This window comes from Pristiophorus japonicus, chromosome 15, assembly GCF_044704955.1.
Source record: "Pristiophorus japonicus isolate sPriJap1 chromosome 15, sPriJap1.hap1, whole genome shotgun sequence".
Lineage (NCBI taxonomy): Eukaryota > Metazoa > Chordata > Chondrichthyes > Pristiophoridae > Pristiophorus > Pristiophorus japonicus.
The window spans coordinates 67,312,202-67,434,097 of NC_091991.1; the positions used below are offsets into that span (position 1 = coordinate 67,312,202).

Sequence of the window (121,896 nt, forward strand, 5' to 3'; positions counted from 1 at the left end):
GGAAGGACATACTTGCTTTGGAGACTGTTCAGAGGTTGATTCTGGAGATGAGGGGGTTGACTTATGAAAATAGGTGGAGTAGGTTGGGCTTATATACATTGGAGTTCAGGAGAATGAGAGATGATCTTATCGAAACATAAGATAATGAGGGGACTAGGCAAGGTGGATGCAGAGAGGATATTTCACAGGAGAAACTAAAACTAGGGGCTATAGTCTCAGAATAAGGGATGAGGAGGAATTTCTTCTCTGAGGGTTGTAAATCTGTGGAATTCTCTGCCCCAGAGAGCTGTGGAGGCTGGGTCATTGAATATATTTAAGGCAGGGATAGACAGATTTTTGAGTGTTAAGGGAATAAAGGGTTATGGGGAACAGGCAGGGAAGTAGAGTTGAATCCATGATCAGATCAGCCATGATCTTATTAAATGGTGGAGCAGGCTCGAGAGGCCAGGTGGCCTACTCCTGCTCCTATTTCTATGTTCTTATGAAGCACAGGATCCCTTACACTTTTTTAACCACTTTCTCAACCTGCCCGCCCACCTTCAACAATTTGTGCATTGGCTCTAAAGCACTTGGGATGTCCGGTGGTCATGAAAGGAGCAATATGAATGCAACTCTTTCTGTTTTTCCCAGACATAGTCTCACTGTTGGTTAGCACAGTTATAAAACACAGAACCCTCTCGATGACTCGCAAGATTGTTTAATTGACTGAAGATGGAAACTCTGGATAAACAAGCTTCCCACAGTAATACAATCTCAACCCCTTTGAAGATACACTGAAAAATGAAGCAATAATCAACTATATCACTCAGTTATATTAGATTTACTGCCATGCAAGGGTTATCAATTACTTGGAATGCTTAATCAGCCAAACGCAATTGGCACTTCCAGTAAAGAATGATGACATCTCGCTGCCTGACCATCTGCACTTAAATTGTGCAACTGAGAAAATTGAATAGAACACCACATAAGCAACAAGATGTCATGGTGTTTCTTAACAGTGCATTCGAAGCGACCAGATTTGCATACCCGATTGTGGTACGAATTGCCACCCTCTTGCACAAAATAGCTAGCCACGATTTATCTTAATTCTGTGTGAACATCTCGATATGCTGTTTCCAGTGATAAGAAATACAAGTGAAAATGTTTTTGTTGCACGGGGAGAGAGAGATCGTCATCATAGGCAGTCCCTTGAAATCGAGGAAGACTTGCTTCCACTCTAAAAGTGAATTACAGTCCAATGCAGGAATTACAGTCTCTGTCACAGGTGGGGCAGAAGGAAAGGGTGGTTGGGGAGTCTGGTTTGCCGCACGTTCCTTCTGCTGTCTGCGCTTGATTTCTGCATGCTCTCAGCGACGAGACGCGAGGTGCTCAGCACCCTCCCGGATGCTCTTCCTCCATTTTGGGAGGTCTTGGGCCAGGGATTCCCAGGTGCCGGTGGGGATGTTGCACTTTATCAAGGAGGCTTTGAGGGTGTCCTTGAAACGTTCCCTCTGCCCACCTGGGGCTTGCTTGCCGTGTAGGAGTTCATAATATAGACCTTGCTTAGCGAGTCTCGTGTCGGGCAGGCGGCCCGCCCAATGGAGCTGGTCGAGTGTGGTCAATGCTTCAATGCTGGGGTTGTTGGCCTGAGCTAGAATACTAACATTGGTGCATCTATCCTCCCAGTGGATTTGCAGGATCTTGCAGAGGCAGCATTGGTGGTACTTCTCCAGTGCTTTGAGATGTCTGCTGTATATGGTCCATGTCTCTGAGCCATATAGGAGGGCGGGTATCATTTCTGCCCTGTAGACCATAAGCTTGGTGCCAGATTTGAGATCCTGATCTTCAAACACTCTCTTCCTCAGGCGACCGAAGGCTGCGCTGGCACACTGGAGGTGGTGTTGGACCTCATCATCGATGTCTGTCCTTGTTGATAAGTAGGCTCCCGAGGTATGGAAAATGGTCCATGTTGTCCAAGGCTGCGATGTGGATTTTGATGACCGGGGAGGCAGTGCTGTGTGGTGGGGTCAGGTTGGTGGAGGACCTTTGTCTTACAGATGTTGAGCGTAAGGCCCATATGCTTTCATATGTCTCAGTGAAGGTGTTGAACATGACTTGGAGTTCGGCCTCTGTGCACAGATGCAAGCATCGTCTGAGGGAGTGATAGATGTGCACAGATCCACGTGGAGGACTCAATCACAAAACACTGAAGTCAATGGCCCTGAATTTAGGGTCGGTATGGCAGTGCAGCATTGCTGCCAAACCTCACCCCCCACAACACACACTCACACCTGACTGTTCCTATTAATGGCCACAAAATTGATTTCCAACAGCCACTACCGTCTATTCTCATGTTTTCCTCTACTCTCTCTGCCAACTTTGTCCATCATCATTGCTCCACTCCCTGCATCAACTACCTATATAGCCAATCACCCACTCTCCTAACTGGCCGTTCTGGCTTAGTGACTTTCTACCTACTAACCATCATCAGGCCTTCAGTCTTCAACAGTCCCTTCACCTGACCCAACCATCCTGTCATCTTTGTAATGTTTTCCCTGTACTGAGCCAAGAACCAGTTAAAGGATTAAGTTAACGAGTGCGCTTTTCCTGTATTTGCTGACTGACATTCAGCATCCTATATAGTAGTCAATTTTATTATGTAGAGAATTTACAATCTGCAATTGATGCTCGCCAGCATTCTACAGGGTACTTACATTCAGTATTCCAGTTCAGATTGTCATCCTCTCTAATTTGTAGAAGCTGGTTCACAGTATCCAATATAACATTTACTTTCTGTTTCTGTGCATTGGCAGACAATGCAATTTCCTCCACATCCAGCTTGATTTTTCCTAAATGTGCTAATAAAGAGAGAGCATAAAAGCGTTGATTAAAACAGTCACGAGTAGCCACGGAGTCTGAAATCATACACTGAGCAGATACATATAGTCAGAGAGCCTTGGTCTACATTACACCTGTCGTGGCCCTTTCAGCCAATGTTCGATTCTGACTTAGGAAAGGAGTTAGTGCAGCAGTTTTCAGCTTGTGTTGGTGTTGCACATCTGTAATACACTGCCTGAAATAATGACTTTTGGTTCTGCACTATTAAAGTACTAATGTACTGCTGATGGTAAATTAGAGGATATGTTATTTTATTAAATCATGTAACACACAGTATATGATTCTGCTGCTAAGGCGTGTGCCACTCTAAGACTACGAGGTAATTGCTCTGCATTCCTGAAATGAATACTTGCAATCAGATATATCAGAGTGACTTTCTCTTTGTAAATGTTTACAGCTATGAACCGAAATGCTAAGTAAATAGAGGCTGAAGTGAATCAGAGTTTAACTGCTGTTAGGTCAGATAAGTTTGAAGATTGGAAAGTACTCACCAGTGTGAGGTGCAGTTCAGGAACAGGTAGTATTAAACCCATCACTTTTCTCAAGATTGTTGTGTCCATTTCTGTCCACGGTCGCCCTTCACTTACCCACACTTTAAGCAGAGGTCATTAAACACAGTCTAGCGCCCTCATCTTTGACCCTTACGTTGAACTGATGTTATCACCATTTCCTAATTGTTATCCTACTTTCATGTCAATTGTTTGCCCTGCCATTTCCCAGCAATAAATCAAGAAATGCATCTTTCCTTGTTTAACTAAAAACACATTGATCCAGGAAGCAGTCCAAAGTATATTCTAAAAAGCATGTATTCCCTCTAATCCAGTTCATCTTACAGTAGTTATCCACTGTGCCCAATGTTTTCAATAGAAAGACAAACATAAAACACCATACACAGTACCAGGTTTATAAACAGAGTACAACGGCTATTGACATGTTTACCTAGTAGGTGATGCAGCACTAATCCATCATACAGATCTTCCTCCAGTGACTGGACAACAATATGATCCTGCTTCAATGTGGCATTGATCCAGTCGATGAGAAACTGAGAAAAGGAATAAAAGCTGGTTTAGCAGTTCGTAAATGAATTAATTCCAAATGGCTTTTTAAATGGCATAATAGCTATCTGTGGCTTATTAAAAAAATCTTACATTTGTAGTTCCCATCTGCAAACTTTACTTCCTATTGTCAACATTTTCCATTATAAAATGCCACATCATCATTTATAATTATAAAGCCCCCTTGTAAACTCGCTCCTGTGAAAATGTAATTACATACTCTGGCCACTAGCTTGCATAACAACTTTTATTTATATAGCACCTTTAACGTAGTAAAATGTCCCAAGGTGCTTCACAACAGTGTGACAAGACAACACAGATAAATCTGACACCAAGCCACAAAAGAAAAAATTAAGGCAGATGACCAAAAGCTTGTTTAAAGAGCGTCTTAAAGGAGGAAAGAGAGATAGAGAGGTGGAGAGGTTTAGGGAGGGAGCTCCAGAGCTTAGGGCCCAAACAGCTGAAGGCATGGCCACTGATGGTTGAGCAGTTATAATGAGGGATGTTCAAGAAGCCAGAATTTGAGGAGCGCAGACATCTTGTGTTAAATTTCCCTACAAAATATTTCTATATTTATATTTCCTCGTACCAGACATCATCCTAGTAATTCTGAACTGTATCCTCTCTTACCACCTCAACATCCTTCCAATAGTGTGGAGCCTAAAACTGGTACGCAGTACTCCAATTTACATTACATTTCAACCAGACAGTTTAAGCACAAGAGCTTTTAAGTACAAAAATAATTTGAACTGGGAAATAGGTGAAGACAAAGTGTCAGCCCAAGGGAGGGGGTGAGACACATTAGGTGAAGATCTGGTTGCTGGGCAGAGAGGAGAGAAGGGTGCACCTAAGGTTTGAGAATGGATGGGAAATGGAGGGGTAGTGAGGGGGGAGATCACAGGAATGAACAGGAAAAGGGAAGGGAGATCCAAGAATGACCTGAAATTGGCAGTGCCACAGAAACTTGTGGGGATAGGAGCAGAGGCATGGGGTGGGGTGGGGTGGGGGAAGAGGATCTCAGGAAGCAGAAGGAAATAAACAATTTAACATTTTTTTTAAATCTAAAATCTATAAAAAGTTTTAAATGAAACTAATCAGAAGGCTGTATTAGCCTGAAGCTGGTCACCACTGCGATATTTAGACTGTTACCAAGACAAGATGGAGCTTTGAGGTTTCAAAAGGTAAGTAGTCACCAGCAACCCTTCACTAAATGAAAGTCTTCAAGACTTAGAGGTGAGTAAAACCAATAGAAAAAACATAAACATGTGACTTTTCATATACATACAATATATACACACACAATATATACATATAAAACAGACAGTGAGAGCTTCTACAGGTATATAAAAAGGAAACAAGCAGCTAAAGTAAACGTTGGTCCCTTAGAGGATGAGACTGGGGAATTAATAATGAGAAACAGGGAAATGGCAGAGACATTGAACAAATATTTTGTATCGGTCTTCACAGTAGAAGACACTAAAAGCATCCCAATAATTGATAATGAAGGAGCTATTGGAGGGGAGGGCAGAGATAAAGTACTAGGCAAACGAATGGGACTAAAGGTGGACAAGTCCCCTGGACTTGATGGCCTGTATCCTAGGGTCCAAAAGAAGTGGCTGCAGAGATAATAGATGCATTGGTTGTAATCTACCAAAATTCGCTGAATTCTGGAGATGTCCCAGCGGACTGGAAAACAGCAAATGTAACAACCCCATTTAAGAAAGGATGGAGACAGAAAGCAGGAAACTATAGACCAGTTAGCCTAACATCAGTCATTGGGAAAATGCTGGAGTAGCAGGACATTTAGAAAATCATAATGCAGCCAGAGTCAGCATGGATTTATGAAAGGGAAATCATGTTTGACAAATTTGCTGGAGTTCTTTGAGGATGTAACAACCAGGGTGGATAAGGGGGAACCAGTGGATGTGGTGTATTTGGATTACCAGAAAGCATTCGATAAGGTGCCACATAAGAGGTTACTGCACAAGATAAAAGTTCACGGAGTTGGGGGTAATATATTAGCATGGATAGAGGATTGACTAACTAACAGAAAACAGAGAGTCGGGGTAAACGGGTCCTTTTCAGGTTGGCAAACAGTGACTAGTGGGGTGCCACAGGGATCAGTGCTGGGGCCTCAACTATTTACAATTTATATTAATGACTTGGATGAAGTGATGAGTGTAAGGTAGCTAACATTGCTGATGATACAAAGATAGATGGGAAAGCAAGTTGTGAGGAGAACACAAATAATCTACAAAGGGATATAGATAAGCTCAGTGAGTGGGCAAACATTTGGCAAATGGACTATAATATGGGAAAATGTGAGGTTATTCATTTTGCTGGAAAAATAAAAAAGCAAATTATTATTTAAATGGGGAGCGATTACAAAGTGCTGTAGTACAGAGGGATCTGGGGGTTCTTGTACATTAAATGCAAAAAGTTAGCATGCAGGTAAAGCAGGTGATCAGGAGGGCAAATGGAATTTTGGCCTTTGTTGCAAGGGGGATGGAATATAAAAGTAGGGAAGTCCTGCTCCAACTGTACAGGGCATTAGTAAGACCATACCTGGAGTACTGCGTACAATTTTGGTCTCCTTATTTAAGGAAGGATATACTTGCATTCGAGGCAGTTCAGAGAAGGTTCACTAGGTTAATTCCTGACATGAAGGGGTTGTCATATGAGAAAAGTTTGAGCAAGTTGGGCCGATACCCTTTGGAGCTTAGAAGAATGAGAGGTGATCTTATTGAAACGTACAAGATTCTGAGGGGGCTTGACAGGATAGATGCAGAGAGGATGTTTCCCCTCGCGGGGGAATCTAGAACTAGTTTCAGAATAAGGGGTCGCCCATTTAAAACAGAAATGAGGAGCAATTTCTTCTTCTCGTGAATCTTTGGAATTCTCTACCCCAGAGAGCTGTGGAGGCTGGGTCTTTGAATATATTTAAGGTGGAGATAGACATATTTTTGAATGATAATGGAGTCAAGGGTTATGGGGAGTGGGCAGGGAAGTGGAGTTGAGGCCAGAATCAGATCAGCCATGATCTTATTGAATGGCAGAGCAGGCTCGAGGGATCAAATGGCCTACTCCTGCTCCTATTTCTTATGTTCTTAGTGATCTAAAGTTATGTCTATCTAGATCTAGAGATCTATATACAGGTATAAAGAAGCAGTAGCAGGACATTTGGATAAGCAAAATTCGATCAGGCAGAGTCAGCATGGATTTATGAAAGGGAAGTCATGTTTGACAAATTTGCTGGAATTCTTTGAAGATGTAATGAACAGGGTGGATAAAGAAGAACCAATGGATGTGGTGTATTTGGACTTCCAGAAGGCATTTGACAAGGTGCTACATAAAAGGTTACTACACAAGATAAAAGTTCACGGGGTTGGAGGTAATATATTAAGCATAGATAGAGGATTGGCTAACTAACAGAGAACAGGGAGTAGAGAAAAGTGGTTCATTCTCTGATTCGCAATCAGTAACCAGTGGGGTGCCGCAGGGATCAGTGCTGGGACCCCAACTATTTACAATCTATATTAACGACTTGGAAGACGGGACTGTGTGTAATGTAGCCAAGTTTGCTGACGATACAAAAATGGGAGGAAAAGCAATGTGTGAGGAGGACACAAAAAATCTGCAAAAGGACATAGACAGGCTAAGTGAGTGGGCAAAAATTTGGCAGTTGGAGTATAATGTTGGAAAGTGTGAGGTCATGCACTTTGGCAGAAAAAAATCAAAGAGCAAGTTATTATTTAAATGGAGAAAGATTGCAAAGTGCCACAGTATAGCGGGACCTGGAGGTAATTGTGCACGAAATAAAAAAAGGATAGTATGCAGGTACAGCAAGTGATCAGGAAGGCCAGTGGTATCTTGGCCTTTATTGCAAAGGGGATGGAGTATAAAAGCAGAGAAGTCTTGCTACAGCTATACAAGGTATTGGTGAGGCCACACCTGGAATACTGCGTGCAGTTTTGGCTTCCATATTTACGAAAGGATATACTTGCTTTGGAGGCAGTTCAGAGAAGGTTCACTAGGTTGATTCCGGGGATGAGGGGGTTGACTTATGAGGAAAGGTTGAGTAAGTTAAGCCTCTACTCATTGGAATTCAGAAGAATGAGAGGCGATCTTATCGAAACGCATAAGATTATGAGGGGACTTGACAAGGTGGATGCAGAGAGGATGTTTCCACTGATGGGGGAGACTAGAACTAGAGGGCATGATCTTAGAATAAGGGGCCGCCCATTTAAAACAGACATGAGGAGGAATTTCTTCTCTGAGGGTTGTAAATCTGTGGAATTTGCTGCCTCAGAGAGCTGTGGAAGCTGGGACATTGAATAAATTTAAGACAGAAATAGACAGTTTCTTGAACGATAAGGGAATAAGGGGTTATGGCGAGCGGACGGGGAAGCGGACCCGAGTCCATGATCAGATCAGCCATGATCTTATTGAATGGTGGAGCAGGCTCGAGGAGTCATATGGCCTACTCCTGTTCCTATTTCTTATGTTCTTATAGATATATATAGGGGAGAGAGATAGAGACGCAGATAAAGGGTTAAGTTTCCACCGTCATTAATTCATCGAGTTTAGGATTCTTCCTTGAATTGGGCTGAATAATCTTTCTCCTTTCACCTGTGAAAACAAAAAGGAAAGTTTTCAAACCAACAGCAAATCAATAAATTAAAATTCTTCGAAACATATTCTACTGAGCCAAAGCAATCAGGAATTGCTTGCAAATAATAAACCATTGTGTGTAAATAACCAGTTGCAGCATCAATTATCAAGATTTTGACTTTCCCAGCAATGTGTACAATATGATCAGGTGTAGGATTAGGCCTGCAACGGTTTCCGGTCCTGATTGGGCTGTCAACAAGTATTACCAGGCAGTGGCAAATTGCTTTCCAACAGGACAATGGAAAAATCACAGGGTAAAATACCCAGATACATTCTAGCAGACCCTCTAGATAAAGGGCTAGACTTTCCACTTTGCTGGCTATCGCCCAAAAAATGGGCGATGTTCCAGCGATGGTCAATGTTTTAGCCTTACCAATCGCTGGAACATCGCCCATTTTTTGGATCGCGATTTTCCACTCGGCGATAGGCCAGCGATGTGAAATGGGCGATGCAAAAGATCAGTGATGCAACGTGGGCCTAGCGAACGGCCAGCCATGTGGAAGGCAAAAGCTTCCCTCGCAATGGCCTTCTGCGCATGTAAATTTTTTTTGGTGACAGGCTTTCCCGCGTTTCGGGAGGTCAGGGGTCATCCACACAGGTTTTGGAACAGACTTGCTATCTGCCAGTCTGTGCCGAAATTCGTGCAGGAGCTAAAACAAATATATTTTTTTAAATTGGACATAATTTCTATTTTGATTTGTAACACTGCATTTTAAGTTTCTGCTAAATTGGCCCCTCGAGTTATATTTTATTTTGTCAGTAGATAAGTTATTGAGTATGTAGTTACTATAAAACTTAAGAGTAGCCCGATGTTTTGCTGAGGGAACATTATAGAAGTCTATAAATCGAATAAATACAAATTATTAAAAAGATCAGGACTTCTTCACACAGAGATTGGTACCTGGAATAGTATTCCTGGGAGGCTAGTGGAGACAGAGAAAACATTCAAGAGACAATTAGATGATGCAATCGTACGTTTCAATAGAAAGAGATAGATGGATCAAGACGGCATCCCTCATTTAAAAAAAAATTCATTCCTGGGATATGGGCGGCGATGGCAAGGCCAGCAGTCATTGCCCATCCTTAATTGCCCTGAAGAAGTTTGTGGTGAGCCGCCGCCTTGAACCGCTGCAGTCCATGTGGTGAAGCTACTCCCACAGTGCTGTTAGGGAGGGAGTTCCAGGATTTTGACCCAGCAATGATGAAGGAACGGCGATATATTTCCAAGTCAGGATGGTGCGTAATGTGGAGGGGAACTTGCAGGGGATAGTGTTCCCATGGGCTGCTGCCCTTGTACTTCTAAGTGGTAGAGGTTGTGGGTTTGAGGGGTGCTGCCGAAGAAGCCTTGGTGAGTTGCTGCAGTGCATTTTGTAGATGGTACACACTGCAGCCACAATGCACTGGTGGTGCAGGGAGTGAATATTTAAGGTGGTGGATGGGGAGCCAAGCAAGCGGGCTGCTTTGTCTCGGATAGTGTTGAGCTTCTCGTGTGTAGTTGGAGCTGCATTCATCCAGGCAAGTGGAGAGTATTCCATCACCCTCCTGACTTCTGTCTTGTAGATGGTGGAAAGACTTTGGGGAGTCAGGTGAGACACTCACTGCACAATACCCAGCCTCTGACCTGCTCTTGTAGCCACAATATTTATGTGGCTGTTCCAATTAAGTGACCCCCAGGATATATAGTGGGGAATTCGGTGATGGTAATGCCGTTGAATGTCAAGGGGCGGCGGTTGGACTCTCACTTGTTGGAGATGGTCACTGCCTGGCACTTGTGTGCCACGAATGTACTTGCCACTCATCAGCCTAAGCCTGAATGTCGTCCAGGTCTTGTTGAATTTGGGCATGGACTGCTTCATTATCTGAGGAGTTGCGAATGGAATTTAATACTGCAGTCATCAGCGAACATCCCCACTTCTGATCTTATGATGGAGGGAAGGTCATTGAAGAAGAATCTGAAGATGGTTGGGCCTAGGACACTGCTCTGAGGAACTCCTGTAGCAATGTCCTGGGGCTGAGGTGATTGATCTCCAATAATCACAACCATCTTCCTTTGTGCTAGGTATGACTCCAGCCCGGGGAGAGTTTTACCCCCGATTCCCCATTGACTTCAATTTTACTAGGGCTCCTTGGTGCTACACGTGGTCAAATGCTGCCTTGATGTCAACGTCACTCTCACCTCACCTCTGGAATTCAACTCTTTTGTCCATGTTTGAACCAAAGCTGTAATAAGGACTGGAGCCAAGTGGTCCTGGTAGAATCCAAACTGAGCATTGGCGAGCAGGTTATTGGTGAGTAAGTGCCACTTGCTAGCACCATCGACGACACCTTCCACTACTTTGCTGATGATTGAGAGTAGACTGATGGGGCAGTAATTGGCCAGATTGGATTTGTCCTGCTTTTTGTGGGCAGGACCTAACCGGGCAATTTTCCACATTGTCGGATAGATGCCAGTGTTGTAGCTGTACTGGAACAACTTGGCTAGAGGCGTGGCTAATTCTGGAGCACAAACCTTTAGCACGACAGCCGGGATGTTGTTGGGGCCCCATAATCTTTGCAGTATCCAATGCACTTAGCCGCTTCTTCACATCCCGTGGAGTAAATCGAATTGGTTGAACACTGGCTTCTGTGACAGTGGGGATTTCAGGAGGCTGGTATGGATCATCCACTCGGTACTTCTGGCTGAAGTGATAGTTGCAAACGCTTCAGCCTTGTCTTTTGCACTCGCGTGCTGGGCTCCATTATCGAGAATATGGATATTCATGGAGCCTACTCCTCCCGTTACTTGTTTAATTGTCCACCACTATTCACAACTGGATATGGGTGGACTGCAGAGCTTTGATCTGATCTGATCTGTTGATTGTATGATTGCCTAGCTCTGTCTATAGCATGCTGCTTCCGCTGTTTAGCATGCAGTCCTGTTTTGCAGCTTCCCCAGGTTGGCACCTCACTTTTAAGTACTGCTGCTGCTCCTGGCATGCTATTCTGTACTCCTCATTGAACCAGGGTTGGTCCCCTGGCTTGATGGGAATGGTAGAGTGAGGGATATGCCAGGCTATGAAGTTACAGATTGAGGTGGAAAACAATTCTGCTGCTGCTGATGGCCCACAGTACCTCATGGATGTCCAGTTTTGAGCTGCAAGATCTGTTCTGAATCTATCCTATTTAGCACGGTGGTAGTGCCACACAACACAATGGAGGCCTCCTCAGTGTGAAGATGGGATTTCATCTCCACAATGACTGTGCAGTTGTTGCTACCAATGCTGTCATGGACAGATGCATCTGCAACAGGTAGATTGGTGAGGACGAGGTCAAGTAAGTTTCTCCCTTGTGTTGGTTCTGGTGGCTATATCCTCCAGGACTTGCCCAGCTCAGTTAGTAGTGGTGCTACTGAGCCACTCTTGGTGATGGACATTGAAGTCCCCCACCCAGAGTACATTCTGTGCCCTTGCTACCCTCAATGCTTCTTCCAAGTGGTGTTCAACATGAGGAGTACTGATTTATTAGCTGAGGGAGGGTGGTAGGTGGTAATCAGCAGGAGGTGTTCTTGCCAATGCTTGACCTGAAGCCATGAGACTTCAAGGGGTCCAGAATCAATGTTGAGGACTCACACTGCCACTCCTTCCTGACTGTATACCACAGTGCTGCCACCTCTGGTGAGTCTGGCCTGCTGTTAGGACAGGATATACCATGGGATGATGATAGATGAATCTGGGACGTTGGCTGAAAGGTATAATTCTGAGAGATTGATTCCGTCAGGCTGTTGCTTGCCTCATCTGTAAGATAGCTTTCAATTTTGGCACAAGTCCCCAGATGTTAGTGAGGAGGACTTTGTAGGGTTGACTGGGCTGAGTGTGCCATTCATAGAATCATAGAAATTTACAGCACAGAAGGAGGGCATTTTGGCCCATATTGTCCATGCCGGCCAACAAAGAGCTATCCACCCTAATCCCACTTTCCAGCTCTTGGTCGATAGCCTTGAAGATTACGGCACTTCAAGTGCATATTCAAGTACTTTTTAAATGTGGTGAGGGTTTCTGCCTCTACCACCCTTTCAGGCAGTGAGCTCCAGAACCCCACAACCCTCTGGATTAAGACATTTTCCCTCAAATCCCCTCTAAACCTCCTACAAATTACTTTAAATCTATGCCCCCTGATTACTGACCCCTCTGCTAAGGGAAATAGGTCCTTCCTATCCACCCTATCTGGGCTCCTCATAATTTTATACACCTCAATAAAGGTCTCCCCTCAGCCTCCTCTGATCCAAAGAAAACAACAGCCTATCCAATATTTCCTGATAGCTAAAATTCTCCAGTCCAGACAACATTCTTGTAAATCTCCTCTGCACCCTTTCCAGTGCAATCACATCTTTCCTGTAGTGTGGTGACCAGAACTTCATGCAGTACTCTAGCTGTGGCATGATTAGTGTTGTATACAGTTCAAGCATAACCTCCCTGCTCTTGTATTCTATGCCTCGGCTAATAAAGGCAAGTATTCCGTATGCCTTCTTAACCACTTTATCTACCTAGCCTGCTACCTTCAGGGATCTGTGGACATGCACTCCAAGGTCCCTTTGTTTCTCTACACCTCTCAATGTCCTACCATTTAATATGTATTCCCTTGCTTGGTTAGCGCTCCTCAAATGCATTACCTCTCACTTCTCCAAATTGAATTCCATTTGCCACTGTTCTGCCCACCTGACCAGTTCATTGATATCTTCCTGCAATCTACAGCTGTCTTCTTCATTATCAACCTCACGGCCAATTTTTATATCATCTGCAAACTTCTTAATCATACCCCCCACATTCAAGTGTAAATCATTGTTATAATCATTGCCGTGACTGAAGCCGGTGCCAAAGTCAATACCGGTTGGTCTGTTCGGTTTTATTCTTATTGTTTTTCGTAGCGGTTGTGTACGAGTGGCTTGCAAGGCCATTTCCAAGAGCAGTTAAGAATCAACCACATTGCTGTGGATCTAGAGTCACATATAGGCTAGACCAGATAAAGACGACAGATTTTCTTCCCTAAAGGACATTAGTGAAGCAGATGGGTTTTACCAAAATCCAATAGTTTCATGGTCACCATTACTGATACTATATTTTTATTACAGATTTACTGAATTAACTGAATTTAAATTCCCTAGCTGCAGCGGTCAGATTTGGACCTATGTCTCTGGATTATTAGTTCAGTAACATAACCACGATGCTACCCTCACTAATCTTTGTGGTACTCATTTCACTGTCACAAATGTCATTATGGGTCTGAAATTCCAATAGAGGTCTTCCCATGGGCAAACTAAAGAAGAAAGGTAAAAAACTGCGCACTTACCTGTTGCTGCTGTGCCCGCTCGAACTTCCGAGCTGGAGGCCTTCACTCCTTTGCATCAGAGCGCTTGCACGTCAAGACGAACGCAGGGCTGGAGCTGTAGTCACATGGCTCTGGACAGCCAATCAAGGTACAGTATTTTCTCATTCATAATAATGGGAATTCCGTAAGTTGGAGTTCCCATTATTATGAATGAGAAACCCCCGCCAAACACACAAAAAAAAATAAAAAATAGAAAAATACACGACATATTTAAGAATCATTTAAATTAAAAGTTCTTATAAAAAATATTTTCCCGACTTTTTTTTTTTAAAGATGCCTTAAAATAAACTTACCATAGTGTGGAGGGTTTTTAAACAATAAAGTATGTTTTCATATGTGCTTATTTAATTTAATTTTAATGTTTTTATGTATTTTTAAACACTTGCGCTTGTAAAAGTAGGCTATACGCCTGCTTTTTCAGACGCAAGATTTTAAAGGACATTTGCAGGGCAAGATATTCGTAAATATCGGAAATCTTGCCCTGCAAATGTCCTCGCATCCAATATGCACGAGATCTGTCAAGCCAGAAACTTGACAGATCGGAAAAGCCAGTTTTCAGCGCATGCGCATTGCGCGCTGAAACCCGGCTTTTCCGATGCCTTCCTGGGTCCGTAGGAACTTCGTACAGACCCGGGACATCCGAATTTCAGGGCCAATATAATCTCACATAGGTAAAAAATTACATGGTATGCACATTTTTTCAGATCTTATTCTTGAAACAAGAGTACTGCAGTAATTGGTTGCCACACTACTGTAAAAAGTTGGTGTACTCACTCAGGACATTTGCTGAAATTTTAATTGTTCTTATCCAAACCGCTGCTCACAGATTGCTGAACCATGATGCTCTTTTTGACTTTTGCCCTTATTCATGCCAAGCCATACTTCGCTCAACAACTCTTAACTCTTTCTAAGTCTATCTGAGGCTTGAATACTGCTGCCATATCTGAGGAGGCTCATCCATACCTTTCTCATACTCTGACAGGAAGTAGGTGATCCTGTCTGATAGTTAAATCCCTCTTTCACTTCTACTAATCTTTTCCTGCCCATCATCTTTGTATGTTCGTAGACTCTCCAAACTTTTCTGTCACAAGCTTGCTTATGTTTATCGATACCACTATAAATCGGTGTGTCTCTTGCTCCTCCCAAGTTGTAAATATGTCATCCCATATGCTGTCCCTCTTACCCAAGTCAATCTTTATCAGATCCTCAAAATGGGGACCGAGGGGACTCAGTCTTCCCTTCCTCCACAAATCTACAGGTTTAAAAAAAATCTAAAATTGGAATTACCTCATCTTCTCTCCTACTCTTTTTTTAACTTTGTTGGTGATTTCCACAATTAACCTTGGCCCTTCATTTAGGTTTCTCAAAGAAACAGAAAATTACTGCAACTTTTACATGCTTTACAAGTTAGTTAGCTGTAGCCTGGCAGCTCAAGCATTAGAAACAATTGTAGCCCGACCAGAAATGCACAAAGTCCAATCTGAAGCCTGGCCATTCTTTAGCTAAATGTGGAATACTGCATGGAGGTGAGGCATTCCACCTTAGGAGAAATAACAGATTGGCTCAACTTGTCTTGAATTGCTTCTCCTGGTAGCTAATCATGAAATAGCATTGGTGAATTTTTTAACCTGGCATGTTTCACCCTCCCAACAGAACGAAGTGTTGTACAGAGAAACAGAGGAAAATTGGATGAATTTTTTTTAAATAAAAAGAGTACAAACCTAGAGGAATGTCAATTTCTGTTGATGGTTTAAATTCTTCATATGCAGTGACAAGATTAGGAATAGAGGAATCCATTTCACCTTCCTTCTCCTGTAGATACAAATATGTACTTAACTCTGCAAAATATTTCACTATAAAAGATTCTCTACAAGATGCATGCGTTGAAAGGGAAAATAGGGTTCAATTCATCTGACATCATCAAGACACTGCTTTGTTCAGATAGTCACTAGGCATAATAAATGTGTAGCCCAAGCTCAAAGTAGATAATGATATCAGGTATCATAATATATATCCTGCAACCTATTACATTCAGTTGACATTTGTGGGATTTTCCATAATAGCATTGCATGCAAAGCATGATCACGTTTTCAAGGTTAAACATGATTGAAGAATTTTGCAAGTTTTAAAATATTTATTTTCACCCCACGCCCACAGGATCTCTCTCAGTTGATGGGACAAGTATATAGTATATAAAAGCAGAAAATGCTGTAAACACTCAGCAGTCTGTTTTTATTTCAGATTTCCAGCATCCGCAGTGATTTGCTTTTGTATTAGACAAGTATATAGGGTCAGTTATGTTAACTTAAGCAAGGAAATATTGCAGTACAATGACAGAATTCATGCACTCAATGCCACTGATGCTTGATGATGTCGACACTAAAGAATTAATGTTGCAATGCAAATTGCTGCAAGCTTATTGATAGTTTTTAGAGATAACAAATGATACAATAATGACCATCTATTTTCATCTGCTGGCGAAACTCTCATCCATGCCTTTGTAACTTCAAGACTCAACTATTCCAATGATATCCTAGTCACTCTCCCATTCTCCACACACATTCAGTCCATCCAAAACTCTGTTGCCCGTTTTCACTCCCACAGCAAATCCTACTCGCCCATCACTCTTGTCCTTGCTGAGCTATTTTGCCTCCCAGTCCTCCAATTCAACAACCTTCTCCAACAAATCCTCTTCCCCGTCCCCCCCCAAAAAAAATCTGCTCCTCCAACGTCAGCCTCTTGTGCATCCCTCTCTCCCTTTGCTCCACCTTTAGTGGCGATGCCTTCAGCAATCTCAGCCCAACATTCAGGAATTTCCTCCCTGGAGCCCACCACCACTTCCCTCTCCTCCTTTAAGGCCCTCTTTAAAACCATCTCTTTGATCAAGCTTTTGGTCATTTCTCCCAACATCTTTGGCTCAACGCCCATTTTGGTCTAAATATGCCTCTGTGAAGTGCCTTGGAACATATTTCCAAATGAAAGGTACCACGTAACTGCAAGTTGTTGTTGTTGCAAGTGTGGTGTTTTGGAATGTCAACGTGCTGCACTAGAAAGTGGTGGCACGTTGGATTGTACATGCAAGCCACCATATGCTGTGTTACAAATCTCAGCTATAATACCGTAAAGAAACGAAGTTGGAGATCACTGCAGTTAGGAGAAAATCAAACCAAGAGTTATTTTCCAAGTTGCCTTTGTGCACCTTATGACGGCTAATTTTAAAGTCAAGTTGGCACGTGACAGGTGAAAATCAGGGATTGGGAGAGAGAATTCAGTGTTTGAAAATAAACTTTCACTTGATGCATTTTACGGGTTATATTGATGAGAGGACATGGAGTGGGTTGCTCGCCTGTGGATGGCCTGGAGCAGTAATACCAAAAAGAGAGATAAATGGCTGTAAAAAGTGGGAGCATTACACATCCAAGGCAGCTGAAAAGTACACAAATTAAAGTGTACTTTCTTCATTTTCAGTTTTTACCGACACTGACTGGGTAATTTCTTAAAATCTCATTTTGTGAATGACAGACTCTTTGTGCCTCTTCCCACTGAACACACACATATAGCACATTGTAACATTACAACCCTTCCATGCACATCCCGCCCCCTCCTTCCACTCCCAAATTCTCCCTTCCACACCATGAAAACATACAAATATTTACATAAATCTAAAAAAAAACTAGGAAGTGTTAGCTTTTTGAAATATATTAAAATATACTAAATAAAAACATTTGATTTTTTTTCTAATATTGAATCCTCTATCTCATCCTCCCCAATTTTCATCCAGAAAATGTAACATTTATGATTAAACAATTTTTTTTTTAAAAAAGTGCACCTTAATGGCAGCAGTCTCAGTGACCTGCCGGAAAGACAGATTAATTTCAGCAAGCTGACGCTGTACATATTGCAACAGGGCAACTCAACAGCACACTGCAAACAAGGGGGTACTTAACATAAAGGTACTTTAAAATGTTTGCAAATCAAAGAAAATGTATAGGGAGAGAGATATAAATACACGAGCATCAATACTAACTTGAGACAGATCTTAAAGTTGTAAAAAGTGATAAGTGTATGACACACTTTGCCAAATGCATGCACACAGTACAGAGCATCTCTAAAACTTACCTTTGATGGTGTAAATTTTTTTAAATCCTTTATTCAATGAGACACGTCTTCCTGGAATTCAGCACCATGAGAAATAATTAGACATCACCTTCACTTAATACATGCAAGTGACACAGCAGAAAATTAAAAAAAAACACAGCCTGGTCATCAGCGACTACTACCTGTTTGTGTAGGAAATTGGACTTTGCAACAAGGAGATAATTGACTTTTACTTTTGTTTGCTTCTTGCACAGAATCTTGAGAAGCCAATTGTAGTGTCAAGCCCTGCATAGTAAAACATATTTAAACGCATTAGCAAAGCTGATATTTTTCTGACTTCATTATGACTTCCTCTTTGCCCTTTGTGGTTTTAACTGGAAATGGTATGGAGATCTGCAATACTAAGTAACGGAAATGATGTCTTGGTAGTTATGGTATGGGCCACCCCCTCATAACTGTTGCAACAGAGGGAGAGAATGCTGACAGCTACAAAAAGATAGAGGGGAAGAAAAAGCAGTATTGTAAATCGACCGAAATGCCAGGGCAAACTACACTGACTGAATGGCTTTGTAATAAGTCACAACTCAATGATGTTTGGGCGAATGAAACTCCTCCTAGTGGATGGAAAGATTTAAAACTGAGATTCATGCAAATGTGCATGTGGAGCGCCGGGCCCTGGAACATCATTGGCCGCCCCGACCAGTGTGAGAACACCACTGCAAGCCGGGGCTATAAATAGAACTGGAGCGCCGGGCCCTGAAACATCATAGGCGAAGGTGCGGCAAATGAGGAGAGCCGTGGACCCAGTGGCAGCACGGCCAGCCCACACTGCAATGTGTGTGCGCACTAGGTCCGTGCAGCAGAGCAGGTCTCCAGTCGTCCTGGTTCAACCCTTGCCACTGGATAAAGGCCTAGCTCTGTTGAGCCCGTGTGGTGGCTGATGTGCAACGGTCACCACACGTTAAAAAAAATCCACGCACAGGCATCTTCCACCCCCTCAATTGGAGTTCAGGACTGGAACATCGGGTCGTTCCTTGAAACATCTGTGAGCTCATGTGGAAGCAAGTCATCCTCGTACGAGGGACCGTCTACGATGATGATGATGATGATGTATGTGTTCAGTGAGCTTTAACTTGTGTGCACTTACTATTCTGTGTGTGCCCTTACCTGTGGAAAATAGGTACAAAAAACATAGAAAATTGTTCCATTCTCCAGCGTTGACCTCCCTCAGTTTGATATGCACAAAAACTTTACTTAAAATGATAAAAACATGACCATTGAGCTACTCCATCCAGTGATACTTTCAGTCTTTGCATGCTTCTTCTTTTCACAGTGTAAAAAGCTGGGCGTCACAGCCAGTTCTATAAACAGATTGTAGCGGTTTCATCACATTTCCTCTGCATTCACTAAATCATGTTACATGACATTCTGTTCCATAACAAAGATTTTGATGATCCTGAAGCTGTTTTTTCTTCCCTTTGGATTTCCTAATGACAGAACAGAACTCATGGCGCTAGTTCAAATCATAGTTGATGTTTTCCCCCAGAGCTTTTCCAATTTTTAAACAGTACAATACCATATTTTGCAACAGCTAAACAATTAGAGAAGCAAACAATGAAACCGAGCCACAGTGGCCACTTGTCAGATCTTCTAATATAAATTCAAGCTGCAGAATTGTTGCTTTTACAATAATTGTGATGGCCACTTGTGAGACAAAGTCTCCAATATACATACCATTTGGAGTTCCACAAAATTCTCTTGTAACCTAGTTTAAAGATTCTAACTTCAACTCTCGTCAGTCTAACCATAATTGATTTTTTTGACTTGCAGAATTATCCTCATTTATTTTATTTGGATCTTTTCCAATACATTAATGTGCTTTTGAAGGCAAGACTTAAAGATTAAAATAACTGTCTCTGGCATCATCACAACCTTAAAATGCATTTCAGAATCCAATTAACCTCATTAGCTCCAAAGACTGGATCGACTAGGCTTATATTCACTGGAATTTAGAAGAATGAGAGGGGATCTCAGAAACACATAAAATTATGACGGGACTGGACAGGTTAGATGCAGGAAGAATGTTCCCAATGATGGGGAAGTCCAGAACCAGGGGTCACAGTCTAAGGATAAGGGGGAAGCCATTTCAGACTGAGATGAGGAGAAACTTCTTCACTCAGAGAATTGTGAACCTGTGGAATTCCCTACCGCAGAGAGTTGTTGACGTCAGTTCGTTAGATATAATCAAGAGAGAGTTAGATGTGGCCCTTACGGCTAAAGGGATCAAGGGGTTTGGAGAGAAAGCAGGAATGGGGTACTGAAGTTGCATGATCAGCCATTATCATATTGAATGGTGCTGCAGGCTTGAAGGGTCGAATGGTCTACTCCTGCACCTACCTTCTATGTTTCTATGTTGACAGCAGCTCTGCCTGGTAAAAAGCTGCAATAGCCCCTGGTTTTCAATATATTGTGATTTGAGGCGTCACAGGGGAAATCAGATGTCCAATAAACACTAACTGAAATAATAACATGCACGCTCCATAGGCAAGAAGCAACTAGTACAAATGTAGCAAGAGTATAGTCACTGGGTCTCTGTGGAATGGAAGATTATTGCCTTCCAGTGAATATCAAGAACTTGACATTTCCCATGTATTCCAGTGGAGTATTGCGGCTGCCAACATAAACAAAGCCCTCGGCAGTCTGCCAATGTCATGTGAATAATTATTAACTTTATTGACGAGTCCTAACAAAATTGAGGTCAATGGGAGTCAAAAGCAATACCCTCCAATGGCTGGAGTCATAACCAACACAAAAAAAGATGGTTGTGTTTGTCAGAGGGAATTCATCACAGCTCCAGGACATCATTGCACGAGTCATCAGTCAAAACATCTTCAGCTACTTCATTAATAACCTTCCCTCCATTAAAAGATCTGGAGTGGGGCTGCCCAGTGTTCAGTTCTATTCACAAGTCCTCATAATATACAGCCTTGGGCTGACTAATATTTCTTTATTTTTTTTACTAAGGAATTGGATACTGTATCCCATTCTAACTAGAAAATAGTTTGGGATGTTTTATTAGCATCATTTTCAGTATTTTGAAACGGAGTTTCTCATGATGACGCCTGGCGAGCAGGCGAGCCTCGGACCAAGCGACTGGGACATCACCCCACCCCACCACCTCCAGCGGCGATCGGGCCGACATCCCTCCAGCGGCGATCGGGCCGACATCCCTCCAGCGGCGATCGGGCCGACATCCCTCCAGCGGCGATCGGGCCGACATCCCTCCAGCGGCGATCGGGCCGACATCCCTCCAGCGGCGATCGGGCCGACATCCCTCCAGCGGCGATCGGGCCGACATCCCTCCAGCGGCGATCGGGCCGACATCCCTCCAGCGGCGATCGGGCCGACATCCCTCCAGCGGCGATCGGGCCGACATCCCTCCAGCGGCGATCGGGCCTCTCCTCGACAACGGCTGGATCTCTCCTGCCCCACTGGTGACCTGGCCTCTTCTAACTGGTGAGCATCATGATTGTGACTCTTCCACTCTCCTACTCCTTACTGACCTCCCACCCGGAACTCCAGCGGACAACTGACCCTCCCAATGCCTGTCCCCAACCAAGCCTCAGACCACTTACCATCAAGGGCGCTACTTGGCGCCGAGCTTGCGGCCAACACCTCGCTGTAGGCAATTAGGCTCATACAGCAGTGCCTGGTCTCCAGTCATCTTGGACCCCCTTGCCACTGGACCAAGACCGTGCTCAGCTAAGCCCGCATGGTAGCGGGTGTGCAACGGCCACCCCATGTTAAAAGAACTCACGCACAGGCATCTTCCACTCCGTTAACATGAAGTCCGGGACCTGGAACGTCAGGACCCTCGTGGACAACTCCAACAGTTACAGGCCATAGTTGCCCGGGAACTTATACACTTTGACATCTACATCGCCGCCCTAAGCGAGACCCGGCAGGCAGGAGAAGGCAAGCTCAAGGAACAAGTTGGAGGTTACACCTTTTTCTGGAAAGGGAAACCAGAGGCAGAACGCCGCCTTCATGGAGTCGGCTTCGCCATCAAAAACGAGCTGGTCGGCCGCCTCAAAGATTCCCCTGCAAGGTTAACGAACGCCTCATGACTCTTCAACTCACCCTATCCTGGAACCAATGCACCACAGTCATCAGTACATATGCCCCAACACTCGATGCAACGGATGAGACCAAAGAGGGTTTTTTTCTCCAACCTCAAAAAATCCCTGTTCCACGTTCCTGTGGACGACAAACTGATCCTCCTAGGTAACTTCAACGCCAGGGTCGGCAAAGTCACAGCCCTCTGGGGATCTGGGGAGGTGTGATTGGCAGAGACGGGGTAGGGAAAGCCAACTCCAGTGGTACCCTATTCCTGACAAAATGTCTAGAACATGAACTTCTCCTCATCACCAACACCTTGTTCTGCCAGAGGGATAAATACAGGGCATTGTGGCAACACCCTCGCTCCAAACACTGGCACCTGCTCGATTATGTCATTGTCTGAGCCAGGGATCGCAAGGATGTGTGCATCACCCGTGCTATGACAGGAGCTACGACCGCTGAATGGACAACCACCAAATCCGATCCATCATTGACATAACATAAGCCCCAAAGCGAAGGGGGCAGCAGAAGCAGTGTCACAAAAAAGTCAATGCAGGGGCACTTAAGGACCCAGCTAAGAGAGCCCTTTACAGCCAGCGCCTCGCAGCTAACCTGGCGTGCCTTGATGACCCTGAGTCACAGAATGCCCACAGCGCTTGGTCTGCCCTCCAGGCCTCCATAATCAGTGCCTGCGAAGAGACGCTCGGTCACTCAATCAGAAAACACCAGGACTGGTTTGATGAGAATGATCAGGAGATCCAAGAATAGATCACAAGTGCAGAGCATTTCTGAACCCTAAGCACACCCAACATAGAAGCAGCAAAGCAACATTACAGGCGGCTTCAACGCTGAGGTCCAACAAAAAACCTGGGACCTAAAGAACAGGTGGTGGATGGAGAAAGCACAGGAAATACAACAACTGGCTGACAGCCATGATGCCCGAGGATTCTTCATCGCAGTCAAGGCCACCTACAGTCCAAACTCCCAAGGCCCCACCCCACTGCTGTCAAGAACGAGGAAACACTCATCAAAGACACCGAGACAGTCAGGGCACGCTGGAAAGAGCACTTCGAAGATCTCCTCAATCGAGACTCTGCCTTTGACTCAAGTGTTCTTGGCTCCATTCCGCAGCATGCTACCCGCCACCACCTCAGTGAAACCCCAACGTTGCACGAGGTAGGCAAAACCATAAAACAGCTACAGGAGTGGATGGAATCCCTGCTGAGGCGCTAAAAGTATGGCAGAGAGGCACTGTTGGCGTGGATACATGACTACAACGCTCTCATCTGGAAGGAGGCGAGCATGCCGGGAGATATCAGAGATGCAGTGATCGTGACCATCGTTAAAAAAGGGGACAAGTCTGACAGAGGAATCTCCCTGCTATCAGCCATTGGGAAAGTCGTCGCTAGAATCCTCCTCAACCATCTGCTCCCCGAGCCCAAGGAGCTCCTCCCGGAGGCACAGTGCAGATTTTGTCCCCTACGGGACACAACAGATGTGATCTTTGCAGCGCAACTGCAGAAAAAATGCAGGGAGCAGCGCCAGCCCTTATACATAGCCTTCTTCGACCTTACAAAGGTCTTTGACACTGTCAACCGCGAGGGTCAATGGAGCATCCTCCTCAGTTTCAGATGCCCCCAAAAATGTCAACATCCTTCGCCTGCTCCAAGATGACGTGCAGGCCGTGATCTTTACCAACGGATCCATGACAGACCCAATCCACGTCTGGACCGGGGTCAAACAGGGCTGCATCATTGCTTCAACCCTCTTCTCAATCTTCCTCGCTGCTATGCTCCACCTTAGTCAACAAGCTCCCCGATGGAGTGGAACTAAACTACAGAACCAGTGGGAAGCTGTTCCAACCTTCACCGCCTCCAGGCCAGGTCCAAGACCACCCCAACCTCTGCCGTCGAGCTACACTATGCGACGACGCCTGCGTCTGCGCACATTCAGCGGCTGAACTCCAGGATATAGTCAACGTATTTACTGATGCGTATGAAAGCATGGGCCTTACACTAAACATCCGAAAGACAAAGGTCCTCCACCAGCCTGTCCTCGCTGCTCAGCACTGTCCCCCAGTCATCAAAGATGCACGGCGCGGCCCTGGACAACATGGACCATTTCCCATACCTCAGGAGCCTCTTAACAAAAGCAGACATTGATGAGGAGATTCAATACCGCCTCCAGTGCGCCAGCGCAGCCTTTGGCCGCCTGAGGAAAAGTGTGTTCGAAGACTAGGCCCTCAAATCTACCACCAAACTCATGGTCTAAAGGGCTGTAGTAATACCCGCCCTCCTGTATGGCTCAAGAGATATGAGCCATGTAGACACCTCAAATCGCTGAAGAAATACCATCAACGATGCCTCCGCAAGAGCCTACAAATCCCCTGGGAGGAGACACACCAACATTAGCGTCCTCAACCAGACCAACATCCCCAGCATTGAAGCACTGACCACACTTGATCAGCTCTGCTGGGCAGTCCACATTGTCCGCATGCCAGACACGAGACTCCCAAAGCAAGTGCTCTACTCGGAACTCATTCATGGCAAACGAGCCAAAGGTGGACAGAGGGAACATTACAAGGGCACCCTTACAGCCTCCCTGATAAAGTGCGGCATCCCCACCGACACCTGGGAGTCCCCGGCCAAAGACTGCCCTAAGTGAAGGAAGTGCATCCGGGAGGGCACTGAGTCTCACCACCGAGTGCACGCAGAAAACAAGCACAGGCAGAAGGAATGTGCGGCAAACCTGTCCCACCCTCCCTTATCTTCAATGACTGTCTATCCCACCTGTGGCAGAGACTGTGGTTCTCGTATTGGACTGTTCAGCCACCTAAAGACTCATTTTAAGAGTGGAAGCAAGTCTTCTTCGATTCCGAGGGACTGCCTATGAGTGGCACGTAACATTTGGCAGCACATTAGTGGTAGATAAATGGCCATCTTGAACAACTGGAAGTTCAGCCATCTCTCCTCACCTTCAATGACACCACTATCAATTAGTGCCCCACCAACATCTTGGTTGTCACCATTGAACAGAAGCTGAACTGGACTAGCTACATCAACATCATGGCTACAGAAGCAGGACAGATCTGGGTACTCTGCGACAAGTGGCTCCTCATGACCCTCAAAGTTTGTAAGTCATCTGAAAGGCTCAACAACTTTTATTTATGTAGCACCTTTAATGTAATAAAATGTCCCAAAGGAGTGTTCTAAAAATAAAATTGACACCGAGCCATATAAGGAGCTGTTAGAACAGATGACCAAAAGCTTGGTCGAAGTAGGTTTTAAAAAGAAAAAAAGACTTGCATTTATATAGCGCTTTTCATGACCACCGGATGTCTCAAAGTGCTTGACAGCGACAAGTGGCTCCTCATGATCCTTTAAGGAGAGTCTTAAAGGAGGAAAGCGAAGTAGAGAGTTTTAGGGAGGACATTCCAACACTTAGGACCTAGGCAGCTGATGGCACAACTGCCAATGATGGAGCTTTTAAAATCGGGGATGTTAAAATGGAAGATTAGGTGGAGTGCAAAGACCGAAGGTTTTTATAGGGCTGAAGATGAGAGATAAGGAGGGACGACCATGGAGGGATTTGAAAACAAGGATATGAGTTTTAAAATTGAGGCTCATCTTAACTGGAAGCCACGTAGGTCAGCAAGTACAGGGGAGATGGGTGAGCAGGACGGTGCGAGTTCGTACAAGGGCAGCAGAGTTTTGGATGACCTCAAGTTTTTGGAGTATAGATCTCGGGAGGCCGGCATTGGAATAGTCAAGTTTAGAGGTAATAAAAGCATGGATGAGGGTTTCAGCAGCAAAGTTGAGATAACGGCAGAGACAGGGAATATTACAAAGGTAGAAATGGGCAGTCTAAATGATAGAACGAATGAGAGGTTGGAAGCCTAATTCAAGATCAAATACACCAAGGTATGAACAGAGTCGGAGGGGGTCATGGATAGATCCTTGGGGGACACCAGAGGTGACAGTGCAGGATCGGAAAGAGAAGCCATTGCAGGTGATATTATGATTACGGCTGGAAAGATAGAACTTAAACCAGGCGAGTGCAGTCCCATCCAGCTTGATGACGGTGGAGTCGTTGAAGCAGGATTTTGTGGTCAACCATGTCGAAGGCTGCAGACAAGTCCAGAAGTACGGGAAGGGCTCAATTACCTTGGTTGCAGTCAATTAGGATGCCATTTGTGACCTTGGCAAGAGCAGTTTCAGTACTGTGGCAGGGGCGGAAGCCTGATTGGAACGATTCAAACAAGGAGTTCTGGGAAAGATGGGCACGGATTTGGGAGGCAACAACACGTTCAAAAACTTGAGAGGAAAGGGAGGTTGGAGATTGGGAGATAGCTTGTAAGGATGGAGGATTGGCTTTTTGAGGAGAGGGGTGATGAGGCTCAAGTCAGGAGTGTGATGTAATAACACTTGTCTGAATGGGTGCAGCTGTAACAACACTCTAAGCTTTACACAATCCAGGATAGGCAAGTTTGTTTGATCAGCATCCCTGCCACTCCTTCCATCACTGGCGCACTTTGACTGCAGTATGCATGATCTGCAAATTGCACTCTAGCAAATCACCCGTTTCTTTGACGGCACCTCCCCTCCCCTGCGATCTCCATCACTGAGAAGGACAAGAGCAGCAATGTTGTGCGAACACCATCACATCAAAGTTCTCCTCCAAGCAATAAACCATCCTTACTTCAACTGCTCCTTCATTGTTGCCAAGTCAGAATTCTGTAATTCCCCACCTAACATGTGGGAGTACCATCTCAGCAAGGACTACTGCCATTGAATGAGAAGGCCGCCATTTCTCAAGGCAACTAGGGACGAGAAATAAATACAGTATTGCTAGTGTTGTCCATAACCAACAACTATTTTTTTTAAATGCACTGTACAATAATGTAATGTAGCAATTATTAAATAACTGAATGTTAGACAAACATGTGAACCAATCTGCTGTCATTTGATGTAACTCAACACTTTTAGGAACCCTTTAAAATGACAGCTCACACAGTATGAAAGGCCACAAGAATTAGTACAGGCCCAAAGTATTCTTCCAATCCAGCTCCATCATCCTACCCTTCTCCTCCCACCCAAATCCCCTCAAGTTTCCTCTGCAAAATTCCCAAGGCAGGTGCACAGAATTGGTTTCTTTAATTATTTCTTCAATCATGTCCCAAGATTAAAAGTTTTGGGGGAGCATGACATAGCTAGGTTGTCCTGTCTTTTGATTTTCCCTCACACCTGTAGAGTTGTGTCACATTTGTCTGGTACTCCCGCCAATATAAAAGGCAATTCTAATTAGCTTGATCAGGTAAGCACTGTCTAAATCATTTCCTATTCCGGTGTGATATTTTCTTTCAACACCACAAGTTTGTCACAAAATAAAAGTTTGTCCACAAAAGTTCATCACTTTTACTGAAGTGTAAAGGAATTACTGGTAAGTACGATCATGGATAGGTACCAGCTCATTGGGTTTCTCCCTAACCATCAACAATTACAAATGAAAACATTGATTCGGTGAGCTGGTACAGAATGATTCCTGAGGTGACTTCCTTCAGGGCATCTACTCCACATAATAAAGATGGCTTTGCCAGTATCAAAGAGATAGATCACAAGTTTTATAAGTCACCGACAAATATAAAGCAAAACTTGGTGGAGACTTCAAAATCAGGGGAACTTAGCTACATCTGGATCGAGTTCGGCAGAATGAGATTCTTAAGAGTGGATTTGGAAAGAGGATCGACTGATATTACTTAACCCTCCAAATCAAAATAAATATAAAAATTAAGAGCTTAAACAAGAATTACCAGAGGTCAGAGAACTCTTCATCTCAAAGTTCTTATGTAAGACACTTATCCATTTTGGTTTCTTTACTGTAAATGTTTGGAATGCATTGACACTTAAAACATAATATTTAAATGAACCGCATATCTCCACTGGCAAGTGCATAACTTTATAGCTAACTGCAAGGTCAGTGGGGCTATTTAATAAGGAAACAGCAGCCACATTTAATCTTAGTCACTAGTAAACATATTTATTAGAATAAATAATAGTTAATGTTTCACAAACCATGCATACATAAAGACATTTTTTCTTTCACAGGATTATAGTTTCTTATGCTCCCAATATTTTTTTCAAAACTCATGCAACCCCATACTGCTTTTCCATATGGCTGTATCATCTTGAAACTAAATAAAGAAATATTTTTAAACAATATAACTCATTAACAGTGAAAGCTGCATAAAGTCAAAATAAGTTCTCAAGTCTGTTAAATAAGACTTGATTGTAGCTAGATCACTGGACATTGACATCCAAGTTGAAATCCTGTATTAGCTGACGATTAATTACATTGCCTCTTTAAGACTAGCCTCAATCACGCCATCTTGGGGAGGAAATAACAGTGGCCATGACAATCCTATTCCTATGCCAAAGGACACCCTGGGGTACTACTTAAAGAACTGAACTTATCCTTGTTAAATGGTCGACCATTGAGTCCCAACTGAAGAGCACAGGAAGACTGGTAATGGGAAATTTAGACAATTGCTACAATATTCCGCTTCATTAAATAGTCACCACACAGGCGTGTTCTATGGATATTGCTATGCTGAGAAGGATGAAAAATACACAGTGGTCAAACATCAATCCCACTGTGACATCCAATGTTGAACTGTAAACTCAAATTACAGTTGAAGTTACTGTCCTGCAGTGTTGTTTCTACAATAAAGTTTACTTCGAATGGTGCTGTGCTAACTTCAGCCATATCACATTACCAGTGATATATGTTAAAATGTATTGCAACACTATATTAATCTTCTGTTCACTCTTTAGAATACTCTATAGTTCATCATATGCAGTCCCTCGGAATCGAGGATGACTTGCTTCCACTCCCAAAGTGATGGCTGAACAGTCCAATACGAGAGCCACAGACCCTGTTACCGGAGAGACAGACATTCGTCGAGGGAAGGGGTCGGTGGGGCTGGTTTGCCGCACGCTCCTTCCACTGCCTGCGCTTGGCCTCTTCATGCTCTTTGCGCTGACTGCTAAGGATAGTGGTTCTCATGTTTATTGTAGAGATTCATCCAGCAAAAGTAAATTAGAATAAATTATAACTTACTAAACTACAACTATAATCAAACTTTTTAAATTTATGGCCTTCTTTTGTCCATAGAGCTTCACCTCAATCCTAATGAGGTGAACTACGCAATCTATACACTTCCCTGCATAATGCGCTTGCTCAGTTAAAGAAGTGTCCCTTCATATATTGTTTAGTCAAAACTGCCGTTATCACCACACAACCCAGGGCGCAGCAGCCCAGCTGGCAGCACACTGTTGACATGTATTAGTACCTAAGCAGAAATAGTGAGAGGAACTATAAAGTTCACCGTTGGAATCTCACAGGTGCTTCAGAAGATTTACATGGAAATGGGAGCTTCTACATCACCATTACAAGATAAAGATGCAAATGTGCTATTAGGGATAAGAGTCAAAGTTAGAAATCAATAATAAGTCAAAATTACTGCTCAAGTTCTCTGTTTAGAAGGATTGATTCAGTTTGAATTACAGCCACAACTAAAATTCTCTTAACCCTAAATACAGTGCATTTGATCTTTACATGAAAAGAAACGGTCAAATCCGCTGTTATTATAAATGTTATTAAAACTGACACCACTGATACAGAAGAAAATCTCATCAAAATGTTTCTCCAACATTTAAAAAAAAACTTGGTTCAAAACTGAAATCCGATTCTTGGACCTCATTTTGCCACAATTTTCAATAGCAACTGGTTTTTAGTGGCTAAAAAATATCGCACAATGCTTTTGATGCCTGAAACTTTACACGATAGTGTCACAGTGATGCGAGTGAGCATTTTAAAGAGTCAGAAATGCTATTGGTAAACATGGCTGCAGGGATTTACCTACAGCAGCTGCTGTAAAACTAAAGCTAAATAGTCAAGAATCGGTGATGATTTACCCTATAGTTCTGTAACTACAACCTTCCCCCATATTCCTGAAGAACATATTGTAAATCCGTTATCTAGGTAGTTATCTATAGTGTAAAGTAGAGGGCGTTATGAAGAGATTCAGTCATGGTACAGACACATTAAAGTGCGGGGGAGGGAGGGCAATAATTGCCGCATTAGGACATCGCTGCACAAGTTCATCAATGAAACCTCCTGGAGGGCAAACATCATTAGATGTTTCATCAATGACCTTCCTCTATCATAGCACCAGAATTGAGGCTCAGCATTGATGATTCCACAGTATGCAGCTACATTTACAACTCATCCAATAATAAAACAGCACATCCCAGTCTACAGCACAACCTGGCAAGCAATCAGGCTTGGGCTAACAAGTGGTAGGTAAAATCTACACTGCATAAATGACAGGCAGTAACAACAATCTGGACAGGACCTTAACATTGGAACAAAATCCCAAATGCCTTAATGTAAGCAAAAGAAAGAGACACATAGACACAAGGGCAGGTGACTGAAAGCTTGGTCAACAGAGTAGGTGTTAAGGAGGATCAAAAGAGGAGAGGGATGTGGAGAGGTTTAGGGAGGGAATTCCAGAGTTGGGCTTAGACGGCTGAAAGCACGGCTTTAGTGATAATGGGGCGCTCCAACCTGCGAGGTAACACCAGCCGCAGGTCGGGGGTATAAGGAGCCACTTCAAGATACAGCGCGAACCGTTCCAGGAGGACGATGGCTTCGAGGAGGGCGACGTCACCAAAACCCAAGTCGCCGATTGGAGCGTGGGCAGGAACTTTGGCGGGGCCCAGGTACAGCAGAGGTGCGGCGAATGATCGGGGCGGAGGTGCGGCAAGAGATCGTGGCGTTGGTGCGGTGAATGACTGGGGCAGAGGAGCGGAGATCGGGGCCCAGGAGAATCGAGTGTTCGGATCCCAGAAGAGGCGAGGGTCCAGAGGCAGCACGGCCCAGCCCACACTGCGATATGTGTGACCAAGACTTAGCTCTGTCAAGCCCATGTGGTGGCTGGTGTGCAACGGTCATCACACGTTAAAAATTCCATGCACAGGCATCTTCCACCTTTCAATATGTAGTGCGCGACCTGGAATATCCGGTCCTTCATCTAAACACCTGTGAACTCATCCCTTTTTGGTTTGGAAGCAAGTCATCCTCGTTACGCAGGATTGCCCAAGAGTGATAATGGGGTGGGGCGGGGGGAAGGGAAGAGGAAATACACAAGAGGCCAATGTCTGAGGAGTGGAGAGCTCAGGTTGGGGGTTGCTTTTGGAGGTTACATAGATATGGAGGGGCGAGGCTATGGAGGGATTTAAACAAGGTGAAAAATGGGGGCCAATGTCGATCAGCAAGCAAGGAGTAATTTGCGAGCGGGACTTGATGCAGAATAGGATACAAGTTTTTGATGAGGTGAAGTTTACGGAGAATGGAATGCTAGCCGGGAGAGGTGCTGCTGTTTAGTGTGCCTAATTAATATCAGGCATAATATTAGAAAGAACTCAGGGTGACTTACGTGTTGAAAAAACGGATTCCTTACAAATGTTTGAAATCATATTTATAATCTATGAGGGTGAAGGATAAAGATAACCACATTATTGACCTCAACTAAGACAATACAGTACAAGGCCTGAAAAGGGACTTACAGGCCATTGTATGTGCTTCTTCAAGTAGTATGTTACACTGTCCAGTGACTGCACCATTATAAAATTGCCTTCACCTTCTGATGAATAATATTCAATATTACACTTTTCTAAAAAAGAAAACTACTTCAAGTAAGTTAATGCTCAACACTGCAAGTTATAACCACACAGGCTCAAGGGACTTCCAATTGGCACCTTAGTCGATAATATTATTCTATAACAAAAATACTTATAAATCCCTTGCTTTGATAAATAGTAAAGATTATAGTTGAGAAAGTGAGAGTTTATAAATTGTCTAGGTAGCAAAACAACTAATGATGTGAAAGGTGAATATCAAGAATAAACGCAGCTGGACGTGTAAGCACTGATTTTTTCCTCCAATGCCCAAGTCAGTTACAGTACGGTTATTTTACTGTCTGCCCATCGGTCTTGATTCTTTACATTTTTCTCCCAATTGTAACTATAAATCAGAATCTAGCAACAAGAGTTTAATGTGCAATCATTATGAATAAACATTTGCAGACAAATAGGATTGTTACTATCAGATTCCAGCATCCACAGCATTTTGCTTTTGTTGTAGGATTGTTACTATGTTTTCTGAAAATATTCTTGTCCCAACAAGAAGTTTGCTTTGCAGGGATCCTGTTCAATGGCTCAGTTTGAGGCCCCTACATTTCACTTGCAGTTCATAAGAATTGAATTTCATTACCTCCCTTTCCAACCTCAGCTATGACTGTGGGAGGGTGAATGGGGTAGGACAGAAGGTCGGGCCCACTGCAGGCAGTTGCATGTCCCCTGGATTATGACTCATTAAAGGAGAGCTGTGAATCCTCTGCTCGGGGGCCCAGACAAGCTCAAGGCCCCGTGCAATTGCCCCAGCGCTGCCCCTGGGTCAGTGGGTAACATGTTTGTGTTCTTATGTATACGAGAAATAACCATTGAATACAAGGGGGGGGGAAATTCCTCTGCGACAATTTTAGAAAAAAAATCCCATTTTGTACTCCTGTTAACTTCTTTCCATCAAAATTATCAAGGGGAAGATTTTGACCCCGATGGCATCGGCCATCTCAAGTACATTCCATCGCATAAATAGTCACAATGAGCCCTGCTCATTCTCCAATTATAAAAAGCCTTTTCAAAGATTTCTGGTGATAGATAAGAGTATTGCCCCCTACACACTCAGCACCCTGAAACCCAGTGGCATTCTGCAGGGTGACAGCAGTGTTTGAAGGCAGACATTTTTCAGTCCTACTCTTGAAGCCTCACTTGTGTCTTGCAGTCTACTTGTGCTATAGCACCACCATCTGGTTGAAGGAGTCATTAGCAGCTCAGTTTCCCGTCCAATATTTTCATTTCTTTAACAGTATTTCAAAGCACTATAAGGAGAAGAGTATTTTTTGTCACAGAATTCAAGCACTCAACTAGCAATATTTGTAATGTATAAACATCAACCAGTGTGTGTTTAACCGTAGTATATTGCAATGCAAGGAACAGACGTGCCTGCACTTAATCACGATTCTTAAAACATATAGCATTAATATATTAAGTTATGATCTATGCATTTTAGAATACTGCAGTGGCAACCCAGGGCATTGTTCAGGCTCAATACACATCATGAAAGCTGAATATTTAAAGAGGAAATAAACCCCTTTTGGTGAAGCCATTATTCCCATTGCATTATTCACTTTTCCTTCCACTTAATTTTGATGACTGCTTCTCAGCACAGCTAATTGTCATTCCTCCACTCAGAACATTGTGCTCACTGTTTTCCTAAGAACTAGGGATAGATTACATAACTGGAAACTCTGATCTTGTGTAAAGTCCCCTTCTCAACAAACACACACAAGAATTATTTTATTACATAAATAGTAATGAATAACAATGCAGAAGTGCAGCGATGAGGAACCTCAGCTTGCAGTGAGGCTGCAGCACTGTAGAGGTCTCATTGGGCACTTTACCGAGTTCTCAATCTTAACTGCACTGCTGTTGAGACATTCGAGTCCAGGGAAAATCGCAAGACTTGTGCATCTTCCAATGCCATTGGTAAAGGCTTGAAAGGAGGCTGAACACTCACCTCATCAGCTGTAAGGACTCAAGTAGACGAAATAAAATGTCATAGCACAGGAACAATATCCATGGCTGCATTGTTTACTCTCAATTCCAACTGGCGAAAGGGAGGGGTGCGGGCAAAATATACAAGCACAGTATAGTGATCAATGGAATGAGGGAAACGCTTACTGTGATTACTTGGAGAAGAGTATTGCAGCAAAAATAATGACTTCATTTACAAAGTTTGGTTTGTCTTTTGCGGATCAGAGCAGCATATCTGCATCAAATTTATACCGGCCACTTTTTTTAAAAAAAGTCAATAATTGTTGTAGAGTTGTATACAGTTCTCCAACTCTAATTAGCATCAACATTTACAGAAATGTTACGGTCGAAGTTAAGGAAGAATTCTATATTTTGAAAGCTGAAAGACTGCTCAAGAGGTCACAATACAAAGAAATTATACAACCTACCCTGATTATAACATGGCGTTCGAGAGTCAAGTGGTGTGCATGCTGTAATAACATTCATACTAAAGTGGATGTCCCACAGTACAGCATAAAAAGGAAGATGGAATATGTAAGGAGCCACGTTCTAGTGATCCTTAACGAATAGTATTATGACTGGAGCCCTTATAAGAAGGCAGGATGGTTACAACTAGTTAAGTACAGAAATGGTTTTGAAGTAAGGGAGGAAATGGACCCAGATGGGCAGAAAACAGTGTTGTTCACATAAAAAACAGTCACAGTATCTTCCATTAAAAAAAAACAAAAAAACCAATACTGTGTTATAGACTTAGTAAGGCACAGGTGTATGGGAGTCATTCCTGGTAACTGCCCAGTGATGTTTCTCGCCGCACGTGACTTGGTTATTCCAGCAATTACTCCACATTCTTGTATTTTGTGAATAGATTGTAAAGCACTCTCAGCGTTGACTTCAGATCCAAGTTTACAACATCTGATGAGAGAATATGAAACTCAGTTACTGTGAAAATTATAACAAAGATTAGTATTGTGCAAATTTGCAAGAAAAAAATATTTTAAAAAGTAGGGGAGGAAAAAGAACTGGAAAGGGAAGATCGCGGACTAACGGTTCGGCATATCGCAGCATGATCCCAGGCAGTGGAAGAACGCAGGTTTGGTCCATCCTACTTATTGCATCCCAATTTTTGGTGTGCAACAGTGAGCTTGCAACAGATATCTCCATAAAGGGGTAGAATTTGGAAGTCACCGCCATATGCCATATAATTTCCTGTAGTGAACAGGAAACAAGCATCATAGGGGTTAAAACCAGCAGTGTCATGGTTTTCTTTGCATTAGGGAATGTGCTGTTTGCACAAGGTGCTGCATCAAACACACCAGCTGCTGATAGTTACAACGTCTATGCAACTGGCAAATTTAAACGTCAAGTAGCATAACCTTCCAGGGACCTCTCATGAGTACCTGAACCGATGTGCAAGTTCATCTCGAACAAGTTCCATTCTGTAACCAGTAGCTAGTGTCGAGTCCCATTTTCTTCTATTTCTTTGAAAATTTGACACTAACCTCAAATAGCTTTTTCTTCTTACAATTACTGAAGAATTGTTTGGCTGGTTTGAGATCTGAACCTCCAGTGAAGATTATGTTGTTCTTAAATTTAAAGGTACCTTCTGGGCGAGCCTTTGGTTTCTTAAGTCCTCCATCCTGCATAAGCTCAAATGAAAACGCTACATTATGGACCTAGATTAAATAAATATCAGTTTGGTTAGTCCATTTATTTAATTACATCAAAATGCAATTTAATTCACCAAAAGCCAACTCCAAGAAAAAAAAAGAATTCACTATTCAGTGCGCCAGTCACAGCTCGGCCTACTCAGCAGCTGTACATTGCTCCACTCACAGCCCCGCTCACCAGCTCCCATACAGTGCTCCATCTGTGGTTGGGGTCACCCAGTTCCCAAACACTGGGTCAGTTCGCGTGCTGCGCAGCATCGCACAGCTTGGGTTACCAATCTCCCACAGTGCCACAACTTGCAGCGCAGCTGTAAGCCAGGATGGGAACTAGTTAAAACAGTGGATTTAAAACACCAGTGAAAACTGGAATTTGAAGTCACATGGCTCACATCTGAAGTCAGATGTGAAATCCAACTCGCACAAGTCATTTTAAGTTGTTGCAGCAGTCATTTTATATTGTTTCCCAGAACTGGTATTTAAGTTGACTAAAAAATGCACAAAAAAAATTCAGACCTTTACTTTGCATTCTGCAAACATTTTATTCCAGTTCTTCAAGAGTTACATCCCAGCATTCCCCATCTCTCAAAGATTAAATGCATTTTGTCACAGGTGCGAATCACAGGGTATATAATTAACAAACCAGGTGTTTTTTCTGTTGTCTCAGGCAAGTTACTAGACATTTTACCGAGATGCAAAGCTAATGGAAGACACTCTCAGAGGCAGAGTGTGTTGGGACTCATCCAAGAGAGTAATCCAAGATATTAATCAAAGCTATGAGCACTGAAAAATCTAGAGTCGGGGCAGTAGTAAAGATCCAAAAACATAACTTCAACCATTACTCTAATTTACCCACCCCCACTAAGTTAACCATTTTTTAAAAGCCTTGTTTTAAAATAAATACTATGCTCATCAATTTTGTCCCATTAACTCGATGACCCTGTTCAGGAAGTGGACTATCTTTTTGCTCTCAAGCTGTGTTTTTGTCGCCTCGAAGGAAGCATTTACACAACTGCAAAGCGGTTTTGCTGCTCATTGGTGCTACAGCCATATCCTGAATCCAGAATTCGGACCGGTCCTGTCCCCAGAGCGAAGTAGAAGGGATTCCCTTGAGAGGGGGGCATTTACTTTGGTGACAATCCATGCTCAATACCCATGCAGGTTTAGCAATGGGGTGAAGCTGAACCTGCTGCACAGACACTGAACCGTCAGTGGAAATGCACCCCAAGTTGATTGGCTGCCAGGTAAATAGGTCCAGTGTTTTAAATTAAACCTCAAGAAATGTAGAACTAGTGTAGCTGCATCATTGCCACACGACAGAATATATTTATAACTGTTCCCAAAGCTCAAGTGGAGGATGAGAAATATATTTTTTCAGAAATTGAAAAGATTTAAGAGATCTAAAACTGAAATCGCAGTAAAAATCTAATTTATTATGAGTACATTTCTCACCTACCTGCATGCTAGGATCAGTTACACCTGAGTTTAGTACAATTATATCTGAATTAGATCTTTCTTACTTCCTCAGATTCAAAATTTCTCCACAGAAATCTTTCCTTCTGAAAACGACATTTCTTATCCTTTGCTTGAACACCATTAACAATAGCACAGCAGGATCAATTGTGGCTGACAGTGGATCATAGTACGCAAGTGGACTGCGCCTGATACTCTCACCATCTTGTAAATCAATATTGCCTCACTAGTCCCAAGGGCAGTTGAATTCATGAGGTTCCACTGCATTTGTTTCACTGCATTCCAGAGCATACTAACCTTCTGTTCAAAACTTTCTGGTGTTAGATAAAAGTTGTAGAGAGGAACAAAGTAATCTTCAAGAAGTCCCATAAGCAACACCAGGTATACACCATCTGCAAACTGACATCAGGTAAGCATATTAGAATAAGTGCTTCTGCTCTATAAAGTAAAGCACTGATCAAAATCACTCCCATTTAAGATGGGGATATCAATTTAAAAATGAGATTCATTCACTTCAGTTTATCATTTATAAAAATTGTGTGAAATGTTACAATCTACCAGTTTAACTAAAAGCAGTTGGGGTGCAGGAAAGCCTCATATACCAGCTGTGCGACAGAGAAAATGTGATTGGATGTTTGTGACTGAATCGATCAGAAATGACACTATCAGACAGCAGATACAGTGAGCCCAACATAAATCTTCGCCAAACGACTTCAGATAGACACAAAAACTCCTGATGGATGGATTTATGTTTGCTGGATTTTGCTGTGTGTGTAGCGCTGGTAGTAATAAAACACAACACAATGTGACTGTAAATGAGCACAATTGTTTGTCAAACTTCTGACTTTGGGGTGGGAGAAAAGCTAGTAGTGAATCTTGTGATTTGTGTGTGTGAACAAAACTTCAAACAGTTTGTCAGACATGTTTTCATGAATATGGTGCCACATTACATTGAAGTCAGCACAGTGCCTAACCTCACTTTCAGGGCTTTACTTCAAATTTTTAAGTGAAATGGACAATTGCAAGAGTCACCACTGTTTATCCTCAACAACACAACCACTAGGAAACTACATACAATGAATGACAAGTTTGGACTCTGCTACAGAGTTGTTTCATTTGGTTTCTCTCTAATATTGCTCACAGATTGCAGGTTCTGATAGATGGGGCAAGTTATGAACAGATATGTTTTCTGTGATTCATGAAGGTGCTACAGTCATATCCTGTCTACTCATTGGAATTCAGAAGAATGAGAGATGATCTTATTGAAACGAATCAATTATGAGGGGGCTTGACAAGGATATAGAGAGGATGTTTCCACTGATGGGGGAGACTACAACTAGAGGGCATGATTTTAGAATAAAGGACTGCCCATTTAAAACAGAGATGAGGAGGAATTTCTTCTCTCAGAGGGTTGTGGATCTGTGGAATTCACTGCCTCAGAGAGCTGTGGAAGCTGGGACATTGAATAAATTTAAGACAGAAATAGAGAGTTTCTTAAACGATAAGGGGATAAGGGGTTATGGGGAGCGGGCGGGCGGGGAAGTGGAGCTGAGTCCATGATCAGATCAGCCATGATCTTATTGAATGGCGGAGCAGGCTCGAGGGGCCATATGACCTACTCCTGTTCCTATTTCTTATGTTATGAATTTATAAATAATGTGCACTGTATCAGAGGTGAGGGGGTTCTGAATGCTCTTTCTAGCAATCAACTGCTATATGTGTACTGTTACATAAAAAAAAAATCAGAACATTTCTTAAACATTTCTACCTGTGTTTCCAGTTCTGTCACCTCCAAGTTGAGCTTATTGAGATGTTTATTCACAAATGTGATAAGTGACTGGGAAAACAAAATCATTAAGAAAATCAAAGTTCTGTTCATTTTCAAATCAACCAAGGTATCTCACAAGCTAGCTCCGAATTGCAGCTAGAAGCAAACTACCATAAAGCATTAAACATTAACTTAAATAAGATTTTTTTTTACAACTTATCCAAAGTATACACAAAATGGTAAAGTCAAACATGGCAATGTTCTCAAAACAATGAAATCAAATTTCATACTTTATATAATAGGACATTCTTCAAAGCACCATTTAAAAGGGGGCATTGCCCCGAGTAAGGACACAGTACATGAACCCCCTTCATGTTCTCAATCGATAAAAAATATTTACAAGTTGAAGTGTATTTCTGTTAAGCTTTGAAAGCAGGCACAAACAGACTTGCTCACTAAGGTGCAGCAAGACGGACCTTGCAATGCGCTGCCTTTTAAAACTAATTGGACCCCTCCCTTCCATACCTGAATGAGTAAAACTCACTGAATGGTAAAGCACTAAATGATAGAACACACAAAAGTTTCAAATATGATCCCTGGTTTGTGCTGGGTTAGCTGATCTCAGCTAGAACTGAAGCAGTGCAGCACTACAGTTGGCCTGAGTATCCCTAGACAAGAAAGGGAGGGAAAGAGGGGGAATGGTCAAAGTTTCATCTAAAACCTTTTTCTCAAACTGCAGTCAGTTCCCAATCAAGATCACATGAAAAATTGGGTCTTCATGGCTACAAACTTGCTCTCTAACATTTCTATTCAATAAATAATATTGCCCATTTGCATTATGCTAATTGCTTATTAATATTACAGAATAGTTAGAATGCAACAGACAAGGGCCAATTTTAACCTTTGGCAGTTACGGAAATCTGGCGTTAGCGGATGGGCCATTTGTCATAGTCAATGGAAATGAAAATTGGTCAGGGGGTATAACGGGCGGCCAATCCTCTATCACCACTCTCTTCTACCATCAAAAGTTAAAATCGGCCTTATAATGACTAACTATTAAGATAATAATCACAAAAATATTGCACCATTTAAAATTTTACTTCCATTTAAACTACTTTGGCCAGGTATGGTACTGGATTAACAAACCAAAGGGTTTGAGTTCAAATCCAACTATGGCAACTTGTGAAACTGAATTAATTAAGTCTTGTCATTTGTGATCAAATCAAGGTTTTTAAAATTATGCAGGTAAATAGTGAAAGACCATTTCCGCTGGCTGCTGAATCGGTAAGAAGGCGTAGATAGATTGGGGATTATGACTAGAAGAACAAAGAGAACATTTAGAACATTTTCTTCCAACACAAAAGGTTATCAGAATATGGAATGTTGTCAAGTGGCTGTAAAAACTGATACTCAGACTCGGAAAAACCATTTCAATGGGAATTAGTAAGCATTTGAAAAGGAGGAATATAAAATGATACAGGGAAAGGACAAGTTAATTGAATTATGGTAGCCAGCTCCAGATGAAAATCTGGCATTGTATAATAAGACTAAATGGTGTCCTTTTGTACTATTTGATGAAAGAATGATTGACCTTAAAAATGACTCATTATATCTGATCCTCTACTTTAGAAATTGCACATTTTGTTCAATGTTTGTTGCATGTTATAAAGAGTGTTATTTCAGAAATTCAGACATTTTACAACCAGTTTGGGAATTTACCTTCTTAACAACACTGAGCTTATCAGGTGCATGGTCGAACAGTGTATCAAATGCATCCCGTTCTGAAATAATAAATGAGAATGTAATTCAGATATTCCAACAGTAATTCAGAAACTTCAGTCCAATTTTCTCAGCATTTACTTCCTCACTGGGGTGTGGCTCCAGCACTGGACTTCCCTATACTATCTCACCCAAGTGCCACTGTTCAGGTGCAATCTTGAGAGCGAGAGCTGGAAGCAGAGTTCAAATCTTTCTTCACTTGGCACCTTGTGCATTTTTAACAAAGATTGCTGCCGAGCGATCAGGAGCTGGAACTCTCAACTCCCCCTCCCGAATCCGGGGAAATATCACCAATTTTAAAAACACTGGTCCAGCTAAATATAACTCACTTCCCAACACTGGAAATCAAACCTGGGACCTCTCTGGCATGTATGGCTCAGAGATGGAAAATTAGGGATAATGGGTAGGTACTCAAATTGACGGGATGTGTCCCAGCAGAAATCTGTGTTGGGGCCTCAACTATACACAATATTTATTAACTACTTCGATGATGGCATAGAAAGTCATAAATCCAAATTTGCCGATAACACAAGGATAGGCAGCATTGTAGGTAAAAGCATAAAATTACAAAGGGATATTGATAGATTAAAAACTGTGGCAAATTGATTTCAACGTAAACAAATGTGAAGTCATCCACTTTGGACCTAAAAAGGATAGAACAGGGTACTTTCTAAATGGTAAAAAGATAAAAACAGGATGTCTAAAGAGACTTAGGGGTTCAGGTACATAGATCATTAAAATGTCATGAACATGTACAGGAAATAATCAAAAAGGCTGATGGAATGCTGAGCTTTAGACCTAGAGGACTAGAGTACAAGAGGATAGAAGTTATGCTGCAGCTGTACAAAACCTAAGTTAGACTGCACTTGGAGTACGGTGAGCTGTTCTGGGTACCACAACTTAGGAAGGCTATGTTGGCGCTGGACGGAGTGCAGCATAGGTTTACCAGAATGATAACCAAAAGTTCAAGGGTAAAGTTACGAAGAGCAATTACACAAATTAGGGTTGTATCCCCTAGAATTTAGTAGGTTAAGGGGTGATCTGATCGGTTTTCAGGATATTAAGGGGAACAGATAGGGTAGATAGAAAGAAACTATTTCCACTAGACTAGGCTCTAAAAATTAGAGCCAGACCTTTCAGGAGTGAAATTAAGAAACACTTAAAGGGCGGTAGAAGTTTGGAACTCTCTTCCACAAACGGCAATTGATGCTAGATCAATTGTTAATTTTAAAATTGGAGATGGATAGCTTTTTGTTAACCAAAGGTATTAAGGGATATGTGCCAAAGGCAGGTATATGGAGATATATCGCAGATCAGACATAATCTCATTGAATGGCGGAAAAAGCTTGAGGGGCTGAATGGCCTAATCCTGTTCCTATGTTCCATTTAACCTTTACGCAACTGAGTTGTTGTGAAATGGAGATTTCTAATCACAAAAGGTTGGGTGAGCGACTCATTATTCTATCACACAGCAAGTTCCTGATCTAAGCTGTACCATCAGAAGGTGCAGAGTGGAGGCTGGACAGAAGATGTAAAAGAAACAAAATTGGCTGGTAAGTCACCTTGGGCATGTTCTCATTCAACCCCCTCCCTGCTGATTCAAGAGTAGGCTGGATGACTGCCCTCTGATAAAGAGAAAACATGACCAGCTCATCCAGTGGAAGCAACATTTCATTTCATTCATTTTAGTAATAATATCTCTGGCCCTTTAAAAACAGAGGACTGAGGATTAGAAGGTTTATGAAAACATTCGGTCACATTTCTATCTTTAAAATACCCAAGATACTGTAGTGATAGCAAGGAATGTATATGCCTGCGCTGTAATACGGCGAAGAAAGTAACTCTAGCACAGGCAGACATTGAACGACTTCAAATCAATTTGACTGCCTTTCTTCTTCCTTCCTTTCTTTCCGGGGGTGATGACTCACACTGGGGTATAGTTGCACAGGTACTGGCATCCCTCCGGTATCTCATCCGATTAGCTTTTTAGGTGTAAACCTAGGCACAGAACATTGACCATGAAGAGTACGGAAGAGGAGAGCATCACAATTGGGCCTGCGCCTGCTGTCAGTCAAAGTCCTTATACATGCAGTTTCCAGCAGGGGTCACTAAACAGCAACCAGGAGTGGGAACCCTGGCTGAGGGCTGCTTCAGTCGATTGCAGCAATCACACTGCTGCCCCAAATGTGATCAACTGATAAGAGCATATGGAATAAGAGCAGGAATATGCCATACGGCCCCTCGAGCCTGCTCTCCCATTCAATAAGATCGTGGGTGATCTTTGACCTTAATCCCACTTTCCTGCCCAATCTCCATATCCCTTGATTCCTTTCCAAATATCTATCATCTCAGCCTTTAATATACTCAACGATTGAGCATTCACAGCCCTCTGGGGTAGAGAATTCCAAAAATTCACAACTCCGAGTGAATAAATTTCTCATCTCAATCCTAAATGGCCTACCCCATTTCCTGAGATAATGCCCCCTAGTTCTAGACTCTCCAACCAAGGGAAACAGCCTCTCAGCATCTACTCTGTCAATCCCCCTCTGTATCTATGTTTCAATAAGATCACCGCTCATTCTTCTAAACTCAAGAGTGTACAGGCCCATTCTATTCAATCTCTCCTTTTGGGACAATCCTCTCATCCCAGGAATCAAATTAGTGAACCTTTGTTGCACCCCCTCTTAAGGCAAGTATATACTTTGTTAGGTACGGAAACCAGAACTGTACATAGTACTCCAGGTGTTCAGCACAGAGCAGGAGTTAAAGCTGGGACCACCTTGATCCATATGGCTCAGTATCAAAATAGCCACTGCATTTCCCCACTGGGTCATTAGGAGAGCTTCCTTTTGTTCAGCAAGTCGTTTTGAAATGGAAAAGGAGAATAAATAAATGAATCAAAATCTTCTTAATTGTGAAAACTCCAAAATTTAGAAAATACAATATTTAGAATATCAAAAGCATCACGCATATTGCAAGAGGCCTGGTAGCTGAATTTCATGACCTCATTATGATCTGGCTTGCATTCAGCTTGTGGTACATTCTTCATGGAAGGTCTATACATGCTTAAACTGTGTTACTCGGTTTTGGTAGCACCATACAATGTCTCTGTGATACACCTTTAGTCGGCTTGTTCCTGTAGCAAGATATGCAAGCATTTTTACGGAGTCCCACCCATCACCCTAGTGAGAACGCTTCATGTAGCTCTTTGAATTGAGTGTTAGTGTACACCTTGTCTCATGCCTTCCCAGTACGGGTACAGTGTCACCATGCACTAAAAATCAACAGAACAAATAAAACTATTTGGCCCTTTTTAGTTTTTGGTGTAATAAAGACTGTGGACTCATTTAGCTTTTTACTTACCGAACCTTCCCATCATCATCCTGCAATATAGAATAAACAGACCAGTTACCACCAACAAATTGCTAGATCATCTCTCATTCATACCAGAATTCTGGCAGACTTTTAAAGATTCCTGAGTAGGACAGATCTAATGTGTCTAATTTTATAGTATTTCGCAAACATTGTATGACATAGAAAATAAATGATAATTGGGAGATTGGTTCCAGTTGTAACATGCTAAAGGAGTTTAGATGAGATCTTTAACCTCAGAACAAACCTAGAGTTGTGTATACAGCCATCCTCACCATGAGAATGGCTTCTATATTGGCAGCATCATATATTGGATGCATCTTTCTTAAAAATAACTTTTTTGTTTTTTTACTTCCTATATGTTTCGACATCATGCGACAGGGAAAGGGACATAATAATGCTGCACCAGGGTTATTGAAGAAGAGGTTTTCTGTAAAAAGTAACACCAAGAAAGAGTAGATACTAATTTTAGCACTCCTAATATGCAACGGTGATGTTCCACACACACATTCGTATCTTGGTCATTTTCTGCTCCCATAATACAGCTGTCATCACTTCCGGATCCCACATTTGAATCTAGCCCAGATTGACGGGATATTTTTTGCTGCAAGTGTAATTAGTTCAATTTCTTGTGAGCACAGGCCCACAAGACTGACCGTATTTGAGCATTCTTTGGCAGTTTCATCGAACCAAATCACACAGATTGCTGGTTAGGAAATTGGAAATATCACACAGGCGAAGCAGATATATATTTATATTTGAAGCATGGTACCGGGAGCTCTACTCTGCATCAGACATAATGTACCTGATCTGAGAATACTTCATGGTTTAAATTACTGAAATGGCCTGTAATTGTCCAAGAACAACTGCATTTGCTTCAGTGGGATCTGGGGCTCATACACATGGAGTCCACTCATTGGCAGTGGATAAGTGTTCTCTTCTGGAGTCGAGCCGTGCTGGATTGGCTCCCAGGCCGGTCCTTGTTAAAATGAATGGAGTCACTTCAGCACACCTGCAGGTCATCCATATAGCTAACATCACAGAGTGGCTGAGGAGGGAATGATGCCCAAAACAGGAAATCTTCAAGTCAGAAAATTAGATAGATTTATCAACAGGTAAAATTAATCTTTATAATATATTTTGATTAAAGACAGGGGGGGTTGTCCTTCAAACAAAAAGTTAGCCCTATTTCACAAGATATTCTTGTGACAGATCAGGGATTGGTATCTTTTCAAATCATAATACTTAACATTTTTAATATTTTTATGGGAAGCTTTACCTGTTCAATGTCATGAGCACTTTAATTTGTTTACTGCATGGCTAGAAACAGTCAGCCCAGATAGAATGCACATATTATTTGGACCTGGATTGCCAACATCCACGGCTCAAATCTATCTACCTAAATAGTGTAAATGAGTTCCTTTTTATCTCTGATGTTTTGAATTACACTTGATGGAAAAAAAATGCATGGCCCTAAACAAGATACAGGAAGGGAAAGCTTTTTCGTCTTACTGTTTATACAAGAATGTGAGACAAGATAGCCTGCACAAACAAGCTAGTCTATTTGATTTGGCCATTAATCTGTAAACAGATAACAGACCAACAGGTTCATGAGCTCTCTATCCAGATCATAACTGCTTAAAACCTTGATCAAGCTGCCAGAAGGAGACTGGTGTCAACAGTTAGGGAGTCTATTGTAGCAGATGTTTTGAGCCAGCATATTTGATGATGTTGAGATTGACAGCCCACTCAAAGCCTAACTTTAAAAAAAAATTAATGGGATGTGGGTGTCACTGGCAAGGCCAGCATTTATTGCCTATCCCCAATTGCCCTTGAGAAAGTGGTGGTGAGCTGACTTCTTGAACTACTGTAGTTCATGTGGTTAAGGTACTTCCACAGTGCTGTTCAGGAGAGAGTTCCAGGATTTTGACGCAGGGACAATGAAGGAACAGCGATATATTTCCAAGTCAAGATGGTGTGTAACTTGGAGGGGAACTTGCAGGAGATGGTGTTCCCATACGCCTCGTCATTGTACGTGGTAGAGGCATGGGTTTGGGACGTGCTGCCGAAGAAGCCTTGGCGAGTTGCTGCGGTGCATCTTACAGATAGTACACATTGCAGCCACAGTGTGCCGGTGGTGGAGGGAGTTAGTGTTTAAGGTGGTGGATGACATACCAATCAAGCGGGCTACTTTGTCCTGGATGGTATTGAACTTCTTGAGTGTTTTTGGAGCTGCACTCATCCAGGCAAGTGGAGAGTATTCCATCATACGTCTGACTAGTGCCTTGTAGATGGTGGAAAGGAGGCAAGGTACTGCAGAATACCCAGCCTCTGACCCGCTCTTATTGCCACAGTATTTATGTTGCTGATCCAGGTAAGTTTCGAGTCAAAGGTTGCCCCCAGGATGTTGACAGTGGGGGATTCAGCGATGGTAATGCCATTGAATGTCAAGGGGCAGTATGGTTAGACTCTCGTTTGTTGGAGACAGTCATCGCCTGGCACTTGTGTGGTGTGAATGTTACTTGTCACTTATCAGCCCAAGTGTGAATGTCGTCCAGGTCCAAGTAACATTCGCAGCAATGAACTGCATCTTTTGAGGAGTTGCGAATGGAACTGAACACTGCAATCATCAGCGACCATCCCCACATCTGACATCTGAGGGAAGGTCATTGATGAAGCAACTGAAGATGGTTGAGCCTAGGACACTGCCCTGAGGAACTCTTGCAGTGATGTCCTGGCGCTGAGATGATTGACCTCCAGCAACCACAACCATCTTCCTTTGTGCTAGGTATGACTCCAACCAGCTCCTGACAAGAGAAATTAATACTGGAGCTTTATCCCAGATTGTCAATTCCCTTATTGCTGTAAAATTATAGACAGAGGTTAAGAAACTTCATAGGAATTCAATCCTTTAAAACTTTGCATCACGAACATTGGTCCAAAGTAAAAGTGTTCTGCAGAGAACATCCAAAATTTCCAGTCATTTTAGAACCAATTTTGTAAGTTAATGATCCATTATGATTTGTATATTTGTTGTTTGACTTTTGCTTTAACTTTATTTCTTAATAAACCTATTTAGCAATTTTAGCTTGAGATATACAGTGTGGGTTATTCATCCCTCAGAGGATCAGAGTAGCTGTTTCCAATGTACATATCAATAAGTCATTCACTCAGAACACGCAACCTCCCAGATTACGTCTTGTGTAAGATCACATTTTGGTTCACACGGAGTGTGGGCTTTCCTGTGGAAATAATAATTTGCACTGGACAGAAGAAATACCGAGAGCACCCAAATCCCCTTAAAATGCTCATTGTTGGGATGTTTCAAGAATACAAAATGAGCTTAAGTTTTAAACAAATGAAACTCCTGGAGATAATGGTGCACTTTGATTTATTTTTCTTTAACTACTCTACAGTATTTAATTAACATTTGAGATCAATGGAATAAAAGTCCAACTTACTCTGTTGTACTGGTAAACTCTTCTGTAACATGTGACGTTTGAAGTATGCCCTCCCGCTTCTGTAACAGAAAAAGATTACAAATTCAACTAACCAGAAGCAAAATCAACTATACCATAATCAAGTTGACAAAGATGTTTCCAGTGTGCAGGTTGTAATCAAATTATAAACGCAATTACACAATTTCACTATAATAGTGGAGAGGAGAAATTTTCCCGTGTAAATTTAAAATGTTCCACGATGCTGTACACATCTCCATTTAATTCTTTTAACAAGGTCTTTAGGCTGTGCCATTCGGAAAATTATCAGGTTCAATCACTGGTGTATAGAGAGTTAAGTGATTACAGCCTGGGGATTGGGGGGATGGTTGAGAAATTTAGAGCATTACAATTGACCTTCGCAAACTGGGCTGGGAAGGAAAAAAGTGAGCCACGGTTTCCATTCCTGATCACTATCTAGCAATCCCTGCTGAAAGTATTGCACGACGGCAGAATTGAGTTCAGATGTGATGTCTCCAATATTAAATAGCTAGACAAGACTCATTGAAGATTGACACTTAGATGAAGTACCAAAGGGTACCCATGGAACTGTACCCCAAGCAAGGAGTCAACAATTTGTGAAGAAATGGCATAAAAGGAAGGGGTGGGTGGCTACTTATCAGTATTAACCTCTGCCATAGAACCTTATTTTACAAGCCCAGGAACCAAAATCTTGTCGTGGTAACACATGTTCCTTCTTGTCCTGGCATGAAGTTAGCCAACAAGCTCAAATCTTGATAAGATGAACCTAATAAGAACTACCCTGTCAGTTCTCCACAATGCTCAACTACAGAGGCATTTTTAAACTGCCTCACATATATTAAGCCTACATTTAGCTTTGAACAACTAGTTTTCTTCTTTATATAACTAAACCATTCCCATTTGTATTAGTGAGTGACTTTGTGTGAGTCAAGGACATTGTATCAGGAGCAAAACCAGAATAGTTTAGTGGAATTATTCAGTAAAATGCCAGTACCAAATTATGATACCCAATTATAGTTTCTGCTATCCCATTCACCCCAACAGGAGCTTGGTGGTGCAGTATCATATTCCTCATCTCCTAGTTATCTGGTTTGATTCTCTTTCCCCAAACCCTCCAAAAAATTCAACACATTTGGCTTCAGAACATGTGTAGTGACATGGCATTCCTGCACTGGATCCTTGGTTGGTTGTCTATCTAAAACAATAATGATATCTTTATCAAGCCACAGCTTGGGGTACTGAGTCTTCTCTCGGGAGCTCTCACTTGTCCAAAATGAAGCAGATGCGTCCATCCTTAGCACAGATAAGCCAGGATACTGCTGAATGCGGTTATCACTCCAATCCAACAGGAAAGTGAGCAAAACCCTGCATCACTTATGTACAGATTTTCTCTCAGATAAACTTCAAATACAACAAATTACTCTGAAGTTGAGTAAATTATGTAGGCAAACCCTGGCAGCTGCTTTGCTGCAAGACCTGAAACAGCAATGAGATGAATGACCAGTTAATCTGTTTCTGGTAGTGTTGGGTGAATGAGGAATGTTGGCTCGGACAGCTGTGAAACTCCCTGCTCTCTATTACTAGTGTTGTGGGATCTTCAACATCCCATCAACAGGACCTTGGTTTAACCTCTCATAAGGGCATTACCTCAGACAATGCAGCGCCTTTCAGTACCGCACTGGAGTGTTCGGTTTTCATAAATCATTTCTGAATACCTGCGCATAACTAGGTAATAAATTGTGTTTCAAAACAAAACTGTGCTAAGACACCCGTCAGTTGCTGTTCTGGTTTCTATGTCCTGCAGGCAACCTAAGAGAGTTATTCACCGGCCTTCATGGCAGAATCCTAGTAATGAAAGTTCCTAACAGTCCTCCAGCAAAAACCATGCAAGCCAGGGAACAGCACTAGGGAAAATAGTCATCAACACTGATACTAACTGACAGGATTACTCTCACTAACTGATTTCATTGAAACTTTTTTTTTTTGCACTACATGCATTTTGTGAGATTAATGATCACCAATGGGAAAGATTAATGAAGTCTATAACTAAAAAAAAACATAGGTTCGAAATATAGAACCTGGAACAGTCCCTTCTCAAGCCTCTATATAGATATGCAGCAAAAATTGTAAAATGTATTGACTTTATTAGTTTCAATTAAACCTGACAAAAATAAGCTTACTACATTTGGCATTAAGACAATTTACAAATGCTATTTTTATTCTGTGATAACAATGGTCTTCCAATTTTAAGCAGAACCTCCATTTTATATCCAAACATTAGCAGCAGCATAGTTCCCTCTATTAGTCTTAGAGGCACGGTGAACCAGATTTCATACTGCACTATTATAGAAGTGGGTTTATAGTTAAGGTCAAAAACAATTTTCATTTCAGTCTCTGCAGTGATATAAAAAGTGCAGAATTACAAACCAGAAAATATTTATACAGCGTCTTTCACCAAGTCAAGTTGTCCCAAAGCACTTTACAGCCAATGAAGTACATTTTGAAGTGTTGTAATGTGCCTTGGGGCCTGAAACAAAAATCTGATCTGTGCGTTTTAGTTTCTGGAATACAGCAATCATTTTTTTCTCCCTTGTGGGATGTTGGAGGGGGTAGGAGAGAGGAGAGAGCACACTAATTTTTCAATGACCAGTTACCAGTTTTTATTAAACTTCTATTAGAATTTTTTTAATGATGTTATATCCCCAATCCTTCTCTGGTTTTCCAATCAAAAAAGAGTTCAACAAGAAGTATAATAATAAAACACAACCTATGAATAAACCTTTGCCGGAGAGGAAAACTGAGTTGAAATGTTGAGTTAAGACTTAAATTTGCATTTGGGCCTGAAGGGATTAAACCTCAACCAGTATTCATTTTTTCCCCTCCAAGCACACTGGATTGATAGTGAGGACCAGGGAGGAAGCAGTTCCCAGCTCCCAAAGTGCCTGCTGCTCTTTGGCAGAACCCCCATCACTTATCAATAGATTGTCTATTGTCTGACCAGGAGACCATAACTAACAATCGATAGAAATGGTCATCATCAGCACGATCCCCACACCACAAAACAAAGCACCTCTAGGGCATTTGCCAATCTGAACCGAGTACTACAAAGGCTGCAGCCAGAATTGTGAAAATAAATAGGGGAAATTACTATTAAAAAGTAAGTGACAAAAGAATAGGTGCAAGAGAGAAAAAAGCTTTGAAGCAGTGGAGACGGATGAATGGGCATGCCATCCTATTTGTAAGTTGCCCCAGGCACAATGCGAAGCAAGGACAAGAGAAAAGAAGATACATATCAGAAAATTTACAAACACAGTAAATTGATCAGTACGAGTTGCTCAAACAGGTTATGGGTCAGGAGCAGCAGCGGGAGCTGAGGCAAGGGGAGCGTTTAAAAGCAAGGCTCAACAAGCAACATTCGAAAGGGACGTCAGAGTTTAAAAGTGACGGCACAAGAGAAGTAACTGATTGGTGAGAAGTGGAAGTGTACTTTTTTCTGTTAAGTTAGTACTTAGTCTTTAAATAAAGGTTAGTTCTTAGTCTTTTAAATAAAGGAGCTGCAATTAAATTAAGGGATATTTTTAATCTAAAAAAACCTAATTAATTAAATCAGCTGATTGCTGAGTAGCTGCTGGGTGTGTTTTGCTAAGGTTTAGAGTTTATTTTTGCTTGATAGTTCCAAATCTAACTAGAGGGATGGCAAGGCAGCTCATTCCCGTGGCCTGCACATCCTGTGGCATGTGGGAAGTCCTGGACGCTTCGCGCAGTCTGGGCGACGATGTGTGCAGGAGGTGTCTCCAGCTGCACCAACTCGAGCTCCGTGTTTCAGAGCTTGAGCGGCGGCTGGAGTCACTACGGTGCATCCACAAGACTGAGAGCTACGTGGATCGCATGTTTCTAGAGGTGGTCACCCCGCAGCTTAAGAGTGTGCAGGCAGAGAGGGAGTGAGTGACCACCAGACAGAAGAGTAGGACTAGGCAGGTAGCGCAGGATTCCCCCGAGTCCATCTCGCTCTCCAACTCTCTTCTGAGTACCAGTGGGGGTGATGCTGCATCTGGGGAGTGCAGCCAGAGCCAAGGCACCACTGGTGGTTCAACTGCACAGGGGGACAGCGGGGGGGGGGGGGGGGGAGGAAGAAGAATGGAAGAGCTATAGTGGTAAGGGATTTAATAGTCAGAGAAGCAAATAGGCGTTTCTGTGTCCGCAGACGTGACTCCAGGATGGTATATTGCCTCCCTGGTGCCAGGGTCAAAGATGTCACAGAGTGGCTAAAGGGCATTCTGGGGGGGGGGGGGGGGTGGGGGGGGGGGGGTGGGGGGAGAAAGAGGATGAACAGGCAGGGGTCATGGTCCATATCGGTACCAATGACATAGGTACCAGAGGGATGAGGTCCTGCAGGCAGAGTTTAAGGAGCTAGGAGAGAAATTAAAAAGCAGGATCTCAAAAGGTAATAATCTCCGGATTACTCCCGTGCCACGAGCTAGAGAGTACAGAAGTAGGAGGATAGAGCAGAGGAATGCGAAGCTGGAGAGAGGGCTTTAGATTCCTGAGGCATTGGGACCGCTTCTGGGGGAGGTGGGACCTGTACAAGCCGGACGGGTTGCACCTCAACAGAGCCAGGACCAATATCCTCACCGGGGAGGGGGGGGTGTTTGCTAGTGCTGTTGGGGAGGGTTTAAACTAGTTTGGCAAGGGGATGGGAAATTGAGAATAGATTCTGTAGGGAGGGGAGTAAAGCTGGAATTGGAAAGCAAAAATGTAGAAAGTGAATTTGAAGGACAGAGGAAACAAGGGCTAGAAAGTAGTCAACAAGGAGATCTGGCTGTACTAAGGAGTATAGCAAATAAGGCAGATGAGCTGAGAGCACAGGTAGACACTTGGGAGTATGATATTATAGCTAATATAGAGACATGGCTAAAAGAGGGGCAAGTATGGCAGCTCAACATTCCTGGTTACAGGATCTTCAGACGGGATAGAGGGGGAGGGGGGTAAATAAAAAGGGGGGGGGTCGCGGTATTGATTAAAGAAACTATTGCAGCTGTGAGGAGGGATGATATGTTAGAAGGATCATCAAACAAGGCCATATGGGTCGAACTGAAAAACTATACACTATATAAACTATAGACCCGCAAACAGTGAGAGGGAGATAGAAGAGTAAATATGAAGGCAAATTTCTGAGAAGTGCAAAAATGATAGGGCAGTAATACTAGGAGATTTCAACTATCCTAATATTAAATGGGACAAAATTAGTGTGAAGGGTATAGAGAGTGCGGAATTCCTAAAATGCATTCAAGAGGACTTTTTTAGCCAGTAAGTTGCAAGCCCAACACGGGAGGGGGGGCGGTTCTGGATTTAGTTTTGGGGAATGAAGCTGGGCAGGTGGAAGGGGTATCAGTGGGAGAGCATTTAGGTGCTAGTGACCATAACTCAGTTAGATTTAAGGTAGTTATGGAAAAGGACAAGGATACACCAGGAATAAACGTTTTAAATTGGGGAGAAGCCAACTTTGCTAAGCTGAGAGGTGATTTTGCCATAGTGGACTGGAAACAGCTACTTGAAGGTAAATCAGTGTCAGAGCAGTGGGAGGCATTCGAGGAGATCTGGAGGGTTCGGACCAAATATGTGCCCTTAAAGAAAAAAAGGTGGGACTAGCAAATCTAGAGCCCCCTGGATGTCGAGGGACATACAGGGTAGAAGAAAGAAAAAAAGGGAGGCTTATGATAGATACCGAGGGATAAATACTGCAGAATCTCTGGAGTATAGAAAGTCCAGGGTTGAAATTAAAAAGGATATTAAGAAAGCAAAGAGCGAGCATGAAAATTATTGGCAATTAAAATCAATGAAAACCCAAAGATGTTTTATAAATATATTAAGAGCAAGAGGATAACTAAAGAAAAGAATTAGAGACCATGAGGGTAATCTGTGAATGGAGGCAGATGATGTGGGTATGGTTCTCAATGAATATTTTGCGTCTGTTTTCATAAGAGCGGGGCGATGCAGGCACCACTATCGAGAGGTGTGAAATATTAGATGAAATAAACAGAGAGAGAGGAGGTATTAAGGGGTTTAGCAGCTTTGAAAGTGGATAAGTCCCCAGGCCCAGATGAAATGTATCCCAGGCTATTAAATGAATTCTCTCTGGCTTCAGGTGTGATGTCAGAGGACTGGAGGACTGCTAATGTGGTACCTTTGTTTAAGAAGGGAGAAAGGGATAGACCAAGTGACTACAGACCGGTCAGCCTAACTTCAGTGGTAGGAAGATTATTGGAAGGACAGGATAAATCTTCACTTAGAAAGACATGGATTAATCAAGGACAGTCAGCATGGATTTGTTTCGGGAAAGTTGTGTCTGACTAACTTGATTGAATTTTTCGAGAAGGTAACCAGGAGGGTTGATGAAGGCAAAGCGTATGATGTAATGTATATGGATTTTAGCAAAGCTTTTGATAAGGTCCCACATGGCAGGCTGGTCACAAAAGTAAAAGCCCATGGGATCCAGTGCAAAGTGGCAAGTTGGATCCAAAATTGGCTCAGAGGCAGGAAGCAAAGGGTAATGGTTGATGGGTGTTTTCAGTGGGGTTCCGCAGGGCTCAGTACTAGGGCCCTTGCTTTTTGTGCTATACATCAATGACCTAGACTTGAATATAGGGGGTATGATTAAGAGGTTTACAGATGATACTAAAATCGGCTGTGTGGTTGATAATGAAGAAGAAAGCTGCAGACTGCAGGAAGATATCAATCAACTGGTCAGGTGGGCAGAACAGTGGCAAATTGAATTTAATCCAGAGAAGTGTGAGGTAATGCATTTGGGGAGGGCTAACAAGGAAATCCTACATTAAATGGTAGGATACTGAGAAGTGTAGAGGAACAAAGGGACCTTTGAGTGCATGTCCACAGATTCCTGAAAGTAGCAGACAAGGTAGATAAGGTGGTTAAGAAGGCATACGGAATATGCTTGCCTTAATTATCCGAGGCATAGAATGCAAGTGCAGGTGGGTTATGCTTGAACTGTATAAAACACTGGTTAGGCCACAGCTGGAGTACTGTGTGCAGTTCTGGTCACCCTATTACGGGAAGGAAGCGATTGCACTGGAGAGGTTACAGAGGAGATTTATGAGGATGTTGCCGGAGTGGAGAATCTAAGCTATGAGGACAGATTAGATAGGCTAGATTTGTTTTCATTGGAACACAGGAGGCTGAGGGGAGACCTCATTGAGGTATATAAAATTATGAGGGGCCTAGATAGTGGATAGAAAGGGCCTATTTCTCCATAGCAGAGGGGTCAACAATCAGGAGGCATAAATTTAAAGTAATTGGTAGAAGGATTAGAGGGGATTTGAGGGGAAATTTCTTCATGCAGAGGGTTGTGGGGGTCTGGAACTCACTGCCTGAAACTCTCTGCCTGAAAGGGTGGTAGAGGCAGAAACCCTCACTACATTTAGAAAGTACTTGGATGTGCAAATGAAGTGCCGTAACCTGCAGGGAGTTATGGACCTAGAGCTGGAAAGTGGGATTAGGCTGGATAGCCTCTTGTTGGCAGGCATGGACACAATGGGCTGAAATGGCCTCCTTCCGTGCTGTAATTTACTATGATTATATGATGGGTCCTTTCAAAGTTTCCCCTTTCCTCAAAGGCTGTTAGCAAAAGTTCTCAGATCAAAGATTACAGATTTCTAGTGTCAGTTGTGGCTCAGTGGGTAGCATACTCGCCTCAGAGTCAGAAGATTGTGGGTCCAAGTCCCACTCCATGGACTGGAGCACAAAAAAAAAATCTAGGCCGACACTCCAGTGCAGTGCTGAGGGAACACTGGACTGTTGGAGGTGCCATCTTTCAGATGAGATGTTAAACCAGGGTCCTGTCTGCTCTCTCAAGAAGACATAAAAGATCCCAGGGCACTATTTTGAAGATGAGCAGAGGAATTATCCCCGGTGTCCTGGCCAATTATTTATCCCTCAACACACAACAAAAAAAATGATCTGGTCATTATCACATTGTTGTTTGTGGGAGCTTGCCTGTGTGCAAAACGGCTGCCGTGTTTCCCACAGTACAACAGTGACTACACAAGTACTCCAAGACTCCAAAAGTACTTCATTGGCTGTAAAGTGCTTTGAGGCGTCTGGTGGTCGTGAAAGGTGCTATATAAATGCAAGTCTTTCTTTCTTGTTAGACAGTTTGCATAAAATTCCTTCAGCTTTTCTAGGAAGTGAGATACATGACTGGAAACAAACTGATGGGGGATAATTCAGATATCCAATCAATAATGCAAATCACCTTTCCCTTGCTTACACCAAGCAAACATTTTTCTTCAGAAGATCTATTGCAAACTCAGATTTGTTTTCTATTATCTGTATGTGTATTGCCATAAACATTACATCCCTTCAATCTCAACTGTTGTAATGGCTCTCGGGAGATATCCCATTTTGAGAGACATTGCCTGTCATCTTTCTCCATTTTCCACAACAACTGTTCAATATCACAGATTCCAAAGTTAAATCAATCAGCCAAGCGAATAACATCAAGAATCTATATTTATCTAATAAGCACTGAAGATTGATGGTTCACTTACCCGTACAACCACCACCTGCACAGAGACATGTTCCGGCAATCTTACGGGGGCTCGGAAATGCATGGCCAAAGCCACAAGAAGGTGAAGAATAGCCACCATGTTTTTTGCGTGGATCGCTAAAAAGTAGATACATTTATCAAAAATACCACCCAGCTAACAGTTTTCAAGAGATCTATCACACAACTTCTATGCAATCACTTACTTTTTCTTACATAGTGTTACATCGGGTATACAGAACAGAAACAAGTCATTTGGCTCAACAAGTCAATGCCAGCGTTTATGCTCCACATGATCCTCCTCCCACCCTACTTCATCTAACCTTATCAGCAGATCCGTCTATTCCCTTCTCTCTCTCATGCTTATCTAGCTTCTCCTTAAATGCATCCATGCTATTTGCCTCAACTATTACTTGTGGTAGTGCGTTCCACATTCTAACCACTCTTTGGGTAAAAACGTTTCACCTGGATTCCCTATTTGATTTATTAGTGACCAACTTATATTTATGGCCCCTAGCTCTGGTCTCACCCACAAATGGAAACATTTTCTCTATGTCTACCCTACCAAACCCTTACGATCTCTATCAGGTCACCCCACAGCCTTCTCTTTTCTAAAGGAAAGAGCCAAGCCCATTCAGATTTTCCTGACAAGTATATCCTTTCAACTCTAATATCATCCTTGTGAATTCTTTTTGCACCTTTTCTAATGCCTCAATATTCTTTTTAAAATATGGAGACCAGAATTGTGCACAGTATGCCAAGTGTGGTCTAACCAAGTTCGATACAAGTTTAAAATAACTTCCCTGATTTTTGTTTCCATCCCTCTAGAAATTAACCCTAATACTTACGTTTGCCTTTTTTATGGCCTTATTAACCTGTGTCGCCACTTTGTGATTTGTGTAAATATACCCCTAGATCCCTTTGCTCCTCTACCCCATTCAGAATTATTTAAGTAGTATATATTGCCCTTATTCTTCCTACCAAAATGTACCACCTCACACCTATCTATATTGATATTCATTTGCCCATTACAAGCCCATTCTGCAAGTTTGTCTTTCTGTATTTTGTCATATTCTTCCTTTGTATTAACCATACCTCCCAATTTGGTTTCATCCGAAAATTTTGAAATTGTACTTCCGATTCCCGAGTCCAAATCATTAATGTAAATTGTGCACAACAGTGGGCGTAGCACCGATCCCTGTGGAACACCACTTCCCATTTTTTTTCAGTCTGAGTAGCTACCCTTAACCCTTACTCTATTTTGTAGCCAGCGTATTATCCATTCTGCTACTTGTCCCCTGACTCCACATGTTCTGACCTTAAGTCATGAGTCTACTTGCAGTACCTTATCAAAGGCCTGTTAGAAATCCAAATATATTACATATACTGCATTACCCTCTTTGTCACTTCTTCAAAGAATTCAGTAAGGTTTGTCAAGCATGAGCTTCCCTTTTGAAATCCATGCTGACTACTATTATATTATATTCTTCTAGTCAGAAATGATAAAACTTCTCCAAAACTGACAGGTGCCCCAGCAAACAGAAATACGCTCCAGTCAGTCAATTCAACTGCAGCATGAACAGCTGGCACGAGAAAATCTACAGTCCAGAGCATCCTAATTACCAACCTGCCTGAAGCAAACAAAAAGCACAAAGAATTATATACTCATGCATACAAACTTGAGATGAATGGCAAATTCACACACATGATCACAAAAGGCATTAAGATAACTTAATTGGAAATCTCCAGAAAAAGAAAGAAGTATTTTAGAAAACCAGTAATGTTTGCATACCACTGATGATTCTTGTAAATGCATCTTATTATAAAAATGAACTATTGAAAAGGAAAATAAAAATCAGGTCCCGTGAATAAAAGGATATTTACTGCTGTCTACTTTACCAACTGGTAGACTCATCAGAGCCTGGTGTAATAAGGAAACCGGGAAGGATTTCCCATTAAATAATATCCCAGGGAACAATTTTCTCATTTCATGATACAAACAGAGAATGACATTTCATTTTGTCCTTTGGTTGCAATCACTTATCAATCAGTTCGCTGAACACACTGTCCCCATGACACGGAATGAAGATGGCAACTCTATTTTTGACATCAGAGGCCATTGCCCATCAGGGAACAAATCTCTTAACGTATGCTTGTTGATGCAACTACCAGAAGATTATAGTCTCTGCAGTGAATTAGCATGCAACAGGGAAAACAAGCATAAATCAATGAGCTTTCTACACTTAGATAGTTAGAGAGCAAGAAGGCAGAAAGACAATATTTTTCTCAAGGCAGGAGGAATTTTGGATATGCAGGCTTTCAACAGGAGAGATGGCACAAATGCAAATATACTCTGATGGGAGTTTAAGCAATGGACAGTAAAGTGCCTGTAACAAATGAACCAAGGGGCACCTTAATGCGGGTCCTATTGATTGGCAAACCAGTGCTTTGCATGAGAGTGGTGGGATGTGCATTTCAATTCTCAAGACTGGCAGAGTTATCGGGAAGCTATGCTGAACAGAGGCCAGGCACTTGCCCACTAAGGAGAAGAGATTGAACAAACTCTGGGAAATATCCCACCCATGCCCAGACACTCTTGCGCTATCAGTGAGATAAGGAGCAAAACCAGCAGAGGCCTCATAGCAGGTTGTCACCCACTCCAGCTAAGGAACGGAGCATGCTAATTTGAGGAAGAGCATGAATAACGATACGTGTAAAAAAAATAAGCAAAAGCTACGATTACTGCATTGTTGCAGTACTTTAGCAGATCAGCACATAAATTATCATACTCATTCCAAGCATTGTAATCACTATATCCTGTCAAGTTAATTGCATTATAATTAAACTAGCAGAGACCCACAAACCATTTGCAGTCAAATTAGTATCTTTATTGCAACAGTACTTGTTTAGACTGTTGTCATCTTCGTCTATAGAATCAATGCTGATGTCCGTCCTCTCTCCCGCCGCCCCTCCCTCTCTCGCTCTCCCTCCCACCCGCTCCTTCATTTTCTCCCTCTCGCCCGCCACATGCTCCTCTCAGCTCTGTAGCAACACCCGGGGAGGCCTCGCTCATTGACCCTGCCACATCCACTGCCGCCTCCTCATTGGAGCAGACCCAGCGTCAAATCAAACTTTTAACATTCGCGCCATTGCTCCCCGCCTTGATTGGTTGCGAGGCTGGGCGGGCCCTGATCGCCCATTGGTCGGTGCAACTGTTACTCAATTCGGACCACGTGCTCCCAGCCCCCGATCCAGGACAGACAAACACATTATTATTAAATATTTAAGCAGATTTTCCAAGTAATCCCATTAAAAATAAATATAAAAGTTCCTTTTTTTAAAATTTAAAACTGAATAATACTCCAATAAAACTGACTGCAAGGAGGTAATTATGAGGGTAAAGACCAAACAGCTAACCTTCAATGACTGATGTACCATGACACCCAGGTCTCGTTGCACCTTCCCTTTTCCTAATCTGTCACCATTCAGATAATAGTCTGTCTCTCTGTTTTTACCACCAAAGTGGATAACCTCACATTTATCCACATTATACTTCATCTGCCATGCATTTGCCCACTCACCTAACCTATCCAAGTCACTCTGCAGCCTAATAGCATCCTCCTCGCAGCTCACACTGCCACCCAACTTAGTGTCATCCGCAAATTTGGAGATACTGCATTTAATCCCCTCGTCTAAATCTAAGTCACTGCTGGTCAACGTCAAGCCTGCTTTTCAATTGTCCCTCATGCTTATTTCAATATATCAGACGCCAAGTTAATGCATTCTTCATTAATTGTTAGAAAGAGCAGTACTTCACAAGCCTATCAAGTGATCTTTCCAAATTACCTTTCTTTCACTAAAACTCAATTTAAGTTACAATTATGCAAGACAGATGAAATATTCAATATTTCATCTTATTTTAAGGAAATTAGTCATTTTAATGTCAACCTTTATCAACCTCATATGTAATGCGAGAATGAAATTTCAACATTTCAATCTGTAAAATATGCATTGGTCCAGAACTACCTCCGTTGACCAATGGTGCTAAATGTTTTATGCAAATAGCAAAAGCAGATTTAGGAACCTTGTACTCACAGTCAACGCTCCATTTGATAGCCCATCCTTGAGGCCGAAGCAAGTCATTCACAGATTCCAACACAGTCTGAAGTTTCTGTTTCTGCCCTATTTCTGACTGCGTCACTTCAGCAACATTCAGTTTACGATTTGCAAGTTTCTCTACATGAGCAAAGAAAAGAGAAATATCAAATGGCACAATAAAGTTGAAGCTTCAGAAAACTCTTCCAAAAAAAAAAGTATGTAATAATTGCTGACATCATGTTTTAAAACCAATACAAAATTACTCTCTACTGACCAAAACTTAAGTTTGCAAGTTCCTTACACATCAGCCTGTTTAACAAAGTTAGAAATGATGTAAAGCAGAAAAATAGATTGCGAGTCCACTGTGATCTTGCACAAAAAATTCAGGATTATTAATGACAAGTTCTTTAAATAAGTATGTTTATTACTTTTGCTCAAAGTTGCGAGTGCTGTGATAATCTGAGATCACTTTTACTATTAATTTCAGACTTTTTTTTGTATATTTATTCTCTGGACATGAGCAATGCTAGCAAGGCTGTATTTACGGTATATCTCTAATTGAATCGAGGTGGTAATGGTGGGCCTTCTCCTTGAACTACTGCAGGCCTTATGATGATGCTGCTCTTATGCTAGTGCTAGGAAATTCCAGTATATTGACTCAACGATGATAAAGGAATGGAGGTGAAGAAGGAAGCAGGAGGTGGGTCTCAGGGACAAGATGAGTTCAGAGAGGGGGATAAGGGGAGATGGGAGAGAAACTAGAGAACAGCGAAGGTTCAGGACTAGAGCAGGATTTAAGCCTGGGGAGAAGTTTGAATTAGTGGGAAAGGGAAAGGAGTGAAGCTGCAATGGCAGCTGAAAAAGTGATCTCAATCTTAGTAATAAAGAAGCCCATGTGCTTCCCTCATTTGTTGGAGCAAAAGAGAACGTTTAAAAAGCAGTGAATAGAAGCTGAGGTTATCTTTGCTCTCCACGATGATCCTGGAGTAGTGGCTGATTTTGGCAGAGGAGAACAAAGCCCGATAGTGCTTGATGTGATCCAAACCGAATTTGACAACGGATGCCTAAACCAACTGTGTGCCAGATACACTCAATTGTTCTACTTAGACTTGAACGAACGAAGATGGGGGCCATACCAACAGGTACAACCAGGATGGGAGAGAGATAAGGTTTTACTGGGGACAAGGGTATCAAAGGTGAGGGAGTAGTTGAGCAGATTGACAGCTGCAGAAGTATTGTGGCAAGTAGAAGGACAGAGGGTTGGCAGTTGGGTGATTTTCAGTGACAGAGGAGAGCAATGTCCACGGACAGATGAGAAGGCAGTGAGAGTGGAAGCGAGTAGGGGGATGCAGAAGCAGCAAGATATAAGGAAGTGGTTGGATATGGCCATGTCTGTGATCAAAATCAAGAGATTAGAGGGGGCACAAAAGATGGCAAAATCGAGTGGGGCCATGAACACAGGTGAATTTATATGAAGGGAGAAGTTTAGGGAGGTAAGGAAGATAGCAAATTCAGAGGAGAGGGGGAAAAAGAATTGAGATGGAGATTGAAATCAAGGATGAGTCGTCGATGAATGCAAAGGCTGTGAGGAAATTAAGGATATCTCTAAGAAACTTAGAGCAGGGTGGTAGGCAACGAAGATTTTAAAGGGGGCGACTGGGCTGGAAATAGATGAGGTGCTCAAAGGAGAAGAAAGTACAAGAGTAGGGAGAGAAAGCAAAGTGCAATTTGATGATAAAGGCCACACCCTCACTGTAGCTGTTTGAGTGGGGGAGGTGGTGGAAAGAAATATTGAAAAAAAAAGTTAAACTAATATTGCAGGGGGATGGGAACCTATGCAGGGAGACAAAAATGAAGCAAAAGCAAAAGACAGAAAGGAGATGAGGAAAAGTGGAGGGCAGAGAAACCCAGGGCAGAGAAACCCAAGGCAAAGAACAAAAAGGGCCACTGTACAGAAAAATTCTAGAAGGACAAAGGGTGTTAAAAAAGCAAGCCTGAAGGCTTTGTGTCTTAATGCAAGGAGTATCCGCAATAAGGTGGATGAATTAACTGTGCAAATAGATGTTAACAAATATGATGTGATTGGGATTACGGAGACGTGGCTCCAGGATGATCAGGGCTGGGAACTCAACATCCAGGGGTATTCAACATTCAGGAAGGATAGAATAAAAGGAAAAGGAGGTGGGGTAGCATTGCTGGTTAAAGAGGAGATTAATGCAATAGTTAGGAAAGACATTAGCTTGGATGATGTGGAATCTATATGGGTAGAGCTGCAGAACACGAAAGGGCAAAAATCGTTAGTGGGAGTTGTGTACAGACCTCCAAACAGTAGTAGTGATGTTGGGGAGGGCATCAAACAGGAAATTAGGAGTGCATGCAATAAAGGTGCAGCAGTTATAATGGGTGACTTTAATATGCACATAGATTGGGCTAGCCAAACTGGAAGCAATACGGTGGAGGAGGATTTCCTGGAGTGCATAAGGGATGGTTTTTTAGACCAATATGTCGAGGAACCAACTAGGGGGGAGGCCATCTTAGACTGGGTGTTGTGTAATGAGAGAGGATTAATTAGCAATCTCATTGTGCGAGGCCCCTTGGGGAAGAGTGACCATAATATGGTGGAATTCTGCATTAGGATGGAGAATGAAACAGTTAATTCAGAGATCATGGTCCAGAACTTAAAGAAGGGTAACTTTGAAAGTATGAGGCATGAATTGGCTAAGATAGATTGGCTAATGATACTTAAGGGGTTGACTGTGGATGGGCAATGGCAGACATTTAGAGACCGCATGGATGAATTACAACAATTGTACATTCCTGTCTGGCGTAAAAATAAAAAAGGGAAGGTGGCTCAACCGTGGCTATCTAGGAAATCAGGGATAGTATTAAAGCCAAGGAAATGGCATACAAATTGGCCAGAAATAGCAGCGAACCTGGGGACTGGGAGAAATTTAGAACTCAGCAGAGGAGGACAAAGGGTTTGATTAGGGCAGGGAAAATGGAGTACGAGAAGAAGCTTGCAGGGAACATTAAGGCGGATTGCAAAAGTTTCTATAGGTATGTAAAGAGAAAAAGGTTATTAAAGACAAACGTAGGTTCCCTGCAGTCAGAATCAGGGGAAGTCATAACGGGGAACAAAGAAATGGCAGACCAATTGAACAAGTACTTTGGTTCAGTATTCACTAAGGAGGATACAAACAACCTTCCGGATATAAAAGTGGTCAGAGGGTCCAGTAAGGAGGAGGAACTGAGGGAAATCTTTATTAGTCGGGAAATTGTGTTGGGGAAATTGATGGGATTGAAGGCCGATAAATCCCCAGGGCCTGATGGACTGCATCCCAGAGTACTTAAGGAGGTGGCCTTGGAAATAGCGGATGCATTAACAGTCATTTTCCAACATTCCATTGACTCTGGATCAGTTCCTATCGAGTGGAGGGTAGCCAATGTAACCCCACTTTTTAAAAAAGGAGGGAGAGAGAAAGCAGGGAATTATAGACCGGTCAGCCTGACCTCAGTAGTGGGTAAAATGATGGAATCAATTATTAAGGATGTCATAGCAGCGCATTTGGAAAATGGTGACATGATAGGTCCAAGTCAGCATGGATTTGTGAAAGGGAGATCATGCTTGACAAATCTTCTGGAATTTTTTGAGGATGTTTCCAATAAAGTGGACAAAGGAGTACCAGTTGATGTGGTATATTTGGACTTTCAGAAGGCTTTCGACAAGGTCCCACACAGGAGATTAATGTGCAAAGTTAAAGCACATGGGATTGGGGGTAGTGTGCTGACGTGGATTGAGAACTGGTTGTCAGACAGGAAGCAAAGAGTAGGAGTAAATGGGTACTTTTCGGAATGGCAGGCAGTGACTCGTGGGGTACCGCAGGGTTCTGTGCTGGGGCCCCAGCTGTTTACATTGTACATTAATGATTTAGACGAGGGGATTAAATGTAGTATCTCCAAATTTGCGGATGACACTAAGTTGGGTGGCAGTGTGAGCTGCGAGGAGGATGCTATGAGGCTGCAGAGTGACTTGGATAGGTTAGGTGAGTGGGCAAATGCATGGCAGATGAAGTATAATGTGGATAAATGTGAGGTTATCCACTTTGGTGGTAAAAACAGAGAGACAGACTATTATCTGAATGGTGACAGATTAGGAAAAGGGAAGGTGCAACGAGACCTGGGTGTCATGGTACATCAGTCATTGAAGGTTGGCATGCAGGTACAGCAGGCGGTTAAGAAAGCAAATGGCATGTTGGCCTTCATAGCGAGGGGATTTGAGTACAGGGGCAGGGAGGTGTTGCTACAGTTGTACAGGGCCTTGGTGAGGCCACACCTGGAGTATTGTGTACAGTTTTGGTCTCCTAACTTGAGGAAGGACATTCTTGCTATTGAGGGAGTGCAGCGAAGATTCACCAGACTGATTCCCGGGATGGTGGGACTGACCTATCAAGAAAGACTGGATCAACTGGGCTTGTATTCACTGGAGTTCAGAAGAGTGAGAGGGGACCTCATAGAAACGTTTAAAATTCTGACGGGTTTGGACAGGTTGGATGCAGGAAGAATGTTCCCAATGTTGGGGAAGTCCCGAACCAGGGGTCACAGTCTAAAGATAAGGGGTAAGCCATTTAGGACCGAGATAAGGAGAAACTTCTTCACCCAGAGAGTGGTGAACCTGTGGAATTCTCTACCACAGAAAGTAGTTGAGGCCAATTCACTAAATATATTCAAAAGGGAGTTAGATGAAGTCCTTACTACTCGGGGGATCAAGGGGTATGGTGTGAAAGCAGGAAGGGGGTACTGAAGTTTCATGTTCAGCCATGAACTCATTGAATGGCGGTGCAGGCTAGAAGGGCTGAATGGCCTGCTCCTGCACCTATTTTCTATGTTTCTATGTTTCTAAATAACCATACACAAAGGGTAAGATGTTATCACCTGTGAGCCAAGAATCCATCAAAGCCAGGATGGAAATTTCCCAGCAATCGCTCTCTGATATTAACTACTTTGAGGTTTGGATCTCGAGTGGAAGTCACCTTCTGAACTTTAAATGGCAGAAGTAAATCCACACATTTGGAGTAGTAAAAAATTAAAGAGGTTAAATTGCATCTGGAACACAATGAGCAGTTCTGATCAGCAGCTTGAGTATTTAAAGTGGTGAACAGAAAAGATGATTCAAGGTATTCAGAATTCAGGTTATGAGGAAAGCCTATGGAATGAAGGGGAAGTGGTGGTATGGATACAGAATTGGCTCAGTGACAGGAAGCAGAGTGGTGGTGGATGGATGCCTTTCAGACTGTGGTTTGCAGTGGTGTTCTCCAAAGGTCAGTTTTGAGTCCATTACTGGTTTCAATTTTTATAAAAGTACCTGGATTCGAGTGCAGAGAGCATGATATTAAAGTTTGAAGAACTTGGCAATGCAGTAGATAGTGATGAGGGTAGTTGTAGACTTAGGATGAGGATGACATAGACAAGATGGTTAAATGGGCAGAAGCATGGCAGATGGAGTTTAATGTGGAGAAGTGTGAAGTGATGAATTTTGGGAGGACTAATATGGAAAAACAAATGGAATGACTTTGAAAGTGTAGATGAGCAAAGAGACCTTGGTGTCTAAATACACAAATCCTTAAAGGTGGCAGGGCAAGTTGATATGGTAGTTAAAAAAGCATATGAAATACTTGGGTTTATAAATAGAGGCATGGAATATGAAAGCAAGCGATCATGCTGGAACTTTATAAATCATTGGTTAGGCCTCAGCTGGAGTATTGTGGACAATTCTGGGCATCACACTTCAGGAAAAATGTAAAGGCCTTAGAGAGGGTGCAGAGCAGGTTTACCAGGATGTTACCAGGGATGAGGAACTTCAGTGATGAGGAGAGGCTGGAAATGATAGTCAGTTCTCCTTGGAACAGAGAAAGTAAAGAGGTGGCCAAATAAGAGGTTTTCAAGATGATGAGAGGTTTTGATAGAGGAGATAGAGAAAAAGGATTCCCGCTGGTGAGTGGGTCAATAACCAGAGGTCATAGACTTAAAATCATTGGCAAAAGATCTAGAAGGGAGATGAGGAGAATTTTTCTCCCCACGCAGTGTCGGGATCTGGAACGCTCTACCTGAAAAGGTGGTGGAAGCTGATTCCATAAATCATTTTTACAAAGGGAGTTGGATGGGTACTTGAGGGTGAGGCACTTCCAGGGTTACGGACAGAAGGGGTGTGGGACTAAGCATGACTGCTCTTTCAAAGAGCCAGCACAGGCATGATGGGCCAAATGGTTTCCTTCTATGCTGCAAGTTTCTATGATTCTTGAAATTGGGCTATTCTTTTGAGAGAAAGACTGAAATTCCTTGATTTAATTTTTTTTTTAATTTTGAAAAGAATCAACAAATTTGATCCAGCCAAATTGTTTACTGTGGAGAAAAGTTCAAATACCATGGGACACAGGTTTAAAGAGAAAGAAGCAAGTCAGGCTGAATCTTCTCATCAAAGAATAATAGCATTGTGAAATAATTTACCAGGATGGGTTCAATCGATAATGATATGTATTTCTTGATAGAAGCAATTAAGGGATGCAATATGATGGGTAGGAAGTTGCTGAAAAACAATCGGCTTGTTTGGTCTATAGGCCTTTCCCAATTCTGAAAAAAATCTTTTATTTTAATGTTAAAGCTGTAAATAATACACCTGTTCTTACCTAGCAACTTCTGCAGAACCTGTCCATCATAGAGATCTTCTTCAAGAGTCTTCACTATTATTCTTTCTTCGACAAGTACATCATTAATCCAGTCAATTAAAACCTAAAAATAATTTATAATTATTGTTCCATAAATTAGACAATTTAACTAATAAGTCAAGATGTTGTCTAAGCTTATTATGACAACCAAGGGTTTTTAAAAAACCAAGTCTCAATCTGGTGGCCTTTCTGAGCCTTTTCTAGCGTCTCTGTGTGACCTAACTGTGAAGGGACCAAAATTAGTCACAGTATTCTAGATGGAGCCTAACCAAAATGTTATAAAAGGACGTTATAGTTTTAAATATGGGATCGCCCTAGAAATATATCAATACTCTATTGGCCTTTATTATAGTCTCGAGGCACTGATCGTAACCTTTAGAGACTTGTGCAGGATCACTCCTAGGTCTCTTTCCCACTTAGACTTTAGTTCAGAGCACTGCATGCTATACACATGGTTATCCACCATTGCATCAGGATCTGATTGTAGTCTTTCTTTTCTCATCCAAGGTTCAAACACCAGCACAATTCTTTGTGTTATCTGCAAACCTGCAGACACCTTCATCCAAACCATTAACAAAGATAGTGAACAGTAACGATCCTAACACGGATTCCAGCAGGACTCCACCAGTAACCAGTCTCTAGTGCTGTTTATAACAATCCTGTACCTACAAGAATGAAACCAATTCCTTATCCACCCCAGGATCTGTCCTCCAATCTCACACATTTTATAAATTAGCCTATTATGTGGCACATAGTCAAAAGCTTTTTGATAATCCAAGCATACTCTGTTGACCCGGTTACCATCACGCAGCAGCCTCGTAGCCTCAAAGTTTAAACCTAGTTGATAAGACATGACCTTTTCCAGATGTATTTTATTATACATTCACTATAAAAAGGCTTTCTAATTTAAACACAAACTTCACATTATTGATGATCTGGAAATCCTGATGATACTGAGTCAAAATGAATGCAGACTATCAACAGGGTATAATCACCCACTGCTAAAACAAAATAGTTAAATAATGGTCACATGAAAAGGAAAAATCATACTATGATAGCAAATTGCCAGGGAATTCACAATGCAGTCTACTGTATTGTAATATATTGTACCTTTACAAGTGACATCAAGATGGGTATACAATAGTCAAATTGAAGGGTAAAGTCACGCTGTGTTTGACAGTAAGTTACTAGAGAATTCAGTATATAGTATACATTTTATTCAAGTACTTTACCTTTACAAGCTCTTTAAACTTTGCCTCTTCCTTAGAATATGGCTCAATCATTGTTCGTTCTTCATTCTCCTCTATAATTGAATTCAGCAGAGAACAAGTGAGCAGTAGGAGATAAAGGGGGCAATTCTTTTCAGAAATTGGATATTTCCGTACATTAAGACCAAAGACAGAAAAGGCTCACCATGAAGTATGTGTAAAGGAAACCTAAACATTTGAGAGCAAGTTATCACAAGTGATGATTTAAAATAGAAATAAAAACCTGGAAATGTGAGCACTAGTACTGTGCAGAAACTGAAAGCTGTTGTATCCTATTGGATATTTAAGAAAATCTTAAGAACTTTAATTGTAAACAGCAGACATATAAAAAGATTAGGACGCATGTATCAGCATTCTTAAATACCTAGCATGGTGTCCTCTGGATGAATGTCCGTGGGTGTTGGAGATAATGGAGCATTGATGGCATTTTTACCTTCTTCTTGTAGGTCACTCACTAAGGAGAAAGAAAAAAGAATATTAAGACCAGAGAAGTTGGCCCAATTATCCCCAACCCCCCTTTTCAGCGCACTTACCCGAAATGCGCCGACTTTGCGCGCTGGAAACAACGCCGAAAAAAAGTGGCCCCATCCTGCCTAGTCTCCCATGTCCTAGCGTGACATACATAGTGCAGTGGGGGGAAGAGCAACAACCCAGCGCAGAAAACACCGCCGGCACTTGTCCGCATGCGCAGTGGAGTCTGCGAGCATGCTCCTTGCCCTCCCAGCGTGTTCTGCATGCTGTGAGCAGGACCCAATGCTCGCAGCCCCTATCCCTGGCTGAAGGGTCGCCCCGATGTTCGCCTGGTGAGTGGGGAATATCCTGCAGTATTTATTCAGTGTCACTCAGAGTTGTCAGAAACGGAGTGTAAAAGTTGGGAATTTGGTAAATGGGAATTCGGTGCAGAGAGGGGAAGGAGGTTCTGTTTTTTGGCTTCAATACTTATTTAAATATTTCACATAATCTACCTATAAAACTTAAACTAGATCAAGTAATGAGTTAAAAAACTATAAGCTAAGTTGGTTAAAAAGATGTTGAAAGGTTGTTTCCCCTGGCTGAGATTATTCACTTTGGACTTGAAATTGGAACTTGTAAATCAACGGAAGGAATTTCTATTTCAGAAAAATATTTTTTCACATCTATAATTAAAAACAAGTGAAAGATAGATCAGAATAAATGGTGTGAAGCTCGGAACTGTGGTGTTTTAAATGTACTAACCTGCGCCGAATTCTTAACTGCCCGCAATGTTTTTCAGAGCTGGTCACATACGCTGACCCAAGTCGATTTGGAGTAAGTTTCAGCTGGCCAAAGTGGCATAAATAGCCAAAACTGGCATAAATGTCTGGGACCACCCCCTTTTGGAAAAAAAAACTCAACTAAAAAAAAATCCTTACCTAACTGAGTTACTGTGGAACAAGTTTATTGGCGAAAATTGTGTTTTTTTTAAAACTTACGCCAGGAAAAAAACAACTTACTCCAAAAAAATAGGAGCAAGTCATGGCCAAAATTGGGCCCATTAAGTGCCCCATTGTGTTGAAATGGTCCCTGCAGACAATTTAAATCAGGCAATATGATAGTCCTAAAAAACTGGTATTAATGAATAACGGTAAACGTACATTTAAAAAAAGTAAATACAAATCAAGTGCTGTGCAAAAGAATTCTTAAGTTGCCACTATTGTCGTGCATTTGCTTTAGCCCTCACTGCAAATCGGTCTTGTGCTTTATCAGCTGTCTGCCTCTTGTAATGTTCATCATAATCATACTTCTTTATTCTGTAATACCCATGGTGTGTGTGTTCAAAGGCACCCCCTCATTTTCATACATAAAATAGGCCCACATGTATTATAAAGTATCTTCACAAACAGCAGAAAATACATGACCACTGTAAGCCTTCAGTGAATGCACACTGCCCATCTTAGTTTGTTTTAGGTGCCTACCATTAATTTAACATTCACCTCAACCATTTTTTTAAAAACTGCTAAAGTGGGTAGAAAGCCCACAAAAATATCTAAACATCCAACACAGGAGGCAGCTGAGTTTCTAGAGGTCTCATTTCTTCACTGCTGTGAATTCTGCAGTGCACTGGTATCCTGGGTAGGAGTTCTGCGATTAGGTCATCAAGGACTGAAACTTGCACAAGATCCAAATATATGATTTGTGCAAAGTTGGTTCCCATTGGAAATGTAAATGAGAATTTGGTCACAATGTACTGCTACAAATTAAATACTAATTTTGTTATAGCATTCTGCAAAATAAAGGCTACTGGCAGTTGCAAAACATTCATATTATATATAACTACAGTAGCCCTCAATCTGTATTGTGTGTTTTAGATGTATTGTATTCTAGATGGAACTATTAGGACAATAGATCAGATTAAAAGGTAGCAGAGCAATAACTATCAGTGTTCACAGTCCTTTGCAAATTGCTGCTGCAATGTTCTGTGCTCTTGGACAGTATCGTATGGAACAGAAAAATGTTTTAAACCTTGATACTAACAGCAGTTTCCCAGGTTAAAAATAGCAGAGGATGTTCTTTAGCTGGTTGGATAAAACACTGGCCAGCTTATAGTGTAACACTACCTTCAATGCACAATCTCACTTTTTACTAAGAATGTTTAAATGCAAAACCTTAACTGTTGGGCGTGAAAGAGTTTGCAACCCATTCACCTGCTATTCCTAATTAATGCAGAATATAGAGAGGCTTTAAGGGTGAGGAGGAGATAACATTGATTGTAAATAGCTAGATCATCTCACTAATTAATTGAGCGCACAAAAATGTTCCTGCATCAATGTCACATGGCACATTATCCTTGAGGACTTGTATCAATTGCTGGCCTCCAGCACCCTGTCACTTGAGAATGCTGACCTACTATGCCACTAAACTACATTTAGTTACTTGGACTTTTAACACTTACTGAAGTAAACAAATCCACGTTCTGATAAACCTCTCATGTTAGGATTCTGTAATAACATATACCTCATCATCTGATTCATAAATGGTTACAAAATAACTGAATCCCAACTATAGGGAGACAAATGTGTATTACATCCAAGATGATTAAAGCGAGGATGGTATAACTAAAACTAAATTAAGCTTTGTTTGGTTAATTTTTAGGTTGTCGGAATTTTAACAAGAAAGTTACTTTGTAGCTGCTAATGATTGCACCTAACGACATGAATATGAAGACTCAATCTCAGCTTTAGTCCCTGCACTGTAAAAGGTACAAACACACGTTAATCAGAGTGCATTTACCTAGCATTAGCAACAAAATAATTCTCCATTCATCATTTTACATGCAGGCTCAGAATCACAACCAACGAATCAACTAAAATTGCAACCCTACCTTTTTTCTTGCTCCTTTTTGTTCCGCACAAGAGCCCTGCCATCTTTTTATTAACGGGCAGTTATATATCCGAGCTATGTAGCGTGCCAGCCCAGCTGCGCAGGGGGGGAAAGAGGTGCAGCTGGGCCAAGCATGAGATGCTTAACCAGGCACCACATGTGTCATTTCTGTCATTGTGACAGGACTGAAAGCAGCAAGATGGCAGCAGAAGGCACACGCACTGATTACTGGCATTCTAATCAGCATTCTGACAGACCCTTCTACCCTGCCTGCTCATTTTGTTTTATCCATCTGCAATGAATATTGAAGAACATTTCCAGGTACAGGGTGCACTGTGTACTAGATGAGCTAAAGATATTTTGAATGGAAAAATAATTAGATAGAATATTGTCTGATAATTTCAAACTATAAACCATAACTAAAGCTAGTTGCCTATTACAGTATATACAGTAATTGGAATGAATGTGCATTTTTGATATTGTACTGAATAGCTTTAATTGTATGTTGTAGGACTTTGCTAGTACATTTGATGCCACTTGATGTAGATATTATCTCTAATTTAGAGAGATATTAAAAACAGTAAAATACTTTTGAGCACTAATTGATTCTCATTCTACTTCGATCACTATTAGTGGGGACAACCTGATAAATGAGAATATGCTTCTTCCACAACAAAAGTCCCAATTACTATGTCTCACCTGTAACATGACTGAAAATAGAAACATAGAAAATAGGTGCAGGAGTAGGCCATTCGGCCCTCCGAGCCTGCACCACCATTCAATAAGATCATGGCTGATCATTCCTTCAGTACCCCTTTCCTGCTTTCTCTCCATACCCCTTGATCCTCTTAGCCATAAGGGCCATATCTAACTCCCTCTTGAATATATCCAATGAACTGGCATCAACAACTCTCTGCGGCAGGGAACTCCACAGGTTCACTCTCTGAGTGAAGAAGTTTCTCCTCATCTCAGTCCTAAATGTCTTACCCCTTATCCTAAGACTGTGTCCCCTGGTTCTGGACTTCCCCAACACTGGGAACATTCTTCCCGCATCTAATTTGCAAAGTTCAATCTTTTAACACTGCTGAATCCAGGCTAAAATTAATCTATTTTGAGCTTTGCAAGTCCTTTTTTTAAAAATTCAGAAATTAGAATAAGGAATTTGAACTTTTAAAATAGAATTAGACCCCAGGGTTTATGGAAGCTCACTTGCAGTATTCAAAATGGGACAAAGAGCATTCAAAGTGGTTTTAGTCCTGAAATGTTTTACATTTATTGTCAAACAAGATAATCAGCAGACACTTACACACAATTTTGTTTTGTGTGTCCTGTGGCTTTGCTGTTCTATAAATATAACTAGAGCATTAGATTCCATGAAAACAATCCATAACAGTGCAGATCATGAAGTATTGGCAATGTGAATATACTCAGCTTTGCATTAGTACTTTGGCATTCAAACAAGTAAAACAGCTTCACTGGGGGAGCAGAGAGAAGGTATACAGTCAGGTCTACAGCTAAAGTCCGATAGCAAACACTGTTTTACCCTAGAGGGAGATTGCCTGGCAGGCTTGTCATATTACTCGTTAAATGTGGCAACAGTGTATCAGAGTCCGAAAGAAGCTATATTTGGATAAATGTGACATAATTACAGACCTTGTTAACCAAAAGAAGCATTGATATACTTATTAACACTTACCAAACATATTTTTAATCTCTTTATAAAGCCACTGCTTTTTAATAAAAAGATTTGGCTCACAGTGCTGCTACAAGAAATGCTTTATGAGAAGACTACTGCTTGGAGTCCTGATTCCAAAATGGAGATTCTGCCAAAGTTAGGGAAAGATTAAGTCAAAGAAAATGATTTTAATAGGGCAGTGTCTTCACAAAAGAGTATTTGGTAAAGTTTTTATTTTGAAGGGACAAATGAACCACTACCTGGAAATATACATAACAGTACGAGGAAGGCAAGCAGATTTTATAATGCTTTGGGGTGGGGCGGTGTAAGGATCACACCTGATCAATCTGAAGAGTTTTTGAAATAAGCAAACGCAGCAAAGCTGGGATTAGGCACCAAAGTTATCATGACAGACTGCAGTGATTGGGAATGCTTACATCGGAAAAGATAAGGCTCAGGGAAATCTTATGGAAGTATTCAAGATCTGAAAGGGCAAAGGCAAGATAATCGTTTATGTTTAACAAAGTCACCAATTTTACCAAACACAGTATAGGCTCAAATGTAGATGAGGGTGGGGTGGAATATTTAGGTGCATCTACAAAGGGTGGTGTGTGTATAGAATGGATTACCAAGGGAGGCATCTGCAAATTCAAGAAAGTGTTTGTTAAATACTGATAGAGGGGTATGAGCAGTATCATGGGATATGATATTTCCTGAACACAATGGACAGCTAGCTGGCCTGCCATGGTCTTTTCATTCCTATATATTACCATGTTTCTATTTTTGTTTGGGAAAACAGAAGTTTCATTTTCATTAGGATGACCTCACAGAAATGCCAGGATGATGTATTTTGATTAAACTTCTACACTCCTATTGCATGTCTATAAATAAACAAAAGATTCTGCCAAATATTTTTAATGAAAATAATGATCCAGCAGGATCGGGACATCAAACCACGAACATTTTTGGCCAAATTGCTCCTTAATCCCCCTGTTCAATAGACATACAGTGCCACAGGATTTCACTCTACAGCTCTCTATCCCAGCCATCAACACAGTGCCACATCAGTGACATCAGAAACGGTAATATCACAGGTCTGTAACAAATTCCAGGCACAGAAATCAAGTAAGTAGCAGTGGAAACCCAAACAAAGTTTCCAAACTTGGCTGTGTGGCCAATGAAAATCAGACAGTTCTTCACTCAGAGGGATCAAAAAAGAAAAAAGACTGTCCATACACCCCTACAGTGGTCAACTCAACAGTGATATTGTTAAAAGCAAAGGACAAGAGAGCTAGGGAAAGATGCATCAACTAGGAAGAATGCTTAAAACTCGATGCGAATGCTTGAGTGCACCCGTACTGCTGCAAATATTACCCCAAAATAGAGCGAATATAGTTAGTAACATATTTATAGGGGAGAGTAGGTAGTGAAGCAGAAAATTATTTTTTCATTTTTATCTTCACCTTACATTAACCCTCGTAAGGAAAACGTACACATTGTAGGTTAGCAATTTTAAAAAATGGTAAAATGACAAATTGGATTTTGAGCTTGTACAACTCCAGAAACGAGATGACCACCAGCAGTTTGTTCCGCAATACTGTGCCGTTTAACATTCTCAATTACAGGGTGCAGAACATGGCGCGCCACGAAGTCTGCACCGACAATATCTCAGCAACAGTGCAAGGGTCAGCAGGAGTAAAAGCAGAAAATGAACTGGTATCATGAGGAGACAGTAAGGGAATAAAAATGATTGGCAGCCAGTCACACATTAAATTTAGTTTTACAGGGATTCAGGTCAGAAGCACAGTCGGGAGGTTCTCCACACCAGCTTCAGGTTGCACTGCAGGTCACGATGACAGCACAACAATGTTGCTTCCCTTTTATTTTCGGTCTTGCTGGTGCTTTCGGTGTTGAAAGGAGATGACGAATGACTGCACACTATACGTGCCAGTATTTTTAAACTGACAAACATTCCACAATGGTACAGTGGAAGACTGCCTAGGTCTGTGAGAGAGCCAGATATGAAATTAAAGGAGACGCAGATGGAAAATAAACAAACAGGAAAAAAATAGTCCTTGATAAGGTGCACCAAAGCAAGTCAGGTTAAAGATATTCTCAATTTCTTTGCCCTTAGCAGCACACAGAACATATCATGAACAGGCTAGACCATTGTTAAAAGCTAACAAACCACATCTCCTGATCATCAATATCATGAATACACTTTGTTATTTTCCTCAGTAGGGGAAACAGAAACCAAAGGGGGCAGGGGAAAGAGTACCCATAACCTCACGGCTACCACAATATGGCTTGATTCAAAGTAACAGCAATGCCGAAACCCCTGCAGATGTGAAATTCTCCCTTCCCCACAAAAATCCAACCTTGAAACAACAAAGATACTGCACAATGAACACATTGTGCAAACTGTTCCACCATCCGAGATGGAGGAAGGAATGCAGTTTGAAACGACAAACATAAACAAATATAATTGCTTAAAGTCAAGTACTCGATAAATCTGTGCATGCTGTATACATTCATTTTAAATTTTACGTGCCTGTAATGGGCAGTGAAAGAGAGTTATATAATCAAGACTTGAAGATACCAGAACTCACAGAAGCAAGACCTAGCAAATCAAAACCTGCACCTCAACATCACATCCTGTGGTACAATAACTGCACTATTTTACTGAGCTGTGGCTCAGGCTGATTCAGCAAGCTACCTGGAAGAATGCTCAGAGTTCGGTTGGTAGTGACCTGGAAATAGGCTGCCCGTCTTTCGGGTGCAGGTGTTGTATGGCACAGAGAAAAGAAACAAGATCTTTAATTCCCCCACCACAAAAAAAGGATAAGTCGGCTGGCAATGATGTAAAAAAGCTTTGCTGACATGGCTTGCGATATAATGAGAATTGGGGGAGAACTTCCAACACAAGCCATGACAGCAAAGCATCTGTGTTTATAGTACATATGGCTCAATATACATGTTCTAATTCAAGATGCTGCTTTGGGTTAGTTACTGGTGCAGTGTAATCAAGTTGTTGTAGGCAATAGGATAATAAAATATTTGAGCAATAAGGGGTTAAGCACGTGCAGCAATATGCAAGTGGTATTATAGTAATGCCAGGTTCGGTTTATTTGTGAGAAGGAAGGAGGAGCAGAATACAGAAAAATCTGCCATGGGTCATTCTGCTGATGTCGAGTGTGATAAAATAACAAAGTACTTTTGTTAGTTTTTAAGCTTGGTATTGGCCCCCTTAATTTGTCACAATACTTAGTTTAAAAACTAGCTTCGCTGACAGAAACCATGTCCCAGCTCAACATGAAACAATGTGCAATAATAACTGAATCAGTGAGAAGTTTGCTTGAGGAAGGAGCCAAGTCAATTCAAACATGCAATTAGTTCAGTTTTGTGTCTGATTAAAAGCTTTGTGAATTGAATAGAGTTACAGAAATTCTGCCTGGCTCAGCTTAAGGGTCCCATCCAAATCTTTTGAGTTTTGATGTGGAGTCTTCAAAGAGAGGTTATCTGATTGGAACTGTTAAAGAGAAGATGAAGAACCAGAAAACTTCTGTAGTTGGTGAGGAAAGGATTAACAAAATCACTGTTAAAAACAAGTCAAAATCTCAGCACAAGTTATATATATTATTTCCTACTATAAATGAGTTGCTGGTAAAGTTTAATTACTGTAAATATACCTTATGTTTCTGCCAATATTCACTTGTTCTTTTACTGTTTAATAAATTTGTTTAGCACTTGTCTATTGTGAATCTTAATCTGCTGTCTTCAGAGAACGGACTCTCTGTGGTAGCACACAATAGAACCAGTAGCTGAAGTAATCTACAAAAAATGGTTTCCAGTTCATTTTCCTGGGCACACTATATTTTACCTAGATACATCAGAACAATTGAAAAAACTAGAGGACACAGGGAGCAAGGACAACGAGAACAATCTGAAATACAGAAGCTAATACGATCCAGAGTAAAAAAAAAGGTAAAGGTATCCAAAAATGTAAGTGAGTTACATAGGCTATACAGCACAGAAACATGCCATTCTGCCCAACTTGTCCTTGCCGACGTTTATACTCCACTCGAGCCTCCCGTTTTTCCTCATCTAACTATCAGCATAACTCTCTATTCCCTTATCCCTCATATGTTTATCCAGCCTCCCCTTAAATGCATTTATACTATTCGCTTCAACCACTGCCTGTGGTAGCGAGTTCCAGATTCTCTGGGTAAAGAAGTTTCTTCTGAATTCCATATTGGATACCTTGGTGGCTCTATTTTATATGGATGACATAGAAACATAGAAAATAAGTGCAGGAGTAGGCCATTCGGCCCTTCGAGCCTGCACCACCATTCAATATGGTCATGGCTGATCATGCAACTTTAGTACCCATTCCTGCTTTCTCTCCATACCCCTTTAGCCGTGAGGGCCACATCTAACTCTCTTTTGAATATATCTAACAAACTGCCCTCAACAACTTTCTGTTGTAGAGAATTCCACATGCCCACAACTCTGAGTGAAGAAGTTTCTCCTTATCTCGGCCCTAAATGGCTGTGACCCTGAGTTCTGGACTTCCCCAACATCGGGAACATTCTTCCTGCATCTAACCTGTCCAATCCCGTCAGAATTTTATATGTTTCTATGAGATCCCCTCTCATTCTTCTAAATTCCATTGAATACAAGCCTACTCGATCCAGTTTTTCTTCATATGTCAGTCCTGTCATCCCGGGAATCAGTCTGGTGAACCTTCGCTGCACTCCTCAATAGCAAGAATATCCTTCCTCAGAGTCGGAGACCAAAACTGTACACAATATTCAAAGTGTGGCCTGACCAAGGTCCAATAGCAAGACCTCCCTGCTGCTATACTCGAATCCTCTCGCTATGAAGGCTAACATACCATTTGCCTTCTTCACCGCCTGCTGTACCTGTATGCCAACCTTCAATGACTGATGTACCATGACACCCAGGTCTCGTTGCACCTTCCCCTTTATCAATCTGTCACCATTCAGATAATAATCAGCCCTCCTGTTTTTACCACCAAAGTGGATAACCTCACATTTATCCACATTATACCACATCTGCCATGTATTTTCCCACTCACCTAACCTGTCCAAGTCACCCTGCAGCCTCTTAGCATCCTCCATCCAGCTTCGTATCATCTGCAAACTTGGAGATATTACATTCAATTCCTTCGTCTAAATCATTAATGTATATTGTAAATAGCTGGGGTCCCAGCACTGAACTTTGCGGTACCCCACTAGTCACTGCTGCCATTCTGAAAAGGACCTGTTTATTCCTACTCTCTGCTTCCTGTCTGCCACCAGTTCTCTATCCACGTCAGTACATTACCCCTAATACCATGTGCTTTAATTTTGCACACTAATCTCTTCTGTGGGACCTTGTCAAAAGCCTTTTGAAAGTCTAAATACACCACATCCACTGGCTCCCCCTTGTCCACTCTACTAGTTACATCCTCAAAAATTCCAGAAGATTTGTCAAGCATGATTTCCCTTTCATAAATCCATGCTGACTTGGACCGATCCTGTCACTCCTTTCCAAATGTGCTGCTATTACATCTTTAATAATTGATTCCAACATTTTCCCCAGGCTGACCGTTTATAATTCCGTTTTCTCTCTCCCTCCTTTTTTAAAAAGTGGGGTTACATTAGCTACCCTCCAGTCTATACGAACTAATCCAGAGTCTATAGAATGCTGGAAAATAACCACCAATGCATCCACTACTTCTAGGGCCACTTCCTTAAGTACTCTAAGGTGCAGACCATCAGACCCTGGGTATTTATCGGCCTTCAATCCCATCAATTTCCCTAACACAATTTGCTGACTAATAAGGATTTCCTTTAGTTCCTCCTTCTCGCTAGACCCTCGTTTCCCTAGTATTTCCGGAAGGTTATTTGTGTCTTCCTTGGTGAAGAGAGAACCAAAGTATTTGTTCAATTGGTCTGCCATTTCTTTGTTCCCCATTATGACTTCACCTGATTCTGACTGTAAGGGATCTACATTTGTCTTCACGAATCATTTTTCTTCACGTATCTGTAGAAGCTTTTGCAGTCAGTTTTTATGTTCCCTGCAAGTTTACTCTCAATCTATTTTCCCTCCTCCTAATTAAACCGCTTGTCCTCCTCTGCTGAATTTTATATTTCTCCCAGTCCTCAGATTTGCTGCTTTTTTTGGCCAATTTATATGCCTCTTCCTTGGATTTAACACTCTTCCTAATTTCCCTTGTAAGCCACAGTTGAGCCACCCTCCCAGTTTTATTTTTGCACCAGACAGGGATGTACAATTGTTGAAGTTCATCCATGTGATCTTTAAATGTCTGCCATTGCCTTTAAGTATCATTCGCCAGTCTATCCTCGCCAAATTCACGTCTCATACTGTCGAAGTTACCTTTCTTTAAGTTCAAGTCTCTAGTCTCGGTATTAACTGTGTCACTATCTTAATGAAGAATTCTACCATATTATGGTCACTCTTCCCCAAGGAGCCTCACACAACAAGATTGCTCATTAATCCTCTCTCATTACACAACATCCAGTCTAGGATGGCCAGTTCTCTAGTTGTTTCCTCGACATATTAGTCTAGAAAACCATTCCTTATACACTCCAGGAAATCCTCCTCCACCGTATTGCTACCAGTTTGGTTAGCCCAATCTATATGTAGATTAATGTCACCCATGATAACTGCTGTATCTTTATTGCATACATCCCTAATTTCCTGTTTGATGTCCCAACCTCACTACTACTGTCTGTACACAACTCCCATTAGCGTTTTCTGCCCTTTGGTGTTCCGCAGCTCTACCCATAGAGATTCCACCTCATCCACGCTAATGTCCTTCCTTAATATTGCGTTACTCTCCTCTTTAACCAGTAACACTACTCCATCTCCTTTTCCTTTATGTCTATCTTTCCTGAATATTGAATACCCCCGGATGTTGAGTTCCCAGCCTTGGTCACCCTGGAGCCATGTCTCCGTAACCCAATCACATCATATCCGTTTACCTCTATCTGCGGAGTTAATTCATCCACCTTATTACAAATGCTCCTCGCATTGAGACACAGAGCCTTCAAGGCTTGTTTTTTTAACATTCTTTGTCCTTTTAGAATTTTGCTGTAATGTGGCCCTTTTTGATCTTTATCTTTGATTTTCTGCCCTCCACTTTTACTTTTCTCCTTTCTACCTTTTGCTTCTGACCTCATTTTACTTCCCTGTCTCCCTGCATAGGTTCCCATCCCCCTGTCCTATTAGTTTAAATCCTCCCCAACAGCACTAGCAAACACTCTCCCTAGGACATCGATTCCAGTCCTGCCCAGGTGCAGACCGTCCGGTTTGTACTGGTCCCACCTCCCCCAGAACCAGTTCCAATGTCCCAGGAATTTGAATCCCTCCCTCTTGCACCATTCCTCAAGCCACGTATTCATCTTAGCTATCCTGTTATATCTACTCTGACTAGCACGTGGCACTGATAGCAATCCTGAGATTACTACTTTTGAGGTCCTACTTTTTAAATTTAACTCCTAGCTCCCTAAATTCAGCTTGTAGGACCTCATCCCGCTTTTTACCTATATCGTTGGTAGCTATATGCACCACAACTGACTGTTCGCCCTCCCCCTCCAGAATACCCTGCAGCCGCTCCGAGACATCCTTGACCCTTGCACCAGGGAGGCAACATACCATCCTGGAGTCTCGTTTGCGGCCACAGAAACGCCTATCTATTCCCCTTACAATAGAGTCCCCGACCACTATAGCTTGCCCACTCCTTTTCCTGCCCTCTGCGCAGCAGAGCACCCATGGTGCCATGAACTTGGCTGCTGCTGCCTTCCCCTGATGAGCCATCTCCCTCAACAGTATCCAAAGTGGTATATCTGTTTTGGAGGGAGATGACCGCAGGGGACTCCTGCACTATCTTTCTACTACTGCTCTTCCTGATGGTCATCCATTCCCTATCTGCCTGTGTAACCAATTCACTAAACGTGCTATCCACGACATCCTCAGCATTGCGGATGCTCCAGAGTGAATCCACCTGCAGCTCCAGTTCCGCAATGCGTTTTTTTAGGAGCTGCAGCTGGACACACTTCGCGCATACATAGTAGTCAGGGACACTTCCCCTGATTTCCCATATAGCACAGGAGGAGCATGGCACGGCGCTGTGCTCAACTGGCATGACTTAACCCTTAAATTACTTAATTTACCAACAATGACAAAGGTTTCCAACTGATAAGAAAAAGAAAAAAGATACAGAAAAAAGAAAAACTACTCAGCAGTCAGCCAGCCAGCCAATCACTTACCCTCTTGACTATGATGTCACATTTCAATTACTTTTTACTTCTTTGTTTACTTCCTACCTTTGCTGCAGCTAGCTGCTCCCTCTCTGCTGCTTCTTGCTCTCAGCCACCGCTCTTTGTAGTCCTGCTCTGCTGCCGACCTCCTCTCACGATGCTGCTTCCTCTCTGCCTCTAGTTTTGCTCTTCCCAACAAGTGGAAACACTCTCTCTGTATCTACTTTATCAAAACATTCTTCCTGCAGTATTGTATGGCCAATATTAATGCCACCATCAGCAAATGGCACTGCTTGAACCAATGTTATTGCCTTAGCTACAATTATGTTTTTTAAATCAGTGAAAATGTTAACAGGTCCAACAAATACAAGTGTAAGCACTCAATAGTACAACTAAGCTAATTGAAGGAATGCTCAAAAGGTGGTTGACCAAGATTCACAATTATGCTGCTGGGATACAGCCTAATTTCACGGAGTACTAAGGCAGACAACCCCTGCAGTGGCTATCAAAGGAACTTGGTTAGCTGTTAAAAATGCACCGACAGTCCATGAAACAACTGGTAAATTACAGACCCAAAGTAGAATTTGCAGCCAAGCGAGTGGCGAACAGATGGCTATAGACATTGATTGATGGCAGCAGTTACCAAACCAACTATAGCAACAGAAATTACAAGCAAATCTTATGACTACAAACTCAAAGGCCTGGTAAGTAAGTTCTATTACTCAGGAGGATAGAAAATTCTACAATTTATGCTTGCATATAGCAAACACCACCATTTCCGTAACACTTGTGTAATACGTGTAATACTGTGTAATACGTCAATAATATATTGTCTGCACACGCTTCCTGTTTGTCACACATTTCCTATGTCACGATTTGATCACCCTTGCTGTGACATGTTTCTCAAGTCTTGGAGTAAAGCTTACTTAAAATGCCTACTTATACTTACCATTAATTAAGGTGCAGTGCAGGCCTCCCAACACTAGCTGGCATGGGTGCTCATGCTATCGCTATCTCCATGCCGACCTGCACCACCCCACACCCTCCCCCAACCCGATGTTGTCCCGACCTGCAATTATCCTGCGCCTTCCTTCACAGCCTTTCTGCTCTGCATCCACTCCCACTCTTCTTGCAGGCTCCAATCTAGCCTTTGCTTTGCAGCCTTCCCATTCAGTCTGCAACCCCTTCGGTTCATTGTGATTCTGTTGACAGCCTTGCCACTCTTCAGTCTTGCTGTTCAGCCTCCACACCTGCCCTATTACTCTCCTTGACTGTGGTACCCGACCCACAGCTGGACCTCAACACCTGCACCCTGGCCTCTGCCACCATTCCACTCTTTTGTGGCCTTGCCACTAAGCTTCCACCACTTTCACTGCCAGTACTAGTACTAAACTGGGAATTATCACCTGGGTTTTGTCCATAATTAGAAATGTAAATATTCTAATTAATGACAGCTGCGAGACAGGAGAGGAATAAAATAGAAAAACAGAGAGGCACGAGAGGTGAGAGAGAATGAGACACATTAACAATGTCTTTTCCCATCCTAATTTGAGTTTCACAAAAAAAGATACATTCTGAATACAAATGAAGCCTCTAATTATTAACTGGTTATCCCCTCTTTCGTTACTAACATTTGGAGAAACAGAGAGAGAAAAAGGCCAACAGAGAAAGACTTTCAAAAACCAATCACAAATACCAAATTTAGTCTGCAGAGATTTCTAAACCAGGAAAATATTAGGAAAGGTGACCAAAAGCTTGGTCACAGAGGCAGATTTGAAGAATGGTCTTAAATGGAGAGGAAGTTTGAGGGATAAATAGGTTCAAGGAGGGAAATCTGGAGCGTAAGGCCATGGTAGCTGAATATATGGTCACCAACTATTGGGAGGCAGAGGAGGCCAGAGACACAGGAATGAAGAATTATATTCAATCTACAGCACAGAAACAGTTCATTCAGCCCAATTGGTATATGCTGGTGACAATATTCCACATAAGCTTTCTCCCACTCTAATAGCTCTTTCCCATCCTGTTCCCATATCCCTTTATTCACTCCTTCCTTATATATGCTTCAAGCCTCCCCTTAAATGCAACAATGCTATCTCCACATAGCAGCGAATTCCACATTCTCACCACTGTATAAAGAAATTCCTCCTAAATTCTTTATTTAATTTGTTAGCGGCTATCTTGTATTTATGTCCCTTGTTCTGGACTCACCCACAAACAAAAACAGTTTCCACCCTTTCATAAGTTTGAAGACCTCCATCGGGTCTCCTCTTAACCTTCTCTTTACCAGAGAAAAGAGCCCTAGCCATCTCAACCTTTCCTGATAGTTCTTCGGAGGTCACAGGGCTGGTGCAGGTTACAGACATAGGTAGGGCGAGGCCGTGAAGGGATTTAAACATGAGGATGAAACTTTTAAATTATAGGCAATAATCAAGGGGACACCGGGGTTGAGCTGGCAATAGGCAAATTTAGACAGGCACCAGGAAGTTTTTCTTCACAGAGTGATCAATATATGGAATGGCCTTCCAAACTGAGCAGTCGAGGCAAAAAACCCAGAATCATATAAGAAACAGTTGGATGCTGCAATGAGGGAGCTTTAGGCTCTTCCTGAATGCATGAACCAGGATGGATAAAATGGGCCTTCCTCACCCATTATGATTGTGTGATACAGGTCTACAACACAAACAAACCATTGTGGAGGTGTTTGGGGGAGGGGGTGCTGTACTTTATAAGTAGAGGATAGAATGATTGCAGCAATGCAATTTCATCACAACTGTGGAGGCCCCATCTGCTTGCTCAAAGTGGGTGTAAAACGTCCATGACACTTTTCAAAGAGAAGGAGGAAGTTCTCCTGATGACCTGGCCAAGATTTATCCCTCATCGGCACCACTAAAAGATTTTATCTGGTCATTTATCTCATTGATGGTTGCAAGACCTTTCCAGGGCAAGTTGATTGCCACATTAGCCTACATTTCAAAAGGTACTGCATTGGTTGTGAAGTGGTTTGGGGCATCCGGAGGATGTGAGGGGCGCTGTATAAATACAAGCTCTTTCTTGCTTATTTTAATTAATTTGCTTTCAATAAAAATTCAGGGTTAAAATGTGAAAATAAGTATTAGATAAGTTGAGGATGGCCCAAACCTTTTATTAAATTAATTGAAGTAGAATGCATCATTTGCAATAAAATAACATACGTGGATTACAGCGTCTTGGAGAGGTTAACACACAATGTAGTACAACAACAAGCAGCATTTATATAGCACCTTTAATATAGCAAAACATCCCAAGGTGTTTCACAGGAGCATTCTCAGACAAAATTTGACACTGAACCAAATAAGGAGATATTAGGGCAGGTGACGGTCAGAGGTAGGTTTTAAGGAGTGTCTTAAAGGAGGAGAGGGGGAGAAAGACAGATGCGGAGAGGTTTAGGGGGGAATTCCAGAGCTTAGGCCCATGGCAGCTGTAGGCATGGCCGTCAATGGTGCAGCGATTAAAATCGGGGATGCACAATTGGAGAAGTGCAGAGATCTGGGAGGGTTATAAGGCTGGAAGAGGTTACATAGAGAGGGGCAAGGCCATGGAGGGATTTGAAAACTAGGATGAAAATTTTAAAATTGTGTTGCAGACCGGGTGCCAATGTAGATCAGCGAGCACAGGGGGTGATGGGTGAACAGTACTTGGTGCGAGTTCAGACACAGGCCAGCAGAGTTTTAGACGAACTCAAGTTTATGAAGGCTGGAAAATGGGAGGCCAGCCAGGAGAGCATTGGAATAGTTAAGTGTAGAGGTAACAAAGGCATGGTTGGGGGTTTCAGCAACAGATGAGCTGAGGCCAAGTCAGAGACAGGTGATGTTACGGAGGTAGAAGTAGGCGGTTTTGGTGATGGAGTGAATGTGTGCTCGGAAGCTCATCTCGGGGTCAAATAGGACGCCAAGGTTCCACACTAAGTCTCCTATTGCTCCCCTACAAAAAGGTAACATACAACGACTGCAAATTCGGAAATTGTAAATAAAAACAATTAACTGGGATTACACAGTGGGTGTGACACAATCTGAAGAGAGAAAAGATTGGTTAATGTTTTACGTGTGCTCCTTGGTTAGTGCAATAAAGGGTTTGAGCTTATCTGCTATTTTTGACAAAAGGTCTACAAACAAACTTTTTTTCTTTTCAAATGGTAACACTTCCTGTATATTGCCAGTATTTTCTACTTATATTTTAGGTACAGTATTTGTAATATTTTTAAGGATAACAGGTCCCGTTTTCTATTGTAGTACAGTGCCATCTACTGGATGGTAATGAGCACATTCATCAACACCAAACCCCTCAGGCAGATGTATGGCGTTGCATGGTGACAGATGAAAGCTACAGCCAGAATGTGAACATTCAAGCACCGTACACTCCCCAACATGGTTAAGTACCACTGACTGACAAGGCTTTGCTTCATTCATTCCCAAGCGTCTCATTACATCTTGATGCTCAAATTTCTCCTACGTGCTGAATGACCCAACATTTTCTGAGTCAAGCTTCAATGCAGCCCCAATATTTTATTTTTGCTGCTATGTCGAACACCAATAAGGTGGCTATGTAAGCCTTGGGAGTCTAGCCATCAGTGCTAATGGTATAGTCCCATGAAAGTTTGTATCTCTTTCATTTATAGTTGCAATGCAAAACTTTTATATTTAATCATAATGCAATGCATTTAAAAAAAGGTGCCCCAACTTGAAGCAATGTGGCTTCTCCCAGCAGCATTTCGTTCTAATCATGATCACAGGATTTAATTGACAGATAAAAAGATATAAAAAGGGATATAGAGACACTGGAGACAGTGCAAAAAAATGTAGTGGGATATACTAGAACTGAGAGATTATACCAATCAGGAAAGATTGAACAGGCTGGTGTTTTTTTTTCTAGAAAAGGGAAGACTGAGGGGTGACCTGAAAGAGGGCTTCAGGATTATGAAAGGTTTTGATAGGATATAAACAGACGTGGAGATGTTTCAACTTGCAGGCAAGAACAGAACTAGGGATCATAAATATAAGATGGTCACTAATAAATACAAGAGAGAATTCAGGAGTAACTTCTTTACCCAAAGTTGTTCGAATGTGGAACTCACTAACAAAGGGAATAGTTGAGGCGAATAATACAGATGCATTCAAAGGGATGCTAGATAAGCGCACGAGGGAGAAAGAATAGAAGGATATGTTGATAGGGTTAGAGGAGGCTCGTGTGGAGCATAAATCTGTTTTGCATGAACCTGTTGGGTCAAATGGCCTGTTTCTGCACCGTAAATACTTTGTAATACTTTGTAGATGGACAAGGAATGTTTTTTGATCTGCACTTCCCATACTGCGGTAATTGGAAACTATCTAGTTATTTTTCCAAAAGTATTTTAGAATTATTCATTTTTTTAAAAATAAAAGTAGAGTGCAATAGATTCCTGACTGTGACATGGAGTGATGGGGTCTAAGTTTGGACCAGAAATCACCCACCAGGGCTGTGATACTATATTGTGCAAGATGCTCAGAGTGACCAACCACAGGAACTTGATCATAAGAGCCCAGTAAAGCAGGATTTTAACCCAGACCCATTTATATTTCTGCTGCATTGCCATACCTCAGTTAGTTTTAAAACTGTCAGTACATTAAGAGCAAGTGAAGGAACAAACTTGCGTTCTTTTTTTTTGAGGACATGAAATCCGAATTTTATTCCAGTTCCATTGGCACAAAATATCACAAGAAAGATTCAGATGAAAAAGGCCATTCAACCCATCCAAACTAATTTCTCTAGAAAGAATCCACAGTTAAAAAAAAACCCTTGATTTAACCGTTCACTCAAACAACATGCAGATGTTGGTGCAAATCTTTTAACATCAGATCACACTAAAATTCAAATCCACATTCCCCCACTGTATGCACCATTCCACAATAAAGTGAGCACGGTCAGGTTCAATTGCTTTGTGAATTGTCTCTCTGGGATGGGCCCGAAATAGGTGGACATACCGCCCACGGACCGTCGACATATCGCCAAATTGATCAAATAATACATCCATACCGCCTGGCGGAAAATTAATCAGCGACATTCCACCGGGTGGTATGCATACCGTCCACCCATGCACACTGCCAACCCTGCAGACCGCACTGGAAAAGTCAATCTTCAGTCGGCGGTACGCATCTTTACTTGTAATTTTTTTTTAAATCACTCAGTGCCCCCACCCCTCAACGTTTCTCCCACCTTCCAGTCTCTTCCTCCCTCCCGCCCCCACATCGATCACCCCCCAAGCAGCGATCTCCCTTCTCAGGTATCGCCCCCCCCCGAGCAGCGATCTCACTTCCCCGCACCCCCCCCCACCAGAAGCAATCTCACTTCACAGGTATCTCCCCCCACAGCAGCGATTTCCTCACCCCCCAAAAAGCGACTCTTCCCCCCCCCCCCACCCCCCAAAAAGTGATAAACATCTCTTCCCCCTCCCCCACCCCACAAAAAGCAATCTCGCCCCCCTCCCCCAAAAAGCGATCTCTCCTCATACCCCCTCCCAAAATGCAATCTCTTCCCCTCCCCCCACAAGAAGCGATCTCCCTTCGCAGGTATCTCCCCCCACAGCAGCAATTTCTTTTCCCCTCCCCCAAAAAATATCTTCCCCCCCCCACCCCCCAAAAAGCGATCTTCCCCCGCCAAAAAGTGAGCTCCCCCCCCACCAAAAAAGTGATCTCACCCCTCCAAAAAAAGTGACCACCCCCCAAAAGTTAATCTCCCCCCCACCCCAAAAAGCGAACACTCTCCCCGTCCCCCCAAAAACGATCTGTCCCCTCCCCCCCAAAACGATCTCTCTTCTCCCCCTTCCCCACCCAAAATGATCTCTCTTCTCCCCCCCTCCCCCAAAATCAATCTCTCTTTCCACCCCTCCACCCCCCCCAAGCAATCTCCCTTCACAGGTATCTCCCTGCCCACAGCAGCGATTCTCTCGCCCACCCACATACCTGCACAGCGTTCTCAGGCTGGCAGTCTCTGTGGATTCTTGTCGGTGCCTCTCGGGGGTCAGAGCTTCGCAGTAGCATGCCGAAGATTCCCGAGTGAAAAGGACTCACCGCCCGCACACCGTCTGCTGCATTCTGCTCGGCATACCGCCGAGAAAAAAAGTGGCCAAAATCGCGCACACTCCGCCCTGGCGATATGAAACGACATACTACCGGCATAACGCCGAGAAAGGACGACCAATTTCGGCCCCGATGAGTTTAGTTTCTGCATCACGCCAATAGCCAAACCGAGATCTGAAACGTGCTGTGTGAGAAATCGTAGACATGAACTATAAAACTATTCCCACCATTAACCAATCCAATTTTATCAGCATTAATATGAGTGGTAAGGTCATTAAAGGTTACTGAACTGCAAGAGGGAGCCAAATATTGACACAGATTCAGCCACTATACCAGGATATGGCCATTTATTTTCAACAGTACACTGAAATGTTAATTCAGATTCCTCATATAGTTCCACACAGTAACTCGCATTATCCCATCATTGCTCATTTTTTAAATAAAAATAATATACCACACTACCACGAAGGGAGAGAAAACTCAGCGAGCAATCTTTTCTAACTTGCAAAAGTTAAACTTCTCCACAGAGAATAATATATTTTTTAACTCGCATTACAAACAATAATGACTGGAATTATGCTGACCAAGTTCCTGAAGCTGATCATTTTAATTCCTGGCTTACTCACTTTTGTTGAGGATTCGTTCTTCAATACGGACAGCACCAACAACGTAGGAATTAAAGTGGAGCTGATCAATAGTAAAGAAGCAGAGACAAGCTAAGGTCCTGTTTCTCCTGTACACTGCAGTACAGTGAACAAAAGTACCAGTTATTGTCATGGTATAAAAATATATATTCTTTGCACGTCATGACAAAACAAAAAAACAGAACAAACCAAATTATCACTATGAGGACAATGAAACAGCATACAATGAGGAAGAGTCTGCTACTTTGATATAATCTGAAATGAGCCTGAAAAGTGCAGGCAGGAAGTGGATTATCAGTTAACTTATGTACAGTATTCTATTACTACTTTGCCATGTATTTGTTTAAAAATCTTATCAGCTTATATGGAAGTAGCTGAAACCATTGGATGCTTTTAAAAGTCTTTATAGTGTCATACACACCAGTTATCAGTATACCGAACATACACATATTTTATGTCAGTGTCAAGTGAGTAAGGATTCACAGTTCAGGAATGCTTTTAAAAAGAAAAAAAATGTTCTCCCTGCTTTATCTTCAACCCGCTACACATTCTAGTTGGCATGGAACATTTTTGGTTGATAGGAGCAGCTTTCTGTCAATAATGCTTTGTTACACACCATCTAGAGGTATGCCTCTGTCTGAATTATTGATTTCTCTCTCCTTATGTCTGCACTCACTCATCACTTTAACGGACTGGCTGAAAGCAGTCACTCGACATACGGTGAATCACTGGAGGAAGTCTAGCATAACAATGCGGTTTGAACACTTGAGACCTTCAGCATTTTCTTCACGTACCACGTGGCTTCAATTAATGTATAGTTCTTGGTAACGTTGTGTTGGTAAAGCAACAAAAATTAATGAATAAAATTTATATTTGGCGTGTGTGTGGAACGATATATCGCACAAGAGTCTACAGATTCTCTAATGCTAAGGATGAAAGAGTACAAAGACCCTTTCCAAACCTTCCTCCATAGGATAGGTCTCATACCAAATCTGCGATGTGACCTCATTGTGTAGTGCTACTTATGTACAATTACTGTAACAACTAAACATTCCAACCATATCCCTACAAATAAAGAGAACATAGATTTGGAATTTATTTACATCAGCAAGACTGTGTAACTTTTCCATTTTGAAGCATTCTGAGGTCCTAGAATGTGCAAGGTTTAGCTCAGGAACAGCTCATCATGTGTTGGACTAGTGATTGCAGACTGGGGAAAACCATGTATCTGCTTCGAATGGGAATTTAATTTTCTTTAAATTATGGCCAAACTAAACAGCCATTGAAACAGAAACAATGAAAGGGAAAGAAACAAATAAAAACTGACAGAGTGGGAATAAAAAGTAGTGGCGAAGATTTTAAGAATTTAAATGGCCATAAGAATAAAATCACCCTATTCCCTACTTTTACGGACGTGCTTATTTGCAACAGAAAAATGCTCTGATTGGGTCCCCTTGATCACATGACCTGGTTGCTGATTGGTCCCCTTGGAGAATAAGACTCACTGAGCAGTTTCTCTAGAATGTGTAACTAGAACCGCCCAGCCCAAGTTCTCAGTGGCTTTGCAAAGTGTAATTCGAGCCATTCTGACTGCCGATACCAGACAGGAGAGCGCTTCCACCCATGTTCCTGCCCCATCACCCCCCAATCTCCTCCCCCCCCCCACGTTCCTGCCCTATCATCCCCCCTCCCCCACGTTCTTGCCCCATCCCCGCCCCCCCACGTTTCTGCCCCATCAGCCCCACCCCCAGCCCAAGTTCTTAACCTCTGCCCCCCCCGCCTCAGTCCAAATTCACGCCCCATCCCAGCCCAGGTTCATGCCCCCCAGCTCCATCCCAGCCCAAGTTCCTAACCCCCCCCCCCCCCAACCCAAGTTTATGCCCCATCCCAGCTCAGGTTTCTGACACCCACAGACCAAGTCCGTTACTTTTCGAAAGCTAACCCAAAAGCCCGAGTAGCTGGCAATAGTCACTGCATCATTTGGGTCAAACACATGGCACGGAAATAATGTTAAAATTGAATTAAATTTATTGACCCGGTCGGCACCAGCTCCGGGGTTGGACGAGCAAAGCACCGTGGTCGGCAACAGCACAGCTCCTCACGATACAGGTCCCACTTCTGGTTTCAGGTTCGAGGAGTTAGTGCATGTCGTACCACATCTGGGGCAGAGTCCAGGGCGCGCATGCGCGGAAGGACGCACAAAAACTGTTGCAAATAATCACTGTATTTTTACTGGCACTAACATTTTGACTTTGAAATCCATCCATTCTGATCACAGACCAGCAATTGTGAAAAGATACCAAACCTGAAAAATAGTGTTGCCTCTTGTATTCAAAAACATATGAGAATAAAAATGCTCGTTTATAAAATCATTTTTTTTCTCTGAACTATCAAGAGGTGTAACATTCGGAATTGCAGTTCATACACTTACTATGGTAAAGGCCAGATATTCATGCTGTACCTCTTAAGTAGACTTGTACCTAAAATATAAAAAGTTCCCTTCCTCAAAAAGCAGCATCAATTTTCCTTATAAAATGTAACAAAAACGATTACAACTTTATTTGATGACCCGACCCTGTCAGGGCATAATTTTAAACATAGTGGTTCCTTAAATCTTTTTTACTAGCCCAATCACTTCCTAATGGTGCCAGTACTGCTATTTAGAACATCAATTCCAAGCATCTACGCCAATCCAACATGCAATACGTGCAACAGCACTGTAACCTTTATTCTTATTTAAATGATCAGGATTTAGAAAAACTATAAATACGTTCAATACAACATTTGCTGAAAATAAATGTTCGGAAGAATTAGATACACTTTTCTCAAAATATTCATTTGAGCACTATCCTAAGGAGGACTGGTAGGAAGAGCTCCTGATCCCAGACAGTGAAGCATCTAAATTAACATCTCCCGCTGGAGAAACAGGAGCTTGGCTGTTGAAAACTCCACATTTACTTAGTGCTCTCACTGTGTCAGATGCAGGAACTCCTTCAAATCAATTACATCCAGAAATCCAAATCACTGTTTAATCAAAAATATCATATGGCATATGTAATTCTGAATTTCAGTGGTTGTGATCTATAGAAGTCATACAAGTCATATATTAAAATAGTGCAAAATTAATACGATTGCACACGCTTGGCAACACTATAAAATCAACTATCAATTATATAGCATTTTTAGAAAATGTTCCAAGCTGCTTCAGAGAAGAAATGGACGATGAGCAGTTGTGGGAAGATTGAGTGGACCAAAGGATAGAAATAGGCTTTGAGGATGCTTTGAGACAGGGAGAGAAGTAATGAGTTTAGGGAGGGAGTAGCACAGAGATGGCTGAAAACTCTGCTACCAAAATGGAGCAGAGGGAGGAGAGAAGTTGCACAGCATGCTTGAGTCAAACTGGATATAGAGCAGGAAGAGTAAAAGGAGTGTGGGAAAGGCGATAATAGGGATTTGTAACCGATGATGATTCTGAATTTGATATGTTGAGGGGAAGCCAACAGGTGTTGGTGAGAAAAGCGATGATGGGCCAGCAGCAGAAATCTGGACGAGTTGGCAGAATTCAGAGAGAGCAAACATCAGAGAAGTCAAGTCCTGAGGATAAGGGTTTTGGTTGGGGTAGAGGCGCTCCCCACCCACCCCCCCGGACCCGATACCCGCTCCCCCCCCACCCGACACCTGTTCCCCCCCACCCCCGGACTGGATCCGACCTGACCTCCCTCCCCACCGACCTGACCTCCTTCTCCCTCCCTCCCTCCCGAACCAACCTCCCTCCCACCACCCCCCCGACCCGAACCAACGCCACCTACCTGTAAATCTGGTGCTGGGGACGGGCCCTGCCCGAAGTCTCGGGCCCGGCCCGTTCAGCCTCCCTCCCCCTTCTCCTCCCCCCCCCCCTAATCCCCTTTTTCCCTCCTTCCCTCCCCTTCTCCCCCTCTCCCCCATCCCTCCCTCTGCTCCACCCTCTCTCCCTCTACCCCCCTCCCCTCGCTGTCAGAAACACACACAGACAGACAGAGATAGACACACTCTGAGGGGGGCATCCCAGCACGCTGTTGGAGGGCTCCCGGTGCTGCAGTCGGTAAGTAGAAAATGTTTTATTTATTGATTTGTTTTTAAAAAAATTATTTAATAATTTTTTTTGATTGATTTATTGGTTGATTTATTGATGTATTTATCATTTATTATTGATGATGGCTCTTTATTTGTAAAACTGAAGTGTTTAATGTTTGTAAACTTCCCTTTAAACACCCCCCCCCCCCCACGCCTGATTTGCAACCTACGCCTGATTTTCTAAAGTGTAGACAAGGTTTTTTCGAGCGTACAAAAATCTTCACTTACTCCATTCTAAGTTAGTTTGGAGTAAGTTTTCACTGACGAAACTTTGAAAACAGGCGTAAGTGGCCGGACACGACCCCTTTTGAAAAGAAAATTCTGTTCCAAAGTGAAACTGTTCTAACTGACTAGAACTGGAGCAAACTAAATGACGAGAATTCCAATTTCTAAGATACTCCGTTCTACACCAGTTGCTCCTAAAAATCAGGAGCAAATCATGTGGAAACTTGGGGCCAATGATTCTTAATTAATTCAGTACAACTGGGTTATGCACCATTTTGGAAATTCCAATTTTGTGTATTCATCTAAACATTTATCTGTGAGCACATTTAGCACATTCAGATGCACTTCAAATAATAATTTACAACTTATTTGCTGGTCAAATAACCATTATTAACCGTCTTAGAAAAATAGAAAATAGGATTAGGCCATTTGGCCCTTCGAGCCTGCACCACCATTCAATAAGATCATGGCTGATCATTCATCTCAGTACCTGCTTTCTCTCCATATCCCTTGAGCCATTAAGGACCATATCTAACTCCTTCTTGAATATATCAAACGAACTGGCATCAACAACTCTCTGCGGTAGAGAATTCCACAGGTTAACAACTCTGAGTGAAGAAGTTTCTCCTCATCTCGGTCCTAAATGGCTTACCCCTTATCCTTAGACTGTGTCCCCTGGTTCTGGACTTCCCCAACATCGGGAACATTCTTCCTGCATCTAGCCTGTCCAGTCCCATCAGAATTTTATACTGTGAGATCCCCCTCATCATTCTAAACTCCAGTGAATACAGGCCCAGTCGATCCAGTCTCTCCTCATATGTCAGTCCTGCCATCCCGGGAATCAGTCTGGTGAACCTTCACTGCACTCCCTCAATAGCAAGAACGTCCTTCCTCAGATTAGGAGACCAAAACTGAACACAATATTCCAGGTGAGGCCTTACCAAGGCCCTCTACAACTGCAGTAAGTCCTCCCTGCTCCTAAACTCAAATCCCCTAGCTATGAAGGCCAACATACCATTTGCCTTCTTCACCGCCTGCTGTACCTGCATGCCAACTTTCAATGACTGATGTACCATGATACCCAGGTCTCGTTGCACCTCCCCTTTTGCTAATCTGCCGTCATTCAGATAATATTCTGCCTTCATGTTTATTGCCACCAAAGTGGATAACCTCACATTTATCCACATTATATTGCATCTGCCATGCATTTGCCCACTCAACTAACCTGTCCAAGTCACCCTGCAGCCTCTTAGCATCCTCCTCACAGCTCACACCGCCACCCAGCTTCATGTCATCTGCAAACTTGGAGATATTACAGTGAATTCCTTCATCTAAATCATTGATGTATATTGTAAATAGCTGCACTCAGCACTGAGCCCTGCGGCACCCCACTAGTTACTGCCTGCCATTCTGAAAAGGACCCGTTTATCCCCACTCTCTGCTTCCCGTCTGCCAACCAGTTCTCTATCCATGTCACTACATTACCCCCAATATCATGTGCTTTAATTTTGCACACCAATCTCTTGTGTGGGACCTTGTCAAAAGCCCTTTGAAAGTCCAAATACACCACCATCCATTGGTTCTCCCTTGTCCACTCTACTCGTTACATCCTCAAAAAATTCTAGAAGATTTGTCAAGCATGATTTCCCTTTCATAAATCCATGCTGACTTGGACCGATCTTGTCCCTGCTTTCCAAATGTGCTACTATTTCATCTTCAATAATTGATTCCAACATTTTCCCCACTACTGTCAGGCTAACTGGTCTATAATTACCCGTTTTCTCTCTCCCTCCTTTTTTAAAAGTGGTGTTACATTAGCTACCCTCCAGTCCATAGGAACTGATCCAAAGTCAATAGACTAGTGGAAAATGATGATCAATGCATCCACTATTTCTAGGGCCACTTCCTTAAGTACTCTGGGATGCAGACTATCTAGCCCTGGGGATTTATCGGCCTTCAATCCCGAACACAATTTAACGACGAATAAGGATTTCCTTCAGTTCTTCCTTCTCATTAGACCCTCGGTCCCCTAGTATTTCTGGAAGGTTATTTGTGTCTTCCTTCGTGAAGACAGAACCAAAGCATTTGTTCAACTGGTCTGCCATTTCTTTGTTCCCCATTATAAATTCACTTGATTCTGACTGCAAGGGACCTACGTTTGTCTTCACTAATTTTTTTCTTTTCACATATCTATAGAAGCTTTTGCAGTCAGTTTTTATGCTCCCAGCAAGCTTCCTCTCATACTCTATTTTCCACCTCCTAATTAAACCCTTTGTCCTCCTCTGCTGAATTCTAAATTTCTCCCAGTCCTTGGGTTTGCTGCTTTTTCTGGCCAATTTATATGCCTCCTCCTTGGATTTAACACTATCTTTAATTTCCCTTGTTAGCTATGGTTGAGCCACCTTCCCCGTTTTATTTTTACTCCAGACAAGGTTGTACAATTGTTGGAGTTCATCCATGTGATCTTTAAATGTTTGCCATTGCCTATCCACCGTCAACCCTTTAAGTATCATTCGCCAGTCTATTCTAGCCAATTCACGTCTCATACCATCGAAATTACCTTTCCTTAAGTTCAGAACCCTAGTCTCTGAATTAACTGTCACTCTCCATCTTAATAAAGAATTATACCATATTATGGTCACTCTTTCCCAAGGGGCCACGCACAACAAGATTGCTAATTAGTCCTTTCTCATTACACATCACCCAGACTAGGATGGCCAGCCCTCTAGTTGGTTCCTCGACATATTGGTCGAGAAAACCATCCCTAATACACTCCAGGAAATCCTCCTCCACCGTATTGCTTCCAGTTTGGTTAGCCCAATGTATATGTAGATTAAAGTCGCCCATGATAACTGCTGTACCTTTATTGCACGCCTCCCTGATTTCTTGTTTGCTGTCCCCAACCTCACTACTACTGTTTGGTGGTCTGTACACAACTCCCACTAGCGTTTTCTGTCCTTTGGTATTCTGCAGCTCCACCCATACAGATTCCACATCCTCCAAGCTAATGTCCTTCCTTACTATTGCGTTAATTTCCTCTTTAACCAGCAACGCTATCCCACCTCCTTTTGCAATCTGTAAATGAAAACAATGTGGTTTTATAAGATTTTTAGTGAAACAAGAATAATGAGTAACAAATGAGCAAAAAGCAACAGATAAGCAGAACTTAATAACATTCAGCATTTCATTATGATTGGATGTGGAAGGGTTCAACATGAACATGTTATAATGGATGCTAATAATAAGGGTAGGGTGCATAGCATAAACTTGCTGGAGGGTCATACTGATATGCTGTAAACCAATTGTGATCTCCATCCTAGTGCACATGTATATCAACCTAGCTGGAATAGCTTGTACCTACCAATTTTAACTTGCAGAATCACTTCCTTTATCATTCATGGAACTATAGGAAAATTATATTTTTAAACTTACTGGAAAACACCAGCTGTGGTCTATTTTGTTATCCTCACTGAAAGTGTTTACTCTGTCAGAGTAGCAGGGGCACCATTTCTTTTGCGATTTATCTCTTTTAAACTGATATTTTTAATTCAACAAATCTGCTGTCATCAACACCAAAATAAGTAATTAAAGTCCTTAACATGACTGCAGCCTACGGCGAACTGCTAGCGGTCAACTTAAAAGGGAACCCAAAAGTCTTTCATAAACACACAGTAAAAGGGTAGTCAAAGGAAGGGTGGAGCCAATTAAGGATCAAAAAGGAGATTTTCTTGTGGAGGCAGGGGGCATGACTAAAGTACTAAATGAGTACTTTGTATCTGTCTTCACAAAAGAGGATGCTGCCAATGTAGCAGTAAAGCAGGAGGCAGTCATGACATTGGCTAGGATAAAAAATAGATAAAAGGAGCATGTACTTAAAATGTTGGCAGTCCTCAAAGTTGAAAAGTTACCCGGTCCAATGGGATGCATTCTAGGTTACTGAGGGAAATAAGCGTGGAAATTGCGGAGGCTCTGGCCACAATCTTCTAACACTCCTTAGGATGTGGTGCCCGAGGACTGGAGGATTGCAAATGTTACATCCCTGTTTAAAAAGAAGAGTATAAACCCAGCAACTACAAGCCAGTCAGCCTAATGTCAGCGACGGGGAAACTTTGAGACACAATAATCCAGAACAAAATTAATTGGCATTTGGAAAAGTATGGACTGATAAATGAAAGTCAGCATGGATTTGTTAAAGGCAAATCGTGTTTGACTAACTTGATTGAGTTCTTTGATGAAGTAATGGAGAGGGTTGATGAGGGTACTGCGGTTGATGTTGTCTAAATGGACTTTCAAAAGGCTTTTGGTAAAGTATCACATAATAGACTTGTTAGCAAAATTGAAGCCATGGGATTAAAGGAACAGTGCAGCATTGATACAAAATTGGCTAAGGGACAGAAAGCTGAGAAAAGTGGTGAACGGTTGTTTTTCCAGACTGGAGGGCAGTACACAGCGGTGTTCCCCAGGGGTTGGTATTAGGACCACTACCCTTTTTGATATATAGTAATGTCCTGGACTTGGGTATACAGGGCATAATTTCAAAGTTTGCAAAGGATCCGAAACTTGGAAATATAGTAAACAATAAGGAGATTAGTCACAAACTTCAGGAAGGCATAGACAGTTTGGTAAAAAGACAGACATGGCAGATGAAATTTAATTTGGAGCAATGTGAAATGATACATTTTGGTAGGAAGTTGTGAAGAGGCAAAGGGATAGAATTTCGCTGACTTTGTGACCGGGTTTTCGCCATGATTTGACCCTCTGCGGCGAAAAACCGGTCGGTGGGATCTTTGGGCATATTTTTGCGGCGGCGCTTCCACGTACCACCGGGGAGAGGTGCGCCGACATGAAACCACGTGCAACGCCGCAGATTGCGTTAGTCGTAATTTCGTCACTCTCCACCATGCCCCGAATACCGACAGGGTCAAACCTACGATGCAGCCCAGCCCTGCCAGTAGCGGTCAGTATGAAGACCTGCAAAAAAGTTAAAGTTTTTATTTTTAAATTATTTTTTTAGCAATTTATTAGGTAAGAGTTTTGTGCAATCCCCCCCCACCGCCAAGCCCTGTCTCGCAGCACTACTGGCCTTGGACTAAAGTTGCCGAAATTCACGGTTTGCGTCGCTAATTCCCATGCAACACTGAGTTTACTGATGCAAGTAAAGGCCGAAATTTAGGCTTAAAAACAGTACCGCAGTAAAAACGGTAATTTTGGCATAAAACTACAGTTTTCATCGAATTCTGAAAATCTAGCCCAATATGAACTAAATTGTACAATTTTAAAGGGCTGCAGAAACAGAGAGACCTGGGGTGTATGTACACAAATCTTTGAAGTTGGCAGGACAAGTTGAGAAGGCTGTTAAACATATGGGATCCTTGGCTTTCTTAATAGAGGGAGAGAGTACAAAAGCAAGAAAGTTATGCTAAACCTTTATACAACACTGGTTACACCTCAACTCAAGTATTGTGTTCAATTCTGGACAGAACACTTTAGGAAGGATGTCAAGGATTTGGAGAGGGTGCAGAAGATAGAATGGCACCAGCGATCAGGGACTTCAATTATTCATTTGAAGGGAAAAGGTAGAGTATCCTAAGCTAATGACCCTGGATGACAAAGGCAATAAAAGTTAAAATGAAATAGAAAAAGGAGTATTATGACAAATGTCAGGAGAAAGATTCAGTTAATAACAGGAAGATTATGGAAAGTACAAGAGGGAATTAGAAAAGTTAATATGGATGCCAGAGAGATTATGAGAAAAGATTAGCAAACAACATTAAATTAAACTTTAAACATTTTATAAATATTTAAAGTTTAAGCAGTTAGCTAGAGAAAAAGTTGGGCCATTAAGGACCCAAAGGGAAATCTTCACGTAGAGGCAGCGGACGTGGCTAAAGTATTAAATGAGTACTTTGCATCTGTCTTCACAAATCTGACTTATCAACTTTCAGTAATGTACATCTTCTCCATTTATTACTATCCTATCCATAACTTCCCTTTCCTCTTTTACTGTAATCTTCACACCATCTACTTCGAACATAAGAAATAGCAGGAGGAGCCCATTTGGCCCCTCACACATGCTCTACCATTCAATATCATGGTTGATATGATCTTGGCCTCAACTCCACTTCCCTGCCCGCTCCACATAACCCTCGACTCCCTTATCATTCAAAAATCTGTCTGTCTACACCTTAAAAACATTCAATGACCTAGCCTCCACAGCTCTCTGGATAGAGAATTCCAAAGATTCACGACCCTCAGAGAAGAAATTCTTCCACATTTCCATCTTAAATGGCTGATCCCTTATTCTGAGACTATGCCCCCTAGTTCTAGATTCTCGTGGGGTAACAGAGAAGGTTGATCAAAGGTAATGCAGTAGATGTTGTATATATAGATTTTTGACAAAGTGACACACAGGAGGCTTGTTAAGATGGAAGATGGAAGCCCATGGAATTAAGGGGAAAGTGTCAGGGTACAGATATGGAATTGGCTCGGTGACAGAAAGCAAAGAGTGGTGGTGGATGGATGTTTTTTTCGGAATTGGAAGTGGTTTACAATGATGTTCCCCAAGGGTTAGTTTTGGGTCCATTATTCTTTTCAATTTTTATAAACGACCAAGACTTGGGTGTAAACAGTAGCATTATAAAGCCTATAATGATATGAAACTTGGCAAAATAGTAGATAGTGATGAGGATAGTTATCGGCTTTAGGATGACATAAGACAGGATGGTGAAATGACCAGAAGCATGGCAGATGGAGTTCAATGTGGAGAAGTGTGAGGTGATACTCTTTGGGAGGAATATGGAAAGATAGCAATATAAATGGCACAATTTTGAAAAGTGTAGATGAACACAGAGACCTTGGTGTCCATATACACAAATCCGTAAAGGTGGCTCAGGAAGTAGATAAGGTGGTTAAAAAGGCATATGGGTTACTTGGGTTTATAAATAGAGAAATAAAATATAAATGCTAGAACTTTATAAATCACTGTTTAGGTCTCAGTTGGAGTATTGTGGACAAATCTGGGGAGCACACTTCAGGAAAAATGCAAAAGCCTTAGAAAGAGAACAGAGGAGGTTTACCAGGATGTTATCTGGGAAGAGGGACCTCACTTATGAGGAAAGGTTGGAAAAGGTTGGGCTGTTCTCCTTGGAACAGAGGTTAACAGGTGACCTAATAGAGGTTTTCAAGGTGATGAGAAGCTTTGATCAAGTATATAGAGAAAAACTATTCCCTCTGGCAAGTGGGTCAATAATCAGAGATCATAGATTTGAAATCAATGACAAAAGATCTAGAGGGGAGATGAGGTGAAATGTTTTCAATCAAAGTTGTTGGGATCATTCGTGCCACATAAGTGCCGGGCAATAACTATCTCCAACGAGAGTCTAAACACCACCCCTTGACATTCAATGGCATTACCAAGGTCAATTACCCCACAATCAACAGCCTGGGGCAGGGGGGGTCACCATTGAATAGAAACGTAACTGGACCAGCCATATAAATATTGTGGCAACAAGAGCAGGTCAGAGGCTGGGTATTCTGCAGCGAGTGACTTGCCTGCGTACTCTCCAAAGCCTTTCCACCATCGACAAGGCACAAGTCAGAGTGTGATGGAATACTCTGCATTTGCCTGTTTGAGTGCAACTCCAACAACACTCAAGAAGCTCGACACCATCCAGGACCGACACCCCATCCACCACCGCTTTAAACATTCACTCACTCCATCACCGACGTACCGTGGATGCAGTGTGCACCACGTACATGATACATTGCAGCAACTCGCCAAGGCTTCTTCGACAGCACCTCCCAAACCCACGACCACCTAGAAGGACAAGGGCAGCAGGCGCATGGGAACACCATCACCTTCAAGTTCCCCTCCAAGTCACACAGCAGCCAGACTTGTAAATTTATCGCCTTTCCTTCATTGTCACTGGGTCAAAATCCTGGATCGCCCTCCCTAACAGCACCAAAAGGACAGCAGTAGTTCAAGGTGGCAGCTCACTACCACCTTCTCAAGGACAAGTAGGGGTGGGCAATAAATGCTGGCCTTGCCAGCGATGCCCACATCATATGAACGAATAAAATAAAGATCCGGAACGCTCTATCTGAAAAGGTGGTTGGAGCCGATTCCATAATTTTAAAAGGGAGTTGGCCAGGTACTTGAGGATGAAGAAATTACAGACAAAAAGCAAGGATCAAAGAGTCAACACAGGCCGAAAGGCTGAATGGCCTCTTTCTGTGCAGTAAATATCTATGGCTCTATGAACCAGAGGCAACATGAAACTTTTTTTTTTTTAAAAAACAGCAGGTTGTTGTGATCTGGAATACACTCCCTTAAAGGTAGTGGAAGCAGGTTCAATATTAACATTCAAAAGGGAATTAGATAAATAATTGAAGGGGAAAGGTTTACAGGGCAATAGGGAAAGAGTGGAGGAGTGGGATTAATTGGATAGCTCTACCAAAGAGCCAGCACGGGCACGATGGTCTAAATGGCCTCATGCTGTCTTGTACCATTCTATGGGGTGTACATTCGGTCACGCCTCTGATGCTGCGTTAACCCAGGCAGAATGGTAAGTTTGTGCCGAAAAAGTTTGCGCCTCCCATCGAGAAATTTGTCGGAATCGAACGAAAAGCTGAAGGTGGCGCAAAATCAGCCATTACACACTTGACCTGGGAAGGGCGCTAAAAAAAATGCCAGCGCTAAATTAATCCGACCCATTGAACATGCACCGATCTCCGATTCTGCACGTTAGGTATGCACATATGCAGTCCACCTCCTCACTGACCTTAGAGCAGGAAATGGAGGAGCAGGGAGGAAGGCAGAGCGCGCACCGCCTCTCAACCACGGCGCTGGAGGCCTTGTTGGAGGCTGCGCTGCATCCTGGAAGGGGACAAAGGTCGTCTCCATGAGTGTTGAGGAGGCTGTGGAGGGAGGTGGCCCAGCACCTCTCTGCCACAGCACAGGTGATTAGGACAGCGACTCAATGTCGCAAGAAATACAACGACCTCACTAGGGTCATCAGGGTGAGTACCCTTTACACTAACCTTGCAATGCTTCCATGTGAGTCTCAATGTCTTACACAATGTAAAGACTTTACAATGCCTATCTGTGTGTGTACCAGGCCATGCTCCTCGTTGCTGGAGATACCCTAAAACCTCTATCGCCTCAGCAAACATGCGCCGCCCATCCAAGCGTCTCTCCCCTTCTAGCTACCCAACTCAGCCTGAGGACAATCACCAACACCTTTTAACTCTCCATATGCAGTCACAGGCTTTCATCATACTTACTCGCAGCTCTTCGTCCCCAAATCCCCTCTTTGACATTGTGCGCTGCCATGCAGGCGGAGATGCAGAGATTCACACCTCGCGACATTAGTATCAAGTCACTGACTAGACACAGGTGGCACACGAGTAGCTACAGAGCCATTGGCAACTTCTTGTTTTGGTCATTGCAGGCCAAATTCGCCCACAATAGGCGAGAGCAGGAGCGGATGGGAATTGGCGAGGCAGACCTCCTGGACCGTACTGCCATTGATAAACGAGTGTCCGCCCCAATGGGCGCACCAGTCGGGGCGGTGGCAGCGAGCGAGGCAGAGCCCCCGCTCGACAGTGATGGTTTGTGAATGAGATGTCCGTTTTCTGAGAGCGCCCTGAACCTTGAGCCCACGTGCCTAACATGTAGCTCCAAAATAACGATGCCTCCTTGCCTTCCTGTCCCCTCCACAACTGGTGATGTTTGTGCTTACAGATGAGCTGCAGGCTGCCCATCAGCCGCCATCATCACACAAGCAGAACGATGAAGATGACGTGGAAACATGTGTGGCCACAGATCGGGACCCATCCTCAGTGCTCATGAGTGGGGAGACCAGCTCGGTGGAGGTGGGCACGTTCGGACGCTCCTTGCCTCAGTAGCCTGCAGCAACGCGCTGCGCGAGGAGAAGCTCGGGGGCCAGCTCTCAGGAGGGTAAGTTGACCCAGGAGTCTTGCTCAGAGTCAGGCAGATGAGGACCTGGATTGGGAGGCTCTGTCCAGGGAGTCGTCGCAGATGCACCGTGACATTATGGGTGCATTAGGAAATGTGCCGCAGAGCGTGGATGCACTTGCATGGAGCGTGGAGCATGGCCCATAGAAACATAGAAAACAGGTGCAGGAGTAGGCCATTCGGCCCTTCGAGCCTGCACCGCCATTCAATAAGATCATGGCTGATCATTCCCTCAGTACCCCTTTCCTGCTTTCTCTCCATACCCCTTGATCCCCTTAGCCGTAAGGGCCATATCTAACTCTCTCTTGAATATATCCAATGAATTGGCATCAACAACTCTCTGCGGCAGGGAATTCCATAGGCTAACAACTCTCTGAGTGAAGAAGTTTCTCCTCATCTCAGTCCTAAATAGCCTTCCCCTTATCCTAAGACTATGTCCCCTGGTTCTGGACTTCCCCAACATCGGGAACATTCTTCCCGTATCTAACCTGTCCAGTTCCGTCAGAATCTTATACGTTTCTGAGATCCCCTCTCTTCCTTCTAAACTCCAGTGAATAAAGGCCCAGTTGATCCAGTCTCTCCTCATATGACAGCCCAGCCATCCCTGGAATCAGTCTGGTGAACCTTCGTTGCACTCCCTCAATAGCAAGAACGTCCTTCCTCAGATTAGGAAACCAAAACTGAACAAAATATTCCAGGTGAGGCCTCACCAAGGCCCTCTACAACTGCAGTAAGGCCTCCCTGTTCCCATACTCAAATCTCCTAGCTATGAAGGCCAACATACCATTTGCCGCCTTCACCGCCTGCTGTACCTGTATGCCAACTTTCAATGACTGATGAACCATGACACCCAGGTCTCGTTGCACCTCCCCTTTTCCAAATCTGCCGCCATCCAGATAATATTCTGCCTTTGTGCTTTTGCCCCCAAAATGGATAACCTCACATTTATCCACATTATACTGCATCTGCCATGCATTTGCCCACTCACCTAACCTCTCCAAGTCACCCTGCAGCCTCTTAGCGTCCTCCTCACAACTCACACCACCACCTAGTTTAGTGTCATCCGCAAATTTGAAGATGTTACACTCAATTCTGTCATCTAAATCGTTAATGTATATTGTAAAGAGCTGAGGTCCCAGCACTGAGTCCTCCGGCACTCCACTCGTCACTGCCTGCCATTCTGAAAAGGACCCGTTTATCCCGACTCTCTGCTTCCTGAATGCCAACCAGTTCTCTATCCATTACCCCCAATACCACGTGCTTTGATTTTGCACACCAATCTCTTGTGCGGGACCTTGTCAAAAGCCTTTTGAAAGTCCAAATACACCACATCCACTGGTTCTCCCTTGTCCACTCTGCTAGTTACATCCTCAAAAAATTCCAGAAGATTCGTCAAGCATGATTTCCCTTTCATAAATCCATGCCGACTTGGTCCAATCCTGTCACTGCTTGCCAAATGCGCTGCTATTTCATCCTTAATGATTGATTCCAACATTTTCCCACTACTGATGTCAGGCTAGATAGAATATACAGCACAAAAGCAGGCCATTTGGGCCAACCAGCCCATGCCGGTGTTTATGCTGCACTCGAGTCTCCTCCCATCCTTGCTCATCTAATCATCAGCATAACCCTCTATTCCCTCCTCCCTCATATGCTTATCAAGTCTCCCCTTAATGCATCTTTACTATTTGCCTCAAACTCCCTGTGGTAACGTGTTCCACTTTCTCACCAATCACTGGACAAAGAAGTTTCATCTGAGTTCCCTATTTTATTTCTTGGTGACTATCTTATATTAATGACTCTAGTTTTGCACTTCCCCACAAGTGGAAACACACTCTCTCTCTCTCTCTGGCTACTCTATTAAAACATTTCATAATCTTAAAGACCTCTATTAAATCACCCCTCACTCTTCTCTTGTCAAGAGAATTGAGACCCAGCCATTAAAATCGCAAACTTGGGTTTAAAAGTCTTAGTAGTAGGAAGGGAAGACTTGGTAGGGCAACACATTTCGCAGTTTTAATGTCCTGCAAGGGGAATAACTCAGGAAGAGGCAGTGTGATGATTATTGATTTCAGTAAAATGAGGATGCAAAGAGGAGCATGGTGTGCATTCTTAGAGACGAGGAAGAACAGGGAATGACCATGTTATTACCAATAATATGGAGAAAAGCTTTAAAAAATGTTAGTCACTCATACACAAGAATTCAAGCAATATCTGATACTGAAGCTGCTGCTGTGATAATGGTATCTCATTTTTGATTAGAACTGATATGTTTTTATAGTGATCGCCATGTGAATATTTTGGTTACCTTTAAAACATTCAGAAAATTCATGTCTTGATTCTTGAACCCTAATACATTAGCCAGAATGTTAAACTGGTGCTCATCCATGAATATGTCACAATCTTGCAGCACCTAAAGACGAAGGGATTCAACGTCATGTTATAAAATACATTTTAAAAATACATTATCTGCACATTTTTTTGCCTGCTACATAAGAACATGAGAATTAGGAGCAGGAGTAGGCCATTTGGCCCCTCAAGTCTGCTCCGCCATTTAATAAGATCATAGCTGATTTGATCTTGGGCTCAGCTCCACTTCCCTGCCCGCTCCCAATAACCCTTCTCCTTCAAAAATCTGTCTATCGCCACCTTAAATATATTCAATGACCCAGCCTCCACAGCTCTCTGGGGCAGAGAATTCCACAGATTTACGACCCTCTGTGAGAAGAAATTCCCCCTTATCTCAGTTCTAAATGGGCGGCCCCTTATTCTTAAACTATGCCCCCTAGTTCTAGATTCCCCCATGAGTGGAAACATTCTCTCTGCATCTACCTTGTTGAGCCCCCTCAGTATCTTATATGTTTCAATAAGATCACCTCTCATTTTTCTAAACTCCAATGGATATAGGCCCAACCTGTTCAACCTTTCTTCATAAGTCAACCCCTTCATCTCAGGCATCAACCAAGTGAACCTTCTTTGAACTGCCTTCAATGCAAGTATATCCCTCCTTAAATAAGGAGACCAAAACTTTACACAGTACTCCAGGTGTGGTCTCACCAATACCTGTACAGATGTAGCAGGACTTCTCTGCTTTAATAGTATGGCAGCGAGGAAGATTGAGAAGAGGGTTGGGGCGATAACACAGCCCTGCTTGACCCCAGTTCGGACGTGGATTGGGTCTGTGATGGATCCAATGGTAAGGATCATGGCCTGCATGTTGTCGTGGAGCAGGTGGAGGATGGTGACGTATTTTTGGGGGCATCCGAAACTGAGGAGGACGCTCCATAGACCCTCGCGGTTGACAGTGTCAAAGGCCTTTGTAAGGTCGAAGGCGGCCATGTATAAGGGCTGGCGCTGTTCCCTGCAGCTGTTGCACTGCAAAAATCATGTCCATTGTGCCCCATAGGGGACGAAATCCGCACTGCGACTCCGGGAGGAGCTCTCGGCCACAGGGGGAAGACAGTTGAGGAGGACTCTAGCGACGACTTTCCCACTGGCTGATAGCAGGGAGATTCCTCTGTCGTTGCCGCAGTCAGACTTGTCCCCTTTTTTAAAGACGGTCATGATCATTGCATCTCAGATCACTCGGCATACTCTCCTCCTTCCAGATGAGAGAGATGAGGTCATGTATTCGCGCCAACAGTGCCTCTCCACCATACTACAGTGCCTCAGCTTCCGTAGCCTTGTTGTTTTTAAGCTGTCTTATGGCTTTTTCTACCTCGTGCAGTGTTGGGATCCGACTGAGGTGGTGGCGGGTAGCATGCTGCGGGATGGAGTCGAGAACACTTTAGTCAAAGGCAGAGTCTTGCTTGAGGAGATCTTCGAAGTGCTCCTTCCAGCGGGCCCTGACTGCCTCGGTGTCCTTGATGAGTGTTTACCCATTCTTGGCCAGCAGTGGGGTGGGGCCTTGGGTGTTTGGACTGTAGGTGGCCTTGACTGCGATGAAGAATCCTCGCACATCATGGGCTGTCGGCCAGCTGCTGTATCTCCTGTGCTTTCTCCATCCACCACCTGTTCTTTAGGTCCCGGGTTTTTTGTTGGATCTCAGCCTTGAGCCGTCTGTAATGCTGCTTTGCTGCTCCCTCTTCTCAATCTTCCTCGCTGCCATGCTCCACCTCACAGTCGACAAGCTCCCTGCTGGAGTGGAACTAAACTACAGAACCAGCGGGAATCTGTTCAACCGTTGCTGTCTCCAGGCCAGGTGCAAGACCACCCCAATCTCTGTCGTCGAACTACAGTACACGGATAACGTTTGCGTCTGCACACTTAGAGACTGAACTCCAAGACATAGTCGATGTATTTACTGAGGCGTACGGAAGCATGGGCCTCATGCTAAACATCAGTAAGACAAAGGTCCTTCATCAGCCTGTCCTCGCCACACAGCATTGCCCCGCAGTCATCAAGATCCATGGCGCGGCCCTGGACAACATGGACCACTTCCCTTATCTCGGGAGCCTCCTATCAACAAGAGCAGGCATTTACGATGAGATCCAACACTGCCTCCAGTGCGCCAGTGCAGCCTTCGGCCGCCTGAGGAAAAGAGTGTTTGAAGATCAGGCCCTCAAAACTGCCACCAAGCTCATGGTCTACAGGGCTGTGGTAATATGGCTCAGAAACATGGACCATGTGCAGTAGACACCTCAAGTCACTGGAGAAATACCACCAACGATGTCTCCGCAAGATCCTAAAAATCCCCTGGGAGGACAGACGCACCAACATTAGCGTCTTCGACCAGGCCAACATCCCCAGCATTGAAGCACTGACCACACTTGATCAGCTTCGCTGGGCAGGCCACATAGTTCACATGCCAGACAGGAGACTCCCAAAGCAAGCGCTCTACTCGGCAAACGAGCCAAAGGTGGGCAGCGGAAATGGTACAAGGACACCCTCAAAGCCTCCCTGATAAAGTGCAACATCCCCACTGACACCTGGGAGTCCCTGATCAAAGACTGCCCTAAGTGGAGGAAGTGCATCCAGGAGGCCGCTGAGCACCTCGAGTCTCATCGTCGCGAGCATGCAGAAATCAAGTGCAGGTAGCAGAAAGAATGTGTGGCAAACCAGTCCCACCCACCCCTTCCCTCACCGGCTATCTGTCCCACCTGTGACAGAGGCTGTGGTTCTCGTATTGGACTGAACAGCCACCTAAGAACTCATGTTAAGAGTGGAAGCAAGTCTCCTCGATTCCGAGGGACTGCCCATGATGATGATCCCTCCTTAAATAAGGAGACCAAAACTTTACGCAGTACTCTAGGTGTGGTCTCACTAATACCCTGTACAGTTGTAGCAGGACTTCTCTACTTTTATACTCTTTCCCCCTTGCGATAAAGGCCAACATTCCATTTGCCTTCTTGATTACTTGCTGTACCTGCATACTAACCTTTTGTGTTTCATGCACAAGGACTCCTAGGTCCCTCTGTACTGCAGCATTTTGCAATCTCTCTCCATTTAAATAATAATTTGCTTTTTTATTTTCTCTGCCAAAGTGGATAACCTCACATTTTCCCACATTATACTCCATCTGCCAAATGTTTGCTCACTCACTTAGCTTGTCTATATTCCTTTGCAGATTCTTTGTATCCTCCTAACAACTTGCTTTCCCACCCATCTTTGTATCATCAGCAAACTTGGCTACATTACACTCAGTTTTTTCATCCAAGTTATTACTATAGATTGTAAATAGTTGACGACCCAGCACTAATCCCTATGGCACCCCACGAGTTACCGTTTATCAACCGGAAAATGACCCATTTATCCCGTCTCTCTGTTTTCTGTTAGTTAGTCAATCCTCCATCCATGCTAATATATTGCCCCCAATCCTGTGAGCTCTTATCTTGTGCAGTAACCTTTTATGTGGCACCTTATCAAATGCCTTCTGGAAATCCAAATACACCACATCCACTGGTTCCCCCTTATCCACCCTGCTCATTACATCCTCAAAGAACTCCAGCAAATTTGTCAAACATGATTTGAGGATGGATGTTGTTGGGCGGGGAAGGGGACATTGGCTCAGAAAAGGGAAAAAAAAAGTAATATGCTATGACAAAGATTACTTATCTGTAATGTATGATACGTTTCTTACTTCTGTTGTGAGAGCATGTGTGATCACTGTGCAAGCGAGAGAGAAAGATAGAACAAAGGAATAGGTTAAAGAGAGAAGGAAACTACTGCAGTCTAAATCAATTGAGATGAGCCTTTTTTACTGGTTCAAACAATTAAAAAAAAAGCTTCTCACCTTCTTGAAGCCTTCCTTGTTGATTTTGTCATTAGATTGCTTCTTTCCCTAATTTTACTGTCAGTGTATAATACGTTGCCACAGCTCTGATTTAACCTCATTCACAGTCATCACCTTGTCGAGTATGAGACACTCATTTTCTCTGTTTACCGTCCTGATATGTAGACATCAACTGTCATAGTTACACATGGAAATAACTCAGTAACAGAACTATATTAGAATATCGAGTTACGGAGATCGGCAACACAGTCCATTGGTGCTGCACGGAGTGCAAAAATGAAGGCCGATACCAATTATTCCCCATATGATGGATCCCAATCTCTGCTATACCAATTGGGGTAGTGCCAAGCTCAGGCCACACACTTACCCACAAAAAGGGAGCAGAAAGGAACATTTCAAACTAAAAAACTTAAGAGGGATAACATAGAATAATAAATACAAGGGTTTGAGTTACAGTCTAGGATCTAACAGGATTTCAGATGGTTTATATATAGAATAATTGATACCCAGAAGAGAGATAGAAACTGGAATCTAATAGAGGTGTTACCGGAGCACTTGGATGTGACATGGACCTGTCCAAGTCTCTGACCATCCTGGTTACCAAATCTACACAGTTAGGCTGCAAACATTAAGCATGGAGTCTCTTGTGCTCACAGCTTTGAAATCATTCCTTGGAAACTGTTACTGATTAAAGTAAATACATTTTTGATTTTATGCAGGAGGTTTACACTGATTTTGTTGTTTATGCATCACAATGATCTATTAGTGGAGACATTAACTCAGAGTTCTGTGTCTCTTCTGTGCTGCAATGTCAACACAACAAGATGATAAAGCAATAATCTGTAGTTAATGACCAAGAAATGACATCTCCAGTGTATATTTGTTTTCTTGTACCATTGGCCTGTAACCCAGTAAATATACCTCAAATCTTTCACCATAAAAACTATTGTAGTCTCATCCTGTCAAGAGGGAATTTTCAGAAGATAATCGAGGTAGACAATAGGAAGATTTAACCATCAGAATCATTCATAAGCGGACTTCACAGCACGGGAGTTCCACACAAAATATCTGGTGAGAAGCTGCCTCTATCAAGCAGTTCTGCAGTATAAAATGGGATATTTAAGGTTGACTGAAACATGCAAGATTTAAACATACTTTGTAACGTGCAAGATCATGGGGTGTTGTGGGTTTTATTTTCCTTTTAATAGCTGACTAATATTCATTTTGATAACTCCATATGCTTCTTATTATTAACAAGATGTGGAGGAAATATATTTAGATGTCGAGAAACTGTCCTATGGAGTTTATGAAATATAAGGTCAGCTTTCACCATAGAATTTCTGGATTTACAGATTTCTCTACAACTTTCCAGTCACTTAATACTGGGTCTCAGTTGATCGTTCACTTCAACGTAAATTGTTTCTATATGCTTATGTTTCTTTGCGATTTACCACTTTCTGACTAAACTTGGTACGTAGGGCTGGGTTTTCACTTTTTTGCATTTTCGATCCTTTCCGGGTGCAATTCGCGGCGGAGCGGAAAATTTAGCGCCGGGATAACGTTAGTGCCAGAGGAGCGTTAGCGTTAACTGCGGCGTTGCACCACAGACTGTGCACCAGAACTGAACGTTCCAGCGTTGGCACAATCTGCCGTTTTGCGCATGCGCTTTTTTTCCCCCGCGCTTCCACCTTCTGGTTTCCTGTCGCAAACACTAATGCAGGACGCGGCCACATCCTGCGCGCGCATGCGCAGTACAACCGGGGCTGAATCAGACAGTTCAGATTTTTAATTCGATGATAGAGGAGGACGAGGGAAGGCAGCGTGCCAGGCGCTTCAGTCACGAAGGTAATGAAGCTTTAGTGGGGGCTGTGGAACGGAGATGGCAGGAGTTGCATCTTTGGGGTGGTTCTAGACACTGCCAGCCATATTCAAGAGAATTTGGAGAAACAGAGCAGAGGAGATCTCTGCCTCGGTGATGGCTGGCACACAGTGCCAAAAGAAATTTAACGATCTCACCAGGGTCATCAGAGTGAGAACCATTTTCATTTATGCACTCCTTCATTACTTCAAGGATAAATCTGATACACTATTTGTTCTCATGTTGTTGGTGCCTCTCAACACTCTGTGGGTTGCCTCCTAAAATGCATGACACATAGGTAGGCTTAGTTCGGCACCCTATCTGCCATGAAAGATCTTTACACATTATTAAAATTCCTTTCTGAGATCTCATAAGATGGCTCCCCATTTCGATGTCCTCCTAATGAACCATGTGCAACTTCCAAGGCTATTAAACAGAGGACTCTATTACATTCAGACATTATAACATAAGTGCTTTGGTGGCTATCTGTGCCACGAGCAGATGGACTCTCTTGTAACCATTCCCATTTTCATCATCGTAGGCAAAGAAATCTCATAATCGCCGCGAGCAAGTGCGGACAGGTGGCAGTCCGCCTCAGACCCTGCTACTCACTGACATTGAGGAGAGAGTGGCAAGCCTCATCGGCATTGCAGGTCAGGCAGCTGCTACTGGGGGTGCTGACCCCCGGCTTGGATACCGAGGGTAAGTCCTACACACACCCTGGGCTGTGATGGAGCAATGTCCTGCAGTGCCTCTGGACCAAGTTGGGGCAATGTCCTGAAGTGACTCTGGAACAAGTATGGGGCAGTGTTCTGCAGTGTCTCCGAACAAGGATTGGGGCAATGTCCTGCACAATCCCTGGACTAGGGTTGGGGCAATGTCCTGCAGTGACTCTAGACTAGATATAATGGAGGAGCAGTGATCCTTCAAATGAGTCTGTGCTATGCAACCTGCCTCATGTCACCCTGCCCCCTCCCCATGCCTCTAAGCAGTCCACTGAGACCATCCTTTCCTGCCAAAATTGGGAAGCTGCCTCAACAAGAGAAAGTGGGGCCCAAGAGATGATAGCGCGTGCCATGGTTGATATGACAGCAGCCATGACATCACAGGCCGAAGCCACACAAGGTCTTCATGATGTCATGCAGGCACTGCTTGCTGGCATGCAGTCTCAGAGTGCTGCCATGCAAGCAGTGTCTGCCACTATCCTCGAGGTCTTCCTCAGTCGGATGAGGGACAGACGGCGCCACAGCTCAGCAATCTGTGGTGGCACATACTGCTCCTGATGCTCTGGCACTGCCCCGGAGAACTGGCAGTGTGCAGCAGGAAATGGAAAGTGCTGTCCTGCCTCACGGTGACAGCATTCCGGTTTCCGCCACTGCCAGTCCGCCTTTCCACCCGCCACAGCCTGCAACCCAGCCATCCCACACTGCTGCCGCCCATCCTGAGGCGGTGCAGTCAGCAGCCGGGCCTTCTATGGCCGCAGCTGGTCCAGGGCATCCACGTTTATCGTCTGTCCTGACTGCCTCAGACACACAGCAGCCCTCGAGCGACCTTGTTGCGGGCACTGAGGCCACATTGAGGAGGAACAGTAGGTGAGAGAGGATGGTGAGGCAGAGGGGTGGGAAATGCCAGCATAAGACCCATTGAGCAAATGGAACCTCTTTAAAAAAAAAAGTCATCAACTCTCATGTTTGTTTGATGTATTTGAAGGGGCAGATGCTCTATTTTGTTTTATTTGAGGGTCTGGCACCTCAGTGAAAATGTCCAAAGTCTTATGTTTCTTTGAAAGGGCGGGTGCTCCTTGTTGTTTTATTTGAGGGTGTGGGTTTTTGGAGTTGTTCCAGCAATGTGCGTTAAATAAACTCTTGCTTTGACCGTCTCCTTCAGCCTCTAGACTTGTGACGGAGATGTGGCATCTTCGTGGCTCAATGCGCAGTCAGCCCTCAGCTCCCTCCACTTAAGCAAACCGATCCCTTATGAGTCGCCGCTGAATAGCCCTGCCACCGCTAACATTTGCACACTGCCTCCTCCGCGGCTGCGGTTGGTCCTCGTCGTCTTGCTGGACATGCGGGGCGTTACTAGGCTTTTGTTCCTCTTCCTCCTCCGGAGGTGGGTCTGCAATCCCCACTGGCAAGGCCTGCGCCCTCATGATGGCCAAGTTGTGTAGCATGCAGCACACCACAATGAAGAGACACCTGTTGAGGGGAGTATTGAAGGCTGCCTCCAGAGCAATCCAAGCATCGGAATCGCTGCTTCAGCAGCCCTATTGTCTGCTCTATGATGTTCCGGGTGGCGGCATGGCTCTCATTGTAGCGTTCCTCCGGCTCTATGGCAAGTTTGCGGGGGGGGGGGGGGGCAGAGTCATTAGCCAGGTGGCCAGGCCACATCACTTGTCCCGACCAGCCAGCTTCGGCTGAAACAGTCATGGCACAGTGCTCTCCCAGAGGATAAACATGTACGCTTCCAGGATAGCAAGCATTGACTGCAAGGATGCACAGCGCGTGGTCGCACGCTAGCTGCACATTTAGGGAGTGGTATCCCTTTCTGTTTCTGAATACCTCTGCATTCTGGAATGGTGCTCGCAAGGCCATGTGCGTGCAATCAATTGCTCCTTGCACTCTTGGGAAGTCCGCTATCCTGGCAAATCCACATGCGTGCTCATGCTGTTTCTCCCTGGTCATCGGGAAGGTAATGAAGTCCATTCGACAGGTGGAGAGAGCCTGTGTGATGTCGCGATGCAGCGATGTTCTGCGAATTGAGCTGCATATGTAGCCTGGAAGGAGCCGGAGGCATAGAAGGCGAGTGTCACCGTGACCTTCACTGCGATGAGCAGTGCAGTCCTGGTGCCTATGTGAGGCTGCAGGTCTGCCTGCAGGAGATGGCATAACTCTGTAACTACGTCCTTTCGGAAGCGCAGTCTTCTGTTCCTCAGACAGGTCCAGATATAAGCGTTGCCGCTGGTAAAGCCGTGGGGTTAAGGCCCCGATGTCTATGGGCTCTCCTCCTTCGGTCACCAACATGGCCAACAGCCCTTCTCCCTTCACGTCGTCTTGCTAGAGCATGTAGACTGCGACGCGAACAAACTAGTAATGTCCCCATTAAAGTTTTTAAACTGACTTTTTCTCAAGCTAAACTGTTGTGTCTGCCGCTGCAAACTCGGAGGCTCACAAACCGTGCTCTGTGTAAACAGTGCAATGACTGTGACCTCCAAGGGAAGAGCTTCCTCATTCCTTTAAGTAGCCACCAGTTAAAGACTCTGCAAGCCAGTACCGACTGTTTTTCCAGACGTTGTTATGGGCGGGCACTAAATGAGGCGGACGCACCTAATTTAGCAAGCAGGCGCAAGCGTGGGCGCTGCACCAGGACTAACGTCATGACCGGAGTGATTGTCAGCAGCCAGGCGCTAATGGTTTGCGCCCCCGGTGAGCCTCAAATGAATTTTCCGCCGGGACGCTAAAATCTGCACGCCCTGTCGGTAAGCTGTAACACTCGCATTAACTCCTCTGGGCGCTAACTGAGGCTATCGACAACCGAAAATCCAGCCTTGGATTCTAAAATAATAATATTGTACACTATTTCAGCTGATGCAAAAGGAAATCCGAGGTGTGGTTGTGTGTGAAATTTATAGGGGAGGGGTTAGCAGATGACAGGGATTAATACCTCTCATAGTCAGGGCACAATTATCTTCAGTGGAACCTCAATTTTAAAAAAAGCTGAAGTACATTTGGAAAAAATACAACACCTTATGATGTCTCAGAAACGTCCCAAAACGCTTCATGTAATATGAATCACTACAAAGTGCACTCACCGCTGTTACAGTACGTACATGCACTCAAATGCTGCCATTTCAAATAAAGGTCATGTCAACTGTGTGCATAACTGAATGACTATTATAATCAGGATACTTTTTTCTGGGTTTAAAATGGGAACTTTATTAAAATCTATTTTACTGACTAATCTGGGAATTAGTATTCTATACAGATGTGCATTGAAAATAACAAAATACATGAATTTTTAAAAATAATTTATCAATGCATCGCCCACTTTACTCTTGATATCTTAGCACCTCTTGGGTAGCTCTAGTGCAAGGTTGGTGAACCGTTGGTATTTCTGGCTTTAATGTCACACAAATATTTTTCAGTGTTTTTGTTCTTAATCTTTTATGCTCAAACAAAGTGGCTCCAATTAGAAGAAATCCACCCCCAACTAAAGTTCTGAATAGATATTTCATTTAAAAATAATTACATTGAAAAAGAAAGTGGTGTTGTTGCATATGGAGTAAGAGGATAAGAAGCACTGTGAGGCTATGTCCTGAAGTATATAAAGCATGCCCAGTAATCACTATGGCCCCAAGTTTCCACACGCGGCAAAACAGGCGTCCCTCTGAGCTGGGCGCCCGCTTTCGCGCCGAAAACGGCGCCTGAAAAAAAACGCGGTATTCTCGAGCGCCTTGCAGCTCGATGTCTGCTTGGCGCAGCGCACAGGGGGTGGAGCCTACCACTTGTGCCGATTTTGTAAGTAGGAGGGGCGGGTACAATTTAAATGAGTTTTTTTGGTGCCGGCAACCCTGTGCGTGCGCGTTGGAGCGTTCGCGCACGCGCAGTGTGAAGTAAACATTGGCACTCGGCCATTTTAAAAAGTGCTGCAGAAAAAGTGAAAATTTGTTTATTGAGCCCTTGCAAAGGCTTGCATTTTAATTTTCTTGCTATTTCTGTGTGTGAGGGAGTGCATTCTGTAATTAAAGATAGACTGCGATAAACGGGACACATGCACTTGTTTGAGACTATTCAAATTCTTTGTAGCTGTTCAATTTTTAACATTTTTTAATAAAACCACATTGCCCTTCCATGATCAGCACTGAGGCTTCTTGCTGCTTTCTCCCCCTGCCGTCGGTCGGTCCCGACGGCAAACCACTGCCTCAAGCACTGAGACTTCTTCCAGCTTTCTCCCCCTGCTGTCGGTCAGGCCCGACGGCAAACCGCTGCCTCAAGCACTGAGGCTTCTTGCAGCTTTCTCCCCCTGCCGTCGGTCAGTCCCGATTTTTTAATGTGTCGACAAGGTTTTTTCAAGCCTACAAAAATCTTCACTTGCTCCATTCTAAGTTAGTTTGGAGTACGTTTTCCCTGTGGAAACTTTCAAATCAGGCGTCAGTGGCCGGACACGCCCCCTTTTGAAAAAAAAAATTCTGTTCAAAAGTGAAACTGTTATACCTGACTAGAACTGCAGAAAACTTAAATGTGGAGAATTCCGATTTCTAAGATACTCCGTTCTCCACCAGTTGCTCCTAAAAATCAGGAGCAAATCATGTGGAAACTTGGGGCCTATATGTGAACGTCAAATTGAGGTAAAGTCACATAATCTGTCCATTTTAACAGCACTGTCTACATGTTTGGACACTTGATTAAATACCAACTGACAACTCTTCAAAATTCCTGAGTTTTCCTTCAGTCTTCCACCCATTGTGTCCCCTACTGAAATATTCTCCGCTTCTTATTTATATTTGCACTAAGCAACTCCTCATCCTTGACAATTTTAATCTCCACCTGATTTATCCCACTCCCTCGCCTCAATCAACATTACTCTTCACATTATTTCTACCACCTACATGCGCAGCCACCTTCTTCACATAACTATCACACCTCAAAGGTTTCAATTACCAAGCCATTTTTGTTCACTTTCCTCAAACAATTCTCCTCTGCCCCTCGCTCAACCACAAGCTCTACACGCCCTTTGGAAAAAAGTCTTCTTACTAGTGCCCTCTCTACCTCCCAGCTCCTTCTCCTCTGGCATGCCATCTGCATTGACATTGAGAGTTACTTTGATCTGCTCTACACCGCCTTGCCTCCACTTTCAATTCTGCCATTCTCACAAATCCTAGATAGTCTCACACCCCCAGCACTACCTTCATGGACTCAAATCTGTGACTTGCTGACCAGAACATGTGCGACATATGATGTCTGGCTGTTCGCTGCCAAATTTGGTTTAACCACCAAGCAATACTGCCACTCCATCTCTGGGCAAATCCTTCAGATCATCATGGAGATTAACCACAGAATCTTCTTCATCATGAACCAGCTCTTCAAATCTTTCTCCGTCGCCTCAAAGAGTTTCTCTTCCAGTGGTCACGTTACCACCTCCAGAGTGGTGCACGACTTCATTCTATTCATCATTTACCTGCCACTCATCAGTGATATTATCCACAAGCTCAGGCTCAGTTTCCAAATTTACCAAACATACGAAATTCTACATCTCCACCACAACCATTTACTCCGTTATTGCCGCATTAATATGTTTTATATCAGCAAAGTACATCAAGAATGTTTTTAGATACAGCTCATCAATTTTCATGCAGCCTACTAAAACAAAATCACAAGATCACACAATTTATTCCATTTTGACGTCTGTGTCAAATAGAAGAAACAAATCTTACAAAGTGCCTTTCACATCCTAAAGACATCCCAAAGCATTTTGGAATAATGAATTACTTTTGAACGATTGTTTTGTAGGAAAATGCAGCAACTAACTTGCAACTTACAACAAGATCCCACGAAAAGCAAATTAGATAAATCACCAGTCTATTTTAGATGCTATTGGTTGGGGGGTGAATATTGGACAGGATACCTGTAGAACTCCCTGCTCTCCTTCAAATACTATGAGATCTTTTGTGTTCACACAAAAAGATAACGGAGTCTTGGTTTAACCTTGTCCAAAAGATGGCACCTCCAACAATGCAGTACTCTCAGCATTGCAATGAATTTTCAGCCTAGATTATATGTTCAAATCCTGGAGTGGGATTTGAGCTCACAACCTTCTGAATCAGAGGCAAGAATGACACTTGGCTATTTCTAAACTCGTTTGGTCCCCAATTTCAAATTTAACTGAAAACCTCCAGAACAATCAGAGGGCACCTGTCACAATTCTGGATTTCCACCCCTACCCCGCCCCCAACTCTTTTGTCTCAGGCCCAAGTTAAAGAGATCATTTCCATAAGCAGACCAAACCTTGTGAAATTAAATCGGTGTCTTTATACATGCAGTGGGTGGAATAACATGGAAAGGGACTCACAATTGCCCCTAATTATGATATAATCTCTGGTGCATTGTATGGGATGCCCCCCACTTTCTCCCATCTTCTTCAAAAGGTAGTAAATTGTCATACCATTACATTGCGGCAAACACTAACTATACAAATTATTTACAAGTAAAATACTTAGACAGCAACACAAGAAACCTGAAATACAATACTTAAAACAAAGACAAAATCAGTCCACGAAGGGTTAACATATCTGCTTTAGCATGGACTCTTCACAAAGTCTGCTAATCTTAGAGACGTCTGGGCAAAATAATCTTTCAAAAACTTCCTGACAATGGTATGAGTGAATGACATTAGGTCAACTTCATGAGTGAATAGAAACATTGAGTAGCTAGAGGTAATGATATTTTATGCAAAGAGAGATAATGAATTAATCTATTACCTCAGCCTTGTATACATCCCACTTCAAAGACTGTTCAACCAAACATTCTTTGACCTACTTCATTTCTGAATACAGGCAGTGGCACCGACCAAGGAAGCTCATGATATCTCATTGAATACATGGATGGTTTCTGGACACTTACACATACAGGATAGTACCTAACCACAAGAAGAGCAAAAGGGAACCTTTAACAACATATTTAGCTGAAACCAATATTAAATTATTTGGTCATAACCTTCCCAAAAAATGGAGCTGCAGAAAATGAGTCATACAGCTTCTGAAGTTAAAAAAAATCATGTTTCAATATTAATTAGGAGTCTCCGAGTACATGTAGCATTCTTAAATTGCTCAGCCTTTGCTTTGGCAATTTATGATTTCATCTGAAACTCTTGACTACTTCAACTTATGAGTGTGTAGTTCCTCTACTATATATAGTTTCTTCATTCTGGAAAGCATAAGCAACATACAATACAACCAAGATCATGGTATATCAGAGCATGTAACAATGAGAGGCTTTGATATAGTTCCTCTATTAATGCAGAAGTTGTGAATAATGTACTAGAGGCCAAGGCATTGCATCGGATGTTACACTTCAGGATTTCTCCCAACTCATGTAAAAAGGCAGCTTTCTTAAATAGACCCATACCTTTGGTGAACTGCAATTCAGTCTTGTGTTTGTTACACCTCAGGACTAACAATCTACCCTTTTACCATCAAAGTGGACTAGACCGGATGTAGTAAACTGCTCATCATATACCTCGGATCTCTCCAATAATTAGAGAAACACCACAGCGCAATGTAAAACTACAAATTCAAGTTTATTACAAGAAGTATGCACAGGAATTAAATAAGGAAATAACTTTCCCTGATACATTAAACTGGTTTCTGAATTTAACGTAAATGTTTCAGAATGCTTAAGCAGTGACTGGGACTTGCGGTTTCCAGTTGAGCTGAAGGCACTAAGGCTGCCTGTTACACCTAGTCCAGGCAGCTTATACACATCTGAGGGGGGGAAAAAATAATCCTTCCTGTGGAAAAAGTCCCAGATCCTTTCTTAAAAAGTAGGTAAACATGTTTTTGATTAATCATATCTTCCAGCAGTCAGAACATGAAATGCCAGCTTTTGATAATCTGGTTGGATACTGACTCATCTAATACTTAAAAACAACTTGGTCCTGTCTACTGTCAAAGTGTAATCTTACACATTAACATTCCACAAACTAAAGATACAAGTCTCAAACCTATTAAATGAACAACCCATTTGCTTCAAAGGAATGATAACCTGATTAGCTATTACTAGCTTTTAAACTTACAAAGCAATCCCTAACACAAACAGTAGTCTGTTTAAATTTACCATTTTGACCCAGTTAAAACTTCTTACAAATAACTGTTCAAATGTTACCATTTAACGCAGGTCAGATCTCAGTTCTGTTCTACAAGAGATTAACATTCCAGGCAAATTATTTTTTTTAAAATTAATTTTAAAATATAAAGAGAAAATGTGAGTACAAGTGTAGTTTGTTTCCCCTTAGTGTCCCCGTACTGTTAAGTGTTAGCATTATCAAATTAACATTAAAATAGCATTACTTTCAGGACTTAAACGCAAATTTAAAAAAAAATCTGTTTGGCAACAAACGAGAAAGCTCTTTAAATGCAACCAATTAAAAACAAAACGATGGGTATTTAAAAACGGGGAGAGGGAATAAATCTGGCTTTAAAAAGTAGTTTATAGTTTAAAATAAGAGGCACAACTTCTACGCTCAAAGACCCCAATCAAGTAATACAAGAAATGTATATAACTAGATATTTTAACTTCTTTTCTCATTTAACAGAGAAGAGCGAATCCCTCCCTCGCTCGCTCAGTGCCGTGTGCCTGACCCTGTGACTATTGCTTTGATTACAGAGCTCTGCCCACGTCCCTCTCCTCACCCAGCTCCGGCCATCACACGCCTCACCTTCTTTGGCCTTTTTCTTTCGCACCAATGTCCCTCCCAGCTTTCCCAGAAACGATTCGTCCTTCTTCATCCTGCCGGTTTGCTGGATGGTCTGGGACCTGACCGGTGTGGTTGCCATGCCGCTTGCTCTGATTTACCCCGGCAGCTGTATTGCGGCAGCAGCTCCTCTCCCCCTCGATACGGTCTCTAGGAGCCGCAGGAACAGGATGTGGGTAACCGCCGCCAGCCCTCCAGCCCCAGCTTGGCGGCATTCCCACTGCAGCGCCCCCCGCGGCGGCAGGTACCTGGCAGCCAAAGCTGTGGAGATGCCACCTTTGTCCTCTGAACCCTCTTCCCTTCCCATACCAAACAAGAGTTTCTCTTTACTGGTAGTTTTCAGTCCTTCACCATATTACACAACATACCTATCCATAAAGGAAGGCCATTCGTCCTATCTTACTACAGTACATCCATCCAGAACCAGCCGAGGCTTCCTACATTACTGCATCTAATTGCTGCTCAAATAGTTTTTGCCTTCATCACTCTGGATGGAACTGCATTCCAAGTAGGGTTGTCAACGTTACAGGATTGTCCTGAAATCTCGAGGAATTAAAGATTAATCCAAGTTAACCTTGTCCATACCATTTACAATTTGATATATCTTAATACAAGTTCTTGTTAATAAGGAGTGAACCTTTTGTCTTAAAGGTAACATTCCCGCATACGAGTCAGAAGGTGAAGAGTCCGAGCCTTGCCCAGCCAGTGGAAACTAGAATATGGTCTCTACATACTGGGTTGACATCCAGCGGGGTACTCACAGCGAGATATAGTTGACTACTGGCTGAAGGTGTTGGTATTATTGCCGTCTCAGAGTCATAAGTGTTGGGTTCTACCTTAAGAACATAAGACATAGGAGCAGGAGTAGACCATACCATCCCACGAGCCTGCTCCGGCAATCATTAA

The 121,896-nt window shown here is 42.8% G+C and overlaps 2 protein-coding genes across 5 annotated transcripts in view; both read right to left on the bottom strand.

The window, feature by feature from the left end:
• parvg (parvin, gamma) overlaps positions 1-18,449 on the bottom strand; it is a 52,636-nt gene extending 34,187 nt beyond the window's left edge. For 2 of the 3 annotated variants that reach the window (XM_070900561.1, XM_070900559.1), the window contains exons 1-6: positions 18,248-18,449; positions 18,087-18,137; positions 15,689-15,779; positions 8,497-8,561; positions 3,817-3,919; positions 2,694-2,837 (exon numbers count right to left, since the gene is read on the bottom strand). In XM_070900561.1, coding sequence (XP_070756662.1) covers positions 2,694-2,837; positions 3,817-3,919; positions 8,497-8,561; positions 15,689-15,764 — 388 coding nt within the window. In that variant the 5' untranslated portion in view covers positions 15,765-15,779; positions 18,087-18,137; positions 18,248-18,449. The remainder of the gene's footprint in view (positions 1-2,693; positions 2,838-3,816; positions 3,920-8,496; positions 8,562-15,688; positions 15,780-18,086; positions 18,138-18,247) is intronic. The other variant, XM_070900560.1, reaches the window with a different exon arrangement.
• A 9,744-nt stretch (positions 18,450-28,193) lies between these two features.
• parvb (parvin, beta) lies at positions 28,194-121,173 on the bottom strand. Of its 2 annotated transcripts, none has more exons than XM_070900562.1 (13): positions 120,955-121,173; positions 68,446-68,535; positions 68,046-68,116; positions 66,775-66,877; positions 60,089-60,229; positions 55,998-56,113; positions 47,416-47,474; positions 43,946-43,965; positions 40,523-40,584; positions 38,804-38,872; positions 37,333-37,434; positions 35,499-35,571; positions 28,194-34,810 (listed from the first exon to the last, which is right to left on the bottom strand). In XM_070900562.1, exons 1-13 carry the CDS (start codon positions 121,070-121,072, stop codon positions 34,734-34,736), a joined length of 1,101 nt encoding a protein of 366 aa, XP_070756663.1. In that variant the 5' UTR covers positions 121,073-121,173; the 3' UTR covers positions 28,194-34,733. The 2 variants fall into 2 exon arrangements, with proteins under 2 accessions (XP_070756663.1, XP_070756664.1); XM_070900563.1 differs by lacking the exon at positions 120,955-121,173 and adding an exon at positions 71,422-71,591.
• Positions 121,174-121,896: the final 723 nt, after the last annotated feature.

Excerpts from the sequence above, each read along its gene's own strand:
- parvb (XM_070900562.1), bottom strand. The coding sequence starts at position 121,072 with ATGGCAACCACACCGGTCAGGTCCCAGACCATCCAGCAAACCGGCAGG. Across the intron at positions 68,117-68,445 it reads TCCAGAGGACACCATGCTAG|AGGAGAATGAAGAACGAACA; the intron begins GTATTTAAGAAT and ends ATTCAATTATAG. Across the intron at positions 40,585-43,945 it reads GATGATGATGGGAAGGTTCG|AACGGGATGCATTTGATACA; the intron begins GTAAGTAAAAAG and ends TTATTATTTCAG.